Below are 144179 nucleotides of genomic sequence, written 5' to 3'. Positions count from 1 at the left end.
AAAAGTGCACAGCATCCACTACTCCCTTTGTTCTCCTTCAAAGAGGTGCCTTAATGGGAGCTGTTGAATGAGGTGCTCTTCCTGAAAATCTAGCTTCTGACTCCAGGGCTTAATTTGTGCCAGGGCTTGCCAGGGCTGAGTCCCGGCACCTCTGGGCTTGCTGCATCAGTTACAAATGTAAAACAATTGCTTGAACCCGGCACCTCTTTCATTACAAATTAAGCACTGTCAGCTTGGTTACTATGAGTTCAACTGTACAGGTCTCAGAAGAGATGCATTAAAACTAACAAAACTGACCTTAAACCTACATGCTGACCATACATAAAAATATCAGGCACTACTAGTTCTCTAAATTAGTGATGGACCCACTGAAAAGGAAAGACTCTGTCCTTTCCAATGGTATAAATGTCCTGTCTTATGCCTCAGAATTATTTTGAGATGTTAGTCTTTGAATCTGGACTTTCATTGGGAGAAGGGTGTCCCTGATCAATTTATTTTATGTACTGGTAATGAACTCTTTATTTGGTTAACTTAAAATATAAATGTTAAAAAATAAATTTAAATTCTTACCTTATGGACAGAAAGTAGTTAGTTGTCACTGCAAGTGAGATATTTAATTTACTGGATAAAGGAGTCGAAGTAATGTACTTTACAGATCTGTTTTTAGTCCATTCCTGTTTTCTATTTTACTTAATAAACAACACCAACTACATCTGAATCCTTTAGTTCATCTTTATACACATGAAAGACACATAGAGATAGAAAGCTAGGAGGATAGATGAAATTATAGATGAGCTTCAGAGGGACTTTGATAGTATACAGACATAGCTTCCTTTTAATCATCTGGACAATCATCCACTTGTTTGCGAAAAGAAAAACACTAGAATTTTTTGGCACAAGATTTAAGTCGACTGGCATTAAATCGCTGCTGTAGATCAAGTCCCTCAATGGTTACCCTTTTGACTAGAGTATCTCATTTTAAATATTTAAGTTTCCATGTAGATGAGAATTTGTGCTAAGAGAGGCACATTGAAACATTAGTTTATATAAATGACGTTGGAGTAATATGAAGTGTGTTTTATTATTTGAAGACTTGTTATATTTTACCTCTCAGGAAAAGCTTGATACCATAATTACCGTTTCCTCTGACTAAATAAGGTGATACAATCTATGTGGTGATATAATCTTCAGAAACAGATATGGCTGCCATATTATTTGCTCATGAAACTCTGCCGGGTTATATTTCAATGTTCAACAAATGTCGCTGCACTTTTCACAATGTCTCAGGATGAATGAACGTGGGAATGAAACATTTATTTTCCATGGATACCATTTCTACAAAGTTTCAGGCAATAGGATATCTGTTAGATACTATCCAAATACTTTGAGTATTTGACATTTTATCTCTCAGAATGTATTTGAGGTCTTAGGATACTATTACAAAACTAGTGTCAAGCAGAGAAAACATCATCAAGAAGTGTTCTGTTGAATATTCTGTACCCTATAATGGAAAGAAAATCATCTTGAAATTAATGTAAGAAATATGGTTTGCCAGTTCACTATTTTTTTTTAAAGGGGAGTCACTCATCAAGAAAATTTACCATATTTGGAAGTTTCAATGAACTCAAAAGAAAAACAGGGTAAGATTTTCATAAAGCTTAGCTCCCACCTAAGGTCCCTCAATGAAGTGGCCAGGTTTTCAAGAGTGCTCAGCACCGCTCAGATTCTCATTGTTCAAAAGAGCTGCTTGACAGTGAACTCCTTTGACATATATATATAAGGGTCTCAGTGGGAGCTAGCAAATTAATGGGACCTAGCAAATTAATTATTTTTAAACCTTTCTCCTGATGTTAGAGCCACGCTAAAATATGTGAAGGACAAATCTAGTTTATCCTACTCACATAAGAAGCCCCATTGACTATTTGTGTGAATAAGAACAGCAGGCTTTGGCCTTGGAAGAGTTTGTGACAAATCCTGAAGTCCTTACTCAGTGCTTAATTGGGAATGAGTCCACAGGAACTAAGGAAACTCCACTGGTATAAAATATATCAGCCTGCAAGTTGACAAACATGAGTGGACTTCACTAGTTTTGCTTATGTAGGGTTGGCAAGAATTGACCTTTTTTGTAATTTTCTAAAGGAAAACTGTTCTACCATGGACACAAAAGCATAGGTGATTCCAGACGCAAAACTTACACTGCAGTGTCATATGTGCAGCATATATAGCTAGTGTCTTAGTAGGCTTTACCTTCAAAAATTAACTGCGAGGGCTATGTTCTTAGTAAAAGTTAACTCAATATTACATGATAATGTTATGAGCTGGGTGAAACTTTAATGTGAGTTCAGTTAAAACCTTGTTGAAATTAATGGGTGTGAATGTCCCCTTCAGTTCACATAACTGTAAGGATAAACGAATCAGAAGTGCCCACCTGGGACAATAGAGTTATGTGAACCACCCAGGAATTGTGGAGGGATTTTTGCTGAGTATTGTTTGGGGCAGGGGTCAGAACACAGAACCACACAGAGACAATCTGAAGGAATCCAAGCAAAAGTCTGTAAGCCAGGTGTGGACCTGAAAGAAGGTTGAGAAAGTGCTTTAGTGCCTCCGCTGGCTAAAGAGGCTTGGGGCTGTAAGCTAAAAAACTACTCCTTTTGCTTAGGTTCCTCCTGAGTTCACAGAAGCATTACTTTGTACATTCCTGGTAAATAAACAAGATTGCATTAAAGAAATACAAGACTCTGTCTTCAATTTCTACTTCCATCTGGAACATCCCCAAGTTCCTGACCTTTGACTAACCACTTTGGTCAAAAGGGGGAATGGTGATGACATCCAGAGAGAGAGAAGATGGATAGTAACATGACGAGCAAGGGTGTTTGATTAAATCATTTTAAAGACAATTTTGAACTGTTTCAGGCTAACATGTTTTGAAAATGGTTCAACTCCTTGGCCCACTCCATACCATAAAAAATTGCCCCAACAGTATGATTAGCTCTACTTGATATAGAGCTAACCACTCTCTGGATCTAGGGAGTGTAAAGCTGCTTTTAAGCCATTTTTGTCTCCCCTTTTTGTCCTGCTCCAAACACAGACTGGTCGGCACTGAGTATCAGCCCGACTTTGCCTGGCCAGTCGAGACCACTGTGTTTTTATTTTATTTTCGCAGAAGGCTCCCTTGTCTTGATCTTCGGGAAGCTGATTGGAGAGTGACACAAGATACTCTCAGTTAGAATGATGTCTTCTCAGTTCTCCCAGCCTCTCCTTCCCAAACATCTCAGGACTGCTCTTTGAAACCACATTTGTACTGCTAGACATATCCCATTTTAGATTATTGACACTACTAACTGAATCAAAGACAAATTTGATACAACTACTGAAGACTCAGAGAGGAATAAAAAAAATCTGACCTACAATAGAGTGTTTGGCAGAAAGGTAGAGATTCACTTCATTTATTTGAAAATATGATTTTGGTCCAATGGAGAAACTTGGATTTACAGAATAACCTGTGTGTGTACAGTATGTAATGCTGTACGGTGACCATTTAAGACAGTGGATGGAGCAGTTAGGTGAAACATTAAGTTAGAAACATGATGCTGAATTCTGTCTTGGATGCTTATACATAATTTCAAATGAGGTCAATGGGAACAACAACGGTACATCTAAGGGCTGCAGTCAGTCCACTAAAGGAAAAAAAGAAGTAACGAAAACTAGAAAATAGCTAGTAAAAAGACAGCTGATCATGAAGATTGTAGGGAGGGACTTCTAAATAGATAACTCATATGTTTCCACCATAATACTTTTTGTTTTTCTAAATCACTTTCTCTTTAAGAGTAATTTAACCCTCTTCATTCTAATCAAGGGAAAAGTAAAAGTTTCGTGATAGAAATGATTGAGCTGTAGTGCCATAGGATGCTCTTTGTCATTGCTACCAATGACTCTTTTGTGTTCATTGATGTGTTGCTTGAGTTGCTGATTAGTTTTACTTAACTAGCCCACACCGGGTATTTGGTATATGCAGAACATTATTTGCACAGTATGTCATATGATCCATAATACAGTAGATTTTCCAGATGAAAATTACTCATTTTAATATCACTACTCTGAGGGCAACAAATCAAAAGTCTAGATTCACACAGGTGTAACTAAGAGCAAAATAAAAGAACATTGACTTTCAGTCTTTCCATCTTCAACCCTATGGAATTATTATATACTATATATTTAAACTGGTGTAACTGAGTGCAGACTTTGCCCTAATATATGGTTTAGATCATGTCCCCAAGATTCATACACAGAGGGAACTGTCTACACACATATTTTCCACAAAGAAGAGTTAGGGAAAGTCAGCCATCTCGGTGGTACTATCCTCAAGTCCTGCTGGTGCCTCTCCATGGCTACCTCATAGAAGAGCTTGAAGTTAGAGTCTGCATGGGCTTGTGTTTGGATACATTGTTGCTCCACCAATGGATGTATCTCCAGACTTTACTATCTTTACTGTGGAACAGCCACCTTCCCCCTCCCTCGACCTATTCTCATGGCCAAGGGACTGTTTACACTTGCATTTTCAGGGGAAATCTTTCACTGTTGGGTGCAGCTCTGTAAGTGGCCACTCCTATGATTGGAGTGCTAATCTATACTGGCCACTAGTGCTTTTACCGCCATGGTATTTAGACATACTAGGACGGTAGTAAAGATTTCGGCAATCAGTGTACCATTGCTATACCTGGTGGAGTAGCAAACAGAGGGGATAATTGCCAAAAATTGCCATTGTAGATGCAACCAGTTTGGATGATACTGAATACTATGATTCATGGTATCAAACAAACAGATCATAAAATTACATGACCATGCCAGAAGGAGACAGACAAGGGATACCTTTTAAAATATATACTATAAAGCACTGACTCTCATCATACAAATTGCAGCAAAGGACTCACTTAAGCACTCACTTTATCACAGAGAGAAATTACCTAATCCTAATCAAATTAGGTCTGCTTCTAACACTACATGGACACAGGGAACAGCTGCATATACTTTCAACCAGAGCCACTAGCTTCTTATAAAAACATCTTTATCACAGTTCTGCTTCATTTTGGACTTAACTCATACAAGAAAATGGGGCTGAAAGTACAGAGCTGGAGCAAAGTCACATTCAAATTGCACAAAAGAAAAAAACCAAAAAAATAAAAAACATCATTTCTCCATTCCCCCATATGTGGACTTTAGAAATCTGGAAAGTGAAAACACTCATGGAAATTTAAACAACTAGACAACTTGGGCAGTTTAGAGATTACTGTGCAGGGAAAGGTATTTCCACGTATTTCCAGGATCAGAAATTGCTCCTTTATTAAGTTCAAATTACATCTCAGCATTTCCAAACTTAAACAATTGGTCAGCAGTGTTGTTTCCCAGAAAGGAAGACAATTGACTATATGCTTTGTTAGAATAACTCATTTTACAAAAAATGAAACAAAACAAGCAAAATAAAATAAAATAATATCCTTGAAATCACAGGCTGCATCAACTTTGCCCAACAAAGCAGCAGCCACTCTTGGCTAAGAAACGTAAAAGTGCAGTGCTTAGAAAATAGAATCATAACAGCTACATATTGTAGTTCCATGTACCATCGCACAGGTGCATCTGCCAGTCTCCTATGAAATTACAAAATGCTTTCACTCACTGTTTGGGTGATACCAAAAAATGTGCAGTTCATGGGAGCACTTTATATTTCAGAAAGAGATAGGCAGAGATGCCTTAGAAATACATAATTATGTAACAGGTAACATATTGCTGATCACTCTTGAAATAGTGGGAAAGGTTTTACCATATAACAGGAGTCATCTGGGGGAGAGGGAGGGTCCCTGACCCACTTTTGAAAAGAAATATAAATTATTTTTGCCAAGGCTCAAATTCTCATTCCTTGCACATCCAATTTGTAATGGCTTCAGCTGGTTTCTTGTCTCTTTTACTAACCACAGAGGTCAATTGACAGAATCATGGATGGGAGCCCTGGTTACTTTTATTCCTTCAAGCCTTTTTGTGTGAAAAAACTGAATTCTTAGCAGCAGGCTGTTTTATTTCTAGTCTTGCTTTCAGCTTATTGGTTTTCGTGGGTTATGAAACTCTGAGGCCACTATAGATGCAGATGATCTTCTTTATGAAGTAAGAGAATTTATTAATTTTACTGATTCATTATTTGGATTACAGTAGCACCTATGTGCCTCATTTGAGATCCAGGCTGGGTGTAGTACATGTAAGTAAGAGATAGGCCCTGCCTCAAAGAGTTTACAGCCAAAACGGACAAGGTTTGGGACAAATTATTACCTCAATTTTTCCCCTGGGGCATTGAGGCATGCAGAGATTAAGAAGCTTGCCCATGGTCACACAGGAAGTCTGTGGAAAAGCCAGACATTGAACCTTGCTGTTGAATCACAGGTCTCCTGAGTTCCTGTTCACTTCTTTAACCACAAGACCATTTCTTGAAGTAAGAAGCACTGTGCTCTAGGGTCAAATGGAGGCAGTGATATACCGAGTGATTCATAATCCAGAAATTCTGCAGGTCATGACTTTGCTGGCCTCATATCTGGGCAGAGATAGGCTCCATTTACCTTCTTCATGGCAGTGCCATGCCTTTGTATAAACTTTTGGCCTCCTGTTTCTTCATACTTCTCTGAATGCTCACTGAATTTTCCCTTTTAAATAATTTTGTAAATATAGCTCCTAATGCACAAAGATTTGTTCAAGAAAATATATTCTTCAACCAATTTTTGCTTAAGACTATATCATCCTCTCCATCTGCGTAAGTGGAGGAGACCCCCCACCCCCAGTGCACTGAATCGACTCTAGTTTGTGTAGCAGTAATGCAGAATCCATAGCATTCTCTCTCCTTGCCCTGACACTATCATGGAGCCCTGTGTGACTCTGGGATGCATGGGATTTTGGGGGTGGAAGAAAGGTGCCCATCTACTCTCTGTAGCATCTTCCTCTGCTGAGGCCACACTGATTTTCCAATTGGAAATCCAAGCAAGAGTTAATGCTGCTTCAAGTTGATGCTTTAGGCAAGATTAACTCCCTCTGGGGCCCTAAATGACTATTACTGAATAGCTGCCAGGGCACTCAGCATGTGGCAGCCAGCTTGTGAAAGATGGAGCTGTTAGGCTGCAGAGGCTGAGCAGGGCAGTGTGAGGGGCTGATCCTTCAAATTGGATACCATCCTCACTCCTTGTTGTGCAATGATGAATCCCGAACTACCTGCCTGAGTCTTCTTATTTTAAAAAGTGTATTTTTTATTAATCTTACGGGGGAGGGAATTCTTAAAAGCGAACTCCCAAATCACCAGACTAACCAACTTCCAGGCATCACCATTGGTCTCAGTTCAGAAATCTCTCTCATTAGTTATATGCAGGTGTCAGCCACAGTATTAGTTATTCATTAAGTATTATTTGTTATGTATTTATTTTGGAGAGGCTATAATTAAGCCTGCAACCATTACAAAGCCCTTTTATTAGCCCCCTTTGGCTTGGCCTGAAAACTACCACATTTATTCTGCAAGCAAAAAGGAATGTTTAATTTACTGAATTTCAGCTCAGGAGCAACATAGGCAGTTACTTTTCTTGTTTGAATAGAAAGAGAGAAACAATATATTTGATAAAGAAAAGTATTTGAGGCAGACACTATTAGTTACAAAATGTTGTGTTCAGTAATGCAAGATAGTTTCAACACATTTCCTGTGGAATCTTTGTCTCTAAAGGACTTTATAACATAGAATCCTATAACATAGAATCATAGAATAACATCCTAGAACAAGTTCCATCACACAGGCACAGAATGCTGCTGAAGTCAACGTGTCTCTGCCTACACAGAACCCATCACAGGATTAGGATTTATTCTCTATTTTTTGGACATACTTATTTTCCTTTCATATTAATAGGGTATATGCTCATGAAACAAGGAGACTAGCCTTATGTAATTTGCACTGAAGTATTTGAAAGTCACTTATTGGTATCCATGGTAGTATTTGATGGTTTGTTATGGCTGCTTCTCTTATCAAAAATGTGTGTGTTCTTTTCACATTATTTAAACTTAAAATATTGAATGTGACAGTTCTTTTCTACTTCAATGTTAGGAACTTTTTGTGATGTCCTGGCGGTGACCATAACGCCGAATGAACCCAGTCCTTGGTGATTTCTTACTATCTCACTCACACATAGGATAGCCCTTTTACAAGAATTTCCCCCCCTCCCCAATATGTCTTTCCTGGGTTCTCCTTTAAATTTTGCAGAGCTAATCACCTGCAGCCCCAAAGTGATCATTTTGCAACTTGTAGCAGCGTCTTTCTCTCTTTCTGCTGGTTATATTTTGCTTCCATCCAGTTTTCCTTTTCTTATTCCTGGAAAAGTCAAATTTTCTCCATTTTACAATGTTAGAAGTCAATCAGATAAATGACAAGATTCTTGTTTTGTACATTCTTTTCCTCATCCTTCTTTTGACTTCAATTTAAACATTTTTCCATGCTTAATTTCTTCGCTGTATTTTCCTGCCAATTTTTGTACATAAACTTATTCTGAAGTGACTTGAAATAAAATTACTTCTAATGAAAACTATTTAAAGAAAAAGTTGTGCCTAGGCAATACACATCTTGAAACTCCTTAACTGGTTTCTTGTTTGTCTAGTTACAACACATCTTTATTCTTTCAGGGAAATAAAGGTGCAAACATCTCAGTACACTAAATGCTTTTCAATATGTCAAGCTGCAGAAGTAAACAGACTCCTGCAGCTTGACATAGCTGTCAGCAGACAGTCTGAAAAAGTAATTACCCAGGGGCTCTTTAAAAGAATTAGTACCCTGTAACATGCTGATTAATTGGCTTTTAACTAGTGAATGTCCTTGAGTGGACAAGTGAATGCAAGTGAAATGTCCAAGTGAATGCAAATTTAAACAACACATTTCATTACTATTTGATGTATGATATAAGCATTTGAAAATCAGTTGTGTTGGATATGCAAAATGCATTTAAGTGCACAGTTGTACAAATAGAATTTATTTGGGGTGGGGGGGGTGGAAGAAAGTGCTGCCTAAAGCTACAGAAACTGACAGTTTGGAGCTGCCCAGTTGCACATTTAATATAGGGTCTAATTTCATTTTTACTAAATTCAGGAACAAAACTATTGATTCAAAGAAAAGCACAATCAGGAGCTTACTGTCCTAGACTATACACACAACAGATTTTCAACAAATACTGGGAGATGTTTTGTGCTTGCACTTGCATGTTTATATCTTGCCCTTCCTACTCAATAATGGCCTTAGTACAAACTGCTGAGCACCCTCAATCCCCTTGACTCCATGAGATTGGGGGACATTGACCTGGATCCTCAAAGGAACTTAGGCATTGCAACACTGAGCATTGCAATGCCTAATGTTAAGCACTTAAGGTTGTCCACACTTAAAATGCTACCATGGCACAGGTTGCGCTGCTGCACCTGTGCACCTCTGTAGTGCTTCAGTGTAGATATAATTATGCCAAAGGGAGACGTTCTCCCATTGATGTAGGTCATTCACCTCCCCAAAGGGAGGTGGCTAGATAAAAGGAAGAATTCTGTTGACCTAGCACTGCCTAAACAGGGTCTTATATCATCTTAAATATGCTGCTCAGGGCGGTGAATTTTTCACACCCTGGGGCAACATAGTTATGCTGACCTAATTTTCTAGTGTAGCCTAGGCCTCAGAAAATCATTGCAACGACAATGGGGTTCAGTACGCCTAAGTTAGATGTGCAATGCATGGGGAGGAAAGGGTGCCTTTCAATGGGTTCCACAAAAGTCAGTATGCTAAACAGGGAACTGCCTACACTAGCCTGTGGGAGATGTCAAGTACAGGAGTGTGTCTTAAGTCCAGTCCCTCTTAAGAGGTTGATGCGTCAGCTGGAGCTGGAGGGAGGCGCCTATCTCTGCTTGAAATCCAGAGCTGGGGACCCATCTCCTAGAGTCAGGCCGCTTAGGGTTAGGCACCTGCCTCCCCTTACACCACTGGAGAAGACAGCCTTCCTTATAACTCAGCTTGGAAGGATATTTATCAGCAAATGTCAGTAAACATCAATTTCACCATACACATATAAACCACTGAAAAAACATTTCCACCAGTGATAATCAACATTTACAGACAGGCAAAGTAAGAAAAATGCTGCTTGAGAACTTAAGAGTCAAAATCCCATGATTTAGACTTTTGAATTGGACTTGTTATAAATGGACTAGCAATTGAATAGTAAAACCAGATATGATTTGTTGATTGAAGGATATTTACTTTCTATATTTTGATGTGTGACATTGACTATTTGTGTTTTAATGGTTTATAAAGCTTTTAAATTTATGAATCTCAACATCTGCCATTAAATAATTGTCTGACCTGCCCCCCATAATTACTTACAACTGTGAAAATTTATATTGATAAAAATCTGAAAAAATGTTTTAATTGGATATTATCTATTGAAATTATTAAAAATTAAATTAATCCAACCTATAACCTTTTCCCCAGTGTTTAGGGAACTCACCCAAGATGTGGGAGGGCCCAGTCCTACTCCTCCCCTCTGCCTGATGAGAAGATATTTCAACAGGGGTTTTCTACCTTTCAGGTGACTTCCCTGATCCCCAGTCTATGAAGTGATTCCCTCTCCCTCTGCCCAATTACAAGTGCTTTTACATTATGTCTGAACCCTTAATTTTTAACTGCAAACTTTTAAAGTTTAACTGCAAACTTTTAAAGTTACTTTTCTAAAAGCAAATAATTTAGCAACCGTGGGGACAAATCCTGAGCCCATTAAATTAATCTTGTAAATCTCCCATTGGCCTCTTAGCTGAAGCTTAAATGTTTAGACGTGAGGGGATAGCACATTATTAATAATAATTTGTATTATCATAGTGCTTAGGACACCTAATCCTGGACCAGGACCCTACTGTGCTAGGCGATGTACAGACACAGAACAAAAAGACTGTCTCTGCCCCTAAAGAACTTATAATAAAAGCGTGAGATAAGAGACAACAGCTGGATACAGGCAGACTGACATGGGAGTACAAGGGAACAATGGACACTGTAGGCCTTGGCTACACTGGCGCTTTACAGCGCTGCAATTTTCTCGCTCAGGGGTGTGAAAAAACACCCCCCTGAGCGCAGCAAGTTACAGCGCTGTAAAGCGCCAGTGTAAACAGTGCCCCAGTGCTGGGAGCGTGGCTCCCAGCGCAGCAAGCTAATCCCCACGGGGAGGTGGAGTACCTGCAGTGCTGGGAGAGCTCTTTCCCAGTGCTGGCGCCGCGACCACACTTGCACTTCAAAGCACTGCCGCTGGAGTGCTCCCGCGGCAGCGCTTTGGAGTTTCCAGTGTAGCCAAGCCCTACGGGTCAGCATGATAGGCTGTGGGCTCAGTACCCCAGCAGCATAACTGGTGTCAAGTTTTTGTAGGCATCACAGCAAAGTTGAGTTTTAAGGAGGGTTCTTAAGGAAGATAATGAGTTTGTTTTGTGGGTGTTTATGTAGAGCTTCTCCCAGGTGTGAGGGGCAGCATGGGAGAAAGCTTGAAAGTGTTTGAAAATTTAACAAGTGGGCAAAGAAGGCTGACATCATAGGCTGATCAGAGGCAGGACTTGACCTAATGTGATCCTTGGATGTATAAACAGGAGAATCTCAAGTAGGAGTAGGGAGATTATATTACCTCTGTATTTGGAACTGGTGTGACCACTGTTGCAATATTGTGTCCAGTTCTGGTGTCCACAATTCAAGAAAGGGTTTAATCAATTGGAGAGGGTCCAGAGAAGAGCCATGAGCATGATTAAAGGATTTGAAAACATGCCTTATAGTGAGAGACTCCAGCAGCTGAATCTGCTTACTTAAACAAAGGAAAAGTAAAGAGGAGATTCGATAATATTCTATAAGAAGTTACATGGTGAATAAACATTTGATAATAGACTCTTCAGTCTAGCAGACAAAGGTCTAACCAGATCCAATGGCTGGAAGTTGAAGTTAATTCAGACTGGAAATAACATTGTTAACGGTGAGGGTAATCTTCTTCTTACTGTATGTGAAATGTGCCTCAGGTGACACATGACCAGAATTCATCACCAAATTTGGTCCACTTGTTGGATTATTAGCTTCCTTTGCTTGGGCTGGATGCTGATGGGGAGTGCATGCCCCCCAGTGAGGGTAAGTAACCATTGGAACAGCTTACCATTGGTGAGATAGATTTTCTGTCAATGGACGTTTTAAAATCAAGACTGGATGTTTTATAAAAGATATGCTGCATTTCAAACAGGAATTAATTCAGGCAAGGCCTATGGCCTATGTTATGCAGGAACTCAAACTAGATGACCACAGAGGTCCCTTCTGGCTTCATAATCTATTAATCTATTAATCATTAATACTGCAAATCAACATTACTGGATCGAAAGATTTTCAAAATGCACAGAATTCCAGAAAAGTATTACTGTATTAGAGCACTGTGAGCAAAATGCAAACTTCATGATTCTGGACAAATGTCTACAAAAAGTGTAAGAAGATGTTGAAGTGAATGCATGGATTATTTTACTCTCGAGGCATGTCTGATTAGGTTGGGAAGCACTGTTAGCAGTACCTTCATTGTTAACCAGGCTTAATCACACTTCTAGTTATAATGGCTCCAGCAAGGCTCGCCAGGCTAGGGTAGTTATATCTACTGACTCTATATTTTTAGTATTTTCAAAAGTCTGTACATTTAGGCCTCAGTTCAGGAAAGCATCCTTATTCAGAAAAGATGCTTCACTTTAAGCATGTGCTGAAGTCCCATTGAACTCAGTAGACCAGTAGATCAGTTCACACTATGCAGCACATCCTCGGCCCATGCTACTTCCCTCAGCCCCCATTGGCCTGGAACAGTGAACTGCAGCCAGTGGGAGCCATGATCAGCCGAACCTGCAGACATGGCAGGTAAACACACCGTCCCGGCCTGCCAGCGGATTTCCCTGACGGGCCACGTGCGTGCCAAAGGTTGCCGATCCCTGCAGTAGACATACATCATGTGCCTAAATGCTCTTCTGAATGGCAATGTGCTGCAGTGCTTTCCTGAATCAGCACTTTATACCATAGTGTATTACAGCTCTGAGAGAATCATTATAGGCCACCAAATAATGGTAGTGTCCTTGTTTGCATTTATAGAACAGTCAATAATGGCTGCTATTCAATTTGTCATCTCTGCAAACCTTTCTAAGAAAGTATTGCAATGTCAAAAGTATACACTAAAGTCAAAAAACATCTGTTTAAAAAACTAATAAAACAGAATCAGGCAGGAATACTTAAAAGTCTAACCCACCACTTCATCCTTACCTCATGCCATTTCCCTCCTCTTTTTTAAGCAATGGCACGATGAGTTGAAAGTCAGAGTCAGAGCCTACATTTTTAGCCTTAACTCTGAATGCCCTTGTTTTGTTGGTTTTAGTCAGGTGGTTATTTTAACATATTTCTTTGGTTTAATTTTATACAGATATATAAAATATATTTATTTATTTATCAGAGGGGTAGCCATGTTAGTCTGGATCTGTAAAAAGCAACAAAGAGTCCTGTGGCATGTTATAGACTAACAGATGTATTGGAGCATACGTGAACATCCACGAAAGCTCATGCTACAATACATCTGTTAGTCTATAAGGTATCACAAGACTCTTTGCTGCTTTTTACATTTATTTATTTGTAATTTAAGGGATTATTTCCTATATTGTCTGAAATATAGAAAAGGCTCACTTTGTTGACTAAATGTTTTGTGATTCTATTTTTAAATTCTACTATATAACTAGAAAGATGCAAGTCCAAGGGTTAACATGAACCTTGGGAGAATTATAATCTCTGTGGAACACATTGCTCATAGCTGCAGTGAAATATCCATCACTGAAAGTCTCAGCACTTTTAATTCCATCTCATAGACTCATAGACTCATAGGTCAGAAGGGACCAATATGATCATCTAGTCTGACCTCCTGCACAAGGCAGGCCACAGAACCCTACCCATCCACTTTTATAACAACCCCTAACCCAGGACTGAGTTATTGAAATCCTCAAAACTGGTTTGAAGACCTCAAACTGCAGAGAATCCACCAGCAAGCGACCCATGCCCCACGCTGCAGAGGAAGGCGAAAAACCTCCAGGGCCCCTGCCAATCCGCCCTGGAGGAAAATTCCTTCCTGACCCCAAATATGGCGATCAGCTAAACCCTGAGCATGTGGGCAAGACTCACCAGCCAGCACCCAAGAAGGAATTCTCTGCAGTAACTCAGTTCCCATCCTATCCAACATCTCCCCGCAGACCATTGAGCAGACTTATCTGGTGATAATCCAAGATCAATTGCCCAAATTAAACTATCCTATCATAACATCCCCTCCATATACTTATCAAGCTTAGTCTTAAAGCCAGATAAGTCTTTTGCCCCCACTACTTCCCTCGGTTAGAAACCTTCGTCTAATTTCAAGTCTAAACTTCCTAATATCCAGTTTGTACCCATTCGTCCTCGTGCCCTAATGGTTAGAAACCTTCGTCTAATTTCAAGTCTAAACTTCCTAATATCCAGTTTGTACCCATTCGTCCTCGTGCCTACATTAGTACTAAACTTAAATAATTCCTCTCCCTCCCTAACGTTAACCCCCCTGATATATTTATATAGAGCAAGCATATCCCCCCGCAGCCTTCTTTTGGCCAGGCTAAACAAGCCAAGCTCTTTGAGTCTCCTTTCATAAGGCAGGTTTTCCATTCCTCGGATCATCCTAGTAGCCCATCTCTGGACCTGTTCCAGTTTGAATTCATCCTTCTTGAACATGGGACACCAGAACTGCACACAATATTCCAGATGGGGTCTCACCAGTGCCTTATATAACTGTACTAACACCTCCTTATCCTTGCTGGAAATACCTCGCCTAATGCATCCTAAAATCGCATTTGCTTTTTTAACAGCCGTATCACATTTGCGGCTCATAGTCATCCTGCTATCAACCAATACCCCAAGGTCCTTCTCCTCCTCTGTCGCTTCCAACAGATGCGTCCCCAACGTATATCTAAAATTCTTATTATTAATCCCTAAGTGCATGACCTTGCACTTTTCACTATTGTATTTCATCCTATTACTATTACTCCAGTTGACAAGGTGGTCCAGATCTTCCTGAATAGTATCCCTGTCCTTCTCCGTGTTAGCAATACCCCCCAACTTTGTGTCATCCGCAAACTTTATTAGCACATTCCTGCTCTTTGTGCCAAGGTCAGTAATAAAAAGGTTAAATAAGATCGGTCCCAAAACTGATCCTTGAGGGACTCCACTAGTAACCTCGTTCCAGCCTGACAGTTCACCCTTCAATACGACCCGCTGGAGTCTCCCCTTTAACCAGTTCCTTATCCACCTTACAACTTTCATATTCATCCCCATCTTTTCCAATTTAACTAACAGTTCCCCATGTGGAACCGTGTCAAACGCCTTACTGAAATCGAGGTAAATTAGATCTACTGCATTTCCTTTATCTAAGTAATCCGTCACCTTCTCAAAGAAGGAGATCAGATTGGTTTGGCACGATCTACCTTTAGGAAATCCATGTTTCAATTCGTCCCAATTACCATTGACCTCTATGTCCTTAACTACTTTCTCCCTTAAAATTTTTTCCAAGACCTTACATACTACAGACGTCAAGCTAACAGGCCTATAATTACCCGGATCACTTTTATTCCCTTTCTTAAAAATAGGAACTATGTTAGCAATTCTCCAGTCATACGGCACAACCCCCGAGTTTATCGATTGCTTAAAAATTCTCGCTAACGGGCTCTCAATTTCATGCGCCAGTTCCTTTAATATCCTCAGATGGAAATTGTCTGGGCCCTCTGATTTTGTCCCATTAAGCTGTTCAAGTTTGGCCTCTACCTCAGTTGCGGTAATATCCACCTCCATATCCACATTCCCGTTTATCATCCCTCCATCATCGCTAAACTCCTCACTAGTCTTATTAAAAACTGAGGCAAAGTACTTATTTAGATATTGGGCCATGCCTAGGTTATCCTTAACCTCCATTTCATCCTCAGTGTATAGCGGCCCCACTTCTTCTTTCTTTGTTTTCTTCTTATTTATGTGGCTGTAGAACCTTCTACTATTGGTCTTGATTCCCTTTGCAAGGTCCAGTTCAATGCGGCTTTTAGCCTTCCTCACTTTATCCCTACATGTTCTGACCTCACCAAGGTAGCTTCCCTTGCTAATCCCGCCTTTCTTCCACTCCCTGTAAGCTTTCTGCTTTTTCCTAATCCCTTCTCTGAGTTGCTTGCTCATCCAGCTTGGCCTACAACTCCTGCCCATGGTTTTTTTCCCCTTTCTTGGGATGCAGGCTTCTGACAATTTCCGCAGCTGCGACTTAAAGTAATTCCAGGCCTCCTCCGCATTTAAATCCGCAAGTTCCTCCGTCCAATCCACTTCCCTAACTAATTTCCTTAACTCTTTAAAATTAGCCCTCGAGAACTCGAAAACCCTAATCCCAGATCTACATTCGTTTATCCTTCCATCTAGTTTGAACTGAATCAGCTCATGATCACTCGAACCAAGGTTATCCCCTACCACCATTTCTTCTACGAGGTCCTCACTGCTCACCAAAACCAAATCTAAAATGGCATCCCCTCTCGTAGGTACTTCAACTACTTGATGAAGAAATCCATCCGCTATCACATCCAGAAAAATCTGACCCCTATTATTCTTGCAAGCACTCGTCCTCCAGTCTATATCCGGGAAGTTGAAGTCTCCCATAATCACACATTTCCCCTTTGTGTTTACTTCATTAAAGACATTAAAGAGGTCTTTATCCATATCCAGATCAGATCCCGGTGGTCTATAGCACACCCCAAGCACTATCTCAGGGGAAGCTCTAATTGCTTTTTTACCCAGTGTGATTTTTTCCCAGACAGACTCTGTCTTATCCATTCCATCGCTTCTTATTTCATTACAGTTAATCTCATCATTGATGTACAAGGCTACTCCACCACCTTTGCCTTTCTTCCTGTCTTTTCTAAACGGCACATAGCCTTCAATACCTGTACTCCAGTCATGAGTACTATTCCACCAGGTTTCTGTTATCCCTATAATATCCGGTTTCACTTCCTGCAGCAGTAGCTCCAGTTCCTCCATCTTGTTACCTAGGCTCCTCGCATTAGTGTACAGACATTTTAATTTTTGACGTTTGGCGTCAGTGACATTCTTTCCCCCGTCGTGTACAGACCTTCTACCACCAGCATCACCCGTTAATCTGGTTTCTACTCCACTATTCCTCCTTGGATCAATTCTTTGGTCCGCAAGGGTATCCCCTCTCACTTTGTTTATTTCCCTCTCCAGGTTATATTCCGGCGTGGAGATCTCCTGAACATCTCCCAACCATCTCCCCCAACTTCCTAGTTTAAAGCTCTCTTGATGAGGTCGGCGAGCCTCCATCCTAGAATTCTATTTCCCTCCTTACTTAGATGAAGTCCATCCTGAGCGAACAGTTGTCTGTCCGTAAACGCTTCCCAATGACCGTACATCCCAAAGCCCTCCTTATAACACCAATGCCTGAGCCATCTGTTGATCGCCATAATCTTGTCACTCCTTTGTCCCCCTGCTCTAGGAACTGGCAGAATCCCACTGAAGATCACCTGAGCCTCGATTTCTTTGAGCGTCTTCCCCAGTCTGGCATAATCCTCCTTGATACAGTCCAGCGAGTAACTAGCCGTATCATTCGTTCCCACATGAAGGACAATCAACGGATTCTTTCCTGCTCCTGCTAGGATCCTATTCAGCCTCAGGTCCACATCCTGTATTTTAGCCTCTGGCAGACAGCACACCCTTCTGTTCTCCCGATCAGGTCTAGTTACAGGCCTGTCTATTCTTCTCAGTAAAGAGTCTCCAATCACGTAGACTTGCCTTTTCCTGGCGACAGTGTGATTCTCCAGTCTATCCCCCACACCAGCTGGCCGCAAGTCCTCTTGATTTGTATTCGCCCTTACAATCCTCCTAGGGCTCATACTTGGTGTCGCCTCCATTGACTCCTCCCCTCCTTCTGCAGGATTAGCTGCTCATCTCTTTTTCCTTGCCCTCTCTCCTTCAGCAGCCTGCTGTGCTCCATCTTCATTTTCCAACTCAGCAAACCTGTTCCTGAGTTCTATTTCTCCATCGCTGGCCCGTCTTTTCCTCTGCCTGGTTCTCCTAGTCACATGCTTCCACCGTCCACTTTCCTCACCCAGCAGCCCCTCCTCAGAGTTCTTTGGTCCTGCTTCTATCCGCTCGTCTGAGCTTATCCCCTGTGCCTCATCATGTCTGTGTTCCATCATCTGCTCAAACCCCCTTCTAAACTCAGCCAGAGTTTCCACCTGCATCTCCAGTCCTCTTATCTTTTCTTCCAGCAGCTCTATCAGGCGGCACTTCATGCAGACAAAACTCCTTTCAGGTGCCCCCTCCAGGACCATGTACATGCCACAGCTACCGCATCCGGTCATCCTCAGTGTGTCTCTACCTGCTGCCTCTGCCTCAGTCATACCCTTCCAACTCTGTGCCTGGCAGTCCACGCCTCACACCGCACCACAGGCCACCAACAAGCACTGGGCTGCTGGCAGACCCCTGCCCCTTCCCTTGTCTGACTTCTTGGTTTCTCTGCCTTGGTCTCCCCCGTAACCTCCCCCTTGGAATTCTCACTGGAACTCCCCTGTTAGCAGCTCTGTTTGCTGGCTCCTGTGCCGCTGCCTGAGTGCCTGGCTCCTTATATAGGACCCCTAATCAGGTAAGCCCCGCCCCCAACTCAGGGCTCAGCCTCGCTCCCAGCACACGGCCCCTAGCAGCCTGCACACACACTCACTCGCACACAAACTCCACAATACAATCCACAAACTACAAAAACCTGCTCCTCCAACAGAACTCCCACTGGAACTCCCCTGTTAGCAGCTCTGTTTGCTGGCTCTCAATGACATCGCTGGAGTAGCTGAAATATTACTCACATGTGGGAAGCAGTGACTGTATATGTGAAATTATCAAAATGACTTGTTCAAAGATAAACTCTAGTAAGGACAAATCTAGAAAGAATTACTTTGCGTTTATTGTTAGCAGGTTTTTTAAAAAAGCTCAGAGTGAAAAATGTTAGGATGAGGTTGCTTAAATTTTTGGATATTTAAAATAATATACAATTCCTCAAAAGTTTTAAAGACCACAATCCGCAAAAGTAGTTAGGCACCTAAAGATATGTCTACACTGGATACTCCTTATGATGGTGTGTAGAGAACATACAGTGCTTGCCTCACTACTGTGGGTATAAAGAGCAGTGTAGACGATGAAGCACTGCTTAAGCAAATAAAAACACACCTGAACTCTGTGGGTATGTATACAGGGCTGTCTACGTGCTCAAGAAGTGCTTCCTTTGGGTATGTCTACACTACGGGATTATTCCGATTTTACATAAATTGGTTTTATAAAACAGATTGTATAAAGTCGAGTGCACGCTGCTACACTAAGCACATTAATTCGACGGTGTGCGTCCATGGTCCGAGGCTAGCATCGATTTCTGGAGTGTTGCACTGTGGGTAGCTATCCCATAGCTATCCCATAGTTCCCGCAGTCTCCCCCGCCCCTTGGAATTCTGGGTTCAGAGCCCAGTGCCTGATGGGGCAAAAATCATTGTCGCGGGTGGTTCTGGGTACAGCCTCACCCCTCCCTTCGTGAAAGCAGCAGACAACCATTTCGTGCCTTTTTTCCTGGGTGAACTGTGCAAACGCCATAGCACAGCAAGCATGGATCCTGCTCAGATCAATACCGCAATAGTGGGCGTTGTAAACACCTCGCACATTCTCATGCAGTCTATGCTGAATCAGGACTTGAAAAGCCAGGCGAGGAGGAGGCGGCGGCTACAGCAGTGCGGTGACGAGAGTGATGAGGACATGGACACAGAATTATCTCAAACCGCGGGCCCCTGCGCTTTGGAGATCCTGCTGGTAGTGGGGCAGGTTCTAGCCATTGAACGCCGATTTTGGGCCCGAGAAACAAGCACAGACTGGTTGGACCACATAGTTTTGCAGATGTGGGACGATTCCCAGTGGCTGCGAAACTTTCGCATGCGTAAGGGCACTTTCATGGAACTTTGTGACTTGCTTTCCCCTGCCCTGAAACGCAAGAATACCAAGATGAGAGCAGCCCTCACAGTGGAGAAGCGAGTGGCAATAGCCCTCTGGAAGCTTGCAACGCCAGACAGCTACTGGTCAGTCAGGAATCAATTTGGAGTGGGAAAATCTACTGTGGAGGCTGCTGTGATGCAAGTAGCCAAAGCAATCATTAAGCTGCTGCTACGAAAGGTTGTGACTCTGGGAAACGTGCAGGTCATAGCGGATGGCTTTGCTGCAATGGGATTCCCTAACAGTTGGGGGGGGGCAATAGATGGAACCCATATCCCTATCTTGGCACCGGAGCACCAGGGCACCCAGTACATAAACCGCAAGGGGTACTTTTCAATGGTGCTGCAAGCACTGGTGGATCACAAGGGACGTTTCACCAACATCCACGTAGGATGGCCAGGAAGGGTTCATGACGCTCACGTCTTCAGAAGCACTGCTCTGTTTAAACTGCTGCAGCAAGGGCATTACTTCCCAGACCAGAAAATAACAGTTGGGGATGTTGAAATGCCTATAGTTATTCTGGGTGACCCAGCCTACCCCTTAATGCCATGGCTCATGAAGCCATACACAGGCAGCCTGGACAGTGGTCAGGAGCTGTTCAACTACAGGCTCAGCAAGTGCAGGATGGTGGTGGAATGTGCATTTGGTCGTTTAAAGGCGCGCTGGCGCACATTACTGACTCGCTCAGACCTCAGCCAAACCAATGTCCCCTTTGTTATTGCTGCTTGCTATGTGCTCCACAATCTCTGTGAAAGTAAGGGGGAGACCTTTATGGCGGGGTGGGAGGCTGAGGCAAATCACCTGGCCGCTGATTACGCGCAGCCAGACACCAGGGTGATTAGAAGAGCACACCACGAAGCGGTGCACATCAGAAAAGCTTTGAAAACGAGTTTCATCATGGGCCAGGGAATGGTGTGACTGCTGTGTTTGTTTCCCCTTCATGAACCTCCCCCCCTTTATTGACTCCTTCCCTGTAAGCAACTCACTCTCCCCCTTCGATTACAGCTTGCTTAAGGAAATAAAGTCACTATCGTTTAAGAATCATGTATTCTTTATTAAAAGTCATTCCCTGTAAGCAACCCACCCTCCCCCTTCTATTACAGCTTGCTTAAGGAAATAAAGTCTCTATCGTTTAAAAATCATGTATTCATTATTAAAAATTAATTATAAAAAGAGGCAGAGAACTGACAAGGTATCCTGGGTGTGGTTTGGGAGGAAGATAGGAGGGAAGGAAAAGGCCATTAAACACATTTCAATGTAATGACAGCCTTTTGCTTGGACTGTCCACGGGGGTGGAGTGGGCGGGTGCACGAAGCCTTCCCCCACGTGTTCTTACACATCTGGGTGAGGAAGATATGGAACATGGTGAGTGGTTAGGGTGGTTACACAGGGGCTGCAGCGGCACTCTGTGACCCTGCTGCTCTTCCTGAAGATCCTCCAGACGTCGGAGAACATCAGTTTGATCACGCAACAGCTCCAGTGTTGCATCCCGCCACCGCTGATCTTCCTGCCTACACCTCTGATCTTCCTGCCGCCACCTTTGATCTCGAGCATCCCTCCTATCCTCACGTTGGTCCCTCCTGTCCTCACGTTCACTGGCATCTTTCCTGTACTTTGCTACCACGTCCTTCCACTCATTCAGATGAGCTCTTTCATTGCGAGTTACTTCCATGATTTCCGAGAACATTTCGTCTTGCGTCTTCTTTTTCCTCCGCCTTATCTGAGAGAGCCTTCAGGATGGAGTAGGGAGGCTTGAAAAATGTGCACCTGCGTGAGGGAGGGAAAAAAGGGAGAGAAGTATTTAAAAAGATACATTTTACAGAACAATGGTCATACTCTTTCACAGTGAACAACACTATTCACCTTACATAGCACATGTGATTTCACTACAAGGTTGCATTTTGCATCTTAATATTGAGTTCCTGCGGCTCTGGTGTTACAGATCTCACAGATGCAGGTCCGGGCATCAGAATTCAGCTTGCATGAGGCCATGGTAAGCCATTGTCTTTTGGCTTCTCCAGCCTTCATATACACAGTGCCCTCTGATGCTTCTTTCCTGTTAACATGCAGCAGCAGAAGCCAACCCCCCCATCCAATTCTCTAGGATGATTGCTTTACCCCTCCCCCCACTCCTTGGCTGGTATCATGGAAGATCACTGCTAATCACCCCCCTTTCCACCCCCTACCGCGTGGCTGGTAGCTGGGAAGATTCCTGCTAGCCAAACTCAAAAAAGCTCAGCGCTATTCTTCCTCCCCTCCCCCCGCTTGGCTACGTACAAGGAAGGATTTCTTTTAAGCAACAGCCCAGTAGGAAAATGGCCATCTCTGTCCCCTTAATTAAATTCCTGAATTTCATCCAGGTTACCATGAATGATATCACTCTGCTGAGGATAACAGAGCGAGATAAAGAACGGATGTTTCTTGAATGCCAGCAATTACCGGGACCATACGCAGCTATGCTTTGTCATGCAATGATACCCGATTACTTGCTACATGCACAGCGTGGTAAAGTGTCCTACCATGGTGGACGGAACAAGGCTGTCTTGCCCAGAAACCTTCTGCAAAGGCTTTTGGAGTAACTCCAGGAGCGCTTCATGGAGATGTCCCTGGAGGATTTCCGCTCCATCCCCAGACATGTTAACAAACTGTTCCAGTAGCTTTACTGGCCGCAAATGCATCCCAAGCCCTCATGGCAAATCAATCATTAAAAAACGCTTGCTTTTAAACCATGTTTTATATTTACAAAGGTACACTCACCAGAGGTCGCTTCCATGGCTTCACTGTCTGGGCTAGTGGCTTGGGAGGGCTGGGAGGGTAATTCCGTCTGGGTCACAAAAAGCTCCTGGCTGTTGGGGCTAACGGACTGCTGTGTGCTCGCTGCAAGGTCATCGTCCTCTTCCTCCTCCTCGTTCTCATCTTCCCCCTCTGCAGAATCCTCAGCCATGGTTGAGATTACAACCCCCAACTTGGAATCCATGGACAGGGGTGAGGTAGTGGTGGTGCAGCCCCCTAAAATTGCATGCAGCTCAGCGTAGAAGCGGCATGTTTTCGGCTCTGACCCGGACCTTCCATTTGCTGCTTTGGTTTTCTGGTAGGCTTATCTGAGCTCCTTAACTTTCACTCTGCACTGCACTGGTGTGGCCTTTTTCCATCATAGCCTTGGAAATCTTTTCAAATATTTTTTTCATTTCGTCTTTTGGAATGGAGTTCTGTTAGCACTGAATCCTCTCCCCATATAGCGATAAGATCCAGTACCTCCCGTGCGGTCCATGCTGGAGTTCTTTTTCGATTCTCAGGAGACTGCATTGCTACCTGTGCTGATGAGCTCTGTGTGGTCACCTGTGCTGATCAGAGCTCCACGCTGGCCAAACAGGAAATGAAATTCAAAAGTTCGCGGGGCTTTTCCTGTATACCTGGCCAGTGCATCCGAGTTCAGATTGCTGTCCAGAGCGGTCACAGTGGTGCACTGTGGGATACCGCCTGGAGGCCAATACCGTTGATTTGCGGCCACACTAACCCTAATCCAATATGGTAATATCGATTTTAGCGCTACTCCTCTCATCGGGGAGGAGTACAGAAACCGATTTAAAGAGCCCTTTATATCGATATAAAGGGTCTCGTAGTGTGGACGAGTACAGCTTTAAATCAGTTTAACGCTGCTAAAATCGGTTTAAACGTGTAGTGTAAACCGGGCCTCAGTCTACACTGCTATTTTTAGCAGTGAAGACTCCCACTGCAGAGTCTTTCCCTGCCACAGTGTGCTGCTGGACCCCTTCCCCAAGCAGAGAAACAGTCCAGTAGCGGAGAAAGGCTCTGGCAGCAGGAAAAGGTTCTGGCAGCTCCCCTCTGTTGGAACCTTTCCTTGCTGCCTCCATCCACCAGAGCCTTTCTCTGGCATGTGTACAGTGAAGCTAAATACCATATTGTAGATGCAGCCTGTTTTTCACTGCAGCATGTCGCTACACATACACTACTCCCCACTGCCAGTGGTGTGCAGGGTAGAGATAGCCTAAATCTCAGGTATAGATACTTATGTCACAGGCACAGCCTCAAGTGGGCTTGGGTGGGCCATGATCCACTCAGATAGAATCCAGACTCACCCAATTTTCACCCACTCCTGCTCTGCACCCCTGCCTGTTGCCCATTACCCTTCCCAATGTGTCCACTGCCAGACAGAAGGGGACACATGCCTGGTTCCTCCCATATGCATCCAGAACTGGGCTGCTAAGGCTCCCATCCCATCCCAGCTCTGAACTCTCCTCTTGGCAGACATAACTGGCCAGGCTCATGGCAGTTCCAGAATGTGGCTGGCAGGGAAGATGCAGAACAAGGGCAGAAAGGGGAGACTTTCCTACTCCAGGTACCAGGACAGTTCCTACACCCAACTCACTGATGAGTCCTGCCCACAGGCCTGTGGGTAGGGAAGATGCAGCATCTGCTCAGCTGCAAAATGCAGGGTTCAGCCAAGCCACAGCTTTGGTTTCTAGCTCCAATCCATCCAAACTTGTCCTGTGGATGGGTCATTGTCTGTCCACCATAAGTTGGGGCCCACCCAAATTTCTACTTCCAGCTACACCACTGGCCTAAGTCCCAGGTTTGGGCTCATTGTGACCTACGAAACTCCCATTGAATCCTGTAGGCTGCTTAACTCACCTAATTTAACCTAATTTTTCATGGTAAAAGTTCCCTCAGTGCCTATGTTTCTTCCTCGGAGCATGCACATTGCTCCCCCACGTTAGACATCCAGATGACCATCTCTATCTAGGCTTCAGAGTGCTTCATGGACCAGGGAGATAGGCAGATGAATGCCTGTCTTGTGTGTGGGGGCTGGGGATTAACCTGGCAGGTGTGCTCAGAGATCGCTTACAGGATTGGGTTCCATTCAAAATCCAGCTACTGGAGGAGAAAGTGGTAGTGCCTACCTTATAATTTTCAGCCCAGTGGTTAGAAAACTTGTCTGGGATGTGGGACACTCAGGAACATGGGATTCTGGGTCTCCCAACTTCTTAGATGAGTGCCCTAACCAACAGGCTGCAGAGTCATTCTCTCTGTCTCATTTCTCTGGCCCAATGACTATTCCACTGTGGATAAACACTTATAGTCATTGGGCCAGAGAGAGAGAGAATAATTCTGTAAGCTAGTGGTTAGGGAATCCATGTGTTGCCTCTGACAACACAAGCACTACCTTCCAGGCCTCCACAGGCCTCACTCTGTCTGTACAGGTTAGCAATAGACATACCAACTGCGAGTCATCTGAGTATTCCTCGGGAGTGCTCAGCCTTTGCTCCACTGAACACTCAGAACTCTTGGATCAGCTCTTCCCAAAGAAATAGTACACACCAGCTTGTAACATTCACCTCAGGATCACTCCTTTACTTAACACACGCGCATACATCCACATACAGACACACACATGGTGAAAACAAGAATAAGTTTATTATCAAAGACCAGAGATTCCAGTGTGAGAATATTGGGGAAAAAATGGTTACATATACAACAAAGACATAATGTGCATTCTAGAAACTAATCTTAACTTACAAGGCATTCCCCTATCTCCTACCAGATAGCTTACTCCAAGTTCTTTCCCCAGCATTTCAACCAGTTTGTTTGAACCCCATAAAATCTAGCCTGCTGGTATCTTGTCTTCACAGATTAAAAGAATGCTAGGGAGTCTCTCTGTACCTCCAAATATATCAGAACAAACCTTTGATATTCACCTAAAAATAGGGTTCCCTTTCACTTCCACTATGTATCTCTTCTTGTTAATTTCCTTCTGAAGTCTATGCCAGCTCTTCACTAGCATTTGATTTAATATGCTAATAGATTCCTACTGTATCACGATGGTTCCCCATGGAGACAAATGTCTCCCACACTCTGTCTGGAGAAGTTTGTCTTAAGACACATGACTTTTGAGTGATCTGCTTTTAACTACAGACCTAGAGAACATATTTTTTGTATATGTGCATAACTCCTCACATATTTTCCATGCATACATCTCACAATGATTATGATCACCAATGTGACACAGGCTTTCAGTAGAGACCTTACGTGACTCCTTTTGGTGAACTCATGGGATCTCTGTGTAACCCGTGTCCTCTTCCTGTTGGCATCAAGAGGTGCCACCTCTTCTGCCCATTTTGTGTGGAGTAAGGCAGATGCCTAACTTATTCCCACAAGAAACAACTTAGATGCCTAAGCCACCTAACTCCTGGAAATGAGTTCCTATTCATGGATTGCTGAACAGATATAGGCACCACACTGTAGCCCAGAATAAGATGTCTATCTCTGTGAGAGGGGCATGGTTTAGGACACAAGCCTCCTGTCAGCATCTCTCTCCTACTGGCTAGTTGCCTAACATGCAGGCTTTTGTGGAATCTATTCTTAGGTGTTTATCCCTCCTTATTCATTTTACAGCGAGCCTAGGTACCTCACTCAGCTTTGTGTATCTCAGTGTTGTTCCTATGAGTTTCAGTTACATGTTGGGACACTTAGCAATGCCTAAGAACATTCTTTACCACTAGCTTTTGTTTCAGGAAAATGGGGATCATATTGTGGAATTAGCTTAGCCCCATTTACAGTGACGTTTAATCACCTCACTCCCATCTGGCTATTGAGTATCTGCACTGCAGCTAACAGTTGCAATTAATAACTGATGGGGTTATATAGTTATTTATATTGTGGGGTAATGAATTTATTATTTATGATTTTTATTATGATATTGCCTAGGAATCAACAAAGGATGAGGCCCCATTGTGCTAGGTGCTATACAAACACAGAGTAGTAGCTGGGCCCTGACTTGACTATAGAGTCATTCTGATTCTTTCTCTAGTCCAATGCATTTTTCATTTAGACAAAATGGAACAGCTTTAACAGAAGAGACTAAAGGGGGGAGCTACTGTATCAGAATATCCCATGGCTTAGTGGCTAGTGTCCACTTCTGAAATGTAGAAGACCCATGTTCAAATCCTTTCTTTTTCTCAGGCAGAGGGGAGAACTGAACTGACTTCTCCCACATTCTGCGTGAATATCCTTAATTACTGGCTAAAGATTATAAGTGAGCACTCCCCTGCCAGCTGTTTTGTGTGGAGTTGGGCATACTCAGAGTATGCCTACCATATCGGGACTCACAGCTGAGAGAAAGTCTATTTTCACCTGGATTGAGAATCACACTGGGACTTAGGCATCTAGGAACTTGCCTGAGGCATCAGTGCTCATCTAGAGCCTCATGCAGGCACCTAGGGGCTTTCATAGTGAAAATTTAGATACCAAGGGAGCTTAGGCATCTACAGGGTTAGGTGGCAGCTGGTGGCAGGGTTGAGGATTTCAGTCTGCCTAAATTTTGGACTTACGCACCTAAAGCAGGGGTTAAGTGCCTAAATCCTCTTGTGGTCTGGGCTTAGGTGTAAAAAGCTTTGCAGAGGCGCAAATAACAACCCAAGGTGCAAGACAGTGGAGAATCGAGCATTATGAGATGAGACCAGCTGTCTCAGAGGGTGAAAAAATGATGTAAAATAACTTTACTATGCAGCAGAAAGTCAATACTTCAAAATCCAGTCTCCCTGGACTTCCTAGGCTATTGACAAACACTGTGGCTTTCCAACTGTAAAGCTGGGAATCCCCACATACAGTCATGATGAATTGTGAGATACAGGACCTCAAACCCAGCAATGGTAGGTCACCATTATCATCATGTTCCTATTACACTGTTGGCATTTAGGACAGTGACGAAGCTCCTCCACTCCTGTCTGTTTCTGGCAAGTCTTTCAATTAGGACTGAGTACTTCCATTTCTGGTGTTTAAGGTAGTGTGATTTTAGGGGAGAAATGGAAAAATTAGGGTTAAAAGTAGAAAACACTTCTCCGGCAGATTGACTTTAATAAAATAAAATAATAGATAAAATATTTCAAGTGTTTCAAGCAGCTCAGGTGTCTGAAATGGTAGAATAAGTCTCAAGGTAGATTATTGTACAGGTGAGACAGTCAGAAGGGCATTATCAATACATAATATCACTAATTTGTATATACAGACTATATCTAACCATATCTATTCAGTATATTTTACTGTTTGTGTATATTATATACATGGGTGATATATTTATAACAGGTAAAAGTGGATAATGTGGCATTATTACTTATTTTTGTAACATATTTAATAAGTATCCCTTATGGAATTTTTTTACCATTGTAGACTTTTGACAACAAAACTACCTGTTTAAGGAACACTGTCAACTTAGAAAAAAATCACACTTCTGTGAATATTTCACATTTCACTTCTGTGAAAATTTTACCTGCTACTATTACAAATAGCATTTAAGATTACTGTAACTTTAAGAGATTAGAGAAAGAGATATAAGCGTAGTCTAATCAGCACTACTGTTTTCACTGTCAGTCAATCTATTTCTCCTGTAGTTTTTGTGGTCTTTCACAAAGCAACACACTTATAAAAATAATAAAATGTCATAAAAAGAAATTGGGGCGGGGGAGTAGGCATATTATTAACATATTTATTTATTATCAATATTATGGCAGCACCTACCTGCAACTACTTTTAACTTACTATTATTTATATTGACTACATTTCAACTTGAGTGTTCTTTAAAGATTTCTAAAATGAAACTTTTTTCTTCTTTGAAGTTACACAATTGTAAATGTTGATTGTTTAATTAACCCTCCATTCATGCCTTTAACTTCCCATTTAGCCCCATGCAGGACATGACTTGAAGACATTAACAATCATTACTACATGTGGATTGCCTTAGGATTCAAGTTTATTTGTAATTGAGGCAAATACTCTGCATTTGGATGAATTCTATAAAAGCTGAACATTTTCTGCTCAAGGCACAACTTTCCAGCTTTTTGCTGGTTGTAATGAGTGATATGCACTCAAATTATGCATAATTTGGTTTTCATGATTTGTGTCTTGGAGCACATAAAGTCAAGTATAATTACTACCAAAAAGGAGACTTCTACATGCACTTAGGAACATACACTATGGACTTATGATACACCAGAAAGAGATTCACAATTACAGTACTAGGAAATTATTTAAGCACGTTTATTGTTTTTCCTCAAAGGCATGTGAAATTGCAATGAGTATTCACAGGAACTGCAGTAAATGGTCATCAGGTTTTAGTGCTATTATAAACTAAAACTAGTATCAGTTGATATTCGTATATCCATGGGGGGAGAATTACCCTTTTAATTGCAGTCATTTCCCACAGTAAGATTCCATAAAATGGGAATCTTGAGGGCCCCAGGAGGGACTGGAATAGGAAAGGGAGAAGTCTTCTGTGTTCAACAAGGCATTCTGCTGAGAGTCTCTAGTTTTCAGACAGGTGCCTGGGGCAAACAGTTTCCACTGTCTGCTGCAAGCTATTTTGTGTATGTGAAAGATCTCCATCTCCACCCACAAGAAGACATGCATTTTTTTGTTTTTAAACAGAAGCAGCATGTGGACTTTGCTGGGCTCTTTCTCCCCTAGTTGTGGCCACAGAAGGAGTTGTTTTAGCTTCCCACTTGTCCACTGACACTTTAAAAACCCTTGCACCCCAATCTGGGTCTACGCCGGTTATGTGACATGTATGTATCTTTTCATCCTTGCAAATTATATCTGTAACCCCCTATAACCCAAGCCTGACCCCAGATGTACAGTACCTTCTCTCTCAACCTGTGTATATTTCACTTCAAACATTCACTTTAATAAAAATTTTAAATCTGAACTCCTGGGTTTTTTTACATACAACTTAAGTAGCCATGAGAGAGGGAAACTCAAGATAAGGAGTGTAGTACTCTTCAGGGTGTGAGTTCTCTGTCCTGTACACCAAACAGTTCTGCTTTGTCCTTTCTGTTTTAAAAGCTACCAGAAAGGGCTTTCTGCAAAGAAAGTGCTGAGAGAATTTCACTACGAAGATTCTCTTGCTCAATTACATTAAGGATATAGAGTTTACTCCCTTTAGAAAATCCACCCCTAAGATGGCAGATCTTTCAGGATCCATGAGAGGCCAGGCCTAGTCACATGATAAGAGTCAGAGGAGAGAGTTAACTTTTTTATTCCTTGTGTTGGGCCAACATTCTTTTGAATAGGTTGGCCATGTGTGCAGTCAGCATGCATGTGCATCCTTGGAAATTTGTGCCCTGAGTCCTTTTTTTTTACACACACACACAGGGCTGACTCCAGACACCAGCGAAGGAAGCAGTTGCCTGGGGCAGCCAATAGAAAGCGGAAGTACTCTGTCCATTATTGGGGCGGCAGTGGCAATTCGGTGGCACGTCCTTCAGTCCCTCTCTTCCTTTGGTGGCACTTCAGCTGCAGCTCAATCATTTTTTTTTCTGTTTTTTTTTCTTTGCCGCTTGAGGGTGGCAAAAAAGCTGAAGCCGGCCCTGCATATATATAATAATTTAGAAAATGAGTGACACTATTGATTAGGAGAGGACATAGCTTCATTTATTAGTGTGTGGAGAGAGAGAGAGAGACACTATTATCTATATATATACTAATAAATGGAGCTATGTCCTCTCATACTAATGTCACTCATTTTCTAAATCATTTTATCCAGCATTGATGAGTGGAAAATCTGAAATATTTGATAAGTATCGCGATTAGCTGTTAATGCAAATTTGTGGGGAAGCCTCATCCCCTGTTTTCCCACACAGGACATAACCTTTGGTGGATGTGACTGGTAATTCTTTTTGATGTTCTGACATAAATCCCAGCAGATATAACTGTGCTTTTGATGATGCAGTAAAGAGTCCTTTGAAAATGGACTGAACAGTTCAATTTAGATGCGAATCAACCATTATTAGTTATGTAAAATATATGTCAATTGCAACAGAGGATAGCCCCAATTAAGTCAAAGGCAAAAATTTTAACTTGGTTTTGTTTAGTATTAATAAGAGGAAAATATCTGTCTGATTTAGACTCTCATCTCAGAGTTATGTTTATGTTAAAGCAGTATCTTAATTTAAATTAATTAATGCTATCTATAAAATTTTACTTAAACGCTTTGTAGATGTTAGTCTGCCTAAAAGTTAATGGACCTTTCAAGAAATACAAATTAAGCACTTGAGCCTGCAAACCCTTATTCAGACTTAAATAAAATTATCATGGTCTGTACGAAGAAACTTGGGATCCCCTGCAAAGCCGTTTGAATTCCTAGGTACAAGACCCAAGAGTCACTATGCAACTTTCTTTTCCCTGCTCCAACCTACCCCAGACTCCTGTACGCTGTGCCATAGCAGATTGAGGAAGGGCACATAGCACCTGAAACTGGATCTCAGCTGGGGGGAATAGATGTATCTTGTTAGACAAAAAGAGGAGACTCAGATGTACTGCAATCAGAGCTATGACTAAAGTGAACCATGAACCCACCTCTCTTTTATTTACTCATGTGCAGAGCGCTTTCAAGTTTACTCTGGGCAGTAAACATGAAACTAGCATTGGTGAGAGAACTCTATGTGTCCCCATTGGTGGAGTCCCAGGCTCTTGCAGGTTTGACAGCACTGGCTGAACTGGCTCTGGGGACTATTATGTGAACAGAGGTTTGCAGTAGGCTCTGTATTAATAAATGCAAGGGCTTTGAGATCCACTAATGAAATGTGCCATATAAAAGCTAGATATTATTACTTAATTTTACAATTCATACCACGAGAGAGACAAACACAGCTACAACAACTCTGCTAAGAAAATACACAATGTGCTAAATTTCAAATTGCTTTATTGAGCATTAAGAAAAAAGTAGAGTCAACTAAAAATCCAACTGAATAATTAAATTAGAAGATAAAGAAATTCGGAAAATTAAAGACATTTCATGCATTATTTAACACTTCAACCCTATAAAGTTTTCTTAAGACTGTGCACTGAAATAGAGTTTTTTAAAATTATGCTTAATGACTCAGAAAAGACACTATACAATTGTTACATAAAATAGTAACACTTGCCCTCTGCAGTGTTTTAAGCTGTGTTTTTTGTGCTTTACTTCCTCTGTTCAGCTATCTCTTTTCCTTTTTACCAGTTCACACTTACACAAAATATATCATTCAGTGTTATGATAAAATAAGTACAGAATGTTTTGCTTTTATTTTTCCTCTTGGATGTTAAAACTGCCAGCTTAACACTTCTGCTACTACTTATCTCTGAGTCACTGCCCTTGCCAACACTCAAGATAAGACAAGCTCGCATAGTCCAAACAAAGAAGCACTTGCTGTTCATTCTGAGAACTGTAGTAAAGTGTGCTACCGAACTGTTCATATTCAATGTTATTTTTCAATACATGCATTTGATAATTCACTGTGATAGAGATAAAGATTTTCCTCTTTAAACAAGATTTAGATTACTTTGAAGAAGAGACAAATACTAAACTATGTAGTTAGCCATGGAATGTGTGGATGTATTTATATGTCAATATGCCAGTGTCACACTGTGCAGTGAAATTCTGGCCCCATTAAGTCAACAGAAATTTTACCATTGACATCAACAGCAGAATTAGGCCAATGGTGAGTGGCTTTAAAAATCTTGCCTGTGGTGTCCTGTCAGCCTTTTTCCACTGACTCCGCTGGCTACCATGACACCAGGTACACTCCAAAACAGCTGTCTGGAGAGCAATTTGTATCTGAAATGTTTTCAGCTTATATGATTTAAGTGCTGCGGGATGGGACAGTTTGTTTACCTGCAGTGTCCGCAGGTTCAGCCGATCGCAGCTCCCACTGGCTGCGGTTCACCATTCCAGGCCAATGGGGGTTGCGGGAAGCGGCGGCCAGCACATCCCTCAGCTCGCGCTGCTTCCCGCAGCCCCCATTGGCCTGGAACAGTGAATCATCGCCAGTGGGAGCTACGATCGGCCAAACCTGAGAACACTGCAGGTAAACAAACCATCCCGTCCCACCAGTGGATTTCCCTGATGGGCCACGTGCTAAAGGTTGCCGATCTCTGTATTAGAAAATAGTTTTTCACCACCATTTTAACACATTTATGCCTCATTCATAATGGCATGCCAACAGAAAGTATTTTTCCAAATGAGACTAAAAATGGTTTCCCCACTTGTTTTTTGTAGGATAGGTGGGGGCAAAAACAATAATATATAGTTACCTGAGTCTTGGGAAAGAGATGGGGAAAATATTGTCTCTGTCTCATTTCCATGTACCATGCAACCTGAACAGTGAATGAAGCGGAAGAAATTTGGAGCTCTGATCATTGCGTCTCGCCCAGCTATGCTGGACCTGGATGGGACAAAGCTGACCTATCACCACCTTTTAAGTTCCTCTGACCTTAGGACTGAGAGATGGTTTGGACTCTGGCATAAGCTGGAGCAGCCTCAGAATTGCTCTAAGTGTGCCAGTTGGTGTAATATCTGAAGGTCCCAGTATGCTTGTTCATGCTCCTTCCCATGCCAGGACCCCTCTGCTGAGGACTGAAGGGTTGGTGTACCAGGGATTCCTCTTTGCTGGTGGAAATCCTCAGGGGGTGATGTAAGCCCCTGGAAGAGTGCAGAGGGGTCTTAGCAGGGGCTAAGCATCTGGTCCCATTATCTGATCATACCCTTCCTCTGCATTATGGGGCAGCCTTTATCTGTTTGGTATCTCTGCACTGGGGGCCCCTCTGGGTGCTAGCCAAAACAAAGGGTGGTAATACATTTCCCCGGGGGTTGGGGTTGCCCGGCTTCTTCACACGGAGGGGGTGTGTGTGAGGGGAATGGTTGGTTTCAGGTGAAATCACACAAGTGGCGGTGACTTTGCCAGGTTTCTGACAGTGCCTGGAGCCGCGCTACGCCCCCGTGGCTCTATTGGCAGCACCTTCCCCCCTTCGCGGATTCACTCCCCAGCTGCTGGGCCCCTTCGTGGGGCTCGTTCCCCCTCCCCACTCTTGTTGTTGTCACGTGCCCGGGGGGAGGGCCAGGCTCAGGGGGAGGAGGCGGAAAGTTTGTGGTGCGGCTGAGACTGGGGCTGGCGGTGAGTGCAGCGGGCTGGGCGCTGTCTGCTTCTCCCTGCGGCCCCGGGGCATGAGCAGGACCTGCCGCCCGCGCTGAGAGCCGGCAGGTTGCGCCCGGGCGCCGTGGGTGAGAGCGGGGCGGCGGCCTAGGGAGCCCCGGCCATGAGCTGCCCGCTCCGCGCTGCCCCAGCTGCCGCGCTGGGCTTGCTGCTGCTGCTCGGCCGCCTGGCGGGGAGCTCGGCCGCCGGCGGCCCCGGCTCCCCCTCGTGCCCGGCTCCGTGCCGCTGCTTCGGGGACCTGCTGGACTGCAGCCGCCTCAAGCTGAGCCGGGTGCCCGAGCGGCTCCCGCAAGGGGTGGTGCAGCTGTAAGTATCCGGCGGGGCGCAGGGGAACCCCAGCACGGCTCCTGCGCCGGGGGGGGGGGCTGGGCATAGCCGGGGGGGGGCCCAGCCCGCTCTGTTACCGCTCCAGGCTCCGGCAGGATGCGGCGGCGCAGCAGCCCCCGAGTCCTTCTCAGCTCGGGGACTTGTTTCTCGGCTGGTTTTGGAGGGTCTGGCCCTGCAGCTGCGGGGGGAGGGGAGCTGCCTCCCGCCCTCCACGTCCGTAGTGAGTGGCGTCCCCAGCGCCCCCGCTGCAGCCCCTGCCCATCTCACTTCGGCTCAGCCGGGGCATGGGTCACCCAGGGGAGCGTCTCACACCGCACATGTGACCGCTGCCTGCCTTATCCATCGCCCCGCCGGCCTCCTCCTACGCAGTAGTGCTGACTTGGGGGCACGGGACCGGGACGGGGGGGAATGGTCCCGATCACAAAATTGCCCAAAGGAGAAGGGATGTAAGGCCCCTTTGTCACTTACAAGGCGCTGAGTGTTTTAGTGATGGAGAGAGTTTTTTATAGAGGCGAATAATGCGGGACTGGAGCAATTGGAAGTGACTTGTTCTTTCGCAAGTTGGGGCAGAGTCTGGTATCCTGCCTATAGGATGAAATAAAAGTGATACTGAACTGAAATCTAGGGGGCTTATATTGGAGGGAGGGCTGGGAAAGAAGAGAGATGCTAAGATTGAATGTCTATTTCTGTTTTAAGTTAAAAAAAAACACTGGGGGAAAAAACCTTCTATAAGAAAACTGATTGCTGATAGGCATTGAAAATAATTGGGCCCAGAAAAGTTGCATACTGCTGTTACCAGAAAAAAAAAGTGCATTCTGGTGACATTATCTAATGAACATTCTTTACAATTACACTATACTTTGCAAAAATGTATCTTTTGTCGGTAGTGTCAAATTGCCATATTAGCTAGTGTGGAATTTATATCACCTTTCCTATTGATCTTTTTTTTTCTCTAGTAGTTTTAAGAAATGTAGTAAGAAGACAGCTTATATTAGTTATTTTAGCATGACAAACCTGAAGACTACTTAGTAACAAATATTAAAGTGTCATATTTAGAATATATAATTTTAGTAATGAACATTTTTGAACAAATCATAAGATATTGACATTTCCTGAAAGGAAGAAAAAAATGATACAATCTGGAACCTTTTTTACATTGATTCTTAATTTCTTTTCACCCATTTGACTTCTATATTTGTCTTATTAATTTTCTATTAAATTTCAAAAAACAGAGATAAAGACTTTAATGTAAACAGGAAGGCTTTCAATTAGTTTTGACTAATTCTGTTCAATTGCCTCATCTGGAGGTCATGCTTCTTTACTCATGAAACATGGATGGCTGTATTGACAACATATGGAACTGAACATATGAATGACTTTGGGAGGTGAATATTTCCATGAGTAGCATTGGAAAGCATCTGAGAGAGAAAAGAAACTTAATTTTTCCTTTTGGTTGATATGGTTAAGATGTTTCAATTATATACATATTGAACAATTTGTTGTTCTACCTATTGAACGTTGATCCTTCTGGTTCTTTTGAGTTGTCTCTGTAAGATAAAATAAATCTTTTGACAAATCTTGTTAATATGTTAGAAAATTAGCATTCCTTTACCTTAGTGCTGTTAACGTAACGTTTGAATTTAACATTACGACAAACTAAAACTAAGGGGAAAGCACAGAACCTTTAACTGAAACTTATTTCTAAACGTTGTCTTTAAAATATATGTTGTGTTAACATAAATAACCAAATGTGTTGCCTTTTGCAATTATTTTAGTGATAGGCACAAAAATAAATTAGAGGGTTTTCTGGTTAGCACAATTGGAAGTGTAAATTGTTTTTATGTAAGTTCACATTCCTTTAAAGAAGTGAGAGAAAATAAGTTCCATTTGTATAAATAAATACTGGGCCTGTTGTAAGACATCATGCTGTGATCACTCATTGGACGGCTATGTCATTTGGCCTTAAATTCACAGGAGTACATCTTTGTAGGTGTCACCAAACCATGTGGTTTGGCTGCTTTTGTGTAAATGTTTCTTTTGTTTGTGTCAAATGCCTTAGAAGTACCCTTGTCTCTTTCTTTCTTCCCTTCCCCTTAATAAGAGTGCAGAAACATGTGGCATTGTCTTTTACCTCCTCCTGTTCAGTATTTGGAATTTTGACTGCTCAAGGTGCAAGATTATTGGTTACCTTTAACTGAAAATTAAGTTTGAGTTAATGTGGTGATTGTTACTTCAAACTATTTACTTACAAATAGTAACAGATTTTGTGTATTTTGTTGACAAATAGAAGAAAATGTATATAATCTCGAAAGGGAGTAATTTAGTTCAAAAACTGCCAAGCCTCATTAGAAAAGATTGTAATATCCATCAGACCTAATTCTCAAGACCCTTGTGGTTCAGTGGGAGTTCTTGCATGAGTTAGAACTTCAGGACTAAGCCCATATTGAATGTTTTCCTCTCCTCTTCTGTCTCCCTATCCCCCAGTGCCTCCAAAAAGTCTACTGATATATAGCATTATGAAGTGATTATGGTCCTGTCTCATTCAACTTCTCACAAAATTAATTGAATGTTGTGCAAAAAATGCTGGATCAGAGAAGACCTTATGACTACAGACAGTGAAATTAAGAAAATGAGCTTCACTGTCTGAAGGTTGAGTGTTTGCATTCTGTTACTATGCTGTCAAAGTTGCAGTTGCTCCATTGATACAGAAGCAGCTTCATGAAATGTAGTGTAAATAGAGGACTCCGACCAGCTTTATTGGGGATTTTAAAGTAAAGTGCATCATCTTCCTTAGTGCCATCTTCACAAAATTTAATTGAAGTCCATTGAAAACAGAAAACTGATAAATATTTGTAATGGCTTTGTATATAAATATCCTTTAAGTTAGATTTCAGTTTACTTCTAGCATATGTGTTTTGAGATTGAAAGAATGTTGCTTTGTTAGAATTAATGTTTCAAAGCCAGAATTGGGGGAGGGAAAGCAAATACTTGCCAGTGCTTTCGTTATTTTTAAATTATCATTGGAATTTTAGAATATGTCTTACCAGGTTCACCTCAGAATGCCAAAGCTGTCAATGAGACAGAAGGGAGCATCTAAAAGATGGTTTCAACTAGTGTTTGTACTGCGTTTTTAGTATTTACATTTTATAAATCCTCTAGTTCTTTACCAGAATTGCCAGAAAAAAAAACTTATGGTTTTCACAGCTGTTTTTCAATATTTTCCAGACTAAAACTTTAACATAGCAAGCTGATTTATGAGTCACTTTGGATCAGTGTCTTAAAAAGCCAGGCTGTAGCTGTTTTGTTTTTTAACTTTCCTGATTTCTGCTGAATTAGCAGCTCTAAAGGCCCCAGTGGGATTGATTAAGAAGCTGTTGCTGGATTTGCATTTTAAAATTGCACTTGAGGCTCAGGTTTCTGAGTTCTCTAAGGAAGAAGATGATAATTGCAACTAAGTGTTGTAAATTAAGTTAAGGTCTAAAAATTGTATTTATATAGTGTGTGAAAATGGAGAGGTACCACCTCTTCTGTATTAGGCCTTCCATTTGGTTTTTTATTACATAAATATTAACACTTTAAAGTTGCAGTTCATCTTTCCAATGAAGAAGCCTAGTATGAAAGATTGTTAATGGGAAAGTGACTAAATATGAATAATTTTCTTTCATAAAACAGGTTCTTAAAGGATAGGGTCAAAGAGGCTTGAAACATTGCAGCACATAAGCATTAGTGTTCTGTTGCAGTATAAATTTTTAAGTGAAGAGTGGAATATATAGTTTCTACTGTCTAGTAAGTCTCTGAATTCAGTCCCCATTACATCTTTCATGACTCTTAGAATTCCAGTAGTAAAAGTAACCGTAGGAGAGATTTTCTTTCACCATTTAATATGGTATTAGTGTGAAGGAGAGAATAAAAAATGGAAAATATTTTGCAACGTTAGTATTTAGTGTTTCCCACTCCTATTTCTAAGTGGAAATAAAAAAAAACAAACCAAAAAACCAGTCCACTTGCACCTCACTTTCTTAGTGGGTTTTAATTCAAGGGTGGTAGTTAGATTTTGTGGTTTTTTGTTTAAGTCTGTATCTTACATTTTTACGCCTAGGGCTCATGAGAAACTATAGATTTAAATTTCACCTAAAATACTTTTTCTAATTGCTAATTTTCTAACTGTAGTTGATTCACATTCAAAAGTTCTGTCTTCATTTATAGTTCACCTGCTAGGAACAAACTTCCCCATAACATTTCTAAAAAAAAAAAGATTAAAATTGAAACTGTGGCTTTATTAACTGCTTTTTGTTTTTATTGTATGTAATGTTAAACAAAAAAAAACACGTGTCTTTGAGAGAGAAGTCTCAGAATTGACTGTTTTTGTTGTTACTTTTATCTCCTATTTGAAAAACTGTTGTAAGTGAATCAATGTGGAGTTTCTAGATGTATGTATTTTAAAAAGTAGATGCCACATGCAAAATTTGTGGGTATCTGCAGCATTAAAAACACAAATTTTGTTTGAAACAAAATGTAAGTTGTTACACTCACGGCTGCCTTGATAGACTCCATATGGATGTGAGCTTGAGCTATGAGTGAAAGTGTCTGGCTCCAGTGTGGTGATCATGCACAGCAGTGGTTGTAATTGCAGGATTTTTATAGTTTAAAGACTCTGCCAATTTTTTTTACATGTTATAACTCTAGCAGAACAAATCTACTCACGTCTGTTACTCTCTGGTGGGTCCTTAGGCAAATATGTTTTAAATAAACCTTTTGCAGATGAAATGAAGAAATGCAGGTTTTTAGCAGTGATGTTGAAAGCTCTTAGCTGAAATAATTGCTGATTCCTAATTCTTGTCTAATGATGATTAGCAGTAACATACTAGACTCTAATAGCCATGACTTCATAGAATTTTGACTGTTATTTGCATACTTATCATAATCCCTACAAACAGACCAAAGCCAAATATTGAATTAAGTTTGAGGTGGTGGTGGGGAGTCCTTACTAACTCTCTTTTACAGTAAAAAGTTTAATTCAGATCACTTTTAAAATCTATTTTTTTGTTGTAGGAGACTTCTTCAAGATTTGTTTTTGAGTGAAAAGATGAAGATGTCAAATTAAATATATGTGTGTGGTTTTTAAATGTAAAATAAATGGATTTTTCTCAAATCTAGGTTCTGACGGATGGCTACTCTGGTTTTTTAAACAGTGAAAGAATTAATCTTCCACTTTAATTGTGACCAACCTCATTTACAGGAGAGCTCAGTCATGCTAACAAGACTAACGTCTGTAGGTTTTTGAAAATGTTAGAACTGAACTGGTTTCCCATCTTCAAGATGAAGCTCCTTAGGTGATTAGTCCATTTGCTGTCTCTGGACACAGCATACACTGCTCATTCCAAGAGGACACATGTAGAACTTCACTGACATCATTTGCACTTTCTGATTAATAAACCATGCTAACATGAAGCCTTGTGGGGTTCTCAGTCTGGCATGGAAGAGAGCTGAATTTTATGGCACAAGGTTGTTTCCTTAAATACAAGTTTTTATGCTGAAGTTCTGAGTAGAATATAGACTAGCTTTTAAATGTAGGTTGGTTTCAGTCCTATTTGTCTATTTACAGCTGCCGATACTACATATGATCAGTATTAAATCTGTGTACATGAGAATAGGATTCCAAATCAAATGAAAACATCCATTCTGTTTACATGCTTCCTTGCCTGTTGTGTCTAGGCTTCACAAGTTGGTTTAGATTATTTGGTTAAAAACTATAAATGAAACTAACACATCCTATTCTTCTGAGCCTATATTAAAATGTAAGACTCAAGTGCAGCTCCATCTGTGAATTTCTTTTATGGTAGCCAAGAGGCTGCTTTACCTACACTTTTTTCTGTATGGCATGGTTTCCTTGACAATGTGTATACATGAAGCTTCCCATGTATATTAAGACTTTTTCGTGCTATCGCCTTTTTAAAAAATGAAAGGGATTGTTCAGTCACAAAACACCACATACAAACTAAGGGCCTTTCTTTCCAGTTGTAGGCAGTGGTCAAAGCATTTAAAATCACCTTCCTTGTTTTCACATAGCAATGCCTGAGTGAGTTTCTATTGTAATTTTATCTGTAACAAAACTATAATGTAGATTTTTATATATTTAGTGATTAATTAGATTGTAGGTTCAGTCTAAATATGTATTATGAGAGCTAGTAAAAATATACCTGATATTTCAAAAGTGACATCTCATCTATTTTTGTAATCTCCTAGGGACTTAAGTCACAACAGATTATCTTCAATCAAGACCAGTTCCTTGAGTCACCTTCATAGTCTTCGAGAAATGTAAGTGATTTGTGTTTGGGTATAAAAATAATGTTCTTTTCTGTAAGGATGGCTCTCTGAGAGACAAAAGTATGTGCTTTTATAGTGCTGTGTGCTGCAATAAGTGAGTTTATAATTAACTTTGAATTTTAGGGGGTATTCAGCAATTTAACATATATAGCGTATGCACTCCTTTATGTTGCAACAGACTTTCTTTTTTGATCTCAACAGAAAACTGAACAATAATGAATTGGAGACCATACCTAATCTGGGACCAGTCTCTGCAAATATTACTCTTCTGTCCTTGTAAGTAGACTTTGATGGCGCTCTAACTGTAAAGATGAAAAAAATAGTGGAAATTTGCATTGATGTTAAAGTTAAAAAAAATTGTAAGTTTCTCAGATTGTGGCTGGGAAGTTGCTTATGTTATGTTGTATCAGGTTATTTAAAAATATATATGTGTATGTACACAGATGCTTGTGTGTGTACACATGAAAAATTAAACTTAATCCTAGTAGTTTTTGATGCTTCCCTAAGCCCTCGTCCAGACTAACCCGCGGCATCGGCGGGTTAAAATCGATTGCTCGGGGATCGATATATCGCGTCTAGTCTGGACGCGGTGTATCGATCCCCGAGCGCGCTTACATCGATTCCGGAACTCCATCAATCCGAACGGAGTTCCGGAATCGACACGGAGAGCCGCGGACATCGATGCAGCGCCGTCCAGACTGGTGAGTACCTCGATTTTAGAAATTCGACTTCAGCTACGTTATTCACGTAGCTGAAGTTGCGTATCTAAAATCGATTTTAATTTCTAGTCTGGACGTGGCCTAAGATACAGACAAACTGTATTAGTATTAATTTGTACTGTGGTAGTGCCTGCAGGCCCCAACCACAGTCAGGACTCTGTTGTGCTAGGCACTGTATAAACACTAGTAACTAGCATGCAAAAACGTGTATAATGCAGGCCTTCAAAACAAAAGTTTGTGTATCCTGGGTGAAATTCTGCCTTCTGTTGATTTCCATGGCTAAACTCCCATTGACTTTAGTGGACCAAGGATTTCACCCCTTAATTTTAGGACACATATATGATATGTAGACTAGGATTCAGAATAAATCACGTGCCAGTAACTTTGCTACAGCTTGTTTGGTCTATCAAGTGTGTGAGAAAGAGGGAGAGAGAGAATTATTTCCTGTTATTGCAGATGTTACACAAGATTTTGTTTGGTTTAGTTTGCATGCAATATGTTTATAATGAACCATCATATAACTAAAAGTATGTCACCTGCGATCAAAGGCAGAATTTTTACATTCAGGAAAAGCAGATATCAAGTTAAAATGAAGGGACTCAAAACAGAGATGACTTGATTTTCATTTCAATGGGAAACTTGCATAACACTTATGCTTTCTTTTCTGTTCATGGCTTTTGATCAGCTTTCATAAAATGTGTGTATGAGGATACTTAAGATAGTAATGTCTAACTACATTTTAATTATTTTTTCATAAACTGTCCAGTACCTACATACTAAAACATGGGTATTTAGCTGAGGGGTTTACAAGCAGCATTTTTTAATGTTAAAGCTAGTGTTGTTTAGCCCTACTCATAATACAAAATTGCAAGCTTCCTTGCAGAAGAGGCCTCTGAAGAGTTAAAACAATACAGTACATTTTGGGAAGCTGTTCAATTAATTAAATTGATCACTATTCAATTGCTTACGTCTGATGATTTATAGGGGGTTTGTTTTTACTCTGATCCTAGGTCAGCTAAGTCAGCTGGTGCAGCCGCTGTGTCTGCACTGCTCTGTTTGAATAAGAATTAGGTGACATTTGATACTGATGTGGTTTTTCTACAGATCAGAATCAGAAAAGAATGAAAGAAAAAGCAGATGGTGTCTGACAAATAACTACTGAATTTAAACACACTATCTACTTTCATATTACATTAATGTTGACGCTTTTTTTACAGTGACACATCATTCTATAGTTTAATCATTGTATTGAGTCTCAAATATACATTTAACTATCAAGTGCCCTTCTTTTTAAGAGTCTATTTACTATAAGATTAGAAACCTTTGCATAATAAAGCATTAGAAATCTTTTCTGTCTTTGTTTCAAAATGTATGCAAAGTTGAGAATTTGTCCTAAAGCATCCTCAACCCCTTTCCATGGATATTAAACTCTAGTTCAGAGGAACCTAAAATTATCCTTCTGCAGCTGTGAAAAGAATTTTTTGATTAAAATGAATTCATCTAGCCACAGCTGGATATTTGTCCCACACTCGTGGATCACTAGTTTAATTTAGTTTACCCACCTGGCCAAACATGGAGAAATCTTTATTAGATTTGATTTGTGCACTGTGTTCTGTGGGTTTTGTTTTTTTTTTAAATTTTAAAGTACCTCTTAAAAGTGTTTCAGCTGCCCTGCACTGAAGGTATTGCTTGGGAGCTGGCTTGTTGCCATTCTGCTTTGAAGCCCACGCCATGCCTATGTGTGATGTCAGGAAACTCCTGAGTATGCTCAGTGGAGCTGAATTAAAGTTACTAATGTTTGCCATATACCTCATGACTACTGTAGAGAATCATTGGAATTAGAAATGGAAGAGATCTATTAAGCCATTTAGTGCATTCCACTATCAGTGTAAGACTGATTTGTAGAGCATATTATGTAATGCTCTGTTGGAATGGGTAGTCAGAAAAGAAAGCTAGAGAATGGTATTTCATGGTTCAGGGAAAAAAATTCTTTTGCCCCCAAAGTTTTTCCCCCAAAAGACACCTCACAAACTAGGGATTGTTAATGGCGCAGAGGGTCACAACTTCATTTAATAAACTAGTATGTGAATAAACAGAGGAATGAACATACTCTTTGCAGCAGGATGGCTGTAGCTGGTTGGTAGGTCTATAAAATAATGTACAATATATCATTATCACACATCAACACATGTATCAGTCTAATGGCATAATTTTTGTTGTTAGAGATAAAGATTGAAACAGAATACTGCTTGACTTTTTTTCTCATAGACTTTAAGGTCAGAAGGGACCATTAAGATCATCTAGTCTGATCTCCTGCATAATGCAGGCCACAGAATCTCACTCACCCATCCTAAATTTAGTTTGTAGCGCTGGCAGTTTTGGGGAAAAAACAAAACCAAAAAACCTAATCTTATAAACTAAACTAATTTGATGTATATAAGCCAGTGGAAGAGAACAATATACAGCACTGTGATGTAACTTTTTAAAGATGGTTTTCAGAGACTGCTTGAAGCAAACTTCTGATGAACTCTGTAGGATCTTAGTTTTCATGGAAAAAGATTGTGAAATCTTCCCAATGCAAGCAACTATTGTGTTCTTTAGTCTTGGTTCTGACTCTCAATAGCAGAAAAAAGGGCGTGTGAATTTACCTAAATGGGCGTTATCCTTCTGAAGCTTGATTTGATTATATTTCTTACAAGATGCGCACAAAAGCTAGCCAGCTTGTTCAACAAGTCTTTTAGGAATGCTGCATAGGGTGCCTTGATACGCTTTTCTTTCCTTGCCGGACTATAATGGCCCAGGATCCCTCTTCGAAGCAGTGGAAACTTCTCCTCCCTAGCAACTGTTAGTACAGTTCTGGAATCATAAAATTCTACAGAGTGAATTCCACAAAGGGTATGTCTATAAGTACAGTGCAGCAGTGGTGCAGCTGTACTGATACAGGTGCGCCGCTACAGCGCATCTGGGGAAGACACTCTATGCTTACAGGAGAGAGCTTTCCCATTGGCATAAAAAAACACCTCTGCGAGCAGCAGAAGGTGTGTCGGTGGGAGAAGCAGGGAGTTGGGCACAGGAGGGGTGCAGGGTGCGGCAGGGGGCTCAGGGCAGGGAGTTGGGGTGCAGGAGGAGTGCAGGGTGTAGTGGGGGCTCAGGGCAGGGAGTTGGGGTGCAGGAGGAGTGCAGGGTGTAGCGGGGGCTCAGGGCAGGGAGATGGGCACAGGAGGGGTGGTGTGGGGCTCACAGTGCCACAGGTGGAAGTCCCGTGGGCCGGATTCAGCCCATGGGTTGTAGTTTGCACACCCCTGGCCTGGAGGTAGGCAGAGGGGCGGGGGGGCACAGGGAGCTTGGTGGGCCGCACAGAAGAGTCCCGCAGGCTGCGTGTTTGAGACCCTTGGTTTAAACCAAAAATGGAACTGACTTCTCTGACCTACTCTTGGTTGTTTCTGACTCTTCAGATCACACATACAATATAATTTATTTTTCTGCAGGAGAAAAAATGAGCTCTATATCAATTCAGTCCCTAGTTTCCTGCAAATTTGGGTAATCCCAAAACTAACACATACTTCTAGTCACTAGAACTTAATTATTAAATATGTAATGTTAACTCAATACAATGTAAACATTTTTTGGGTATACTGGATTTAACAACTAAATTACCACAAATATTTACACTGGCTATACATAGTAATATAGTTTCATTTATCTATCCCTAGAACTAAAATATTTAGATGTTTCCTTATTTGCATTCCTCAATGCTTGTAAAGCCAGTTACAACTAACATAGGACTGTTTTTAAAACTTGTGATAGTTTCATGCTACAAAATTTTGCAATTCTGGGGAAAAAAGCAAGTTATGTTTTAATTATTGCAGGTTGTTGATCACTTATTTGCCATTCTGTCAAGCTTAGAAGTGAATGCTAAATGCCCCAACAGTTAGGGACATCTATGAATAAAATTTAAATAAGTTTTTGTTCTGAGTCACCTAAATACTGTACTTCTGGTTCTTGCTCTACATGGCAACCTAAAGTCGACTAAACTGATGGTGTCATATTAATCCTGGGGAGATTTAGTGAGGGAGAAGGGACCTGGTAAATGAGTGAGGTGGTGCGTAGGTTAAAACTAAAGGGAACACAATTTGCCAGCTAACACAATCACTCTGTGTGGATGCAGGTTAGCAATGCTGAAGTGCTTCTAGTCCTCCAATGTGTTCCTACATTTTCCCTTCCCGCCATGCCCAGAAAGGCAGATAAGTTTTCCTGCAGTTCACTGGAAAAGGATTCATAAAATAGTGCAGCTTACTGCAGTAAAGATGTGCACCCCACAATTTGTGTTTTTTCTCAGTGTGACTGAGATAGGTTAACTGGAGAGAAGTAATAAGGGTGTCTGTTTGAGCTAACTCTGCAGTAACAATGTAGCATGACTTTTTAATGCTCAATTCTGTACCTAATGTGGGGTGAATTTTGGAATTAAAAACTCCAATAACATACAGGTAATCAGTTTTTAAAAAGTCACTTGTTCTTCGTAGCATGAGACCAGGCTCTAGAAGAGCCTTATGGTTCATGATGATTACTTAGGTTGGTATAACTTTAATGCCAGGGGATGACAAACTACTTAATATGTAGCTAAGAACACTGGGGTGACACATGATTGTTTCAGTGTATAACAATCTTATAAAGCAGTTCAGGAAAGGAAGGAAATTATACCATATCAACACAATGGGCACTATACAGTAGGGAAACTTAGGGATGTGGGATATCCCACATCCACTTTAGGGATGTTAGGAAGTGGTTAGGGACCTCTATCTTTACATATTAATATTGTCTGAAAAATTAACTTTCATTGGTTTCAGTACTCTCTCATAAGGAAGATGGCTGTCATGGTACAATTCCCCACTCTGAACCTTAGCGTCCAAAAGATGGGGTACCAGCATGAATTCCTCTAAGCTCAATTACCATCTTAGAACCTGTAGCGCTGCCACCAACCAGGAATTCCAGTGCCTGGTACACTCTGGTCCCCCCAAAAACCTTGGCCGGGGACCTCCAAGACCCAGTCCCTCTGGATCTTAACACAAGGAAAGTAAACCCTTTCCCCCACTGTTGCCTCTCCCAGGCTTCCCCTCCCTGGGTTACCCTGGAAGATCACTGTGATTCAAACTCCTTGAATCTTAAAACAGAGAGGAAAATGCACCTTCCCCGCTCCTTCTCTCTTCCCCTCCCAGATTCTCCCTGAGAGAGACAGTAATTCTAACACAGAGAGAAATTAGCCTCTCTCTTCCCCTTCCCTCCTTTCTCCCCACCAGTTCCTTGGTGGATCCAGACCCAGTCCCCTGGGGTATCACCAGAATAAAAAAAACAATCAGGTTCTTAAACAAGAAAAGCTTTTAATTAAAGATAGTTTTTATTGTTTTTTCTATCTTTGTAAATTTAAGGTGGAATATGTACAGGGTCTTTTAGCTATAGACACTGGGAACACCCTCCCAGCCTAAGTATTCAAGTACAAATTAAAATCCTTTCAGCAAAATATAAATTTGAACTCCTTCCAACCAAATACACATTTGCAAATAAAGAAAACAACCATAAGCCTAACTCGCTTTATCTACCTCGTACTCACTGTTCTGAACTTATAAGAGCCTGTATCGGAGAGATTGGAGAGAAACCTGGTTGCACGTCTGGTCCCTCTGAGCCCCCAGAGTGAACAACCACCAAAAATTAACAGCACACACACAAACTTCCTTCCCTCAAGATTTGAAAGTATCCTGTCCTCTGATTGGTCTTCTGGTCAGGTGACAGCCTGGCTCACTGATCTTGTTAACCCTTTACAGGCAAAAGAGAGATGAAGTACTTCTGTTCTATTAACCCTTACTTATCTGTTTATGACAATGGCCTTCTGTGAAATTGCAAACACTTCTGCAACACCCATGTTTTCTTTGAAGATATCAAAAATATTGACCAAACTGGAGTCTACTTTATTTATAGGATCATATAAAATACAACCTATGGTGTTACACGTGTGATGTCACCAGCATAGGTCATCCTTCAGTACCTCAGAAAATGAAAGGCAGGTATCGGTGGCTTTGGAGACCCTGAAAGACCTTTACTGTGTTGAGATACTGGGGTATTTTTTTTTGCCTTAAACCTATTATACCTAAACTTACAAATAGATTTAGAGCTTCCAAAAAAAAAAAAAAGGCGGGAGGGGGGAGGGAGAAGAAATACATGAACATCAGATTTATACGCTAAGACCCAAAAATGTGAAGGGTCTGGCTGTTGTCTCTCACAATAAGGAAACGACACATTATGAGATGTGTATTCCATATAACTTGAAAGACTCCAATTAGAATATCTTAAAATAGTGAAGTCTGAAATCTTAGTGAAATTCTTTAAGCAGTAAGCTTAGATTATTTTTTTAAATCTTTTTTGGTACAGAGCTGACGAGTTCAGATGGAAAAATTTTTGTAACAACCATTGTAAATCACTGACTTGTACCGAACAAAAATCAAGTTTGTCTAAAGCTAGACTGGAAAATTAAAAGTTCTTACAAAATATGTGAAGTAATTTGTAGACTTTTCTATGTCTTTAGTATCTCTGTAGTATTGGCAGACATGAGAAAATACTTGATTCAAGTGGAATAATATTTCTTCTAATATAGAATTTGTGAAAAGTGCCATATAGACAACTCTAGAGAGTGAAATATTTTGTTATATCCATAGGGTAGGTTCAGCATGGACTGCATCAGCTATATAGTTTGTCAGACTAGTATATGAAAAACGTTCTTCAACCATGTTCTGAGCAAGCTACCTTTAGGAGGAGGTTCAACACTTTAAATACCATGGCCATTCAATTCTGAGCTTTGTGATAGCTCAATCAGGTGTCAGTATTGATGGAAGTTCTTGTGATGTAGCCACTTGTTTTTACTAGGCACTAGACTGAAACCACATGGTTATTTTTCTAAAGGTCATCAGACAGCCTTCAGACTGCAATTACTTTGAATGCATGACCCAGAGTTGAAAGATTGTGCATCCACAGATTTCCTCATTACCAGTGTGCTTGACAATATTCAGTATTAAAACAAAATCCCTTGCATTCTGGATAGTGTTATTGTTAAAGTAAGAGCTTTAGATCAGTTTACCGAATGCACTGAAATTGAATTTAAATACAAACATTTTATTTTTATACATATTGCTTTTGGGAAATTACTTTTGCTGATTTGTACTATTGTGTGCATGTTGTTATTTTTAGTCGTATCTCTCTCTCTGATCACAGAGGTTGGAAGGTTTAAATTTCAAGTTGGTTGACAAAACTATTCCAGCTTTCTTGGCCCAGATCAAGTTGAGAGTTCTACTTTCTGGTCAGCTGCTCTAAAATTCATCTAATTATTAATATTTTGTGTTAATAGGGCAATTGTTAGTAATGGTTTTGTTAACCTAAAAGTTAAAAACAATTGCTGCTTTGGAAAAATGTAAAATGATTCTATTTTGATTGCAATCAAAAATTTTGCAGCACTCAATTTTTTTAAAATATTGTCTCAGTTGCTCAGCTTTATAAACGTATATTCAGAGAGAGAAAAATTCTAGAAAGCTGTGATGGATCAAAATAATGAGTTCTATAAAGGTGTTTTTCTCTCATTGCTTATCTAGCCTGTGTAAACTTTCAAGGCGTCTTTAGGTTTCAGTCTTTATCAGGCCCAGTGAGTGACTCTTGTGAAATTTAAAAATAAGTTGACATCAGTATGGAGATTAAGCTTTGACTAGGAGGAGCCAAGGTTAATCTTTGCACGTTAGATGTTTTTCTGCTATCTTGCCTCATTGCCATTGATTCTGACTTTAGCTATCACCAAAGTCTCCTCAGTGGGCAGTGTACTTAAGTCCTTTTTGGATTACACATTCAGATGACAAGGGAACCAGTTACAACACGATTGTTTCTTGAGATGGTTAAAGCAATTGCTCCATTATGTGATGTAGATAGGACCTAACTATGTGTTGGCAACCTGAATTTTGCCACATTCTCTGGTATTTTAAGCATGTCAGTGGACAAAAGTATAACAGAGTTCTCTCTGCATATGGGGATGTTAGAGTGCTTAGGGCCTTTGATGCTATCAACCTAGCCATCTAATCTAAAAAGATATTTATCTTTTAGCTAGCCTTTTAAGTCTTAAAAATGGAGAAGAAAAGCTGTTTCTTATCTGTAAGAAGTTTTTTATTTAAATTGGTTTAAAACGCATAAATTGATCAGTGTTAGCCGGTTTAATTCTTCTGGCTAAAATTAATTTTTAAGGGCCAGGTCCCATTACTGGGAAGAATGAAAAATGACTTCTCTTGAGGATTACTGGATGGTTTACTAGCTAGCTATTTTCATCCTTGCTTCCATGTTAAAAATCACATGGCAATCAATCAAAAGTTCACATAATTTCAAAGTATTTGCGTTACTGGTTGCCTAGATGGAATACCTGAACAATGTTCTTCAGGTGTTAGAACTTGCATTATCTCATCCAGGTCCTGATTCATTGAAATACAGCATACTTAAACATGCCTGACTTTGAATGCCTGGGTAGTCCTACTAACTAATTCCAGTGAGATTGCTCATGTGCTTAAAGTAAATCGTGTGCTTAAGTGCTTTGCTGAACTGTGTCTAATCTTTGGCCTTGTCTACACTACAAAGTTGCAGTGCTGGTGAGGGGGTTACAGCGCTGCAACTTAGGATGTGTACACACCTGCAGGACATTACCAGCGCTGCAACTCCCTGTTTGCAGCGCTGGCCGTACACCCGGTCATGCCTCAGGTGTAGAGGATCCAGCGCTGGATCACCAGCGCTGGTCATCAGGTGTAGACACTCACCAGTGTTTTTGTTGACCTCCATGGAATAAGCAGGTATCCCCGCGGTGTGCTCTGGCGTTCCCTGACCCCCCTTCCAAGCAGGTCTCCTTCCCCGCGGTGTGCTCTGGCGTTCCCCGACCCCCCCTCCAAGCAGGTCTCCTTCCCCGCGGTGTGCTCTGGCGTTCCCCGACCCCCCCTCCAAGCAGGTCTCCTTCCCCGCGGTGTGCTCTGGCGTTCCCCGACCCCCCCTCCAAGCAGGTCTCCTTCCCCGCGGTTTGCTCTGGCGTTCCCCGACCCCCCCCCCCCTCCAAGCAGGGCTCCTTCCCCACGGTGTGCAACAGCGCTGCAGCGTGGCCACATCTAACACCACTTGCAGCGCTGGTTGCTGTAAGTGTGGCCACTCTGCAGCGCTGGCCCTATACAGCTGTACTAATACAGCTGTAACAACCAGCGCTGCAAAATTGTAGATGTAGACATACCCTAAGTAACCTCCTTTGAATGTTTGAAGATGATCTTATGCTACTACTCTGTCCATTTCTTAAATAGAGATGGAAATGTGAGTTAAATATTTGTTTTAAGATAATGGCCATTATGCTCCAAGATCTTTATTCTCAAATGAAATTACACAAACTTAAGAAAACATACAGATTAGTTTGTCCAGCTCCACAGTTGCTCAAATATAGTGTAATGGGAAATGTGTAGGGGCAATTTGATGCATCTTTGGCTATGTCTTAATGAGAGAATCTTAATAAATGCCTAAAGCAGTAGTACAAAATCATCAAAGATGATTGTCTGGAGACGATAGGTGTCAGGCGGATCCAGGGCAACAAACTGGCAGGAACCCACGTCTTTGCCATCTTGCAATAGCAAAGGCATGGATCAGTTCACATTCCAAAGGTTATCTTTACAAGTACACCTCTACTCCACTATAATGCATTCCTTAAGAGCCAAAAAATCTCACTACTTTATAGGTGAGACTGCGTAATATCGGGTTTGGTATGCTGGTATATCGTGCCGGACTGGACTGGCTTCCCCGGCGGTGATTTAAAGGGCCCGGTGCTCCAGCTGCTGCGGGGAGCCCAGGGGCCTTTAAATCACCACCCGAGCCCAGCTGCCAGAGCTAGAGTGACCAGATGAGAGAGACCTGTCGCTGATGGAACAAAAGGGGAAGGGGAGGGAGAAGGGAGAAAAAAAAAAAGAGCCAGCAGCATAGGAAAAATTGGTGGGGGCTGAGCACCCACTGTCAGCTCCCCGCCTCCCCACTGCACCAGCTCACCTCCGCCTCCCCTGAGTGGGCTGCCGAGTCCTGCTTCTCCCCCCCCCTCGGTGCTTGCGCTGCCATACAGCTGATTCACGCAAGCCTGGGAGGGAGGGGGAGGATGAGGAATGCAGTGTGCTTGGGGAAGAGGTGAGGCCAGGACGGGGATTTGAGGAGGGATCCAATGGGGCAGGGAGCAGGCAGAGTCAAGGCAGGCCAGGGCTGAGTTGGGGGCATGAGCCCCCTCCACCTTTGCACTAGAGTGCAAAATATTGGGACAGTTTGCCTCCCGACCGAACGTTGGTCGGGACATGGGACAAACAAGTAAATATCGGGACAGTCCCGGTGTCTGGTTAACCGTAGCCAGAGCCCCGGCGGGGATTTAAAGGGCCTGGTGCTCCAGCTGCTGCTATTTGCTAGATAATGGCATTGTCTCAAAGCCAGAATGTCAGATGCAAGCACAGGATTAGGATATGTAGGTTTTCTGGAAGAGTTTTGTTTTGAAGAGGGACTCAAGAAGAAGAGGTTAGAGCCATGTCAGACTGAGTTTCGGGCATGGCGTGACTTGGAGAAAATCCCAAGGATGAGAGTGGTTGTGAACAGTGAGTGATGTGGCAAAGGTTGTGAGCAAAGAGGTAGACAGGAGCTAGGTTTTGCAGTCACTTAAATTCAATGTGGCAAACAAGGAAAAAGAAATAAAAAGATTTGAAGAGGAACTGGGTGTGATCAGAGTGGCAAACAGGGAAGATGGATTTTTTTTTTGTAGCAGCAATTTGGATAGATTGCATGGCAGGAAAAGGAAGACGTGTCTGGAAGATGACAACTTGTCGTAGCTGATGTATAAAATAAACAGAGCCAAGACAAGGGCTTTTGCAAAGATAACAGGATATCAAGTAGATTTCTGAGATATTATAGAGGGAAAAACTGTCAAGATTTAGTGAGTGTTGGAGGACAAAGTGAACTTAAAAATTAGTATGAGGCTGCACGTGTAAGGAATGGGGAGGATATTAATTTCAGTGGTGATAAAAAGAGAGGAATGGTGATGAATTCATTTGCTGCGATGTTAAATTTTACTTGATGGTGAGGCATCTAGGAAATAGTGTCAGATGAGCCCAAATGGAGTGGGGCAAGGTCTGGGTTAGATGGTGGAGGAATGCCAGGAATAAGGCATTAAAAGGAGAAGTGAAGATACAGCCCTAACAAACACTGGCAAGGAGTGGGAAGAAAAGGAGCCCCAAGACACGCAAAAGGAGCCCCAAGACACACTCAAGGAGCAGATGGAGACGGAGGTGGACATAGAAACAGGGGAAAGCACACTATCTGAAGCTCAGAGAGAGGATAGTTTGTGAAAGGGAGCAATCTACCCTGTGGGGAAATGAAGAGCTGTTGTTACTTAGTGTTAAGTCAGGGTATGGCTACATTTGGAATTTCAAAGCGCTGCCCCGGCAGCGCTGCGGGAGCGCTGCCACAGCAGCACTTTGAAGTGTGAGTGTAGTGAGAGCGGCAGCACTGGGAGAGAGCTCTCCCAGCGCTGCATGTAAACCACATCCCTTACGGGTGTAGCGTGCAGCGCTGGGAGCCGTGCTCCCAGCGCTGCTGCCCTGATTACACTGACGCTTTACAGCGCTGTATCTTGCAGCGCTCAGGGGGGTGTTTTTTCACACCCCAGTTGCAGCGCTGTAAAGTGTGAGTGTAGCCAAGGCCTCAGTGGTGACTGACAAAAGCAGCTTCAGTGGAGTGGGGAAAGAGTGGCACCAGATGGTAGTTTGGGAAAAATTAATATTGTAGTAAAACATTGCTTTCTCTGATAGGGTGAAAATATGAAGGTGGGGGGTTGTTTTTTTTTTCCCTCATCCTTTCTTCTCTGGACACTTTTTTCCTCGAAGATATCATTTCATAGCTCCTTTCTCTTCCTCCCCTCATCAGTGCCTGGCTTGGGCATCAGTAAACCTTTCCCTTCCAGAAACTCATGGTCACTCGCATGACATCCTCTCTGCCCCTTCCTTCCTTCCTTCCTAGGAAGGAGCCAGGGTCATTCAGTAGACTAGCATGAAAGAGGAGACTTAATGTTAATTTTGTACTTTTTGTGCCTAGATACCACTCACAGGCATATTAAAAATGCATAGAGCCAGGGCTGCTGTAAAATCTGATCTGAAAGCCTGTCAAGAATATCACAGAATGTGAATTTGGAAGAGATCCTCACGAGGAAAGCAGCAGTGTGGCTCAAGGAGTGTCCAGTGTCTGTGTGTGAACCAGGCAGCAGACTTGTAGACTTATCAGCTGACTTGAAGAGAGCCAGAATGCTGTCCTGGCTCTACTTTGGCATCTGCTTCTCTGGGATAGAAGTGTCTCTTAAGAATATAAACATAATATTTTAATGACTGAAGAGAGAATGTTCCAACTATAAATGTCTCAGGCTGCAGTCAGGTGCACAGTTGTGAGAAAGGTGCATAGTCCCATTTATGGCAGTAGAGTGTTAACTTTGAAACATAACAGTTTAAATGACATCATTATTAATTATATTACTGATAATTTTAGCAGAAACATCCTAGCTAATGTGCTTATTAAGTTGGATCCCATAACACTGGAAAAGACGTCAGAGATCATTGTCTCTCTTTCTCTCCTGTGGCCACTGGAGAATTGTTTGCCACAGTAAATGCTGCAGTAATGTGTGCAGTTCCATGTGCCACAAAATACTGGGCTCCTATCACTTACCTTGGGACTTTATTGCACAGAAATTGTCCTGCTTTTTTTTTCCAGCTTAAATTTTTCTTTCTTTATTGTCCTCCCATTATTCCTTGTCATATCATGGGCATCAGATCTCATAGCATAGTGGGAGCCATCACTAAGAGACTTGGAAGAAGAAACCAACCATGGAACAGGGGAACAGCCAAAATGAAAGGAGCAGGAACCAGTGAAAGTGGAGAGGAGAAGCTGGGGGAACCAAAGAGGAGAGATTGTGTGCCAAGTGGAATGTGACTAGATTATAATTTTTTTAACCACTTTTTCTCCCCCTGCCTGTCTCCCCTCCTCACCTTCCACACTTCTCAATAGATCATGAAATAAGGCCTGAGTAGGAGTGTAGCAAAAGACAAGGACCAAGAACAGGTTCGAGGGAGAACTTTACTGCTGGAAGGGGGAACAATAATATGTTGCATATTGGGACTTTGGACAGAGTTCAGCATAAGGGTGAGAGAGAGGACACCAATTCTCTTCCTGTTGTAGTAAATGTCAGCCTTCATGCAGGAGTCCACAGCCTAGATAAGAGTTCAAAGTTCCACAGGTGTTTCTTTAACATATGGCATACAGGTTGAAAAAATGTATCAGTAGGTATTTAAACATAGTCTTTGGAATAAAAAGTAATGGTTTCCTTTAACACATTTGGGACATGTCCACACAGCAGTTAAGAGCTGTGATTCCCGGGTGCAGGTAGACAGATTCACACTACCTTAATGTGAGCTAGCTTGCTAAAAATAGCAGTGTGGACATTGCACCATGGGAGATGACTTGGGCTAGCTGCCCAGGCTTGGAAATGGGTTTAGGTGGGCTTGGGCTTCTAGCTGCCCATGACTGAACATCCACAGTGCTATTTTTAGCATACTAGCTCAAGATGAGCTAGCACAAGTCTATCTACCCACCCTGGGAAACATAACTCTCAGCTACATTGTAAATATATCCTTTAAATACTTTTTCTAATGGCATCACAAGACAGATATGGAAGTTGCTGTCCCATTTTATTTCCCCAGAAGCAAGGAAACTATACAAGTCAATATGTTGAATATGCTGTAGCTGCTGTTTTGTATGGGATGACCCATTACTTCATGATTGGATTGCTATAAACTTCACGGACATTAGTGATGTAGTAAAAGTCATGAATGCTGAGATGATAAATGTGCAATATTTTAATAATCCTAATCTAAAACTAATTCATGGCACATTCTAAACTGTTACTAATATTAATATTTTTAGCATTGGTCTACACACAAACTTGTGTGGATCTAACTAAATCTAGTTTGAATTCTCACGTTTTGTTGTTTTTGTGCAAGCCTGTGTGTGTGCACTTGAAGAACAAAAGGTATAAATTCAAACATAAATGCTAGTTATTTTGGTGTGTTTGCAAGTAGACCAGCCCCTAGTATCTTTGCCTCTTCTTCAGCCACCAGAAGAAAAGTCTTTTACTTTATTAGTACTTCATTATGTCAAGGTATAGGATATTGTTTGGCTCTTCTCTGAGATGTTAGCTAGGCTTGTGTTTTCAAAAATGTTCTTTGTGACTAATATAAAAATAACTTGGAAGATTGGTGTCTAATATAATTTTATTGTTTAATTTGCTACAATGATTATAAAGAGAAAATCAAATTAGAATGGTTCAGTAGGCTTCCAGCACTGGAAAGTCAGTGTCTTTGCCCCACCTCATGTCTTTATTTTAGAAGTTTTAACAGGTAAATACCAGAGACAATACAGTAATCATTACAACAGTGAGACATTATACGGTAGGATAATCATTGGATCTCTATTTAACTGTTGCTGTGTTACAGAATGAGCATCTTTACACTACCCACTCCATGTCATTTCTAGTGATTTTTATTACATTATGTAATCAGAGATTTCACTCAAACATTTCACACATCAGGCATGCCTATAAAATGTCAATATTGAAAAAAGTGGGCAAGTGTACAGAGGTTCTTTTGCAGGTGAATATACCTAAGTCCTTTGTCTGTTTTCCTTGGTATGTAAATGGCACATCAATTTTTCCATAAAGAACGCCTGCCATATTTTTTTTGGAACCACTGCTCTAGAGTTGGACTATTTTTTTCCCCAGTGGGAAGCTATCAGCCTTGCAACTATTAGCAGATGAAAGATTAATTCTTCATTTCCTTTTGTATGATTGTTTCTGCTAAAAAACCCCTGGAGGGATTACCAAAGGACCAGTTGGTAATAAATATCTAATAATTTGTGATACTTGGTTACAAATGGCATCACAGTAATGGCTGGATGTGTCTACCATATACGCATAAAATCTTCTTTGACCACAATTTCTCCAACATTTATCTTCATTCAATCTCTCTATATATCTATAGCTATAGCCTGATTGGTTTGAGGTACTATTTGAAATAACAGCTTGAGAAATTTTCTTTGCTACAGCCTAAGTTAGCTTTGTCATTTTTTCTAGATATGCCCCCATTCCTTTGGTGTAATTTGTTCAGGTAGTTTTTAATTCACCGTAGGATTTTGTTTGTTTTAAGAGGCAGTGGGATTAAGTAGTGGGGGCAGTCAGTAGTAAAGTGTTCAAATATCTTAAAGTATATTCCACAGTCAAGAGGCAACATAATGCACAGTGGGGGCTTAATTACCATGTCTTTGACCCACATAAGAGTTGTAATAAAAACACTGATCTGTAGCCCTATTTTTGTGAACAAATGAGTTTACTTTCTCTCCGCCTTATGTGACTCCACTACCGTCCCCCTCTCCCAAAAAGCAAATAAACAGACTTTCTGTATGCTGGTCTATGTCAAGTAATGGGCCAGTTTAGTTAAAGCAGTAATCTGAAGATAGTATTTGGGTTTTATTCAGTTCTATTAGAAATGACTGAACTTTGTGATACAGGGGCTATTATCCTGCCAGTTGTAAGGAATTTCTGTTTTATGAGCAATACTGACACAAAGACAGCACTGTGTAAGCCATGTCTATAACTGAACACTTTCACACTGCAATTTAGGAGGCGTGCAGTTCAGGAAATTGCTGGCTTCTGCTGGAGCACACTTTTACTGCAAGGAAAATTTTATTCATCACGCAAGTAATTGGCAGTTTTAATACCTAGTTAGTAATTACCTTATAAACAAACTAATATATAAACGAAAGGCTCTATGACCTGTTATCTAAATCATAGCCTTATTTGGCCAGTGAAAGTGACACATGATGGTTGTGGTGGTTGTTGTTTTTTATTAAAGTAATTTGTTACCATTTATTATAAATACTTCCAGCTAAGAGGTTTTTTTAAAAAAAATGCAGTGTACCTTTACCAGACAGCCTGAGGAATGAAACGTGATACATAAGGAGAGTAATGTTGGAGAGGCTGCAAGATCATTTACTCTTAATGGGAGGACCTATTAATCTATAACTTCTGGTTAAGTTTTTGAGTCTGGATTTTTCTGTCCTAGTAAGTAGAAACGACTTTGCATGTGCATAAGCAACTACCCCAGAATCTGTGGCCTACCGCTTGATGTAAGGCCAGTATTGCTAATGTTTTTTCGGAACCTATATACTTGTTAATATCTTAAATTAAGCCACTTAGCATGCAATCTCTAAATGGTGGGGGAAAAAAATCCCAATTTTTGAACACTGCTAAAACTAGGTATATGAACTGTTTCAACTAGACCTGGTTGAAGCAGACTGGAACCTAACCAGCAAAGAGTGGACACTGGCAGATGGTTACATTCCTATAACCATTTCAGCTCCATTCTCCCTTTCACCTCCCCAGCTCTTTACAGTGGGATATCCCAGAATGTATTGCCCGGTGCACTGTTGCTTCTGATCTATATGCGTGCCCAAGAGACACGCTATTCTTCACTGAAGCAGTATAGGATTGCTACTCAGATTTTCCTGGAATGCACCAATACAAAAACAAGGTTAGGTAGAATGGCAGGTACGAATGTGGAAATATGGTTATGATAAAAGAAAAACTGTTTCTTGTGACAGGCTGTGATGCCAATATCTCTAACTCAGTTGCAAAGTTACTGTTGTAGTGTGCATGGAGACAGGAAATACCATTAGTTGTGCTGACCACACACAAAATCTGAGACACTCCTATATAGGTTATGTAATATGTACTAGTTTCTTTCTTAATTACTTGAGATGAATTAAAATATCAACTCCGCTTACAAAATAGCTGCTCTCCCTCAGTGGTGGTGCACAGTGATCAATCTATCTTCTAACCTAGCTCTTTGTCCTTAATGGCTGTTTGGGTGGATGAACATTCTTGTAACACTTATTTTAAAACAACATTGTGGTACGACTTGGGTAAACCTTGACCTGATTTTACTGCAATGCTGAGTGTCCTATTGCTCAATGTCAGTACAGTATAGCTTTAAAAAAGATGTGCTCTTGTTCAACCACAAGCCTTTTGGAAATGATGCAGGAATTACTGGATGAAATTCTATAGCCTGCACTGTGGAGGCCAGCATGGATGATCACAGTGGTTCCTTTAGGTATTAAAACATATATGAATCCCAGTAATCAGATTGTAATACAAGTAGATTCTTTTTTCTGTCCTGGCTGTATGATTAAGGAAATACAGATAAACAAATTTCTTCAGAACGTGCAGAATTGTAACTTGGTATATGATGGTAGCTAATCATTTTACTGAAGAGAACTTGCTGAACAGTATCCCTTCTCCGAAAAGTTAATTTCTTTATGGGAGAGTGGAGCACTAGTTTTTGCAGGTTGATGTATAGTTTGCAAATGTTTATCACCAGAATGGCAGAATCTTTGACTAATATCCTAAAATTGCAGGACCAGTAACAAGATTGGGGGCATCTTGCCTGAACATCTGAAACCATTTCAGTATCTAGAAACTTTGGACCTGAGCAACAATAATATTTCAGAGTTGAAAACTGCATCATTTCCTTCTTTGCAGCTCAAGTATCTGTAAGCAAAACTTCATTTTTAAATTTTTCCATAGTGCTTTCAAAATGTTTAATATGCCATCAAATTATCTTGGTCGTCACTGCAAACCATAGCTATCCTGCCTCTGTGCCAAGGTGGTGTTAGTATCAAACTGAAAAACAACTTTAAATATTTAGTCCCATCTTTACCTGTTCACATCATGGATCATTGGTATAGCCACATAGACTGTTGCAATGGAGCTTTTAGTTCATAGAAAATAAAAAATCAAAGTACTAAGACTAAATTGGTTAACAAAATATCTCTTGTTGAGGCCTAAAAATCTTAGAAAATAAAGTCAAAAAATCTTCAATTAGATTTAATTATATTGAATTATGTTTGCAATTTTATTAATTTCTTGAATCTTTATGGTATCATCGATTTGAGAATTAAATTAAATTAATCCATAGTCAGCATAGCTAAGGGGCATATGTTGATAACATACCTGTCAACTCTGATAGCAGCAGACTCTTAACAGAATTGAACATAACTTTTGGCCCTCCAGTTACCGACTGGTGAGGACTGTGGTTAGATCAGTGATTAATCTGTTAAATTTAAGTGTTATTTACTCTGGGATAGGCAGTGTATGATCATTATATCCTCCTGCTTTGTATTAGATTTATACTGAATAATGGTGTATCTAACCTCCTAAACATTGTCTCAACAGGTACATTAACAGTAATCGAATAACCTCCATGGAGCCAGGTGTCTTTGACAGTTTGTCTAGCACACTTCAAGTATTGAAACTGAACAGGAACAAAATTTCAGTCATCCCTCAAAAGATGTTTAAACTGTCCCATCTGCAGCACCTGTAAGTGCAACCTACAGGTGGCTAATTGTTTTCAGGTCTTGCAAAGCACTGGCAGTGCGTGAACTTTAGCCCTTAATTTAACCAGACTCTAAGTGAGGCAGAGAACCTGTACTGCAGCTTCTAGTAACTGCAGCCTTATAGTGAAGAAAATACTCCTACATATGGGTGAGATGGGTATAGTCTTTGTGCTAAAATTGGATTTGCCTGATCAAGAAAAATAAACACAGGCAGCAAAAATGCTCTAGTAATTAGACACCTGAGGAGATACTAAGTAAACTAAGGGCTTGTCTACACTGGCGCTTTACAGCACTGCAACTTTCTCACTCGGGGGTGTGAAAAAAACCCCTTCTGAGCGCAGCAAGTTTCAGCACCGTAAAGCACCAATGTAAACAGTTCACCAGCGCCGGGAGCCATGCCCCTTGTGGAGGTGGTTTTTTTGTGACCACACAAGCCATGTTAAAGGGCTATCACAGCAGTGCTTTAGCGTTGCCAATGTAGACTAGCTCTAAATACACATAATTTTGGAGACAAGATCAGCCTCTATGTATTTTCTTGGCAAAAACAGATGAAGGGAAATCACTTGCTTTCAGAAATTGATAAGACAGGGAGCAATAGCCTAAAGTTACATGCCATCATCTTGACTGATGCTATACTTCTGTCAGAACTCTTTTTTTTTTTTTATCTTTTAAGTAATATCTAAAACTATTATAAATGAAAGGAATTAGAGAAGAGGCTTTTTTTTGTTTTCTCTGTGCTTTTTTATAGTACTTTGTGTCTAGGGAGTTTCAGTGTTTCTCCTGTATACAGAGAGCTCCTCTGCTGTGTGGGTCTCCTGTATATCTATCTTAGTATGCAAATGTGACTTTTGAAACCACAAAAATTGACAGAGGGAGTTACATGAGTTTGGGGAGTTGTAGTGTGATACCCAAAATAACTCTTAATTGACTGAATTTCAAATTGATAATGCCTCTTTAAGGGACAAAACTTAATTTGATTAGCTTTTAGGAAAAAGTATGTAATAAATAATAAAGGCAGCTAGGCAGGAAGATACACTGTCGAGGAATGTGGTTGTGTACCATCCACAGATATTGAAAAGCAGTTTAAATCAGATCTCAATGGAAGTGAAGTAGACTTGAAAATTCAGGGTGTATTAATGATCTCCGTGGGCCTCTCGATCTTTAGATCCATGTGAAACTGTCATTCTTGCCTGTTCTGATGTTCAGGGTTTCAGATGAATGGATAGCCAATCCTTATGCAGGTGGATTTATTACCTTAGGTAGTGTTTACTTACCACTGCAGAGGCAAAGGAATTATATGACTGTGCGATCTCATAATCATGCCCACCTTGACATGCAAAGCTAGGCAGAGGAAGAGCAGGTAAACACCAGCGTCCGCTATTAAGTGTGGCTCCTTTAGTTCTTCTGTACATTAACCCTAGATGCAGAAGTTGGGTGATTGAGCAGGTTTACAGGGATGGTGGTTTAGTTCCTGAAAAGCTAAAAATTTGAAAAGTGAACTAGTTTGGAGGTGTAGGGTTTTGTGTCCCTGGGTGGGAAGGTGTAGAAGCAGAAATCTCCTAGGGAGGGAGAGGCAGGTTGGCAGATCAGTAGTCCTTGTGGAGAAAACAGAGAACCAACTTTGGTCCCTTTATAAGGATTCTTCTTTATTTAAACCTCTGATTACACACTATTTGCTGCTAACTAAACATCAAGAACTTAAAAATAAATGTAAACTTCAGAAGGTGATTTGTTATCTCCTAAACCAGCTTGGATCTTTTAAATTTAAAAATCAATGTAATAACAAACATATGTCCTTCTGTTGTTGAAATATGTTAAGATTAACTGTGCTAGGACTATTCTGCGTTACAGTAAAAAGGTCTCATTTATCTTGTTTACTTTGTTTTATATGTAGTGTGGGTGTTTAAAGTCTGATGATGAAGAAATGTTACAGGCATCCAGGTAAACTTACTCTGTTGTAACTGTAAAATTTATTGATGCAGGGAGCTGAATCGCAACAAAATAAAAAAAATAGATGGGCTTACTTTCCAAGGACTTACTGCTTTGAAATCACTAAAAATGCAACGAAATGGGGTAAATAGACTCATGGATGGAGCTTTCTGGGGATTAACCAACATGGAAGTTTTGTAAGTATAAACTTTCAGTCTTTTCAGAAGAGACATAATTTGTGTAATTCAAAATAGACATGCTTGTTCAAATTTGAAGATATTTTCAAAGTAAAACATTTTGGTTTGATTTGACAAGTCATGAGCATTAATAATCTGTAAATACAGTTCTCGTAACTCTGCATGCCTCTTTTTTTTTTTTTTTTTTTTTGTAATATTCATTCAGTGAAAACCAGGTATCTAGCCAGTAACATATCACAATCAATTTCTGATCCATGACGAAGTATGCATTTCATTTATTTTTTTACCCTAAATTTTGTCTGTGTGTTTTTAGGCAGCTGGACCATAACAACCTAACCGAGATTACCAAAGGCTGGCTTTATGGCTTGCTGATGTTACAGCAGCTCCATCTCAGCCAAAACGCCATCAGCAGGATCAGCCCCGATGCCTGGGAATTTTGCCAGAAACTCAGCGAGCTGTGAGTAGCTTTTATTCTATTCCAGTTCTGAGAGCAGGGTACATGGCAAAGCATGAGCTGCTTACCACTGATCTGTGAATTTTTCATAACACAGTTTCCAAAGTGACAACAGCTTTTTTTTGTGTGCGCAAGATAGTCATATTTTGTTGTGAAAAGTTGAAGCCAACCATGACCGCTTCAGTTCTCCATAGCAGTTGTGCTTGGGCTTTGACACAGCAATTTTCAAATAAAAGAAATCCATTTGTGAATAGCAGGAAATAATACACAAGCTGTATAATAACCAAAAATTGTTTAGGAGGCTTTGTGATAACTGCAACTAAGAAGGTGTTTTGTTTAAAAAATGAAGCAGTAGGGAGAAATGAGTAATAAATACTCAAACATTGAAAGACATTTTTCCATCTTGAACTTGCAGAGATTTAACATTTAATCACTTAGCAAGATTGGATGATTCAAGCTTCGTTGGTTTAAGCCTACTAGTTGGACTGTATATTGGGAACAACAAAGTAAACTACATTGCTGATTGTGCCTTCCGGGGACTTTCCAGTTTAAAGACTTTGTAAGTTGACATAATTTATTTTAAGGTCAGAAACCTAGGTGGTGCATAAATATACCCTTGCTTGAATTACTTTTGTTTTGAAGGAAGTGTAGAACTACAAAGTTTGTTTTAGTCTTTCCTAGACCTTGGTATGGTTTCTTTTTTTGGTAAGATTTTATCCAGGGTAGTAGTATCTGTTTTTTGGTGTGTGTGTGTGTGTGTGTGTGTGTGGTTTTTTTAGTTTTTTTTTTTTTCCTTGCAATACAGGTTGTGTACAAATTTATACATCCCCAGACCTTCCTATTTGTCACAATGATTTCATAAGGAAGCTTCTTAAAAGAATCTCTGAGGGGACAAAAGGAAACTAATAAATGGCTGTTTCTATTCTCGTCATGGCAGGGAGCACTGTACTAGTTCTCAGCAGTGGTATCGTGGCATCTGCTGTACATGTGCACCCAAAGAGCTGTATGCACATGGGTGGCCCTGGCAATTGGCTGTCACTCAGAGACTGGAGGGAGGGGGACTCAGTCCCCCTCCCTCCCTCACATCCAGTTCGTAGCCCCAGAAACTTTCCACTCCAGGCACTGCTTGTAAGGGAATGTGGAGGGAAGCAAAACTGTCCCTCTGCCAGCATTGCTCCCAATCCCTGTCCCCTCCCCACAAGGAAAGGATTTGTGAGGAGCTGTTCTGTCAAACCCTGTGTCACCTGTCTGCAATCTGACCATCCTCTGTCCTTTGTCTAACCTTTTAAAGAAGTTGTCTTTGCATCTAATTAGATGAATACCCTAACTGCTAACTGTCATAATTTATGTCTAAAGCATGAACCTGCCACGCTCCAGAGACTCTTGCAAATCCCAGTGGAGCTAAGAAGGAGTGGCAGAAAGGCTAAGGCCTGGTCTACACTGGGGGGTGGGGGAAATCGATCTAAGATACTCCACTTCAGCTACGAGAATAGCGTAGCTGAAGTCGACGTATCTTAGATTGACTTAGATAGACTTACTTCGTATCCTCGGGGCACCGGATCGACAGCCGCCACTCCCTCACTCACTGACTCCGCTTCCGCCTCTCGCCCTGGTGGAGTTCCAGAGTTGACAGGAAGTGCGTTCCGGGATCAATGTATCAAGTCTAGACCAGATGTAATACATCGATCCCTGATAGATCGATCACTACCTTCCGATCTGGCGGGTAGTGTAGACATTCGCTAAGGCAGCATTGCTGTGAACCTAGCACTGACATCTTAGGCACCATGGTTATAGGTTCCACCTATTTAAATAAGAGTTTCCCTCTTGGTAGATGTCATGAGGGTAGAAGCCTAAGCCCAGACATAGATATATTCAGTGGGTCATTAAAGATTAGGGGTTGATGATTATCAAGGCTTTGGGTTATTCAGGTAGTCATCCTTTAGCATTTGTCTGAGCACTGTTTGAAATAATGTTGTTTTACTAAATTTGTGAATCGGGGGAAAGGTGAGAAGTGTGTGAATGAATTAAAATTGTAATACTCTGGAGGATGTTCAGCCTCAGTGTGTTACTGACGTTTCCAGTGGCCAGAACAGTAGTCAGAGCTTGGCTATATCCATGCTTAACTTATTCCAAGGGCTGGGAAAGTGTACATTAAACTCTTACTTTTCAGGTTCAGACTTTCTGTATATTCTTCTCCTGTGACATGGTTCTGAGTTTTTTCTTAAATCCTATTCCATTGGTTCTCTGCTCAGACACCACTCCTCTTTGACAGATCTGGTCGCACACTTTTGCTGTCGTGGTCCAAGAGTGTGAAACTTGTTCCCTTTGACATCCATCTGTTATCATATTTAACTTACTCTCTAAAGCTTTTGTCTTAGATGTGGTTTTATTTTGATATGACAACTGTTGGCTCCCTCATTTCTTACCATCCCCATTTTCCTTTTTCCCTTCTTGTATTTGGATGTCCTTGCATTTCTTTTAAATAAATTGATTCTTTTCATCTTTTAAAGTAGTAGTGAAAAAGGTCAGGTCCTTGAACTTCAGACATACTAGAAAAAGAAACACATTGGGTCAAGCATCTTTGAAAATTGATATTAATATTGCACAATGATCCGTACACAGATCATTCTAGAAATTGCTTTAAATATCATGTACTTCTTAAGAAATATATACCTTGTTTGTTTGTTTTTTTGTGGAATTTTCCTTTTGTGATTGGGTCTGATCTCTTCAACCAGGGATCTGAAGAACAATGAAATCTCATGGACTATTGAAGATATGAATGGTGCATTCTCTGGACTTGACAAACTTAGAATATTGTAAGTATGACTGACCTGATTTTGGATTTTCTTAGTTACTTAAAAAAAATTAATATTGGGCTTGCTCAGATAAAATATACTGTGAGGGAGCCCAACCTTGGGAATTTTATTAGTCTCTTGAATTTGTGACTTTCTTCCTTATTGTTTTGCTCTTCATTGAAGCCTCCTTTTCTAGAAAACAAAACACTAGCTCTTTAGTGAAACAAAATCTGAAGAATATGATCCTTCTTGAACGTTATCAATATGGAGATTCATGCAGTTGCTGCATAGAAACCTTTCACACTGAATTAGGATTGCTCATAATAGGAAATGATGTGAGGTGTGTTTTCAAAGATTACAAAAGCACAGCACCCAAGGGAAGCCTTTGATTAAAGTAATCCAGCATCTAGTAGCAATGGCTCTGCTATAATGCAAAGATGTCATTCCAAATACACAGCTATGGAATGAAAAGATGCTTACATTTATAGATTTTTAAAAAACAAAATTCCATGTTACTGAACTGTACACATTAAACATCTTTTAAAATCATGCCATGATCTATAAAGTTACTGAAGCAGAATAAATGGGTATATTTTAGAGATGAGGTATTTTATTGCAGCAAGAAAGGCTGAATGGAGAACGTTAGTCACAGTTTAGTAGTAATTGCCTAAAAAAGCAATTGTATAAGATTTTCTTCATGGTTCCAAAAAATGCCCCCATTTTACTGCATCTGTTTGGCATTAAATATTTATATTTCCAGGATACTCCAAGGAAACAGGATTAGGTCCATTACAAAGAAAGCATTTTCTGGTTTGGATGCACTTGAACACCTGTAAGTAGCTGAAATTCATATTTAACCCAACGGTGGCCAAAGCAAATATCAAGATTAACCAAAACAAATATAAGACTACCAAAGTTACCTCATAACTGTCTGAATGAAGCAGATTTGCCTTGCTGATCAGTAGTGTGGTACTTCTTAAGAACTTTCTGTCTAGGAATTCTGCTCAAAGTGCTATATTTTTAAGTGAACATCAGCATACTATAGAAACTTGTCTTTACTCTTTTGGTTACTGAGCTGATCTCTACATTATCAATACAGAATGGAGCTAAGTATAGCTTGAATCTTTATTTTAACTTTATTTGAGTTAATATAATGGATTTTTTTTCTGATCCTTTTTTTTTTTCTTCCCCAGAGATCTAAGTAATAATGCAATCATGTCAGTACAAGGAAATGCATTTTCGCAAATGAAGAAACTTGAAGAATTGTAAGTTCTTGCTCCTAAAATCTCCATGTTAGAAAATATGTAAGCCATATAAGATGCTGATAGATTCAGTATTAACCTCTCATTGCAACAATTCTGAAGTCATGTAACAAATAGTTCATCAATAGATTTTTCTCTGTAGTTGCTGCATATAAGCTAGGTAGCATCAGGCGGCAGGTGTTCATTTTCTACTCCATTTGGTACCTAGAGTCCTGAGTTTAAACTAGTTGATCCCTAATGCATGAGATAAGAGAGACTTTTATTAATGTACTGTAAAGTGAGTACTGGTATCACTGAGCTACCACTTACTGGACCAGTAAAATGCAATATCATAATTCTTTAGCAAAGACTCATTTGCAGATCCTTATTATTGGCTCCCTCTGTCCTGAGGCAGCATAGGAACAATTGCAAGGTAAAGTCGCCCTTTCTGAGGGAATGCTGTAAAAGCTCTTTTTCTGTTGAGCAGTGCAGCAGCTGTTACAGCTAACTCTTGCTGAAACGGAAAAGACCTTAGGTTTTCTTTCATTGAGGCACAGCTAATTTCTTGTCTCCAGTGCTCCTGTGTCATTCCTTCTCTAACTTTTCTTGTCTCAGCCCTGTCCAGTCTAGTTTCTGGAAGTAAGAATTTGCAACATGACAAAGCTGGATAAGTTAAAAAGAGAAGCTGCTCTTTCTGTGAGGAGAAACTACCTGAAACATAGCTGGAGGAAAAAATATGTGTTCTGCTGTGGCTCAAGATTGCTATTCTGGGTCAGACTCAGAATTGCTTAGAGGCTAGCTGCCTTGTTCTTTCCCGATACCTGATGACATTTCCCAGTGTTCAGGCCTCGGAGGGAAAGCAGTCAGCAACCTTCAGACAGTAGCATCCATCAAGGGAAGTAAGATGCTTTAAGGACATCGTGCTCAGGGAAGTTCTGAGTCCTTCAAGGACATGGACATTCCCTCTGTTTATAGAGAGATTTTTTTAATGTCTCCCCTGCCCACTCCCCAAAGTTGTCAAGTGTGTATGCCTCATGGCTGATAAATAACTGGGCAGATGATAGGACATGCTTTCCCAAAATTGGCTAAATTAACTCCTCATAATATGCATTCCCAGGAATTTCACTCATTCAAAGGACTCTAGAGAAGGTTAGCACAATGAGGGTATGACTGATGTTCACTGCATCAAGTGGTCAAGACGGCCATGGTTTTCTTCCATCCTAAGAATAGCAACAAGACCACTCTTCAATTTTCCATTAAAAAAGACCTGTTTCTTCTGAATCCAATTCTGCCTGATGACGTGGCATTTCTAGGTTTTGAGCACAGAGCACTTGGGTGGAAAAACTTGATTGAATAGGAAATGTTCAGAACTGGTAATGTCCTCCTTTTTTGCTTCTAGAAAGTAGTTATCACTGTATTTCTATATTAATAAATGGGCATGTTTTACTCACTATAAGTACATATATTTATCCCCCTGGACACACAAAATTTAATACTGTCTTTCCTCCATCAAGGTAACTTTTAAGACTTTTATAATTAGGCCAATCTAGATCCAAATACTTATCAGTAGTCCTTGGGGAGAAGTTTGATTTCTCACTCTCTTTTTGGTCCAGATTTGTAAGAGGTTTCAAATTAACTCTTCCAAGCAGGAAGAGTTCAGTTTTTTTAGTGGAAATTCAAGTTGGTCCTATAAGCACTCACAGAATGTTCTTTTGAAACTATTACTTTGGTTTCTTCCTATTTCTTCTTTTTGAATGTGACCATTCTCCTAGGTTTGGTAGTATACCTTACCCTGATATATTGTGACCTGATACAACACAAATTCGGAGATAATGCAGTAAAGCAGTGCTTTGGGGGGTGGGGTTGTGCGCTCTGGCGGATCAAAGCAAGTTTGATATAACGTGGTTTCACCTATAACGCAGTAATATTTTTCTGGCTCCCAAGGACAGCGTTATATTGGGGTAGAGGTGTACTATCAATGGAGGACTACCTCTCACAGACTCATAGACTCTAGGACTGGAAGGGACCTTGAGAGGTCATCGAGTCCAGTCCCCTGCCCTCATGGCAGGACCAAATACTGTCTAGACCATCCCTAATAGACATTTATCTAACCTACTCTTAAATATCTCCAGAGATGGAGATTCCACAACTTCCCCAGGCAATCCATTCCAGTGTTTAACTACCCTGACAGTTAGGAACTTTTTCCTAATGTCCAACCTAAATCTCCCTTGCTGCAGTTTAAGCCCATTGCTTCTTGTTCTATCATTGGAGGCTAAGGTGAACAAGTTTTCTCCCTCCTCCTGATGACACCCTTTTAGATACCTGAAAACTGCTATCATGTCCCCTCTCAGTCTTCCCTTTTCCAAACTAAACAAACCCAATTCCTTCAGCCTTCCTTCATAGGTCATGTTCTCAAGACCTTTAATCATTCTTGTTGCTCTTCTCTGGACCCTCTCCAATTTCTCCACATCTTTCTTGAGATGCGGTGCCCAGAACTGGACACAATACTCCAGTTGAGGCCTAACCAGCGCAGAGTAAAGCGGAAGAATGACTTCTCGTGTCTTGTTTACAACACACCTGTTAATGCATCCCAGAATCATGTTTGCTTTTTTTGCAACAGTATCACACTGTTGACTCATATTAAGCTTGTGGTCTACTATGACCCCTAGATCTCTTTCTGCTTTCTTTCTCCTTCCTAGACAGTCTCTTCCCATTCTGTATGTGTGAAACTGATTGTTCCTTCCTAGGTGGAGCACTTTGCATTTATCTTTATTGAACTTCATCCTGTTTACCTCAGACCATTTCTCCAATTTGTCCAGATCATTTTGAATTTTGACCCTGTCCTCCAAAGCAGTTGCAATCCCTCCCAGTTTGGTATCGTCCGCAAACTTAATAAGCGTACTTTCTATGCCAACATCTAAATCGTTGATGAAGATATTGAACAGAACCGGTCCCAAAACAGCCCCCTGCGGAACCCCACTTGTTATACCTTTCCAGCAGGATTGGGAGCCATTAACAACTACTCTCTGAGTACGGTTATCCAGCCAGTTATGCACCCACCTTATAGTAGCCCCATCTAAATTGTACTTTCCTAGTTTATCTATAAGAATATCATGCGAGACTGTATCAAATGCCTTACTAAAGTCTAGGTATATCACATCCACCGCTTCTCCCTTATCCACAAGGCTCGTTATCCTATCAAAGAACGCTATCAGATTAGTTTGACACGATTTGTTCTTTACAAATCCATGCTGGCTATTCCCTATCACCTTACCACCTTCCAAGTGTTTGCAGATGATTTCTTTGATTACCTGCTCCATTATCTTCCCTGGCACAGAAGTTAAACTAACTGGTCTGTAGTTTCCTGGGTTGTTTTTATTTCCCTTTTTATAGATGGGCACTATATTTGCCCCCTTCCAGTCTTCTGGAATCTCCCCCGTTTCCCATGATTTCCCAAAGATAATAGCTAGAGGCTCAGATACCTCTTCTATTAACTCCTTGAGTATTCTAGGATGCATTTCATCAGGCCCTGGTGACTTGCAGGCATCTAACTTTTCTAAGTGATTTTTTACTTGCTCTTTTCTTATTTTCTCTTCTAAACCTACCCTCTTCCCGTAAGCATTCACTATACTAGACATTCCTTCAGACTTCTCAGTGAAGACTGAAACAAAGAAGTCATTAAGCATCTCTGCCATTTCCAAGTCTCCCGTTACTGTTTCCCCCTCCTCATTGAGCAGTGGGCCTACCCTGTCCTTAGTCTTCCTCTTGCTTCTAATGTATTGATAAAAATTCTTCTTGTTTCCCTTTATTCCCATAGCTAGTTTGAGTTCATTTTGTGCCTTCGCTTTTGTAATCTTGCCTCTGCATTCCTGTGTTATTTGCCTATATTCATCCTTCGTGATCTGACCTAGTTTCCATTTTTTATATGACGCCTTTTTATTTTGTAGGTCACGCAAGATCTCAAGGGTAAGCCAAGGTGGTCTTTTGCCACATTTTCTATCTTTCCTAACCATCGGAATAACTTGCTTTTGGGCCCTTAATAGTGTCCCTTTGAAAAACTGCCAACTTTCCTCAGTTGTTTTTCCCCTCAGTCTTAATTCCCATGGGACCTTGCCTATCAGCTCTCTGAGCTTACCAAAATCCGCCTTCCTGAAATCCATTGTCTCTATTCTGCTGTACTCCCTTCTACCCTTCCTTAGAATTGCAAATTCTATGATTTCATGATCACTTTCACCCAAGCTTCCTTCTACTTTCAAATTCTCAACAAGTTCCTCCCTATTTGTTAAAATCAAGTCTAGAACAGCTTCCCCCCTAGTAGCTTTTTCAACTTTCTGAAATAAAAAGTTGTCTGCAATGTAGTCCAGGATATGTGGTTCTTCAAATTTCTTCCTACTTCCTTTCCAAGATGAATCATTCCAGTTGTTTTGAGATCTAGCTTTTAGGACCAATCCTGTGGAAAAAAGATGACATAAATTGAGTATTTAGGGTTCTAGCTATTTGAACTGATGTGAAGCTGTGAGTTTCTGGTTTTGACCTTGAATCTGAGATTAAATTAAACAAAATTTTGTAACATACTATCGGCAATTGGATGCATTTGCAATTCAAATGCTTACAAAACTGGGTGTTCAAGCTCCAGCAAACTTTAAGACTCACAGTACAAGATCTCCAGCAATATCTGAGGCAGAGAGTGCAGGAGACTTGGTATAAAGCCAGGAACTTGAGGTGAAAATCCAGGCCTAATGAAGTCAGGGGCAAAATTCCCAGGAGCAGGATTTTACTTGCAGTATCACAAGATACTGCAAAGTGGATCTTTTAGTCTTCATCTTGGCAGGAGGGTTCTTGAGGTCAAGGGAATGAATATTTCTGCTGTTCATATGACAACATAGGGATTGGTGTATACCCACTATTCACATAAATACCACTATTACCTTACTCATGCTCCTTCTTTTGTCAGTCCTGGTACAGTTCTTTAGATAACTGAGGTCTGTTGGGATGCAGCTGGGATACAGCTTATAGTTGGGCTGAGCATTTTTTTTTTTCCCCCAAAGAAGTTTTGCTTTTGTGAGGGTATTTGAATTATGTCAGTTTTGGAACTCCTCTCTTCTGAGTGCTCTCTCAGGTGGCCTCTTTACATCACTGCCCTGCCCCTTTATGTAACTATCCTTGTCATGACTCAAGATGGAGACATGAAACTGTAAAGAGTCACAAATGTGACTTTTCAAAGAATTGAATAAGAATGAACATGTCGGCTTTGTAGACCTGAAGTCCAATAACGGTGTCATGTGAGTACTGGGTGACATTAGTTTCTTTTATAATAAATCATTAAAACATTAAGTTTTACAAAAATACTATTGACTCGTACTGTTTGGGTGGTTCTGCATCTTATACAAGAAACATTGCGATTGTTTTCCTTAGGCACTTAAATACATCAAGTCTTTTGTGTGACTGCCAGCTAAAATGGCTACCACAGTGGATATCAGAAAACAACTTTCAGAGCTTTGTGAATGCCAGTTGTGCCCATCCTCCACTGCTAAAAGGCAGAAGTATCTTTGCTGTTAGCCCAGATGAGTTTGTGTGCGGTGAGTATAACTGTTTCTCCTCACCATCATAGGTTTTGCTTAGTGAATTTATTTTAGTCTGGTTTATTTGGCATATTTTAACTTCTCTTGTTGGACTGAAGGGGGGGGCGTTAATATTTTGTTTTAATGCTTTGTCCTTGCTCCTCAGCTTTGATCTGCAGGTACTCAGAGCTTGTGGTTTCATTCCAGATGGAGAATAACATTTTTCTGACTTAATTTCATGAATTGCATACTTGTGTATTGTGTACAAAGGAAAGATCAGTGGTTTGTGGTGGTAAATCTATGTGCTGTTAGAGTTAAAATATGGATAGTGTTTAGGTAAGCACCATTCAAAAATATGGTGCATCTTGGTGTTCTTTAACTGACATGTCTATTAATATATGCAAATTGTATTAGTGTTTTTATTAAATCTGAGATTAATTGCACTGAAGTAGAGTTCCCATGGTAACCTTGACCTCGTCAATGTGGGCTTTATATCATTATTTTCAATTTTAGAAATCATTGTGACTGCATATACATTTCTTGTTTTACTAACACCTCACTTTAATAAAATCATTTATAAAAATCCAACTAACTTTTCTGTAGTTCCGTTTTTACCTTTTGCATTTCTCACAGGTTAAAAAGTGAATATTAATCAGAATCAGTTTTATTTTGAGGTTTGTAGTGCTGCAAATATTTCAGGGTAAGTTTTATTTGTTGCCTGTCAACTTTGGGTTGAAAGTCTTTCAGTATGTAAATTATACAATAGCTTAATACGTAACACTTTGTATTAATACATATTTGCAACAAAAGTGCTGTTCACTGATGCTAAATACTGCATGTCAAATATTGTCACTTTGTTCTCTGATCATGTAATAAAAGACCCTATTCTAATGCCCCAAATGGGAACCTTAATTCTTAATTTCTTGACTGTTTTAAGATAAAAATTTGGTACTTATCTGGCATTCATATACATTTTTGCTTGCAATTTCCATTAATAGAGAAAAAAATTGAGTTTACAAAAAACTTTATACTATCCTGGATTTAAAAAGGTAAATTGGAAATTTGATCTCTCTTCACTATAATTTTGTTACCACAACAACTTCAACATTGCTTAATTTTTTACTAATCCTACCCTTATACCTATACAACTTCACAAGTCTTGGTGGAATTGTCTAGGTGTAAAGGAGCACAGAATTTGCAGGGTCTTGCTGCTGTCTTAACAGCAACTGTTAACATTACCATCTTATACAAGTGTTTTAATATTTCAATTTTAAATTAAGAGTAGCTAATGTATAAACTTCTAAAGCTGATGTGGGCAGAACAGAAAGTAAACAAATTAATAGACAGCTAATGAAGAACATACCATAATTATCAGAAAATCATTTTGGAAAACCAGCGAGGAATTTGACATCTGAAAATAGCACTATCTATTAAGAACATAACATAAGAATGAGCACAGTGGGTTAAACCAAAGGTCCATCTAGCCCAGTATCCTGTCTTCCAACAGTAGCCAATGCCAGGTGCCCCAGAGGGAATAAGTAGAACGGGGGCAATTACTGAGTGATCATCCCCTGTCATCCAGTCCCAGTTTCTGACAGTCAGTGTCTTAGGGACACCCAGAGCTTATGGTTGCATCACTAGCTAGCTTGGCTAATAGCCATTATTGGACTTACCCTCATGAACTTACGAAATTCTTTTTTGAACCCAGTTTTACTTTTGGCCTTCAGAACATCACCTGGTAATGAGTTCCACAAGTTGACTGCGTGTTGTATGAAGAAATATTTCCTTATGTTTGTTTCAAACTCTGTATTTCATCAGCTGTGAAGGGATAAATAACACTTCCTTCTTCACATTCTCCACACCATTCATGATGAGACCTCTATTATATTGCTCCTTAGTTGTCTCTAAACTGAACAGTCCCAGTGTCTTCAATCTCTCTTCATATGGAAGCTGTTCCATAGCCCTAATCATTTTGGTTACCCTTCTCTGTACCTTTTCATATACAATATATATAGGACAACCAGGACTGCATGTGCTATTCAAGGTGTGGGCATACCAGACATTTACATAGTGGCATTATGCTATTTTCTGTCTTATTGTCTGGCTTGTTCCTAACATTCTGTTACCTTTTTTGACTTTCACTGCGCAATGAGAAATTTGTTTTTAGACAACTGTTTACTATGACTCCAAGAATTTTCTTGAGTGGTAACAGCTAATTTTGAACCTATCATTTTGAATGTATAGATGGGATTGTGTTCCAGTGTGAATTGCTTTGCATTTATCAAGTTGAATTTCATCTACCATTTTGTTGCCCAGTCACCTAGTTTAGTGGGATCCCTTTGTAACTCTTTGCATTCTGCTGTGGACTTAACTGTCTTGAGTAATTTTGTATCGTCTGCAAACTTTGCCACCTCACTGTTCACCCTGTTTTCAGATCATTTATGAATGGATTGAACAGCTCAGATCCCAGTACAGGTTCTTGGAGATCACTAGTATTTGCCACACTCCATTTTGAAAACTGAGCATTTATTCCTATCCTTGGTTTCCTACCTTTTAACCAGTTATTGATCCATAAGAGGACCTTCCTTTTTATCCCACGACTCCCTACTTCACTTCAGAACCTTTGGTGTAGGACTTTTGTCAAAGGTTTTCTGAAAGTCCAAGTACATTATATCCACTGGATCACCCTTGTCTATGTTTGCTGACATGCTCAAAGAATTCCAACAGATTGGCGAGGCGTGATTTCCCTTTACAAAAACCATGTTGATTCTTCCCCTTGTTCTTCTGTGTTTCTGATAATTCCATTCTTTACTGTACTTTCAGCTAATTTTCGGTACTGAAGTTAGGCTTACTGGCTGGTAATTGCCACAATCACCTCTGGAGCCCTTTTTAATAATCAGAATTACATTAGCTAGCCTCCAATAATCTAGTAGAGAGGCTAATTTAAGTGACAGGTTACATTTAATTAAAGGTAATTTTTATCAGTAGTTATAGCTTGATGCCAGCTGTGATCGATTTCAGAACCTTTAAAATAAGCACAATAGCCCTTTCCCCTAAAAGGGGAAAACCTAAAAGGAAATTAGTACTAGAATAAGTTTAACAAGAAAAGTAAATTTTGAAATAGGAAAAGCAATCCTTTTGAATAAATGAAGCGGTGTGTGCCAGTTAAATCTTTAAAATGCAGCAATCACAATGTCTCTACGTATGTGTTCATAAAAAGACACAAAATTAACATAACAGATATTAACTGCACAAGACATTATTTATAAGAAGAATAAAGAGACACCTCGATGTGTCAGATAAAAAAGTCTTGCTAAACAGAAGTTTTTGTTTTTTTTTACTGTGCCTACAAGGTTGATAAAATTGGTCTTTATTAGACCAGGAAAAAGAAGCAAGGACAAAAAAATGAATCTCTTAGTACGTTGCTGTCCCGCATCATCATGTGAAAGCACACAGATGACATGTTAACTTAGAGGGCAAGGCCAGTGGTGTTGGTGGGCTTGTCCAATGGAGTTGGTGATTGAGGCTGTTGAAATGGAAATGCATTTGTACCGTTGACCTACACTCAATATCCAGCCCGTAAGCCTAAAGTTGCAAAACATTGTGGCCCCTGTAATTTATGGCGTGTATATGTCTGTTATCTGTTCTGTGGTATTATTATTTTCTAAAAATAGTATGAATTTCTGGTGACAAACTAAAAGGAAAGATTTATTGTTGCAGAGTTCTTTCCCAGAATACAATTTCCAAATTGAATAGAGGCCACCTTGTTTGGCTCGGTAGCATATTTGTTAATTTAACATCTCAGTGGGAGAAGGTGCATTTCTGCAGTGTTTAGTATTCTATCAATGTGTGCTTCTTTCTTCTTTTGTGTATTTCAAATAGAATGATTGGACATCTGGAGAAATGCTTCTTACACAACAAGTTATTTTCTTTAACTTCAGAATGATGAACGCTTCGTAAATTAATTTTAAATCTTCAGTGCCAAGTTGGAATTTTGAAAACAACTCAGAGGAAAAACATTTAAAATTTGTTAATGGGATGGACACATGAGATGAGTGGTCCATAATAGTGTAGCTCAAAAATGGCCAAATTAATGTATTTCACACTTTCTAAAATTATACCTTTCAAGATAAAACAAAGCATGAATAATTTCAGGCCAAAAGTTAGCTTTTGAGAAAACTGTTAGCAATTGAAAATAGGTGCCTAAGTGATCTGTATTAACTGCTTAATTATACAGTAGTCTTACTATAGTGATTTTTGTAACCAAATACAGCCCGCTTAATAATTGTCTCTTTTTCCATTGCTTGTAACTCAAGTGCTGAAGTTAATGACTTGAACAAGATGATGAGAAATATCCTTCACGATTTTATTTTAAAGTGTGGTTCTACTCTGAAAATGGGCTATGTGAAAATGGCAGAATCCTACTCAACAGATCAGTTCCTTTTTGTATATTGTATCACATCTGCTTATTTTAGTGCCTCCCCTCCCCCAAACAAATGTTTTTAATACTTTTAACGTCTGTTAGCAGAGCATAGACAGCACAGCTGAAAGAGAATCAGCTGGATACTATTCCACCTCTCACATTATCAGTATAAATGTTTAGTATGTTTCAGTAAATTTATACCACTGCAAAACCTCTGATGGCAGTGTGGTGACATAGATATCACCAAGGACATAATTTGGCTTGTGGAACTTAATACAGGTATGATGCACAAGAAAGAAATAACCCAGCAGGACTCTCAGATCCCAGGTTGCATTTGAAGGACTTGCTGTAGAACACATTTTTACTTGTAAATAATTGAAGGACAAGAAACATGGAATCCAACAAAATGCAATTGTTAGGGGCTTCCCCATCATAAAAAACCCCCACACTTGATCGTTGTATAGTATGCTTAACAGATTTTCAGCACTGCTGCATTTGAAAATTGGAGCAAAGGACTACAAATCACTGGAACCACAACTTCTGTGTGCAGGTTGGGGGAGAACCCTGGACTGTGCCTGACAATCTCTGGTGGCAGAAAGAACCATGTTTTAGTGAAGAAAAGCTTATTGCAGCCTTAAGGTGCAGAAAAAAGGAGTCTTGGCTTTGTAACTGACAGTCAAAGTAGCTTTTACAGATGTTAAACTGTAGTTCTCTCCTCTTATATATAAACAGCACATAGTCTGCTTTAGATGTCCTTTCTCTTCACTAAGAGATGGCTTAGCACAGTAAACTCATAAATATGACATCTTTAAATGCCTGGAGATAAATGAAATCTAAAACTAAACCACTGTACCTCTGCTTTATAAATACTTGTCTGACTCTTCTCTCAAACCTATAAAACAAAGCTTACAAAATCTTTGCGTCCTGGGGACCCGGGTATTTGCCTCTCTTCCTCAGTGTCACAATTTTTTCCCCTTTCCCATCTTTACAGATGATTTTCCTAAACCACAGATCACTGTCCAGCCAGAAACCCAGTCAGCAATCAAAGGCTCCAATTTGAGTTTCGTATGTTCAGCAGCCAGCAGCAGTGATTCCCCTATGACGTTTGCATGGAAAAAGGACAATGAATTACTGCATGATGCTGAAATGGAGAATTATGCACATCTCCGGGCACGGGGTGGTGAAGTGATGGAATACACTACCATACTTCGGCTACGCAATGTTGAATTCAGCAATGAGGGAAAATACCAGTGTGTTATTTCAAATCACTTTGGTTCATCCTACTCTGTCAAAGCCAAGCTTACAGTTAACAGTAAGCATCCTTTTTTTACCTGTGCATATGAAGAGGAAATCATTGTAAAGCAAAATATAATATATACTTTTCTTTTCCCATGGCATTATTTTTAGAAAATGCTTTATAATCTAATTTCAGCTCATGAAAGCATGTTGCTTCCAAAATCTGTTTATTGTTAAAGTTGCATTTATGGGCCCAACAAGAATCTGTCACTATTGTGTGAGGTGCTGTACAAACACAGTTAAGAAACAATCCCTAAGAGCTTGCAATCTAAATAGACTAAGGAAAGGATAGGAGAAGGGAAGAACAACTGTTCGCCTCTCACAGGGGACAACAACCTTCTCTACAGAGGTAGGCAGACTGTGACTTAGCAGAGGTGACCACGGCCACAGACTTCCTGAATTAGGATGGAAACCCATGTTGCCTGATTTAAACATAAGCCCATCTTCTCACCAGATATAAGTTTAGGTCTTGTGAGGTTTTTTCTCCAGAGCTTCATGCACCAGATTCTATCGGCAAAGCCTTGCACATCGCTGTTGTTGAAACTGGTATAAGTTTTACACTTGTTGGAGTTGGATGTACTGAAATTGAGAAAATATAATGCGAAGGAGGAAAAATAATTTGTCCCAAGATTGGAAACAAACCTACTTATAGTCGGCCTTTTGGCTAAGATCATGTGTTGTATCTGGTTAAACTTTTTGTTTTGTTTTTGCTTTAGTGCTGCCATCATTTACAAAGATGCCCATGGACCTAAGCATTCGTGCTGGGGCAACGGCACGATTAGAATGTGCTGCAGTTGGTCATCCAGTACCGCAGATTGCTTGGCAGAAAGATGGTGGCACAGACTTTCCTGCAGCACGCAAGAGACGTATGCATGTCATGCCAGAAGATGATGTATTCTTTATTGTTGATGTAAAAATTGAGGACACTGGAGTTTATAGCTGTACAGCTCAAAACACTGCTGGGAGCATTTCAGCTAATGCAACACTGACAGTACTAGGTGAGAAACTCTCAATATATTATGATGTAAGTCTTTTCTATTGAAGTGGTGTGATAAGTTTTTCCATACTTTTAGATGTTAAGCCCTAAAACACATATTATTAAGTAATAGGAAGATGTATCAATTCGCTACTAGTGAGCGCTTTTGGAGGCAAGTATTTAGCTGAAAAATGTCTTTTCAGCTTAGTTCTGTGGTAATGCATTTCCTGAAGTCATCATTCGTTAAGCAGTGGCCACTGGTTAGCCACTTATAAGTTTTAATACACAATCATTGTTACTAATAAATAGTTACATTTTCCATTTAAATGCATAGTTTAAAGTAAAAATTATTTAGTATACACAAAGAAAGGAGCAGGTTTCTGGGATTTTTTTCTGAAAAGTTTAGTTTTGATAGAAAAAAGGAAAAAGGGTTTGTTTTTTTTATTCAGAGTTAAACTCATTTGTTTTTTTTTCTGTGGGTTGGGTTGATGTGAGAGTTGGAACCACCTATGCTTTCTTGTAAAGGTAATTTAGAATTTATTTTTTTTTGCAGAAACACCATCATTTTTGCGGCCCTTGCTAGACCGAACAGTAACAAAAGGTGAAACTGCAGTCTTGCAGTGCATTGCTGGTGGTAGCCCTCCGCCTCGGTTGAACTGGACTAAGGATGACAGCCCATTGGTGGTAACAGAAAGGCACTTCTTTGCGGCAGGCAACCAGTTACTGATTATTGTGGACACAGATATTGAAGATGCTGGGAAATACACTTGTGAAATGTCTAATACGCTTGGAACAGAGAGAGGCAACATTCGTCTAAATGTAATTCCTACTCCCACCTGTGATTCTCCTCAAAACATTGCTCCATCGTTGGATGATGACGGATGGGCCACAGTTGGCGTAGTGATCATAGCGGTGGTTTGCTGTGTGGTGGGCACTTCCCTTGTGTGGGTGGTCATCATATACCACACAAGGAGAAGAAATGAAGATTGCAGCATCACAAATACAGGTGTGTAAACTGCAGCTTGGCAGCGTTAAGGAGTAGTCAAGTGTGTTTGTGGTTGTCCTGCAGTAACTTTCTTCCAGAAACATTTGTGTGTTTTGACTCAAATTCAGAAAGGTGAATCATTTGTTGCCTTCAGCATGTTGCTGGCTGGTTTAAAAATATTTCAAAGAAACCTAAAATATACTGATGGGTTTATGTGTGTTTTTTTTTCTCCGTCTCTTAAATCACAGATGAGACAAACTTGCCTGCTGACATTCCAAGTTACCTGTCATCCCAGGGAACATTAGCTGAAAGGCAGGACGGGTATGGGTCATCAGAAAATGGAAGTCATCATCAGTTCATAACTTCTTCAATGGGGGGATATTTTTTACAGCAGAGAGATAGTAATGGTAAATACTTTAAATATAAAACTTGGCACTGTTTTTGGTTACTTGAAATCAGACACTGTCTTCTTAACTAATGTAATGAATTGTAATGACACCAGTGAAGCAACTTTGTTGATTGCCATGTAGGCCCTGTGACTGACTTACTGATTGCTTCATCACATTACAATAATATTTGAAGCTGAGATTTTACTATACAATACAGGAATCAGAAATGTTTGTGCTGATAACAGAAACCTTGGTTTTACTGAACCACTTGGCATATGGCCTTATCTACTTAGGGAAGCTTCTTCAGTATAACCTCAGGTGTGAATTTAAATTGATCATACTTACACCAGAAAAAGATTAAGTCTACACATGAACTCTACCAGTGTAAGAGTACCCTTTTTGTTATGTCTCTTGGGATTATAACTTAAGCTATGCCCCTCCCCTACTCTCAAAAGCAGTCTTATACAGGAATAAGTGTCCACAGAGGGCGTTATATTGTTTTACTATATGATTTAACCAATGAAACATTCCTGTGTAAGCAAGGCCTTAGTTTGTGAAAGCACCTCAACATGATCATGATGTTTTAGAGCAGTAATCTACTTTGTAACACTTTATGACTTGTAGCCATTATTTGGACCATGGCTTCAGTATTCAGAGCAGAATCTTTTGTTGCAAATGAACTCATTGCATGTTTGTTTGTTTGTTGATTATAAAATCCTCGCTCTCCTAGTATTTATTGTATACTCCTAGAAGATAAGTAGGCCAGCAGAGTGGTGACATACTGAGAAATCTTGACATCGCCATTCTGGAGAGGGTTAGGGCTAGGCTGTAGCAGCCTTATAAAGCTGTTTAACTAAACTCTTGAAAACTCCTGCCGCTCCAGGAAAAGTGTGCTTAAAATTCCAGTGCAGGTTTCATCGCTGTAGTTTCTTTATTTGCAGAAGAACAAAACTCCACTGTGTAGGATGAAGCCTAGAAAAAAGGAGTCTGTTAGCTGATACATTGTGTCTTTATTTTTAAGGCATTTGTCATCTAGATAATGGCAGTGAAACAGACCTGGAGGTGGTTACAGATCCATTCTTATGCCACTATTTGGGGACTTCAGGGACTGTATATTTAAAAGGGAATGCTTATGGCTCTGACGCTTTTGAAGCATACCATACAAGTAAGTCAAATAAATATTTTAGTTCTGTTTCAGTTTTGCCATATCAGATTCCTAGTAATACTGATTTCTTCTTTTTAATAAGGCTGCAGTCCTGACCAAAGAACAGTGTGCATGGACCCCTGTGACTCTAGTTACTTAAAGAAAAAGGAACGTTATCCGTATTCACTTGGAACATTATCACATTCACCAGAAGATCCCTTTGACCAGTATATTGGCAGCATTGGAATGCAAGCTGCAAGTAACAAATTGCTTAACTCTACTTACATGCCAAATGAAGGAATTGGAGTGAAAAGCTTGAGTCTAAACTCAGACATCTTTGATTTGAACAGAAATCAGGAATCATCCTCTATTACCACTAGTAGCACTTTCATGGGTATGTTTCAGCTACTGCATTTCTTAAAGCTGCAAACATCATTTGTATACCCGTCCCTTATGACTTGCATGTACATATTTATCCTTTTGTCAGAGCAGTAGTTCAGGGTTGTACTCAGTGATTGCTTATATGATTGTTACATATTGTGAGAAACCTAACTAAAAGCTGGTCACATAAGTAGCCTGACTTTTTTTCAGAGACACTGATCACATGCAATTGCCACTGAGTGCAGTGGGATACTACAGTTTATAAAATATATACTGTTTGAAAATTTTGGCAATTTAATCAGTGAAACTTTCCCATGTAAGCAAGACCTTAGTTTGTGAAAGCTAACTTTAGTATTACCTCTTTTCCTCCATTATTTGTGTCATGCCAGAAGCATGCAGGGCACTTCATATTCACACAAGGTACTCTGACAAGGCCTTTGAATAGACAGTGTACCAACGCTCAAGGGGCTCGAATGAGAAAAAAAAAAAGCAGTGTGACTATATGGTGAAGTTATGAACAAACCTTTAGTTTCTTGATTTTTGTTGGGGGCAGGGGTGGATTTAAAAAAATATATATTCAGTGCATTATAAAAGATTCCTCTTGTATAGTAAAAGATAACTTCTGCATGCATTGCTTAGTTGATAGCATCAGTTTCTGGGTAACTGCATCTGTATTCCCCCTCCATGGTCCCTCAAGGGCGCACACGTAAGGTTTTCTGCTCCCAGCTGTCACCTCTCTTGGGTGAAGACCCACGTGTCTCTCCCTCCTGACTGGAGTTTTAAGACTGCACATCTCCCTGTCTTACACTATGATATCCCCCACAAGCCAGTCTGCTTAAATACTAGTGCCTGTGCTTTTGCTTTCTTTTCAACAGCTATGAAAAGTGTATTGCCAAAGGTTACAAGCTATCACCCAGTCTATCTAAGCAAGCACACTTTTTCTTAAGATAAAAGCATTACCAAAAAAGGAAAAAAAACAAAAACAAAAAAAACCCCAACACAACCCCACAACAATAAACAGATTTAAACACACACTTAGCATACCAGGAATCACGCACCAGTCTTATAGGGCCCTAGTAGGCTAGTGTCTTTCTCACTTTGTCCATTTGCTGCGTCAGAAAGAAGCCATAAATCAGTTTAGGCTCATCCTTTTAGATCAAAAGCTCTTCCTTTGTTTCCTAGCCTCTGGAAACCCCAGCATGAACTAGTATCTACAAACCACCCCAGGGGATAGAACATCTCTGGAGTTTCAGTTACTCATCTTAATCACCCCCCATTGTTTTTTAGTTCCTGTGGTAGCTGAGGTAACCCTCCCCCATAAAGTAGAACACAATCATGTAGGAACAGTTCAAACTGTAATACAAGATGGTCCTAAAAAGCACACTGCATGCAGCACTCAGTTGCTTCCCAGAAGACCTGAGTTTGTTGGGAATGACTTAAAATAAACCCTTCTTCAGTAAAATGCAACTGATTGCAACCCCACTTCAAACCCGCCATATGTTTTTAAAGGTCTACACAGCATAACTTATTAAATCCAGGTATGGCTAGGAGCTTCTCCTTTTCCTCCTTCCCTTCCGCCTGCTGGAATGTTATATTTCTGACTCCTTCTCTAGTAGTTATGGTGTTCCATTCCGTAGGTCTTTCTAGAGAAGATAAGTCTTGAATCAACAACCAATTCCACTGAGCATGTAGCTTATTGGTTAACAAAGTATCTTTGTTTTACCTAGACTGATAATCTGTTCACTTGTACAAATTCTTCTTCTTTGTTCATGCACCTTTGTATTGGTTGGTTTTATCTTTTATCTGAATATAGTTTGCATATTTCCACAAATTTTAGAATATATTTAAATACAGAAAAACAGCACTGCAAGCTTTAAGCGTGCTATAGAGGTCATTGCTCTAATGAATCACAAAAGAGTTTTAAGGTTTAATTCCTTTAAGGCACACACATTTAACTCCTAGAGGAGGACACCTGGGTTCATGACCTACATTTTCTTTTGTGAGATTGGTTTAAATTAGAACCCCACTACATTTCTTGTTTATATGGTTTTTGGCACTGTGGTATCTGAATGCGGAACACAGCTATGAGATAAGAGGCTGGGTTATATCCTGGCTTATGAATCAATAGAATGCGTAAGGCCCAGGTTGCCCCCTCCTGTAGGAAAAACCACAGGAAGGAGTGAAGAATGTTCCTGTCTAAGTTCTTTGACTCTTTATCTCTCTCTCCCACCCACTCAGCCTTCTTTTTTGTGGGTAAAGGTAGTGTAGTTTGCCTCCGGCAGAAGCAGAGGTACAGACTATAAAACCTTGCTGTTACCAGGAGACGTGGGCAGAGGCACCCTACCACTACTGCTGTGGGGGAAACATGCGAATAGGGCTTCACCAGCTGGCTACTGTCTGCCTTAAAGGGGGATCAGTTTCATGGCAAAAAACTGTACCTAGGAGTCAATGCAACCTCAGGGCTGGGGGATAGCTGATATCCTCCCTTCTGCTGGTACTTGATGATGATATAGATTTTATATCTAGAGACTTCAGCCAGACTGGAGCACCATTGTGCTAGGCGCTGTACAAACCTACAGTGAGACAATCACTGCTCCGAAGGGTTTAGGAACCTCAGGAGGTCATCTAGTCCAACCCCCTGCTCAAAGCAGGACCAATTCCCAATTAAATCATCCCAGCCAGGGCATTGTCAAGCCTGACCTTAAAAACCTCTAAGGAAGGAGATTCCACCACCTCCCTAGATAACTCACTCCAGTGCTTCACCACCCTCCTAGTCAAAAAGTTTTTTTTCCTAATATCCAACCTAAACCTCCCCCACTGCAGTTTGAGACCATTACTCCTTGTTCTGTCATCAGCTACCACTGACAATAGTCTAGATCCATCCTCTTTAGAACCCCCTTTCAGGTAGTTGAAAGCAGCTATCAGATCCCTCCTTATTCTTTTCTTCTGCGGACTAAACAATCCTAGTTCCCTTAGCCTCTCCTGATAAGTCATGTGCTCCAGCCCCCAATCATTTTTGTTGCCCTCCGCTGCACTCTTTCCAATTTTTCCACATCCTCCTTGTAGTGTGGGTCCCAAAACTGGACACAGTACTCCAAATGAGGCCTAATCAATGCCGAATAGAGGGGAATGATCACGTCCCTCGATCTGCTGGCAATGCCCCTACTTATACAGCCCAAAATGCCATTAGCCTTCTTGGCAACAGGGGCACACTGTTGACTCATATCCAGCTTCTCATCCACTGTAACCCCTAGGTCCTTTTCTTCAGAACTGCTGCCTAGCCACTCAGTCCTTAGTCAGTTGATCTTGGAGAAGTGGAAGGTGTGGTGATTTGTTTCTAATTTCCGATTGTAGAGTCACTTTTGTAGCACCATTGTCTTCAAATTCTGTCCAATCATGTCTGTTCAACCCCGCTGAAGACAGTTGGCATTAGCTTCATGGTTGATGTATGAACCAAAAGGTTCACTGCTTGATTTTTTTCAGAAGCCAGATTGATGCTATGAAGAACATCTTTCATATTACGGTAAACAAAACTGATCTGCACATTGATGCAAATATGAAACCCCATAAAGTCATTTATATTTTCCCCTCAAATACAGTTTCACTTTAAACCTGTGATTGTCAATTTTTGTCAATGGGATACAATGCCAGAGAAGTATGAATCTTCTAGCACAATAAACAATTTTAGAATCAAATCATTAACAACATCTAGTGTTTCAAAATGTGTGCCAGCCACGTTTTGTGGGGTGGTATGTGTAAGTATGGTACCTTAATCAACATATCTATGCCATGTGTCAGTCATATCTAATTACATTTTCTGTCTATGAAAAAAGTGAGGATTTTCAGTGTAATGGTGTTAGCTGTGGAGCCTCCACATGGAAAAGGGAGAAGAGAAAATTTATTATTTTCTGGCTAGTGCACCAACAGAATTGTTTAATGAAGATTCATTTGAATGCCAAATTGTACTTGGGTTACTCGAGTACTGTGCTAGCCAGCTGAGCGCAAATGGGGTATAAATGAAGGCAGAATTTCACTGGCAGGATCTTTGTTACTGATGCGTGACACAAGTCAGAAAGACACTGTCTGTCTGGCATTCAGATTGCAGGGTGTGTAATTTATTTTTTTTTTAAAAGGGTTTTATAAACAGATCTTAATATCAGCCTAGCTAAACAGAGCAAATGTTTGAGTCCCTTTTCAGAGTACACTAATCCAAAAAGCATGTTGAAGAGATTGTTCTTGGTTATGCATTAGAATGTCTATCTGACTTGTTTGTATTTTGTGTTTGAGAATAAGGAAATTCATGAAAACTTAAACAAGGAAATTAAAGGGGGTAGGTTGTTCTGAATGGCTATCAACCAAGTAATTTACTTTGAAAACACTTTTAACATCTCAGCTAAGAGTTTTAAATGGGTACATATGAGTATAAAGGACTTTTTTTTTTCCTCTTTTGGGTGAGGAATAATAGTATGGCTTAGAAATAAAGCCAAATTTCATTTCAGAGAACTTGAGCTGTGTCTGTCCTTGGCTTGTATTCTTGTATACAGCCCTTGGTAAGACATAGAGTGGTTAACACCAACATTTCTTTCTTTACAAATTTCTGTCTTGCAGGAACATTTGGAAAGTCTCTATGGAGGCCTCAACTAGACTCTTTTTCGAGCTGTAGGCTGCCAGCAAGTTGTCAACCAAAAACCTTCCATAATAATAATCCTCAAGCCTCATTGGACTTTGACTCAGAGGCAGAGGAAGATGGAAAGGACAGGACAGTTTCTCATGAGGAAAACAGCATTTGTACTTACAAACAGGCCTTTGAAAACTTTAGGACTCCTACTTTCCAGTCTTATGACCTGAACACATAGCTGCTTTTGGAATGGCTGTTGATTGATGGAACCAAAGAAAATTTTTTAACATACTACCTCAATGTGGAGCTTTATTTAAAAGGGGCAGGGGGAATCCATGTTTTTAATGGAGCTATGATATCAGAAAGAATGGATACATTTTTATACAGATAAAACGTAATTGCCAAAGTGTTATAATATTTTATACAGGGAATACATTCCTTAGAGAAGTACTATATTTCTAATTATTTTATAGCTTTGTTTTATGCAAATGGTATCTCTTGTAAATTAATGATGTAAATAATACCATGTATATTTCCTGTCAGACTTCATTTTATTGAAATGAGTACTAAAGCATCCTAAACTTGTACCAATATCTGTACTTTTTTATGAATGGACGTTCCATGCTGGTCGCAGGTACCATGCATCTTATTTGCACATCATTTTTAATAAAATATGCTGCCTTGTGGTCTTGAGACACAGTAGAGTATGAAGAATGCAAGGTGGAGGTATGTTGATAGAAATTGGAAATGTATGTTGTGCATATAACCCTCTGGCCCATATCTCATCAGTTTGTCTAAAATGTAGAGCATATGGATTCACCATATTAGATATCTGCTGCCCTTAGAAGTAGTTCTGGTTATACAGCTTCCCCAAATTGTCCCACATGCACACAAGACTGGCTGTCTAGTCAGCTGTCTAGCCATGTGTGTATACAAATAACTTTAATGTACACCTCTAATGGTGGATATGCAGAGTGGACACTCAAATACACAGTAAGCAACTTAGTGTGGGGAAAAAAAAAAATCCATCCTAGATGTTTACCTGGTAGTATCATTCTCCTCTAAATAAATGCCTTGAATATTAAATATTTCCCAAATTTCCAGATTCTGTGTTTTCCCCTGTGTTTTCTCGGCTACTCCCCCAATCACTTCCACACCGAGCGTTAATAAGGTAACCAATGTGTAAGATAATTCTTCCTTGGTTTACCTTCTGCTGCTTTTCCATTTTTTTCTACTGTCTCCTCCATATAGATAAATGTGAACTGTACTTCATTCCTCACTCAAACAGTTTTATAAGTTTGAATTCTTGCTAGATTAAATTTAAATTGAGCCCAATGTTATTAGCTGCCCTAAGCCAAAGAAAGACACGTACTATGTGACGGTAATTAAGACTGAATGAGAATTCTCCCTTTTGTTTTCCTTGATACAGATGTCCAGTATTTTAAAAAGCTGTGAATCCTCTTGTCAGCATTGTATTAAAACAATGTGCCTCTACAAGTTTTACTATTACAGGACTTAGGTTTTCAAAACTGCTCACTTTGAAGGTGCAAATTTATATAGTTGTCAAACCTACTTTTAAACTAAATTGAAAGCAGCTGTTAGACCAGCACATCATAGACAGTTTTCAGAGGATACTTCTAGAGCAAAAGGCTTCCGTGCCTAAAGTAGCTGAGTTAAGGGCTTTTTGTTTGTAGCCAGAAACCTGGTACGCAGATTGCAGAGTAATTTTCCTCCTTTAATTTAGGCGCCAGTATTAGAGACAGGAAGTTAATCCATCCTTAATCACTGGTGGTCTGAATGTAGAGAATGGATTTTGCATGCTTTAGTTTATCATATTGCCAGATTTTCTGAATCTGATTCTTAATTTGCCTTCATTGCAGCCAGATGTGGTGACGTGGTGACAGACTTTGGTATGGGTATTTGATAATTAACTGCATTTTTAAATATATTATTTTTTCCTGAGTAAAGCACAAATCTCTAAGTCAATAATGCTTAAAATCTTAAAATAGATTCATTCACTAAGTCAATAGTTTTTTTCGCTTCTCTAGTTTTTCTCCAGGTGTCATAACTTAGATCTCTGAGCAGACATCATTTCCCAAATATCTAGAGAAAGAAAGTAAAAAAACAAACCATTTTTAATGCTGTTCATTACAAAATAAAATGTTATGTTTAAAAGTCCAAGTTAAAAGGCTGTGACTAAAAACAGTCTTTGGAAGCATGCTTTTGTATGTACAAAATGAGAAAAAGACAATATTCCTTTCCTTCTCCACTACTTCAAATATTTTTATGAATTAAACTGTTAGAATATATGAATGCCTCAATTCTGCAATAACATAGAACTCATTATTGCGTCCAAGCCCACATTTTAATGCTTCCCATCTGATGTAAAGATATTTCAAATGGTATCCTAAAAATACAGGTATCCATATTTGTGGTGTCTTTTCTTCTTTTTTCCCCTCCCCTCTGGGTAACTTAAATATCACTGACATAGGAATAAAAATTCTTGTCTTTGTTCTTGCAATGATAGATGAGTTTTAATGTCTAGGAAGTTGACTGTACTTACGGTGGTGTAGTGAAATGTCAGATGATATATTGACATTTTTATAAATTGCAAGATACAATTTTTAATCGTTTTAATGTTGGAGGTATAACCAAACTGGGCATTCAGTGTCTGCAGATGCAGTGTTCATTCTGAGATTCTGCCTGTTTTTATTACCCACTTAGGTTCTGGATTGATTTGGAGGAGCTTTGGAAAATTTGCTTCTCCTCACTAATCAAATGGCAGCGATTGAGTTTGTTTTCATTTGAGAAAGTGAATACTGCCATTCAGGGCAGGATTTCAGTTTCTTTCAAAATAATGCATATCTAATTGCTAGTCCTGAGAATTATAATCCTGTCTGCAGTCTTAATTTTCCACAATTAAAAGGGCTGAGAAGGATGTAGTGGAAAAATAATCACTGATTTCAGCTGGTTTCCTTTGTCTGTGTTGGTGTGGCTTTTGTCCTGGATATAGAACAAAGATTCTTTATGGTCTCCATAGCTTAATGATGGACAGAGGGCAGGTGTCCATGCTGATTCTTCTAGATTTTTCAGCAGCTGTTAATAATATCTGACCATGACTAATTTGTTGGTCTGCCTGTGGTCCCCAGGAAGGGAAGATAGCACTGGTTTGGTTTGGTTTTTCCCCTTCTCCGCAAGATAAAAGGTTGATTTGGGGTAATTGCTCATCTGCCCTGAGGGATCATCTTGTACAAATTTCTGCCAGATTTTGTTCTCTCTTCATCCTGGTCAGTGTGTGTGACAGACCATTGAGACAAATGATGCATTTGTCTCTTTTTTGCTGAATGAAGAAAATGTAATGGCTGAAAGCAGACCTTGGATGAGAATGGGTGCCTGAAATTCAGTCTAGATAAGATCAAGAGTGATGCTGATTTGGTGGCAGGAGACAACTAGCTTGCAGGCAGTGATTGTGGCAAAGGAGGTTTATTCAATCTTTGTTAGAAATTCTGTTAGAGCTACTTCTGGAACACCTCTTCCTGCTGGCATCCGAGATAGCCAAAAATTTCTTTACCATCTGCCTTTTGCCATGAAGATTTTAATAATTCTGTTGCCTATGTCCATGACTAGCTCCATCGCTGGCAAAATGGTTCTCTGGAATATTTTTGTCTAGCACAATGGATATTTATGTTTATCAGCCAGTACCTTGTAACAAAGACACATTTTATTTTTTAGGATGAGGCATTAAGATTTTGTTTAATGGTTTTATAAATAATTGTGGATCATTAACACTACTTCTACTTGGTTAAATGTCAGAAGAACCCTGTAACCAAGCCAAGCCTTGTTTCTCTTTCGCCATTATAATTTATGTACTTTGTTGGCTTAATCAAAATGAAGTGCACTTGTACATCTACCTCCTGTGTGCTTGTATGCCAATATTGTTAATAGCGCCTTAGGTACCAGAGTCTTGCTTCTGCCGTATCCCGATGCTATTTTTTATTGCTGTAAACTGCTTTTTTTCATTAATCTTCCCCAAGGAAAAGGGAAATGTAACCCTCAACATCGGGGATATGTAAGCTACAGAATGAAAGGTGTCAAGAGCACCAGCAGTCTCCTGGGGATTTGCTGTAAGTGGAGAAAATTTAGTGTACTCTGCCTTGGCAAAAGGACAAAAACTGGGTAAAGTAGCATTTCAAATGAGTTTGATTTTATGTAAGTGTGGCCACACAGGAGGTGGAAAAGTAAAATGGTGCCATATGGAAAATATGACTAATCAAGAAACAATATTAACCTTAAGGCTAAAATAATATCTTGACCTTACGGTCCTATAAAGTGATGCACTGAGTTTTTTTGTTTTTGTTTAGTTCTAATGTACCTTAAGTATAGTTGTATCCTGTGTTTATCCTTAACCCAGAAACTTCTCCAGAAACTTCATCTAGAATAATATTCTTACTTTTAAATTAAACCTAGAGTGGCTATAGTTATACCAGCCTTGCAGGAAATGTTTAAAATGAACTGTTCTACCTAAGAGACGAACTGAGTAAGAATGGCGTATCGCACAGTCCTCTCTCTCAAACTGGCCAGCTGACGAAACTACATAAATTCTATAAAGCTTGATCTACCTGAATTGCTTTTTTTCTGTTTTGTACTAAACTGCTAGGATGATGTCAATCTGAGCATTCCCAAGTACCATTATCTGTTCCTGTGGCCCTTCCCTCATTTTTCTTCACATTCAAGTAAAGTTCTGTGGGGGGAGAGAGAGAGTCACAGAAACTGGAGTGAGTAAATCCTAGAAGGGTATCTCTCCTCCCCGCCTCCCAGCTTCGCCCTCTGTCCAACAGTCTTGGACCTCTCTCTTCTGCCAAAACATTCCTAAATGGAAAAGATAGATTTGTGGATACATTTTTCAGAGATTACAAAGAATCTACTGTCCAGACCTGGTGAGACTATTTATTTATTTATATATATATTTATTTATTTTTTAATGAGGCCTTTCACAAAGGAGGAGTTTTGAGTCTGTGGGCTTCTTGTTTAAGTCATAATTTCCTCAAGAAAAAAGTCAGCTTTTCTAGGGCCAGGTGCTAGATACAGTGCAGCTAAGTTACATTTACTCTCCCTTCTGAGAAGTAGTAATTTTTTGTGTGTAACATTTATCTTATTTGTATCTTTAAGCATGTTGCTTATTTCCAATTCTTTGTAAATCCTCCATAGCCATATGCTATTCGGAAACAATGGAGTCTAAAGTGGACATTGTTTTTCCTCGCTTCCCCCACCATTCTTACAGATGTTGCAGTAAATCAGTTATAGGACTGACATAGCGTTTGGCTGTATGACGAATGTTCCATAATAATGCAGCTCAGTAAAATGTGGAATTTTTGAAGTACTGTGTGTAACATTTTCAGTACAGTTGTAAATTCCCAGCTATGTCAGCACAGGTGGAGAATAAGTCATAAATAAAGTTTGTGTGTGATTCCTAAAGAGTTCGCTAGCTGGCTGACCAGTTCCATGATTTAATTCAGCCACTTAAACTTAGAAAAAAAAAAAAGGCTTGATAAAAAAATAATTTGCTAGCAATGTTTGAGAGAGAGAATGTGTTGTGCAAACTAAAGCAACTGCAGGCATACTTTATTTGTTTATAGAGATGAACAGGTCCAGGCTAAGCCTGGCTAAGCTTCCTGGAAACATATTGGGTAACTATTGCATAGCCATTTCAGTTACCTGCAGTGAACTTCAGCAATGCAGGGGGTATGATAGTGAACACAATGCTGTCTTAACATTTGTATTGGTTAATGATAGGAATTCTCTTGTGTCAACTCATTTGTCTCAATATAAGGCTAGTTCCTGCAGCTGGATCTGCCAAGGTGGACCCCCATTAACTTTAATGCGTCTGTGCACTGATGTAGAAGGTCCATCCATGTGGATCTCTGTGTGGAAGTAGGGGGTGGGGGAGGTTAGAATAGGCAGTAAATGAAAATCTTTTTTGTTTTTCCTGCTGCCTAATGAGTTGGATTTTGAATTGTAAATGATTTGGGGTATTTCATGTTATCAGAGATGGGCTGCCACACTCACTCATCTGTAACTTTAAGCAATCAAACAGGAATTAGAAATTGACTTCAGCTGTGAAGTTTGGAACCAAATGAAAACTTCCCCTGAGTCTGAGTATGTGTGACTCCCCTCGATGTGGTTCAGAATGTTATATAAGGAGAGAAGTATGTTCACTTTTTGGATCTAAATAGGACTTCCTCAGTCCTTGGACAAGAAGGTTGGGTCTGGGGTTCTGATGTAGACTCCTCCCTATCACTTTTTACAATTGTTCCTAAAGAAATATATGGCTAAATAGCTGAGCCAACATTTCTACTTAAGTTACAAGTCTTCAATCTTAACTTTGCCCTTTTGTGTGTGTGCATTATTTTAAAGTCTTTAATTGCATGATCACATACCATTTCTTAAATACAGTAGAACTCTATTTTATGGACTAACTGAGGACTTGATAAAATTGAACATCCAAAAATTGCAGTGCATAAGTTTATTTATTAATCCATTCAGGGATCGTGTACTTAAATGAATGATAACTATATGGTATGCATGATTTTTCTTTAAGAGAATTTGTATCTTCTCTGTGTCATCAAATCTATGTAGCCACATGAATATTGGCTGAAGGACTCAAGTCACATTCAGCGGCAGAAAGATGACTTTGGTGGCAGAAAAATGGTTCATGTAACTGGTCATTCATAAGATTGATATTTGTAAAATCAGGGTTTTACTATAGAAAAAGTATTTGTAATACAATGTTTTCTACAACCTTAGGTATGCATATGTAACATCTTGCTTTTTTTCTCCATTGTTCATACGTGAACTTAAACTAATTTTATTTATAATCCTGAATATATCTACTGACTAGTGGCTTCATTTTAAATTGATTGATAAGCTTTAAAGTTTGTATAATGCCCCTGCTCACTTGTTAATTTTGGAGAGTAAAAAGGGAGATAGTTGAACCTCTTCTATCTACTGTTATACTGGTTATCACTGCTACAGACACAAAAATTCAGGCCAATGTTTCAAAAAATGGATGTACCGAAAGTTAGGCATACAACTGGCAATTTACCTCATTTAAAGAAATATTCTTAAACCATAGTAGGCTTCAAGATTGAGCTACTCTTTAAAAGATGTAATTACATTAACTTGGTTCCTCTTGATAGTTTTTATGTAACTTTAATTAGTTTTCCAACATTCTTTAAAAAATCCTCTTAAAATTAAATAAAAATGGTTAAATATAGTTTACCCAACAAGATCTTCTCCTTGTGTTCATTGAATCTTATCTCCTCTAAGAACAGCCATAGTGAATCAGACCAATGGTCCATCTAGCCCAGGATCTTGTCTGACAGTGGCCAATACCAGAGCTTCAGGGGGAGTGTACATAACAGGGCAGTTGGAGTAGTCCACACCTGTCTTCCCAGCTTCTGGCAGTCAGAGGTTTAGGGTTGCCGCAAGCATAGGGTGTGCATCCCTGACTATCTTGGCTAATAGCCATTCACAGTTATGAATTTAAGTTCCCAGGTTTGTCAGGTTTCCTTTCAGGATGAAGACCGATAAGTCAGGTACAGAGTGATCTCTTTGTGAAAAGTGTTTGCACACAGGTGATATGGTGTTTGTTTCTTTTATCACTTTCTGTGTTGGACCTCTCCTCCATAGCCAGAGCTAGTTCTCTTTTGAACCCAGTTATACTTTTGGGTCAAGAACATCCCTGTTCCTCAGTCTGCATCCTCATAGCTGCATGTGCCAGGAGGCCCCTACTCCTCCCACCTCCAGCATCCTTTTGCAGAGTTCATCAAAAAATTGGGAATTGCCCCTCAGCTTTTCCTCCATGACTCTTGTTATTGGGGCTTATTGCAGGGGGTTATTCCCTGGGTTATTGGCCTTAAATATTATATATATTTAATACCATGTGACATTACTCAAGTACTTATACATGTAAGTACCTCTGTCTACATCCAGTTAGTATGTTCTCAGTCCTAAATATAAGTCAAGGCCAGATAATGGGTCATTCTTTGTCTAGGATCCTCTGTTGTGAAGCTCTTTAACAGATGGTGAATATCTCTGGCTGTCTTTGACATTCCAGTGACTTTTTTTTTTTAAATCATTTTTTGCATTAGCTACCCCATTTTTCTGTTTTCTTCCTAATAGTAGTGATTTTATAAACAGAGTGGTTGGCTTTGCTCGAGTTCTATCAGGCTAGCCCTTGAATTAACTGACTGGATATTTGTTACTATTTATAAATTTTTAGTACACCTCTACCTCGATATAACGCTGTCCTTGGGAGCCAAAAATTCTTTACGCATTATAGCTGAAACAGTGTTATATTGAACTTGCTTTTATCCACAGGAGTGCACAGCCCCCTTCCCCCACACACACACCTGTGGCCCTGCTTTACTGCATTATATCCAAATTCGTGTTCTATTGGGTGACATTATATCGAGGTAGCGGTGTATGTTAGTTTTTTTCACTTGCCCTTAGATTCTTCACAATAGGCACACTCTAAATAAATTAAATATATTGCAACAAAATGTTTTCAACACCTTTATATGCTGTTTTAACAGAAGAAAAGAAAGAAACTTGTAGATCAAGGACAAAACATTTGAAAATATAATCGATATAAATTTATAGAGAAAAATTTTGAAGTTGTCACTGAATCTTAGCCTTGTTTAGTTGTCCTCAGACCTGATGGATAGAATGGTCTTTCATAATATTATATGCAATACAGGTATGTTAGTATTGTATACTGAGTTTTAAACAGCTCCGATTTCATTATCAAACTGGTTAAAACTGCAAAAAAAAAAATTGTTTCAACACAAATGTAAAAATAGGCATGCTTTTTTTCAAGTACTCCCCCAAAGGCATAATATATGTCTTTCTACTATGTAGTTTGGGAGGAAGAGAGCATGAGGTGTAATTGGAAATCAATTCAGTTTGTTATAAAATGCTCCGTTATGTAAGTATTTTGTAAGTTTGAATGGGATAATTATGTTGAACTGCTGGAAACTTTTATGACTTCATACTACCACCCACAGAAAAAGTAAGATACGGTGTATACAGTATTATATATGGAGACCATATAGAGATTGGCAAACGCTTTTTACATAGAAAATATTGCTCCTTATCAATAGCCTGAAATACTGATCTGTAACATTTTGAGGCAGTTGCACAATGCAAAAGTTGGCATTAAAAACAAAGCATTGTTTTGCTGCTAAGAATAAAAGAGGTCTGAATGTTTGCAAGGGCTTAGTTTCCTTTCTGTGAAATCTTAAGGGGTCTAGTTTCTTAACGTTCTTTTAAAACAGCCAAAATATCTCCTTATTTGCTGAAGGTGTCCTGATGCTTCAGGAGTTATTTACTTGCAATAAAATCTTGGCCTGCCTTAAAGGTTACAAATATGCTAAATGACCACACCTGGACAAATATGCAGGAGATGAGGTAATAGCTGTAAACATTTTTTTGTCATGGTTTTATCCCTCTTTATATACTTATCCAACAACAGTTCTGTGGGAGAATTTATGCCATGGCAGTGTTCTCTGCTTCAGTCTTGTAGTTACCTGAGAAATGAAACGTCAACATTGTGAAAATTCTCATTCTCTTTCCACCTCTTCCTCCATTCCATTTTTTGGGCCATCTTCAGGTGATACTTTTTCTGGTTGGAAAGTCAACACTTTTTTTTTTTTTTTTGGGACACCTCTCTCCCTTCATCCATTTCTTTATCCTTTCCAGATTAGATTTCTACCAGTGTGCTGTAAATGGAACCAGAGGTGGAAACTAATTCCAGATTCATGGCCCTACATGGAGAACATCTTGCCCGAGAAGGACTTCAGCTGCAGGGTTGGGAGATGCCTACCTGACACCTTGCCTCTCTTGCTGTGTGATACCTTTACTGTTTCAGTCAGCAATGGAGCATATGAGAGAGCTTTCTTAGCACCATAAATTTTCCATGCAGTGCCATCAATGTGGCATTCACTCCCACACCTTGGTCTCAAATACTCTGACTGCAGAATGTGCTACCTTGGCTATTGACATAGGCTTTTAAGGGGGAAGAGGGCAGAATTACATGAGTCAAGAGGGTATAGTTTGAGTTTGACCTTGATTACTGGTTGGTTAAAGATAAAATCAGCAGCTAGAAAATAGTCACTGTATTTCTAATCTATTTGTCAGGCACCTAGGGTAAAATCTTGGTCCAACTGAAATCAATGGAGGTTTTGAAATTAACTTCAGTGGGACCAGTGTTTTGTCTGTTGGTGGACAATTCTTGAACATGCAAAAAAGTGAGATTCAGTGGGCTAATTTTCTCCAGGAAATCATTTGACTGTCTCTATATTTAACCCATAGTTAATTTGACAAGGAAAGTGGAATTAATTTCTCCCTACGGTAAAATCTTCTGTTTGTTCTTCCTTCTTTCTTAAAATGTACACAGATAATGTTTATTGATAGTAATTTGGTTTTATTGAATAACTAACAATTTATTACTGAGCTCATGCTATATTGCTTTTCGAACTTGTGGATACCTATTTCTTTTATGCATAACTCTTTTTAATTTGTCACCTCTTGAGAGCACTTAAGCAGCTGTGATTCAATTAAACCCAAGTTCAATGGATGAGCCTGTGTTTCACACCTAGCTGATAAAAGAAAAAGATGATATATGTTAGAATTATTGATTGACTTCTGTTTGTTTATGGTTTCAACCTAAATGTCTTTAACGATCACTCTAAATTTTTGTGTGTGTCAAGTGCTGATCTAATAGAACAAAGCTTGAAGTGCAATCCATATTGGGAAAAGTTAACAAAATGCCTTATTCTAACTTTTTATTTGTTTGTTTGTGAATTTAGAGTTCACGAAAGGTGACAGACTGTGGCAGCTTGAGAGAATGATGTCCTTTTTTTATGCACACTAAAGGTCACACACAAGTTGGGGCAAAGTTGGAAAAAATATCCAGTTCTGATTTCTATCCAGTGCCCTAGACAGACGCCCACACTGTCCTTCTTAATGACTCATTTAGGGTAGTGAAATTCAGAGAGGATGCAAGGAATTTTTGAGGGACCCCTAACCAAGCTAGGCAAATGAGTAACACAATGGCAGATTAAATTCAATATTGGTAAGTGCAAAGGGATACACGGATGGAAAAACAGAACTACTCCTACATCTATTGGTTTCTAAATAAGCTCCTATTGGGTGTTCAATGGGAGGGCTGGGGTTTGGAGGGGGGGGAAGGGAAGAGGGGAAAATAAGAAGGCCAAAGTGACAGGTGAGGTAAGGAATGGCACTTGAGGCATGCACATGCTCGGCCAGTGTGCTGCTGACTTTCACAGATTCATCAGGTTGGTGTGTCCTTCAGGTGATTAATCTGGCCCTGTTTTTATAAATCCTGGCAAACACTTATTTTCTAAAATGGGTTGGGACATGGGGAGCTTTTTCAAGAATGTACTTATTCTATTACAACCACTTTTGTGATCCCTAGAATCAAAAAGAGGAGAGTCTGGTTTGTGTTATCCCTTCTGGGTGAGGTTCCTGGACTTATCAAACTTCTGTCTTTCAGTTTACTGTGCTTTCTGCCACGGGTGCTGAGAAGGGGCTGAGTGCATTGAAAGGGAAAGGGGGCACTAACAAAAAGATGGGAAAGAGCAGTGGTTGTAATGATGGGAGTAGAGCTGGTAGAAAACTTTCCATCAAAACATTTTTCAATGGAAAATGGGTGTTTTAGTCAAAATGGAAAGTTTCATAAAAATGTCAATTTTTAAAAATGTTTAAGGTTTTTGATGAAAACAAGAAATGTTTCTATAAAATTGTCGGGGGGGGGGAGAATTAGAGAATTCTTTGTTGGGGAAAATCCTCAATTTCCCAACCAGTTCTAGATGGGAGTATTTTGTGAGAAGCAGAGTAGTAGTGGTTGCTTAGATGGAGGACACGTGAATAAAATGCTAGTTTGGGGGCATAGGGGAAATAGAAAGCAGAGATACCAGGTGAATGAAACCACTTCTTAAGGAGGCCATCCCTCAAATCTTCTCCAAGCCTCAGTTTACTTCCTTTCCAGGAAGAGATACAACTCTGTTGTCTCCAGCCCTCTAACCATCTTCAGGAAGTAGTCAGATAGCTGGTCTCTTCAGGAATGCTTGAGTGTCCATGTCCCCATCTTTAGTAGCTATTCTAGGTACATTGGGCCCTCTTCCCCAGTTAATAGGTACAGATTCCACCCTGCCCAAATGAATCTCTCAGCTGTTGTCTACTTGCAACAGGTGGAGTTTGTAGTGGGTGGGTTTCCCAGGTTTGAGGCAAAATCCTTTCTATATTTGTTAGAGGCTTTTTCTGCCATCCCTTGCTGGAGTCTGAAATTTCTATGTTTTAAGTGTGAGATTTTTGTACCTGAAATTTTGAATCTGAGTACTCCTCATTACAAGTACACTAACTTACTTGATGGGACTTTTAAGGGAATTTGCTCCATTGTAACATATATGGCCATGGCTACACTTACAGTTCTGCAGCGCTGGTAGTTACAGCTGTGTTCGTACAGCTGTGTAGGGCCAGCGCTGCAGTGTGGCCACACTGACAGCTACCAGCGCTGCAGTGTGGCCACATTTGCAGCGCTGTTGGGAGTGGTGCATTGTGGTCAGCTATCCCAGCATTCAAGTGGCTGCAACGTGCTTTTCAAAAGAGGGGGGTGGGGTGGAATGTGACAGGGAGTGTGGGAGAGACAGAGAGATTGGATTTTTGGAGCTGACACTGTTCTCAGCTCCCTGCCTTGCAAATTCGAAGGACTGGAAGACACACAGTGCCTACCTTCAATCATTTTAAAAGTTCTGACCCCTTCCCCCACCCCTCTCTCATTCACTAAATGCAAATTATGCACTCCTAAATAGCCGTCAGACCAGATAAGCATCTGCTCAACATGGACTTCCCCCTCCCCCTCTGCCGTGTGAGCGTGCTGTTTCTCTCTTCAAGCAAACAGCTGTGAACATTCCAAAGTAATTCCCCTGCCTGCCTCCGCTCGCTCAGCAAACAGGAGCTGTGTTTGTTTTTTAAATAAGCAGTTTGGCTGAACTCCAAGCTCCCTCTTTCTTCCGGTTTGTTGTGGACAGGAATTCTGGGATACCTCCTTATACCCCGGAGGTCAATAAAAGCGCTGGTGGGGTCCACACTTGCTGACCAGCGCTGGATGACCAGCGCTGGAATCGCTACACCCGAGGCTTGACCGGGTGTACAGCCAGCGCTGCAACCAGGGAGTTGCAGCGCTGGCTGTGCTTTGCAAGTGTGGCCACATCCTAAGTTGCAGCGCTGTAACCCCCTCACCAGCGCTGCAACTTTCTAGTGTAGCCATGGCCATATATCAGCTAGCTGGTTAAATCCTGCTATATGCTCTACCTTCTTTCAGTGCTGTAATGCAGTGGTGACCAACCTAATTACACAGAAGGGCCACAGGAACATAGGCACAACCTGGTGTGAGCCAAACAGATTTCTATGCATTTTAATAAGATGTAAAGTCACCTATATTGATTTATATTTTGAGTTCAGCTTGTTTGGTATGTATTTAGATAAGTTCTATGTACAGCATTGCCTGTTTACACACTTATGCAAACTAAAATGATGTAAACTTGACAACAAAGCACGAATGAATCTGATGTTAGTATATTGTGTTGAAGCAGGCTGCAGGCCTTATAAAATGCTCTGGTGGGCCATGAATAACTCCGGGGCTGTAGGTTGGGAACTCCTGCTATAACATATGTTGTGTCCTTATCTTCATCTTACCATGTAGCTCTGAGGCTCAGTCAGCTGCAGCCTCACTAGCACATCAAGATACCTACCAGCTGCAACTACTTGGCAAAGTGAAAAACTTCTCACCCACCACTCTGCTGGGTTTCTTCTTCACTTTCCCAGTCATCCTCAGCTCCGACCAAAGTTGCATGTCTTTGTCAGGGGCGGGGACACGGACATCAGACTCTGCAGGTAGAGTTGATGTGGAGAGGGGAGGTTGTGTTGTAAAATGAAGCGAGGGGAGCAAGAGTTGCCCAGGAGCATACCCTACCCTATAATGTTAGTTACCCCATAAAGTTTTTGGTAGAACTTGGCTGAAAAAGTTGATATGAGATTTGAACACTGAAATATAAACTTGTTTGGTTCATTTTTATTCTTTATAATATAAAATATTTCATATTAATAGCCCCATAATCAGTCAGATTGTTTGCTTTATTTACTGGGTCTTTCCTCTATTTTGACACTGTTCCTTTGGAGCAAGCAATTCTGATTATGCTCTATATTACCCTTTGTACTGTATTGCTGCTTTCTGGCTGTACATTCTGTCTCTAATTTTGTACATAATGAGCAAAATACAAAAAACCCCAAACACAGTACCAAAATATTATCTTTTGCATCTCTTCCATGCTTTTTGTAGATGATAGGCACATAATTTGTACTGCTGCACTGACTTTCAACAAACTACCTTTAGGATTGTAATTCCTTTGTGATCTTTTTTTCTTTTATTTTTGATCTGAGTAAGTAGGTTGTAGGATCCCTTAGAAAAACTACAGGCATAGGTTTTTAAGCTAAGTTTCTGAGGAATTAGCAAGAGCCATTTCATGTATCATTGGGTGCCGGGATTATATATTTGCAGCTGGCAGATGTCCCTTTTTGAGCATAAATCTCATGAATTTATTCTCCTTTGCAACTTCCATCCTAGCAGGCAGCAGGGCAGACACTGTTCACTGTTCTCTTTGGAAAGTTTCACTATTGGCTTATAATACACTGGCAGTAGTTTGCATAAAATTAGCCTATTAACTATAATCAATTGAGTCATCTATCTAGTTCTTTATACCATGCTTATCACCATAGTGTCTGAGTGCCATAAAAAATTAAGTCAACACATTTAATTTTCTTTCCTTTTGATCCTCTCCTATGGGCATGTAATTTGCAGTTTCTTAGGGTTTCTTAGTTGGGTGACAGGATATAGGGGGCATTAATTATAGTGAGAAGAGCCATGGCAAGACATAACCCTGATGCTTTGATGTGTATTGGATGAAGAGCTGGGATTACACCCTATACCAAACACTGTTTAAACCAGTCTCAGAAGAGCTCTTTTCCCGGATGGTATTTCAAAGAAAGATGCCACAGTGACAGACAACCTGAAAGCTTACACTGCTTTTGAGGAGCTAGTATCATTCTAATTAGGTTACAGACCATGGCAGTTCTCATGATTTTGGAAAAGTGGCAGGTAGTGAAATGTTTTCTTGTACAAATGAGTCTTCAGACTTCCTGTGAGGAGAGAGAGCTAAATTTTTCTCCAGATGCTTCCGTTGAGGTCTACAGTTTAATAATATGTGTGTGCAACATTATAAAGTATCTGCGTAAGTGAATTGGTTAGAGAAGCATCTGCTGCATGAACAGTGGGGAAAAAAGGTAATTAACAACAGTTGGCAGCTACATTTTCTTTTCGGAACCAATTTTTGTGTGCATCATTTTCTTAGCCAAAAGCAATATATATTGAAACCAAATTTGGTTCCATAGCTGCAGTTTAGCCAGGTAGGTTTGAGTTATGTACAACACTGTATTGAATTAGCCATTCAGATGTTTATATGTACTCATTTTTAATACCATTTTCATTCATCCATGTCAGAGTTTCAGAAGGAACCTAGAATGAGGAGGCAGAGTTTGCCTATAGTTGCAACATAGCACGTCTATACTGAGGTGATATGGGGCATTGATTACTGTTAGAAAAAGAGCCAGAGGTTGAAAGTGCAATACAATAAAGCTGGGGTCAACAATTGTGTCTCTGGAGTCATTTGAATTATTTACCTCTTATGAGCAACTGGAATGCTGGGAAACAAGTCATTCAGTGAGCTACACTTGTTATCCACACTTGTCAGGAGACTGAAGATGACCACACCAAGAACCAGAAAGCCAATATCATGGAGTCTGTGTGCTCCTTTGCAAAGGAGGTGCAGGTGACGGGGTGGAGATGAGATGGTTCACCACACAGTGCTCTATTTGCTTTCTGATTCACTGTGGATGGGAATGAATTCACTGCAAGTTTGGGAGCCAGCATACATGGGCACCACCTGTGTTGCATAGACACTATTGTTTATTAAAGAAGGCAAAGATATCAAAAAACTCACCTGGGGTATGGGATTTCTCCCATGATGTTTTTTTTAGTAGTAGGTTGAACAATCAACTTAACTTGCCTGGTCTTCAACCTTTATTCCCTTCCCTAACTCTATTATCTTTGCAATCTGATATCCATCTCTTGTCCTGGCATTCAACCACTATTGTTACTGTTGTCAGGACAGGAAAGGCAGCCAGCAAGGACACACACTTCCAGCTTCCTTCACCGTAATTTGTTGCCCCCAGCTGGGGACAGGCCAAAATGACTTAAATTCACATTTATTTTTTTAAGGCAGTTGACCAGCTAAATCTATTTATAAATTTCAAATTTTAGAAATAGTAGTGTCAAGAGTAAAAAAAAAAACAAAAAACAAAAACAAAAAAACCACCTTGGTATAAAATGATCTCATTGCTGCTGGCAGTTGAGTTCAGAAAAGAGATCTTAGTTTTAGATAAAGGGTTTAGCTTGGATTTCCTCTTTCTCAGTTTCTCACTGCTAGTGTAACAAATCTCTTGGCCATCCATTCCTTCAGATTCTATACCAGGTTGCAAGGTAGATAGCATCCTCCTGTGTGTCCCATTAAAAGTGACATGACCTTTCCCCTGCATCAGGTTATCACATGTGGTCATGATTTTAATCAGTTTGAATCTAAATTAAGCAGGGTAGACTTGATCCAGGCTATAAAAAGGTACATTTAAAGTTTGAGAGCCAACTCCTCAGCTTGTGTAATTTGGCATAGCTTCATTTAACACATCAAGTTAAATACAGTGGATCTATTCCAACTTACACCAGTTAATGGCTGTCTCTGGGTGTGAGAGTGAGTGAGAGAAAGAGAATTGCCATTGCAATATCTATCAGTGATTGTCATTAGTCACTCTGTTACCATATTGTGGAGACAAAGACTCCAATGTAAAACAAAGAGCCCCCAAAACCTGAATGTGCAATTTGGAGGAAAGTATACTTCCCATAATGGTGTATTGTTTGGCTTCTTGTTTCTCTCTCAAGTTCTGCTGAAAATAATTCTACAGTTTGCCTTAAATGTAGCAGTATTTTTTGAAAATATACACTATGCTATTAATGATGTCGTAGGGGTGGGCCGTGTGAAATATATTCACTGAGCAGATTCTGATTTTATTTTGTCTGTTGTCTTATTCTCAATTAAGCTCTGAAAATTACAATTTCTTTGCCTAATGCACATGGAAGTAAGTTCTGAGACAGTGGGGCATCTCAGGGGGTCATCCCCAGTGCTGATGATTCAGGAGGGAAATGGAGATAAACTCAGCGAAGTGGAAGTGACAATGTCAAGGACTGAACGGTAGGAGTGAAGAAGTTCATTTGACCCAGAGGGAGCAAAGGCTGGGTCAGGATAGGGGGAAAGAGGATCAAAGGCACTGTCGGCACATGGAACACCAGCCCTCCATCGGGGGATGAAAATGGAAAAGTCAAGAGCCCTCATACATTTGTCTTCCCATGTCTTATTAATCAGTTCCTGTATGTTCTCTATCCATCCTCCACTAGTCAATCACATTCTTACAGTAGCACAAAGTGCACCAGTTACAGATCCTTGTCATGCAAACCACAGGCTCTTTCCTCACTTGACTCTAACTTTGAGTATGTGATTGTGTTTATTGCATGCTTTATAGAACACATTTTTAATTGATAAATTTGAAGCGGTTCGCATCATATACAGGTTTTACAGTCTGGTTCAATGGCTCACAGCACCTGCACTATACAAATTGTTCTAGCACTCCTGAGTAAAGGACCATTAAAACTGAACTGTCTTCAGCTAATGGATAATGATTACAGTTATTGTAACAAATGGTCCCAGGAGGAGTTGATGGGCAGTCTACTCTACCACTTAAGTCGATTTAACTTTTGTCACTCAGGGATGTAAAAAGCCCCTCCCCCTTAGCAATGCAAGTTTCATGCTGTCCACATGGGCACTACATTGCAGGAGATGCTCTCCTGCCATATAGCATCTGCCTCTTGCTGAGGTGGAGTAATTATGCCAACGAGAGAGCTCTTTTCAATCAGAATAGCATGTCTTCACCAGACACTCTACAGCTGCACAGCTGCATCGGTGCAGCTACAGTGTAGTGCTGTATTGTTGACTAGATTTTACTTTTTAAGGAGCAGCTACTTCAAAGGATAGGGCCCTTTTATGAATGTGAATACATCAAAGGAAAAAGTAAAAGTAGTAAATAAAACACAATGGGCGAAATTCAGACCTGATGTAACTCCAGTGGGCTTAAGACTGGAGTGGATGCATTGTGTAATCACTGAAGCAGCAGGTAGTGCCAGAATCCAGTGTATGTGTAACTTCAGATTCTTTTGTTTGCCAAAAAGAAAATCTTTCATTTTCCAGTCAACCATTTCCTACAGCCTTGTAGAGCACACAAACAATATAGAACCCCTACTATGGTTATGGAACCATAAACTTTGTACCAGCACTTTGTTAATATTGGATAATAGCAAAAAGTGCATTAACTTTTACTAATTTGAAATAATTAGTTTTTAAGTGTAAGGTGTTAGAAATGGATTTTGAGGAGTTGCCTAATTTGTCAGATTTATGCCTCACTGGGACCCTGAAACATTCCAGTAAGAGAGAGCCTAGATACGGCAGACAAAACTTTACAAGTAAACAGAGACAGTTAGAGTCTAGTCAAGTCAGCAACAGAACCATCACAGTCATAACCATGGAGCTAAATGTTACCAGCAAAGTAGATTAAAGAGCTTGGTTTACGAGCTCCTCAGCTGCCAGGCACATTCTGTGTGGCCGTGAGTATAATAATTAGTTCCTGGTGAAGGGAAAAACTGATGCCAATGTTAGTATGCAGTGAAAGAATAAGGATCTTTGTCATCGTGCTCTTTCTTTCTCCTGTTCTGACAATGCTGTTCGCAGCCCATTTAGCCAGAAAAGGAACAGTCGCTGCAACACCAGCACCAAGAATTACATTACACTATATGCAGTCACCAGTTCCATTGTACACAGTGGTCAATGAGCTTTTAATGTAATTAAAGTGGCTATATTAAAAAATGCAATTGTTGGGTCTGCATTCTGCCCTCAGATACATGTCTGTGGCTTCCATGCCCCAATGGAAGCAATGAGTGAACGTGTGAGGGCAGAATTTGGCTGGGGGGGTGGTGGTGGTGGTGGTGGTGGTGTAGTAGTAGTAGTAGTAGTAGTAATAGAAGAAGTAGTAATAAGGAGGAGAGAAAAATCTACTATGGAATCAAGTATTCTTTAGCTTCTCACTTCCAAATTGAACCAAACATTCTTCTTCTTCCAGTGTTTCTGTGTGGAATTTTGGAAATATTAGTGTTCAGCAATGTTCTCGAAAATTGCAGCCCACTCAGTTCATATGGTGAATCCATTCTGACCAAGTAAGGATGGCAGCAAGCCTTTGCCCTAACCTTGAACTGAACTGGAGCCTGAACTTTTCAGAAACTTGAAAATAGTTTGGTAAATTTAAAATTAAACAAGTAAAAGACAGGGAAAAAGAACAAAAGAAAAAGATTGAAGATTCTGGTTTTGTCTGTGACAGGAAATAGCAATACTGAAATATCCCAAGAAAGGCTATTCTTGCTGTATTACTGCCCTCAGCCAAAACCAAGATGTACTGGAAATCTTTCAAGAAACCCTCTTTGAGTTATTTCCAGTCTTCCTTCCAGACCAGTGAGGCTTGGATAAGTACTCAAAAATTTGAATACTTATCTGCTCCTCTTTCTTCCTCTGGTCTCTCCCCACCTACAAGAGATCCCAAACGAATCAGCAGCTCGCTATTGATGTGGCATTTCCTTCAGGATATATCTCTGACTGGTTATCCAGTCATACAGGTCAGCCATTTGGAAGAAAAAGTTCACCAAGAACTGAGACTGCCTATGAGGGTGACTCATGGCTTAACACTTCTCTTAAAGGGCTCACTTCTAAGCAAGAGCACATATTCCTTGTTGCCTCCAAGGAGTTAACTTACCACTGGGCAGAGATGTGCATGAGCTTATAACTAACTAACTACAGTTACTAACTGAATAAAAAGTGATCTTGTTACTGTAAATACTGGCCTTCCTCAACCTGTTCCCCTGATGTTTGTAATTCTCTTCATATCTTTCCTTAAAATTAGATGGTAACGTTTTTGGAGCAGAGATCCTGGTTTTGTTTTGTAAACTGACCTGGTGCTACAGAAATTATTATAATAATGGTCTTCTGGTTAACTTGGATATGGGGATGAAGTTCTAGCTAGCTGACTTTTAAATATATTTTTAGATAAGGGCTTCATATGTTTATTATTTTAACTGAACCATTTTGCTCATGTCTAATTATCTTTGAACAAAATGTATTGGCTAGATCTGGTTGGGAAACGTCTTAAATGAAAATTTGATGAGAAGCAGAAATGAACATTTAAAATCTTTGATGATTTCTCTATTTTCTGACCTGTGCTCATAGTGGGATTTTTATTAAATATCAGTTTGAAGTTCTGATGTGAAGTACTATGCATAATTCTTTTTGCAACCTAGCTAATTGTTCAGTTGTCATTTCTCAGATAAGTCCTATCTCCGTCAAGAGTAGACTTTTTAGAGAAGTCTATTTATATAAACTTTTCTGAGCAATCAGAGTTTTTGACGGTTTATCTCAAATAAGTCCCTATTCCTGCAAGGAACAGACAAATTTCAAAACTATATTTGGTTGATGAAATGATGAATAGTGTATATATGATGCTTAGTATGAGATTTTTTTTACGCTGTACAATCCATAGTTCATTATGGTGTAAAGAATTAGGTGAGTTTTGTCCAGAAGATCCTAGCTGTTTAGATGTAAATGATTAGTATAAAAGTAATTAATAAAAGTTTGTAAAGAGTTCCTCCCTTTCTTTAGATGTAAGCCACGATTGCAAAGTATTAGCATTTATTAATAACCATTATTTTTAGTTATAGAGTAGGTAGAAGGCTTCTATTAAGATTGTTATATATTGGTGGTAATGTCAGGATCATATCTAATCTGTATACTTCTGAAAAAGTTATTCAAAAGACACTGAGTGAAATTCTGGAGCCAGTGAAATCAGTGGGCGTTTTCACCTGTGTTTTCATGTTCTAGAGTTCACCGTGCATGTTTGAGACTTGTGCAACTACAGCAGTAGATTAATACATTTTGCTGAATACACACCAATGTATTTTAATATCAAAATATTTCAGATTTTTATCTGAGCAGCTGAGGGAAAGGGAAACCTAAACTATCAGCTCTAAAAATAGACAAAAAAAATCATGTGACTGAATAAAATGACTAAAGGAATAAAAGAAATCAATTATTTCAAGATGGAAATTTCAGTGTCCTTTGCTACTCATCAACATAATTTTTAGCATGGATAAATTACAGAACTAGAAATTGTTATAATAAAGAAATGCACAGTATAACAAAGAATTAGACTCATTTAGAATAATGTTGCAGAGAAGCCATCAATAATACATTTGCAGAGAGGTCTTAAAGATGATATGCATTATGCATATGGCTGTTCCAAAACAAACATGACCACATAAATGCAAGACTGATTTGGAGAAGCAGTTTATACATTGTAATCTTGAGAGTAAACCCTATGATTATGGGCACAATCCTGCAATCCACATTCACAGCAGTAGGCTTTTTTCAAGCTAGTAGTCTCATTGAATTCAGACTGCAACCAAATCCTATTGGTTCTTCCTTTACAACATAGTTGAATTCTGTCCATTCTTCTCTGTTGCCACTACAAAAAACCTTGTCCACTTCTTGGTCATCTCTTGCTTTGACAACTGCCACCAATTCCTTCCTAAGGGTCTTACTATATCATCCTGCTGAACTCACAATTTTCTTCTAAAATAATCATTTTCTCTGGCACCTCTGACCATGTTACTTCCTACTTCCAATTTTTTTGCAGCATTCCTCTAGCCTTCTATATCAAGTTCAGACTTCTAACGCAAACCTCAAAGCCCAGCACAATTCTATATGCTTTGATTCTCTGCCTTTCCACTATGGGCACTTTATGCTCATTTTATATGCTTCTACCACTCTCATCTGTATGGTTTTCCTTCATGGCACTCCTCAAACTTTTAACTCCTCCTTTTTCCTAGTATAGCAAGCAACTAGTCTGTTGAAATACACTTCTTCTGAGATAACACCAAAAAAAAAAGATAACTGCTGGATCTCACAGTGATATAATTTAGGCACTCTGATGCATAACAGAACTGTACTGTTTGTCTAACTTTTATTTACCTATGGTCACTCCAGTGATTCCATTGACTTCAAAGGATTAGTTAGATATATAAGTGTTACAGAACCAGGCATTGGGGGAGAAAATATGAGATGCTTTTTGGAGTGAGGACTGTTTTCTTCCACATGTTAATGTTGTATGTGCTGGCGTTCGGTCTACAGTTATGCTTATAATGATCTATGTATTGAAAAACACAGGGAACTGTGTGCAAAGACCATATGAGATTAGGAAATAAAATGGTCATTTACGGTAGCTCTGATTCACTTTGCAAGAGTCTGTTGTCTGACAGAGAAAGGAAGACACAGAGAAGCAGAATTCATATTTGGTCTTTCTCTGGAGGAAATTATAAGCTAACCATCGGTTCAGTCTTGCTTCCATTGATGTTGGTGGCAATTGATACTAATAAGTGCAAAATTGGGCATAAGCTAGCTCAAGAATGGTTGAAAAGAAGGTGTTAGGAGGATATTTGATATTTTTAAGCAGGTACATTTAACCTCATAAGAGTTCTAGAAAAAGCAGGTTTTTCTATGAATATTAACTGCCCCAGGAAGTATGATAAAACAAGAGCTGTAAATGAAACAAACAAAAATAACAACTGGGTTGGTGGTAAACTCCCTTGTAACGGCAAAAACAATGAGAAATCCTTGTGGCACCTTAGACTAACAAATCTATTTGGGCATAAGCTTTTGTGGGCTAAAACCCACTTCATCAGATGCATGGAGTGAAAAATGTAGTAGGCAGGTGTGTGTGTGTGTGTGTGTGTATGTATATATATAAACAGCACATACAAATATGGAAGTTTCCTTACCAACTGTGGGGTCAGTGCTAACGAGGCCAGTACAATCAGGGTGGGTGTAGCCCATTCCCAACAGTTGACAAGAAGGTGTGAGTATCAAGAGAGGGAAAATTACTTTTTGTAGTGACCCAGCCCCTCCCAGTCTTTATTCAGGCCTAATTGGATGGTGTCGAGTTTTCAAATTAATTCCAGTTCTGCAGTTTCTCGTTGAAGTCTTTTTTTGTTGAAGTATGGCCACTTTTAAGTCTGTTATTGAGTGTCCAGGGAGATTGAAGTGCTCTCCTACTGGTTTTTGAATGTTACAATTCTTTATCTGATTTGTGTTCCATTTATTCTTTTGCGTAGAGACTGTTCGGTTTGGCTAATGTACATGGCAGAGAAGCATTGCTGGCACATGATGGCATATATCACATTGATAGATGTACAGGTGAATGAGCCTCTTGATAGTGTAGCCGATGTGATTTGCTCCTATCATGGTGTCACTTGAATAGATATGTGGACAGAGTTGGCAAGAGGGTTTGTTGCAGGGATTAGTTCCTGGGCTAATGTTTCTGTTATGTGGGGTGTAGTTGTTGGTGAGTATTTGCTTAAGGTTGGGGGGCTGTCTGTAAGCAAGGACTGGCCTCTCTCCCAAGGTCTGTGAGAGTGAGGGATCGTCCTTCAGGATAGGGTGTAGATCCTTGATGGTGTGCTAGAGAGTAACACTTCTCCAGACTTGTAAGTATAACAAGAGTTTAAGTAAATTGGGAAGTTAAAAATAAGTTGATATTAAGGCAGAGTGGTAAACAAAACCAACATCTGGATTTTGTAACTCATATCAGAAAAATATTTTTTAAAAAGCCTAAAAATGGAAGAATGTTAAGAATTAGAGATGGGTCAAAGCAGTCAAATTCTAATCAGAATCTGGATCCAAATTTTGGATAGTATTTGTGTGGTCTTATCTCTACTTAAACTTTATTTATTTATTTTAAGGCTCAAAGAGTCTAGAGCACACTGGGAAAATTGTGATTTTTGTGACAAAGTAATATGTTTTCCTTTTAAGTCATTAGTAATTAAATGACACAGCATGTAGTTTTAAACATTATCTGATCACTTCAGTTCCTGTCTGTAATTTTACAACAGTGTCAGTGATCAGGTGAGGCAGTGCCATTTTCTGAAATCAGATAGAAAGGATTTATTTTTTTTTTAAACTGTCGTAGGTAAAAATCCAGGGTGCATGTGATGTGAGGTAATTTATCTGTGTAATGTAATCTCCAAGTGATGGTTTACAGTTTGTACAAGGACAGCTAAATTGCTTCAAGAGGTTGAAGTCTCTGAGAGGACTTTTAATCGCATTTTTCACTCCCTGCTGGGTGAATTGTTTGCTCACTCTGTCTTCTTTATGCCAAGTGCAAGGTAAGGTGAGTGGCATCTGGAAATAACCAGTCAGAGAGAGATGATTAAACAGCAGCCATTGTTTTTCATATGGGAGCTCAGCATGGCAAAGAACAAGAGAGCTGGAACAGTGGGACTTTTATCTTTTTCTAATATTGTAAGATGAAAAATGATATCCCACATGATACATTTCATTATAAAATTTCTGGTCCGTCTTTGAACTACAGTTAAACTATGATTAACTGAGGGGAATTGGGGATTTTCAGTGAATTCAGATAAATAAGAGTTTGGATGATTCATGGATGTTTCAGTGCATTTAATATACATCAGAGCAGATTAACCTATTTCAGATAAAGAGTGGTTTTTGGATCATTGAGATTCAGATAATCAAGGTTCAATTGTTTTGGACAATTCTATAAGAAATAGTATATCTAAACAGAAAGTGATCCCGGATTGATAAAAAAAGAAAACAAGGAGGTTGGCCATGTTGCTAAAGACTTTCTGCACTGGATTCTCAGTGAGTGGTGCTTTTGCCAGATTTTCAGCAATGCTATGCAAAATCTCTCTGTACTTCAGTTTCCCTTCTGTAAAATGGACAAAATAATCCTCCTTTGCTTTCACTCCTTTCCACCTCGCCTACTTATTGTGAGCTATTTAGAGGCAGGGATTTGTCTCTTAATACATCTCTACCGCAATATAATGCTGTCCTCGGGAGCCAAAAAATCTTATCTCATTATAGGTGAAACTGCATTGTATCGAACTTGCTTTGATCTGCCTGAGCGTGCAGCCCCGCCACCCTGGAGCACTGCTTCACTGCTTGATATCCGAATTCGTGTTATATTGGGTCGCGTTATATTGGGATAAAGGTGGATGTAATTGTATGTTTTCTTCCATAATGGGGATATATTTGTTGTTTTAGAACCTCTAGGTCAGGGGTGGGCAAACTTTTTGGGCCGAGGACCACATCTGGGTGGGGAAATTGTATGCAGGGCCAGGGCAGGGGGTTGGAGTGCATGAGGGAGTGGGGGGTATGGGAGGGGGTGTGGTGTGCAGGAAGGGGCTCAGGGCAAGGGATTGGGACAGAGGAAGGGTGCAGGGTGTATGAGGGGGCTCAGGGCAGGAGGTTGGGGTGCAGGTGTGTGTGGTGTGGCATGGACCTCAGGACATGGGGCTACCGTGCACGGGGTGCAGGGAGCTCAGGGCAGGGAGTTGGGGTGCAGGAGGGATGCAGGGTACATAAGGGGCTCAGGGCAGGGAGTTGGGGTCAAGGAGGGGTGCGAGGTGCAGGCAGGGGGCTTAGGGCAGAGAGTTGGGAGTGGGGTGCAGGAGGGGTTTGGGCTCCATTTCAGCACCGTTTACCTAAAGTGGCTCTGAGGTGGCAGCGGTGTGCAGCGGGGCCAGGGCAGGCCCCCTGCATGCCTGCCCCCGCCCTGGCCACACAGTGCTCCAGGAAGCGTACCACCAACATAAAATAATTATTCTCAAGAGCCTATTTGACTGGCAGAGTGACTTAGGCATTACAAATATTGTTCAGGGTACAAGAATAGTAATACTATTGTACACGGGCGCTGACTTCTTTTTTTGCCGGTGGGTACTTTTGAAGAGGTGAGTGTGTTTGGGCAGTAGCTCTGCCAGTTTTGGTGGGAGTATACAAATATGCTGAAAATGGCCTCTCCTCCCCCTCCCCCCCCCGCATAACTGGCAGAGCCCTCCCCACCCCAAACATACCCTTTTTTCATATTCTAGTTATTGAATGTGTCTATCATTGGTATCTTACTATTTTAATAATGATTAAATTGTTAACGAACTACATAATGACATTACCATGAATTACAGTATATTAAAATCATTACACTCACCTACAAGCTGTCCTCACTGACGTCCCCGTGTAAAGACATTGGTAGGGTTCTGTGGCCTGCTTTGTGCAGGGGGTCGGACTAGATGATCACATTGGTCCCTTCTGACCCTAGAATCTATGAATCTATGTTTTACTGTAGTTTTCTTGATGAAACTGTCAGCAACACTGTCCAGGCTAGTGGGTGCTCAGTACAGGGTTTACAATGGAGCTCTGGTGACCGGCTCACAGGCAAAAGGGACCCCAGTTCCCGAACCATGGCCCCATTCCCCTGCCCCTTCTCAGCCTCTTCCCCATGAGCCCCCACCTGCTCCTCTCCGCTCGCTTCCCCCTGCTCACTCCTCTCACCCACCCCATGTGAGTGGTAGGCAGAGCCTCGGAGGGGGAAAAGGCCGAGAGGGGGTGGGGCCTATGGACAGAGTGGTGGGTGGGGCCTTAAGGGGAAGAGGCAGGGCCACAAAAGATTAATCTAACCTTGGGCACACCTTATTATATTTTTTGGGTGGGTGCTTGAGCCCCAGAACACCCGTTGGCACCTATGCTTTGTAAGAGGCTCTGATGAGGACTGAATGTACTTTTATAGCAGAAATGTATCCTGACTTGTTTTTCTTTGTGCTGCAGAAATAAAAGATATGAAGTAAATGTGGCTGCAGTGTTAGTTGTGACTTTATTTAGGTCAAATTATGTTAAACTGCAACAATTTTATTGAGTTCTACACTAGTATAAATTCTGTGGTGTTACAATACCTATTGCCACACAACAAAACTACATATTATATTGATGCCCATGATAACGTAGTCTATGTTACACTTGTAGTGGATGGACCATGTAAGTGTTGTTTTTTGTTTTAGCCTACTATTTCCTTCAGCTAATGGACTTAGTGCTTTTGCTTGAGCAGTAGAGGTATTTCTTGAACGACTGCATGGAACAATACTTCAGGGATGGAAGAGAAGGATGTTCTTATGCACAGCTCAAATTCAAGAGTTCTGGATCCAGTCAAAACAATTTATATTTTTAAAATTGACTGTTTGCAACAAACTGCTGTGGATAAACCATAGTCTGAGGATTACATCATTCTGAATAATTGATAATGTTGAGAACTGGAGTCTCTTTACAGAAAGATGCAAAATTCAGTGAATAAATAAAATATTAATGACAAATGATTCACTCAGCTCTAATCGCATTATATGTTCCTTTATTTTAGTCTCCTTTCAATATTTGAGTTGCTATTCTCACTGTGGAATTTCCCCAATATTAAAAAGAGCTAATTTGGGGGCAAAACATGACACTGACTAAATATGTTGGAAGATGGGTCTATTGGGGCCACTATTGAGCAAAACGTTTAAGAACAAGGATAACTTGAAACATAGGAGTATTCTCTTTCCTATCTGGCAAAACACTTAAGTCCTGTGCATTATCAAAGGAGCTCAAACACATGTGTGATGTTAAGTCATTAAAATATGACCATGTAGATCACTGTTGCTGCCACCACAACAAATCTTATACAAAGTATGTCATATAAGGTGTCTATAGAAAAGTTATGATTTGCTCAATATGATTATCCTGTTTGTAAGCACGTATCATTTTTGTATCTGAAGTTATGAATATTGACTATGTGCCAGTATTTCAAATGTGTTCTCTCCTGTGGAAACACAAGGTACTTACACCTAACAAGCGAGCACATTGTGAAGGGATTATTCAAGTTGAATGACCCATCAAAGAACACTTAACTCATAATGGACCATGGAAGAAGCCTATCTACACCTGATGGACCTTCTTGAGGACATACTATCTAGAGTATGAGTAATGGCTTCCCTGACTCATCAAAGCATGCAAGGGCATCTGATTAGACCATGTGACTCTAAGCTGCATTGTATGTGCCTTTACTTCCCCCCCCCCCCCACAAACTATGCTAAGGGCTTTGTTTGGGACAATGAGTTTTCTTCCACATGGCAGAAGCTACAAAAGGACCTGGAAATATCTCCATTTAGCCTCTTTCCTGCTCTGATCTTTGGACTATGGATTTATACTAATGGGAGCCTTCTAACCAAGGAACTGAGGACCTTCAAATTAATTAGGAGCAACCAGAGTCTTAACTAGTTAGCAGTTTATGCCATCACTGCTTTAAGCCTGATCTGACGACTTTGCAATTATTGTATGTATTTGATTGCTTTAACTAGTTGTAACTCACATCTTTCTTTTTAAAAATAAACCTTTAGATATTAGATACTAAAGGATTGGCTATAAGAATGTATTTGGATAAAATCTGAAATATCCATTAGACTGGTGGGTAATGTGTCCAATCCTTGGGGATTGGTAGAACCTGTTATATGATGAACAAGATTTTCACTAATCTTCATCATATTTGACTTGGCTGTCTGGGAGGGAGCCCAGTGCTGGGGTGCTTTAAGAGAACTGTGTTTTGGCTTCTATGTAACCAGTAAGGTATTGTAGAAGCTGTTTAGGTTGCTGGCTTGGTAAATTGAAGTACTGGAATGGCCACCAGTTTTGGGGATTTTCTTCCCCATTCTTTGCAGTTTGCCTTAATTGAGCAATCGCAGTGTGGCCCCCTGTTAAGTACTTTCCTGAATCAGGACTTCAGTGGTCAAAGCTGTATTGCCCTTAGACTTACCAATTGCTCCACCAAATGTCTTTATGCAGTATATGGAAGAGGGGTATCTGAAACACCATAGTTTTTGTTCATATGAAATGGCCTGCAGTTACATATCTGTATTTAGAGTATTCTTTTCTCTATGGTGAAATACACCACCATGCAGAGAGCCAGTAGTTCATCTGCACCTCTTAAGCCCTTCCCACAGAAGTTTAAATAGCACAGAAAGAGTCTACCACAGTTCCTTATTCCAAGTGAAATGGACTCCAGCTATGATTCTATACTTTCTCTTTTGTGTTTTCTTTATGGCTGAAATTATCCTCCACTGGGATAAAATAGTGCATTAGGGAATAAGGACTCTTGTAGCCTCTCGGCATGGGGTGAATTTCACTCTGACAAAGTACAGTTCTGTATGTTACAGATGATGAAAGGTTAAAAATGGCCCCATCTATTCCAGCAGGATAAAGTAATGTAATTTCTTAAAGAACTGGGATCAGTAAGAAACTTATTAACCTTTTTGAACAGATGCTGTTGACAGCTTCTTCAGACAGTGCTGATTGCAAGTAGAGTATTTTTTTTTTACTTGTTCTGCACACAGATTGGCGTTGCTGATTCAGAAATTCCTGATTTCAGATTACTATGCAGACAGAGAGGGCACATCAGAAGATTTCCAGTGTCTGACAACAATTTATTGCTAGAGCAACAAGAAGCCATCTGGATTGCTTATATGAGTATAACTGTGCCAGTCAAGTACCAGGATGTTATCTGGAGTGGGATTCATACTTTTTTTTGGCTTGATCTGAACTACAGAGTTAGATCGACATAAGCTGCCTTATGTTGACCTAATTATGTCAGGATACACACTACAGCCTATATCCTGCTGATATAAGTGTCCTCGGGGCCTACTACACCAACATAATAACTTCACCTCCATTAGAGGTGTAAGGCTTATGTCGGTGTCATTAGGGCAACATGGTGTCCGTGTAGACACTGTGTTACTTATATTGCCTGAGGGCGGTCATTCTTGTAAATTGAAATTGACAAGAAAGCTAGGCTGTCATCCCAGGATGGGCGGAGTCTCCAGCTAGAGCCCAGCCGATCCCTGGGCTCCTAACTCCCAGCCAGATTGCACCCACCCTACTTGGAGCCGGGCTGCCACCCGGGTCCCAGCTCCCCAAGCCTGGCTGCTGCCTGGACTCCCCACTCCCAGGTCTGAGCTGGGCTGCACCCACCTGGATCCCTGCTCTAGGCTCCTGATTCCTCACTGGGAGCCCCGTGCAGAGTCCAGAAGCATCCTGGACTCCAGGCACAGAGTTCCCCACCAGGAGCCCGGGAGGGCAGCTGGGCTTCTGGCAGTGGGAAGCTGGAAGCCAAGAGCTGGGGGAAGGGCAGGGCAGCTGGTCTCCCGGTGGTAGGGAGCTGCATGTGGAGCTGAGATCCTGGGTTCTCAGCCTCCCATGCTGCCCCTCTCAAGTCAGTGGCAGTGTACCACCAACAGAAGGAGGGTAGTGCAGATATGAACCACTGAAGTGGTTGTAAGTCAATCTAACACAGGTTAACTTAAGTTTCTAGTGTAGACATGCCCTTCGACTTGAGATGACAAAGATTTGATTTTTGGAGTTTCCCCACAATATGAGGCATATGTTTGAAGGCCTATTGTTTCATCTCTGTGAATTAAATGTCTTCTTATGTCATTGTAATGTAATGGGTACAATTTTGTTGAAGAGTTGTTTTTCACAAGCTAAGAGGAGGCAGAAAGTAAGACCTAACTCATAGTGTAGCATTCTATTAATTTAGAACAAATATGTTTCTATTTTCTTTAAAATGGGAAATAGAAGGGAAAGGAAAGGCAGAGCATGTTTCTACAAAGTGATATCTGGACTGGAAAGGAGAGAATCAATCCTTTAAAAAACAAAATAAATCACTTCTATCCCTTCCCCTTCCCTAAAAAACAAACCACATGAAACACTACAGTATATAACAAACCAAAAATTCATCGTTAGAAGAGGACAAAAAAATTCATATTTACTTTTTTCAAATTTTTGACTCAAACCTCACAATCTGACAGGTCTGTATTTAGTTTAGTTCATGGACAGGAATGCAATATTTATTTACAAAATTGGCTTCATTTCTAGTTTTAAAAACCCACACTAGCATCAATTATGTATCCTTCATTGCCTATGAATATGGCACTAACCATGCAAGGATTGTATAAAGACCCTTGAAAGTATGTTTGTTACATGTAATATATGCATACTATTTAGTAGAATTCTGTATTATGATACAGTATTGTCTGTAAAAAGCTCCATGAATTAAATGTGCTTTTGAAGTCCATGTTGCCTTTAACGTTCCATACACCGGCTAGGTGCGCCATATCACTCTTATATGAGCAGTTGACCTTCCTGGAATCATTGAGTAAAATTTTTTAAATGCCCATGTGACTTGGAATTTAGACACTTGTGAAAAATGTACCCTAAGTTCCTGAGTTACTAGGGCCAGAATTTAAAGGTATTTAGGCACCTAGGAATGAAGATGACTGCCTAGTGCGATTAAAAAAAATGTAGCCCCTAGACTCTTTGGAAAATATTACTTTAAGTGTTTTAGGGGCTCAGGTGCATAGGTAATTTTGAGAATGGGTCTGAAGTTCCTAAATCATTTGGTCACGCTAACATTGTCTCTGATTCCCATTTTCAGAAGTGACTTAGCCACTTAGAAGCCTAAATCTAATTGAAAGTCAATGGGATTTAAGCTCCTAAATCACTTGGATGCTGTTGAACATATGACCTTCTGTTATAAAGAGTGTTAATCTGTTTCATAAGCTTTTTATAAACCCTTCCTGCTCTGCTTCTCCCCTGCTAACTGTAAAAGACTTCCTGGATTCATTGTTTTTCTTTACAGTGTTTTTTTTTCTTTTGCAGAGGATCAGAAAGCTGGGAAGAAATTGTGTAAAGAAATCAGTTATGAAGAGCAATGTGTTGAAGTAATGGTGCTTCACCTAACCTTAAGAGTAGAATTCACACAGTAAGCCAGAACTTTGAATATTCATGGTGAAAATACCTATTCCATGTCATTGGACAGATGATGGTTTTCAAGTAGTTGCAAAGTTTTGTAAGACTCATTACAATACTTCTGTATTAGAACACATGCCTTCCCAATGAATGTTCTAACCTGTCATGGAACTGCAAGGATTTTTAGCACTCTACTGAAGAAATGTGGGTAGTAGCATCACACCAGTAGACATTTGGCAAGCTGGGAAGCTTGATGGTGGGGCAAACCAAGTCAGATATTTTACTCAGCAATTGGAATTGAACAAAAAGACAAGTCTTTGGAGCAGACTATTTTCATGAAAAATAGGGGTGGTGGTTAAAGGGAGGGGAAAAATATAACTTCTAATGTTACTATGACCTGAAGATAAATCAGTTGAGTTCTTGCTCACTTGGTTTTTGTCTCAACTTTGAATATAGAGATATAGTGAAACCAAAATCAAGCAATGAGGTCATTCACTGGCTTACCTGCTACCAAACATCAGCAATTATTGGAAAAAGGAGCTGTTTAAAAAAGGACAGGAAGAAGAGAGGGTACTGAAAAATGTCTGGATAACTAGGAATTTATCAGGAGGAAATATTGTCCTGTAGGTTTTATGAAGAGCAACAAATGAAGATCAAATAACCTTTCCATATTTCCAAGCAATGGGTTAACTTAGAATGGATAGTATATAGATCCATTGTGTTTGTGATAATAGCATGTTTGTCTGTATATTCTGTCATTAATCTCTTTAAAATTTTATTACAAATAACCACTTCTTACATACTGAACAAAACAATCAAAAACAAATAAGTTGCAAACATTTCATCTTTCCAAATGAACTGAAGACTTTACTGCATTCTTTGAGGTTAAGTAACTAAAACATTATTTTTTTATTAATAATCATGTTTTCCATGTTTTTGTTTGCTCTAATAAAATGAATATTTCAAATTTCAGTTCATGATTCAAAATTGGCAGTCCGTGTGAGGCTGACTGAGTGGCTCCACTTCAAACAATATAATGGGAAAATATTAAAATAATATATTTCAGTGCTGTATTCATTATACACTCTGCTTTTGTAGGGGTTGGCCATGTACAATGTGGGCTTCCCTAAGGTACTTGAACTTGGTTCAGTCTCATGAAGCACTCAGACATACTTGATCCCATTTTCCGAACCAAGTAATGGAAAGCTAGAGTGATGTCATTTCTAAGCCTGAGAGGACTGTGCGAGTACTTCTTGCTGCTGTTCCTTCCCTCCTGCATGCTTTGTAGCACTTCAAAGAGGGCCAGCAAAATAATAGCTTGAACCCAAAAACTACCCCTCCAATGAGTAAGCCCATTGCAGTCATGGCCTATGTGATCCCCTGTACAAAAGTGCAGGGGAGGGGTGAACAAATTAGAACCGAAATCCCAGGGCTGCAAAAGTATCTCAGAATCTGCCTGTTCTCTCCCATACTCTGTGGAGTCCTGGACCCCAATCTTTATGGACCTCAGTCAGTGCCATGTGGGTACTCTTGTGGTGGTTGGTCTTGCAGCTAAAACAATGATGCCATTAGCAGATGGATCCCTGCTGCACTATGGGAAACTGGTGGAGAGTCACTATATGTAGAGAAAGTTAATGTCACCGTAGAGATTTTTAGCTTTCAAAGTGTTCTCCTACCGAGCAGCCTGAAGTTCCACTTCTTGTGCCAGCTTTTTCCACATAGCCCAGGGACCACTGATACTGGGCAGATTTTCTGGGCAGTTTTGCTTTCCTCTGAACAGTATTCAAGATGGGATAAATCTTTGGGCTGACTCACCTGAGCAAGAGTTTGCACACTCAGGTTTTAAGTGCAATATGGCAGTCTTTTGAAGCAGCATGAGTTTCTAGTGAAAGGCAAGTAAAACTGCATGAAACAATGGCTGTGGGAAGCAAATCACTCATCTGTATGGACTTAGTAGTAATAGAGTGTGTTGATATTGATGGATGTTTCTAGCATCACACTTACTGAAATCACAGGTCCCTCTGTTTCATGTTGCCAAGTTCCTCAAATATTATGCTCAAAAGCTGCAGCTTAACCAGTGCTATGGAGCCATACTTACAAGATCTGAAACGTTATGGGTAGCATTATAGTCACAAACAAAACAAATGTGGATGAAAGGCCAAATGGGATTCTAGGGGAATCATGGTACTTCAGGTGATAGCTTTTCCTGCTCTTAACCAGTGATATCAGGAACATATAGAAAGATATCATATATATGATATCAGGAACATTTAAAAAGAGTGTTGATAAAGAGCACAGAACAGACCAGTTCCAAGAGTTAAAGGACTAGTTTAGGGATATATAGTAAACCAGCAAAGCATAAAAAGACCTTTTTTTCATCTGCTTTATTCAGTGCACAGGACCGAAGCTGCACCCTAAATGAGTAGTATTCAGTATTTCTTTTTACCCTATAACATCTGCTGCCATCCTGTGCACTGAATGAGGAGGGGTCCCAGGGCAAAAGATGGTCTTTAGTTACATGATCACGTAATATGTCATAAAGTGTGCACCTAAGTGGGGGAAGTTAAGAGGGTACGAGCAATTCTAATCCTGGCATTTCCTAATTTCTAGAGCTTGATTTTGCAGCATTAACATCTTTAATACAGTTTGTTTGTACATAACTAAAATATGTAGGGCCTGGTTGTCCTCTCATTTACTCTAGTTTTACACTAGTATATAACTTCATTGACATCAAAGGAGTGACTTCTGAGTGACGCTACTGAAAGTAAAAGGCAGCCACCACGTCCACAAAACATACTGTGTCAGGCCCATAAAATTTAGATGATTTGAAAACCAAATTAATTTTTCCCTCCACTCATGAATGACTGAATGCTCTGGACAGAAATATGAGTACAAACTGTATTCACATCATCTTTCAAACTTAGTCTGAATATAGTAGGCCTGATCTTCCAACGAGCAATGCCAGCTTCACTGTAACGCACTGTAGTTCGGCAGTAGACTGGATTGGTGACTCTGAGTTACGCTGTTACAAAACTGGGTTGAAGTAATGGAGAAATGGGCCCAATAAGGTTAATTCCTCAGACAGACACTCAGCTCCTAAACCTATTCCTGGAGCTCAGTTCTAGGATGAAAGACTATTTGCTTTGTTAGCCACGAACAGCTCACTCTCCAGGAACTGACCCCTGGAGAGTGGAAAGAGGACTGAACCAATCAAATACATGACCTGTAAGAGGTCATCCAAGAAGAACCCATCCTCAAGGACCTGACTAAACACTCAGACCAAAGAAGAGAGCTGTATGGGCAGTAGACCCAAGAGACCCAAACTCCAGGACCCTTTTCTGCAGAGTGTGAGCAGAAGGAAAAGTTTGGACATAAGGGTTAATTAATATGTAACTAATCGTGGGTGGGTGTTTGCCACAGCACATTACATTTTTCTAGCTTACAAAAAGATTTACATTCAATCAAAAAGACCACTGTGTTAATAGGTTGAGGATGCATCTATCTATTTATATCTAGCCCATTTTAAAAACTCCTGAAGATACTTCCCTGTCAGAGCCAAGTTTTCTGCTAACGAACCTGCTGGATCCAGACATAAAATCAACATCTTTCTGTGTTGTAGAAGGCCACAGATCCTTTGCTACAGAGTAGTGTCCTAAATGACTCACCAGACACTGAGGCTAATAAAATAAAACTATCTAGAAGAAAATAATGCACATAAATATACAACTGACCTGTTTTATGTTTGTTTCAGAAATGTGCAATGAGTTGCTTAATGACTCTATGACCCATCATCACTAATGCTCATGGAAATATTTCTAACACACAGGAGAACCAGACGAAATGAATTTGAATTTCACATCTCTCTGTGAAACATTAAGTTGCATAAAATAATATGCTTATTTGCTGTTTTTCCTCAAAAGAAATACTTGCATATTTACTTTTGATTTACTAGTCTAATTTGCAGCCAGGGCAACTTCCACTATCAACTGTATTTATGATCTTCCTTACTCATCACACAGAAACTTGTAAATGCCAAGATGCATCTCGCTGCAATACAGAAGGTTTTTATTTAATGATGGAAGACCACCGACTAGCAATACAGTCTGGCATGTATTGTTATTTGTCTTAGAGAGAAATTCAATGCATAAACTTTAGTGAGATTGATCAATTTACCTACCTACTAAAGTTATTTAGAAATTCAAAGTTAATGTATGTTTGTTTAGAGATGTTATATTTTCTTCAGTACTTTTTGAAGACAATTTCTTACCAATGTTGTTTTCCATATATTAAAAGGCCCTTCTGATAAAGTTTCTAAAGTATTTTAAATAATATTTACAGTACAACTGATCTATTGGGACATCCCTTTTTGAAGCTATTTAAATAAACATTATAAAGAAGTTTGTTATTAACATATGGTACTGATACAAGATGAATATTTAATCCACCGTGTTATTTATGTAGCAAACTGTCTTAATGGTTCCCAGATTAAGATGAAAAGCTGTTGCGGCACCATCTGTGTATTAGATAATGTCTTGGAATTTTCCCTTTTATACTGTTATAAATAAATAAATAGAATGTGATTGAAAGAGGGTGGTTGGGTAAAGATACATTCCCAATATGTCCATGTTTCCAGAGCAGATTCATAGGGTTTCTATCCCATTCAATGAGAATACATGAAGGCTCTGAGAGCTGCATTTCTGTGCACCACCCCTCCTCCATGTCTGAGAAGTGTATGTGTTGTGGCGGCATGACTGATGGGGCAGGGGGAAGGGTGGGAAAAAAAAAAGGAAGGGATATTATGTGTATTATAGCAGTTCCCAGAAGCCCCAGCCAAGATCATGGCTCCTTTGTGTTAGGCTGTGTGTACACATAGTCAGACACAGTCCTTGCCCCAAGGAGCTGAAGTTTAAATAGGCAGAAGAGACAGGTATTATTATTCTCATTTCACAGATCAGGAACTCGGGCACAGACAGATTAAGGCACAGATGTTTAAAGGTATTTAGCCATTGCTTCCCTCGAGGTTGCAAGGCCTAAGTGATTTAAATGGCCAAGGAGCCTAAGATCATTGAAAATCTTAAGGTGGGCAACACTGAATAGAGCAGTACCTAAATATCTTTCAAAAATCAGGGCCTAAGGACACATAAAAAGTCTGGGGAAGGGTTGGAAGTTGACATCAGATCTCCTTAGTTTCATACCATGACCTTAACTGCAAGGTGATCTTTCTTCTGGGTGAATGATTAGCAAAAAGTGTCTCTTCTGCCCATTTGTGTTGTCTGTAGAGCTGGTCAGAATACTTTTGTCATCAGAATGTGCTGTTTCACCGAACCTGAAATGTTGTATGGAGAAGTATTGATTTTGACAAAGTTTTCAATGGAAAGGTTTCTGAGATCCTGGGCTCTCTGGCCCCTCCTGACCAGAGAGAGATACCTGAACCAAAAATCCGACCTTTTTGATGAGAAACTAGCTGTTTTGACACTGTTCTGTTTCAAGAAAACATTGGAAAGGTTTTATTTTCTTCTAGTGGAGAACGAAAACAAATTTTGAAACCTTGACAGTTGTCACAAAATTGAATTGTCATACCTCAGCCAGCATTAGGTGTTGGGCAATGACAGTTTTGAAAGATAAGCTACCCCACTGTATGCTAGCTCCAGACTTTTCTAAGAAGATTTAAAAGGTGTGCTTGTGTGTTGAGGTGGAGTGGGAGTTACAGTCATGTAATAGAGAGTGGTATCACCTTAATATGTCTGTATCCATTGTTACTGTATTGATTTATATAGCAGTGTAAGTGCATTGGAGAAATAAATATATACAAACCTAGTGATCATAATGTGCAAATAATGTGATGAAAATGCTTTCTCTTGGTGAGGATGTAAGATATTTATTACAGGAAGCATATTGCCGCAAATGAAGAATTTATTCCAAGGGGTACTTTTTCAGTTAGAAGTAAAACTATCCCATGCATGGAAAACTTTGTGCTAAAGTCTGTACATGTCACCGTGGGAAATGACCTGGATACATTTTTTTTATCACTGGAAAAATATATCCCATGTACTTTGAAGGTTATTATTTCATATTTCTATCCAAGCCCACCTTGTACAACTTGGACCATATGTCTGACTTGTTTTGCAATTTCTTTTTTCTATCTCTAACACTTACTGTGAGATTTCTTGAGCTTCCTTTTCCCATTGAAGATGGTGGGTGTTTTGCCATTGACTTCTATCATGGCAGAACTGAATTATAAGACTGTTTGTAAAGAATGCAACGAACAGAGCTAGCTTTGTTGTGATACGTGCTCCTGCTCAAGCAATGCTCCACCAGCCATTCCATGTTTCGGGGCAGGGGAAAGAGGAAACCTGATATTTGATTCTCTTATATTTGCAGTGTAATCAGTAACACCTTCCATAACTACCTGGTTCGGACTAGGATGTAAACAGGCTCTATGAACATAGGTAGCATAGGCAGGATTTAGTGAATGAGCTAGATTGCCAGAGAGAACTACAAGGTCCTCGCCAGTGGTGCCCAGTCCTCTTTGTATTCAATACAACTGAGTGGTGTTCATTCTCTGCCGCAAAGGACACTGCGCCGTACTAGTGGATCTCTTGGGGACAGACAGCAGACTAGTCTCCTGCCTACACACTTCCTCCTGCCCACCAACATATTGCAGATCTATTTCCCCTTAACAACAGCCACTCAAGCTTGCACATGCACATTGACATGCTTTTTTCCTCTTCTTCCTTCCCCACCAGCCCTGAAGCACCATAAGCACTCATCCCATCCTTTAAATCTAAACACGCATGCTACCAATCAAGCTTGTAATCCTCCTACGCAGATGCTGCCACAGCTCTGGCCCCCCTAGTTACTAGGAACTGCAGAAGAGTTTTCTGGGTCTAGTATTTCTAATGGGCATTACTAGCTGTCTGTGTTTGTACAGCACCTGGCACTCTGGGGTGTAACTAGGCTCCTAGGTGCTACAGTGATACAAATAATAATAAACAAGAGTAATAGAGGTGGGAAGCTGACTGATCTAAAACAGGTCTATGCTACAACTTTTAACCAAATTAGATCAGTAATGAGTAGCTACCCAAGTTGTCCCACAATGTACAGATGCACACAAAAAATCAGCTGTGCAGAGACAACACAACTCAGAGGAGCCTGCCACTGTCTCATTATAAAAGCAGTTATAGTGCAGATAGCAACTTAGGCTGAATGGGCCTCTTTCACTGGCGTTCAGTAGGAAGGATGCAAGAAGTACTTCACAAAGGGAACAGACTACAAGTTGTTCATTTTGCCCATTTACTAGCTGCTTAAAGCTCCTGCAAGGGCAACACACATCACATTGCTCTTGGTATTGCTCAGAGCTTTTAATGAAAACTCAGTTTAAATCTGAACTTTAATTAGCTTTCAGTTATACTTTCAGCCAGAACTGTGTGTTAATTAAAGGCCTGGAGCAAGGCTGTATTTAAAGGGCTCATAATTCCCCTAGTAGCACTTGGGCAACAATCAGCTCATCATGCAGGTGCTTTGGCCAGCACATTTCATGAAGAAACCATTTTCCTTTGCACTGTTCAGAATGATTTTTTTGCTAATATTCTAATACAAACTTTTGCTTGATAGATGATGTTTCAGTATAAGAACCTAGACAGACAGATTCACATTGGGGTAATATCCTTTGATTAACTCCCTCCAACCCCTTTTTCCCACATTTAGGAAAAGGGTGAATTCAAAGTGAATGTGCAATTATATATGTCATTTCACGTTTTAAAATGAAACATTTTTTCAAATGTTTCCGATAGCTAGAATAGTTAAGCTTATGGTTCTCTATTGAATATATTACTCTTTCCTTCAGGCAAAGGCATAAAACTTGAAATTAAGCTAATAGCAACTCTCTTTTGCCCTTTTGGGTTATGTGCTATTAATTAAGTGCTAGACTGTGGCTCCTGGACACAGCTCTGCACTCAGGGTGACGGGTTGAGGCAATGCTTCTAGAAGCAAAGACCAATGACAAAGTGCCAACTGGAGTTTACAGATAGAGCGCTGGCAGGCAGAGCAAAGCCTTCATTGCTAGCACAATCTGTCCCCCTTTCCTGGCTGCCAATTCTCCTCCTTCTCCTGAGTGCTTGTACTGGCTCTTTTTTGTTCTCCCAACTCCTTTGCTGGTTCCTCTCCAAAGCTGCCAAGCTTCCATCAGAGACTAGGAAGAGATTTGCACGGGACAGGCAAGACAATTTCTTAGATTTAGCAAGTTGATTGGGAGCAGCGAGTTCACTGATGTCGGTGTGCCAAGCATCATGCACTAGAATGTAAACATAGCCCAGGCAGCAAGCCTGGGCAAATGCAATGGTAACAATGCCACGTATGGTTGTGACCATGCTCTGTTATTTATGCAATCTTCCAACTCCCGCGCTGTAAAATAGAAAATGTGGTGAGAGTAGATAGTGAGCCTGTAGCGCTGAAATACCCACGCTATCTTCCTTGGCATCTTGGCAGGTTGCCCTTTCTCAGAGGAGGCCCAGGGAGTGTGATTTGCCTCTGCAACCTTTGTGAACTCACATAGATGAGTGTCACTGGCCCATCTCTGTCTCCCCTCCTCCTACTCCACTTTCTTCTTTCATTGATCATCCTTCATAGTATCTCTCTCACTGCCCGCTCTTTCTATACTGCTGCTTATGCTCCTCTGCCATTAATCCCGCAAACCAAATGCTAAAATGGCATCTGTAGCCACCTGAAATGAGTCTTACCCTAAAGCTCCAAAATCATTGCCATTTCCACTCATCTAAACAAATCTTAGCTCACCTGAATGTTCATGAAAAGTGACTAGAAACAAGGTGTGAACATAGCAAATGAAAATTTGTTTGGAATATTTCTTCCCCACTATTCCTCCATCTCTAACTGCTATGAGCTATTTCATTACAACTGCAATATTTGGGTCTGATAAGAAGCTACAAATATCTGCAAGGTGCAAATACCAATGAGAGACAAGAATTGACATAACTAACAGGGCTACAAATAGAACTAATGGGATCAAAGTAAGAAAGGTAACACTTTAGGCTGAGTTATCAGGAAAAATGTGTATTGCAAAGTAATCGCCCTGTGGAGATGGTAGAAGCTCTAGCACTTAGCACAATTACAACTAAATTGGGCACAACACTTTTAAATGTATGGATGGTAGGAAACAATCCCGCAGTAGGATGGAATAAAAATAGGTGGTCTATGCTTCTATAAAAGAGGAAGCGGCAAGGAGAGTGACTGGCTCAGGACTGCTAGGAAGGGGGGACCCGTGCAGTTCTGGTGGAACGTCTATGTGTTTATAAGTGAAACTTTGGATAAAAATCCCAAAGTTTTTTTAGGGGATGTTTGAATCAAACAAAACCCCCATATTCCTTATCGCTATTTTTGAGCCAATTTCAGTAGTTGCCCAAATAGCAGAAACATGCTTTCATTGTGCTGTGAGTTTGTGTTTTTCATGGCTGAGTGTGTGTGGCACACCTGTGAAGGGGGATCTTAGCCACACCATTGTATGTTCTCTCTCTGCCCTGACAAGTGCAGAGCAGAAGGAACACCATTCTGCCCCACATTTAAAATAGACCTCAGGAGCTGGTTACTCTCTGTGGCCACCTGCACATGAATTCATCCATTTCCATCAGACTTAATAAGATAGGGAGAAATATCCTAGCATTGGTACTGTAGTTTTTCTTTACAAAGGAACATGTTAAACAAACAAAATTGACTTAAAAACTTGAAACTAAGTTTAGCATAACAGCAACATAAAAAATAGTAAAACTGGAAACTATTTGCTTAAGACTGTAACTCTGACACTTATCAAAGATATCAATATATCCATTGAAAACAAATCTCATGCGCAGAAATGTGGTTAACTCACAACTCAGTTTAAATTTAAAACACAGTATAACATATTCACCCTCCCCACCAATCAACTTTCATTCTAGGGAAGAAAAAGAAAAAAGGAGAGATCCCAGGTTCTCTTCCTATATCTCTTAGAGGGCAGAATTGCTATGGAATGCACAGTGGCAAACTTTATAGAGCAAATACCCACCAAAAAATCCCACAATACCTGAGTTTTCCAAAAGTTTATGTGTTTGCAGATCCTGTGGGCTTAAAATGTAGAGCCCATTTTTTCAGGCTGGGAGGAGCAGTGACGTTGATGACTGCTCTGGTCTTTGGCCCACAGCGGGTGCAGGCAATTGAGTGCTGGAAATCAAGATGTTACACATCTTATGTCTGCACCAAGCAAAAGATAGCAGGGAATGCCAAAACATAACTAACCCAATGAGTTTGTTTGTTTCAGAAACTACACAGAGCATGTGCAATATCTGGATTTGTAGGCACTCCGTAGTGCATTGGGCCCACAAGAGGATAGCCAGGATGGCTGCTGGATTTCAGCTGGGCTGCAGGGCTGAAGCTGTTCCCATCCAGAAGATGCATGCAGTGGGCTCAGCTCATAACACTTCTGCACTCACTGACAGGCACCAGCTGGTTGCAGACCCAGCTCATGTGGGCAAGACTAGTAAGAAAGTAAATAAAGGAATCACCAAGATATTCCTGGGAAAAGGGTGTTCAATGATACAGCACAGGGACATCCATGACAATGGACCAGAAGTTTTCAGGGACGATGGCGGACATCTGTCATACAGAGGCACTGATGCACAGCTATAGGACATACAGTCACGAATTGCACAGGTATTATGATACCTGCCATTGTGGTTGGGTGGGGAGCAACTAAGCTAGTTGCTGGTGCCCCCTGTGGTCAGTTTCCAGTGCGGTTCAGAGCATAAAATGAACAGTTCCCCAGAGGCAAAGACCTGGGATTTTGGTGATGGGCCTTGTGCTCATGTGATAGGGTCAGACCTTGTGGTCTTTATAGGCTGAGCTCCTCAACCTGCTGCACCCTGTGTCCCCCTCACAAGGGTGAGAGGGTGCTAGGAGCCTGAAAGAGCTGAGTTCTTGGAGGTAGGCTGAGGAGAGCCTACCCCACATTATAGGTTATATAGTAAGGAGCTCTGTACCCCAAGCACAGGAGCCAATTAAATACCAGGGATAGTATGTATAATAGACAATTAGTGCCTCCTCCCACCCCTGTGTTAAAGTTTAATAAAAAATTGTAACCTGCCACTTAATTCCATGTACGTGTCTGTCTTCATCAATTGATGTGGAATGCACAGTGGCAAACTTTATACAGAAAACACCCACAAAAAAGCCAGAGTTGAGTTTTCAAATGTTTGCATGTGTGCAGTTCCCATGGGCTTAATTGTGAGCCAGGCTGGGTTACACAGCACTAAGGTGTCTTAAGATATCCTGTAGTTCCCCTGTGCAGCCTGCCTGAATTGTTTGACCTTTTACAGATGGAAGGCAGACAATGGCAGACTGCTACTCCACCTCCTGCATGAAAGGTTCTGCAGGGATGGGGATGCGCAGACCCTTTCACAGCACTCACATACTACTTTGATAAAAAACATCAAATAATCTTACTGGAAGGTTGCAACATAACACAACGTTATTTCTTAGAATCCGGAACAATAAGACAGTAATCCAAAGAGAAAAAGCAAGCCGTTCTAAGGCAGAGAAGCACATCTCATCCCTCCTTGTTCTAGGCTGGCTCTTTGCAGACTGATTCTGATAGCACACTTCTCTGCAGTATAGAGCTCCCAAACCTGGAAGCAAGACCAGGTTACCTCCTGCCCACCCACACACTCTCTTGCTCGTAAAGCAATAGCTTGCAACTCCAATACAGTCCATAATACACCACACGGGCATGTCCCTAACATACTGGCAGGCACAGCTGTGCTGAGTCAAAGAGGGAAATAAACTGTGCCTGGAAAAAGCACAGGAGAAGCAGGAATTGAGTCACAGTTCAGTCCCTGCCCTGCTTCCTGGGAATGTGCAGCTATGCGTTGTCCATTAGGCTGAATTGCAAGGTGCCAAGCCAGCCCCATATGAGCACTAATTTTGAAGCAGTATTTTATTCCCTGAATTACTGTTGCATATGGAGGTTAGCAGATAATAGCAAAACCCACTTGGTGCAAACACAGATAGCAGCAGCCTTTGGAGAAATGCCACTGGTAAGTGATATTTCCGATGAAGGGAGAGTTAACTTTTATTGTTACAGTGGATATGCCTATGGCTAGAGACATGGGCCATAGACCTAGTATCATGCAACACATGTTTATGGTCTATTTAAAAGCCTAGTGAGGATTGTGATAGGTTGGAGTACAATGGAAATAATCTGAAAATAGTTTTTAAAATGAAAGTTATTGAATTATATTACTTGAGCCAAACAATGCAGATGTCAGCTTAAAAACAATGCTAGAGAATGTCACTCACAAAGGTCAAAGGAGTGTATCCAATTTTTAAAAATGATAATATTGTCATTTGGTTCCAAGTTTTCTGTGTTTTAATTCCAACATTTCAGTAAAGTGTTTGGAACTGATCAGCACCTTCTCTCTTTTCCACTTGTCTTCTTTAAGTTCACTTTATTTAAAAAAAGTAGAAGGAAATCTTTTAAAAAACATCTTCCCAGTAATTTCCATACTGACTCAAGCTAGTTGTCTCTCTAGTCCAGGAGAGAATTCTGTCTCCGATTGTGTTCTCTATAATGGACGATTTTTCAATAGGGAATTTTTTTCTCATCCATCTCATTTCATTTGGTTAACTGAGGCTTGATGCCTTTCTATAGTATTATGCTCCCAAACGCAGAGGTCTGCAACTGTTGGCAAGTGGCCCATCAGGTTAACCCGCTGGTAGGCCGCAAGCCTTTTTGATTACCTTGTCCATCCACAGGCACAGCCCCTCACAGCTCCCAGTGGCCAGGAACAGCAAACCTGGGCCACAGGGAGATGCGGGGGGCCGTGCCTGCAGACGGTCAATGTAAACAAAATGTCTTGCAGCCCACCAGTGAATTACCCTGATGGGCTGCCTGCCAAAGGTTGCCGACCTCTGCCTAATGCAACTGAGGATGATACTCTTCCTGTACATGAAAATGTATTCTGGGCCATCAAGCCACCACTCTTGTCTTCATTCAAATCTTTGTTTAAAGACTTGCATCTTCTATCACACAGACAAGAAGAGTCACCACACTGCAGTACCCAAAAGCGTCACAATCATGAATGCATTTCTCCTCATCACCCCTCTGTGATTAGGTTAGAGGGAAAAAGAGTGACAGAGAGAAGGATTAAGGAACAAAGTTATCCCTGGAAGGTGGGGGAGATTGCAGAGGGCTGGAAAAGGGCAAATATTGTGCCAATCTATAAAAAGGGCAATAAGGGCAACCTGGCGAGTCACAGACCAGTCAGCTTAACATCAGTGCCTGGAAACATAATGGAGCAAATAATTAAGTAATCAATTTTCAGACACTCAGATGATAATAAGGTGATAAGTAACAGTCAGCATGGATTCGTCAAGAACAAATTGTTTCAAACCAATAGCTTTCTTTGACAGGGTAACAAGCCTTGTGGAAGGAGGGGAAAGTGATAGATGTGATATATCTTGACTTTAGTGAGTCTTTTGATACTGTCTTGTATGACCTTCTCATAAACAAACTAGGGAAATACAACCTAGATCGAACTACTATAAGGTGGGTGTGTAACTGATTGAAAAACCAGTCCTAGAGAGTAGTTATAAGTCAAGCTGGAAGGGCATATCAAGTGGGGTCCCACAGGGATCAGTTCTGCCATTCTGGTCAATATCTTCATCAATGATTTAGATAATGGCATAGAGAGTACATTTATGATGTTTGCAGATGATACCAAGCTGGGAGGAGTTGCAACTGCTTTGGAGGATAGGATTAAAATTCAAAATGATCTGGACAAACTGGAGAAATAGTCTGAAGTAAACAGGATGAAATTCAATGAGGACAAATACAAAGGACTCCACTGAGGAAGGAACCATTAGTTGCATGCATACAAAATGGGAAATGACCACCTAGGAAGGAGTATTGCAGAAAAGGATCTGGGAATCATAGTGGATCTCAAGCTAAATACGAGTTTACTGTGTAACACTGTTGCAAAAAAAGCAAACATCATTCTGGGATGTGTTAGCAGGAGTGTTGTAAGCAAGACAGGAGAAGTAATTCTTCCACTCTATTCTGCACTGCTTAGGTCTCAACTGGAGCATTGTGTCCAGGTCTGAGTGCCACATTTCAGGAAAGATGTGGATAAATTGAAGCAAGTTCAGAGAAGAACAACAAAAATTATTAAAGGTCTAAAAAACTTGACCTATGAGGAAAGATTGAAAAAATCGGGTTTGTTTAGTCTGGAGAAGAGAAGATTGAGGGGAGACATGATAACAGTTTTCAAGTACATAAAAGGTTGTCATATGGAAGAGGGAGAAAAATTATTCTCTTTAACCTCTGATGATAGGACAAGAAGCAATGGGCTTAAATTGCAGCAAGGGCGGTTTAGGTTGAACATTAAAAAAAACTTCCTGTCACAGTGGTTAAGCACTGGAATAAATTGCCTAGGGAGACTGTGGAATCTCCATCATTGGAGGTTTTTCAAGGCAGGTTAGACAAGCACCTGTCAGGGATGTTTAGATCAGTGGTTCTCAACTTATTTACCATTTTGGGCTGCAGCTCTCTATGTGTTATGTGGGCCACATCCACACAACATATATACTAGCTTTATAGCCCTGAGGATGTCACATGGGCCGCAGCTGTGTGCTGATTGGGCCGCAAGTGGCCCACGGATTGCGAGTTGGAAACCACTGGTGTAGATAATACTTAGTCCTGCCACGAGTGCAGGGGACTGCACTTGATGATCTGCTAAGGTCCCTTCCATTCCTACAAGTCTATGATTCATTCATCATGGATAGATGGGGGAATATCTTTGTTTTCATAGAACTGATTTACTATTGCATTCCTCCACTTTTACACCAGTATAACTCATCAAAATCAATGGAATAACACCAGGATAGAAAGTGAGTAGCACAATGATAAATCAGACCCCATAATATCTAAATATCTTTGTGCAAATTAACTAGAGAACGTAGTTTCTATTCACCAATAGATGAGAACCGCACATGAACATGAGGATTTTTAAGTAGTCCATACCAAGGAGAACACACACTGTAAATACGGCTTTTTTGCCAAATTACTGCCTTCACAATCTGAATATCTGTCTTCTCTTGCCTCAGCATAATAACCTAATCCTTTCTGTACATGACCCCTGTAGCATAATCAAATCTCGTTTACAGTAACTTCTAACATAGCAAGGAAACATTGTATTCTGCTTTTCTTTTTTACTTATATTATGCTAAAGGATATTAAAACATGTTCAAAATAAATGTCCATAAACTGTATTTTGCAAAAGCTTTTATCTTTTTAATATGCAGGTCAACTCAGTGGCATTTGATAAATTTGATTAGTTTTAGTAGTATAGTTTTAATGCAACTGGCTAACCTGTGTTCATCTATCCTGTGCATATATATCACTATCATCTTTTAAAATTATTTTTATGAAGAAAATTTGTACAAATTATCTACCCTAAATATAAATATGTGACAGCAATGTAAATGTATCATTTATTTTATTCTTATAATTTTCATAATGACTTGCAAGTTTTAATTACTGTGCATTGTACTGCAGGAATGGGCAACTTTTGCCATTTGGAAAGAATGCATTTAATAGCATATGATAAGGAAAATATTATAAGCATATGACAATATGTTCCAATAAATATTATCTGGCTCCTCTCTTCTTCATTTGTTAATTTATGTAACCAGAATTGTTTTAATTGTTTACTGTTAAATATATTTTGCATATATTTTATTTGTATATTTTTCTGGAAATGATCATCATTATTACCAAGAGTACTATTTTATTATTAAAAATACACACTTATAGTATTTGTCCTTGTGATAAATAAAGTCGCGGGATAGCTCCCTTTAATGGACACCCCGACAGCCAGTTAGCTGTAAAATCCTTCTTGGTAGCTGTTCTCTGCTTGCTTTACCTGTAAAGGGTTAACAAGCCCACAGGTAAAAGAAAAGGAAGTGAGCACCTGACCTTAAGAGCTAATGGAAAGGCTACAACTTTTTAAAATGGGGAAAGAAATTTTCCCTTTGTCTACTGACTCTGGGCATTGGAGGGACAGAGCAGCTATACTATAAGCAGCTCTAAGCCAGGTATGATCATAAATCATCAGCTCATACCTAGAACTACTTATCTGAACTCCAGATGTGTAAGTAGATCAGACTATTTAGCTAGATGCGATCAGGTTTATTTCCGTTTATTTTTTTAAGGCTTGTGGATCTCCTCTGTGCTAACCCCAGATGCTTTTATTTGCATGTAACCTTTAAGTTGAACCCCCAAGAAAGCTGTTTTGGGTGCTTACATTTTTTAATTGTTTCTTTTAAGATCTAGCAAAAAGCCTAAGTTCCAGATGTATTTTTCCCTATTTGTTTTTAATAAAATTTACCATTTTAAAGAACAAGATTAGATCGTTGGTGTCCTAAGAAGTTTATGCATGTTGTTCTATTAGCTGGTAGCCACAGCTAATTTCCTTTGTTTTCTTTCTCAGCTCTCCTGCGGAAGGGAGGTGGGAGAGTGAAAGGGCTTGAGGGCACCCCACAGGGAGGAATGGGCTCAAAGTGGGTTTTGTTGCATTTGGGTGGTGGCAGCGCTTACCAAGCCAAGGTCAGAGAAAAGCTGTAACCTTGACAGTTTAATACAAGCCTGGAGTGGCAAGTATTATTTTTTAAAATCCTTGTGGGCCCCAGTTCTGCACTTGGATTCAGCCTTGACAGTCCTATTAGGATTTTTACTCTATCTAGGCATCCAAGTATCTAAAAGGACTTGAAAAACTGTTATAGCCAAAACCTGCCCTTGTGTAAGTGGGTGCAACTACTTTAATTTCACTGGTGTTCCTCCTGCTTCCAACAGACTACATGTTTTTTCCTACAGGGATAAATCCCACCTTCACAGAAGTCAATGGGAGTTTTGCCATTGCAAATGGCATCAGGATCTCGCCCTAACTGATCTACCATCATGGCATCCACAAGGTAGGCATAGTAGAGAGGAAGAGAAAACCGCATGATTAGGGCACTCATTGGAGATCCAGCCAGCCCTGATTCTATTTCCTGCTCTACCACAGACTTCCTGTGGGACCCTAGGCAAGTAAATAAGCAGTTCTGTGCCTCAGTTTACCTTCTGTGAAATGGTGATAATAGCACTGCCCTACCTCATGGGGACATTGTGAGGATAAATACGTTAAAGTTCTAAGGTGCTCAGGTATTACAGTGATGGGAGCCATATAAGTACTTTTAGATTATACTGATAAGGAAAACGGGGCAGAGAGGCTATGCTTCTCCATGGCTTTGCATTATGGGTAGTCATTTACCTTAGTCCAAAGTAAGTGTAAGAGTCCACAGTTAGGTTATGGTAGCTTTTCACAGTCATTTGCATTTACTTTTCACAGCTGTAAATTACTATGCATAATAGTTAGTCTATAAGGTGCAACAGGACTCTTTGTTGCTTTTTACAGATCCAGGCTAACACGGTTACCCCTCTGATACTATGAACAATATCGACAATGTTAGAAACTTTAAGTGGCTTTCCCAAGGTGACACAGCGAGTCAGTTCAGAATAAAGAACAGAACCAAGCTCTTTCAACCTGAACCAGTCCTGGGCCTTAATTAGATCACATTGCCTCCTTGAAGGGGATAACTTGAACATTCCTTTGTTTCTCCTATAGATTCTGGATAGTGGCATCTCTCTTGTTAATTAAGGTCCTGATTCTGACACTGCTACTCCGTAAATAGTTTTACTGAAATTCATAGGACTACTTATGAAGTAAGGAGTTACTCAGTATGAGTAAGGGTATTAGAATCTGGTAATGTGTTTTTTGTTTTTTGTTTAAAAAGGTCCCAATTCTGCAAACTGCTCTGTACAGGCCAATGCCCCCTGGCTTCAGTGAGACTCTTTCAGTGCAGGGATCTGCTTTGTGGATCACTTGAGTGTGACATAAAGAATGAAGAAAATAAATCTTTACCTGTGTCTGAGATGGCACCATTTTGTGGGCCGATCATTAGCTGGTATAAATCTACATAACACCTTTGCCTTCTATGGAGCTATGCCGATGTATACCAGCTGAGGGCCTGTCCCTGTATCTTTATAGCCCTACACGTATAATGACTGGTTACTGTGCATTAGTGATTTCATATACTGCGGGTCCAATAGTTTTAATCATGTTGTGTCTATAAAAAAACCCAACTCTGAGAGGCTGCATATGAAAACAATGTTCTTTCCCATTAATATGCACTTTTGTCTATGATTAGTTCATTTAAATTCACAGACTGCAAAAATCACTGATCTAATGCAAAATAATTTTTGCTTCTGACTGAATCTCAGACATGATAAATTTATTGCAAACATGTAAACATGAACTGCTAGGAGTCCATTCTTCCTTCATGTTGGCCTTACAAGTGGCTGATTTCTGTCAGTCCTTTTGTTTTTCATTTGGTTACATTAAAAATCTTTTGGCATAATATCTTCTTTAGATACATTAGAGTCCTTCAGAGAAATGCCTGGAAAATTAGTTCCATGTACATTTTAGGAAATCTTGCTAACAGATGCATTTTTCCATTAGAAATGGTTTCAAAGGCAACATAAAAAAACAGAGCCAAGTGAGGCAAAGTTTAAGTAAGAAAACATGTGTGTAACATTAAGCCAAGTCAAGGGAACAGAGTTACATTCTTTGAGAAGTACAGAAACTCTCTCTGCAAAACTTTTTAGGAAAAATATTAAGAACACTGGGACAGATCCTCAGCTGGTGTAAATGTTTGCATCTCCTTTGAAGTCATTCAAGCCATGTCCATTCATGCAGGCTGAGGGTTTGGCCCATTTTTAAACTTCTGCCTAAGAGAGAGAATGCTCCCAATATCATGAAACGTACTGGTCACATTCATTTACTGGTTCAGAATAATGCCATAACTGCATGATATTCAATGCTTGGTTGTGCACAGAGCACTGCAAATGTAAAAAAAACCTTGGAATGTACCAAAAGACATGGAATAAAAATATTACAAAGAATTTCTTGACCAGCAAAGGAAAAAATTGAGTTGTACCTTTTTTTTTCCTGCTTTGTGATGTTTGAAGAAAACCTGAATGTTTGTTTGTTTGTTTGTTTATTTTAAATCTACTTACTTTCTCTCTGGAACTCTGTATACAGATGGAAAACTAGGATTAAGACATCACAAGAGGCTGAAACCAGAAATTCACTGGGGATGAGGTGGGAGGGCAGTCTTTTTGCTGATCAGATTCTGAGCTGTTTCATGCCAATGGGCAGCCCAGGGGTTCCAGAGAGTATAAATGAACTCAGACTTTGACCCAGAGACTACATAAGGTCAGATTTGTACAATATGACCTCCTTTTATGTATTTGCAATTTGCAGGCATAGACAATGTCACTTAGATGTTTAACAGTCTGGCTGCACCTGCTTTTCTTTGTCAGAGGTGTCAACTTATTCTTCTTAGAGGACAGAATTACATTTTTATTTATGGCCTATGAGTCAGTGTATAAATTTAACACTTTATAATAACTTCAGTCCACATCAGAATTCCCAAAGATATCAAGATGCAGCTTACACGAAATATTAAGGTTATAGCCTTTGTGCAGTAACTAAACTTTTAGTTTTTTATTTATTTATTTAATGTGTTATTTTTACATGCAGCAAAATGACTTTGGTAAAGTCATTAGAGTTGATTTACTCCTTGGGGAATTCTGCACCTCTGGGCATGTGCAGAATTCATGTCCTCCTGCAGATTTTTTTGCTTCCCCACAGAAAAATGACTTTCTGACAAAAGCAAAGGGAAGCTGCAAGAGCAATCACACACTACTCCATAGCAGCACAGGTATGTATTTCAGGCACCCGGAGCAGCTGGCAGAGAGGTAGATCACTGCAGCGCTAGGAATACCCCAGCCAGTGGCTCCTACCCTGAGTGGGAATCAGCTGCTAGTCCTGCCTACTAGTCTTCCCCTGCAAGGAGTGGCTGAGGCTGTGTCAGACCCACCCCTAGAAACTTCGCCCAGCTGCAGGAAGGCTCAGCATCCTCCCCTGCTTCCTGCCCCCATCACTCCTCAACTGCAAGGGGAAGAGTCAGTGTATGGGGAACTGCTCCTCTGTCTGCCAACCCCCCATGCATCTGGGCCTTCTATACCCAGACACTCCTGCCAAGTCAAGTACACCCAGAACCTCCCTAGCACTCCATATCTTAACCCCACCCCATTGAACCTCAACCCCTGCATCTAGAGTCCTCTGCCTCCAAACGCTCACCTCTGCACCCCAGACCACCCCCACTGAGCTCCCTGCACTCAAACTCTCACCCTGATAAGCCCCACTCCCTGCACCACCCTGAGCCCCCACATCCAGACACCCACACCACTAATCCCCAATTAACTTCACCCAGCCCTCCACCATACCAAGCCCCACTCCACTAGCACTCAGACTCCCCTGCTGAGACCCCCACACACAGACCCCTCTGCTGAGCTCCAACCACCTTCACCGGAAAGCCCCTGCAGAGTCCCATTGCCCCTGCACCTGGAACCCTACGCAGTGAGCCTCTGTGCATCCAGATCTGCATCCAGATTGTCCCACACAGAACCCATTCACCCCACACCTGGATCCCCCCCACACTGAGTCCCTTCACACTTGGATCCTGCCTGGTTGAGCCCGCCTGGTGGAGAGGGGCAGAGCCCAGGGTATTTCTGGGGCAGGCCCAGGCCTTGTGCTGTGTTAGGGTCGGATGCAGCCTCACCACTGACCCCATGTCCCAGGGGTGGGGGTAGGGAGGCTCCAGGGTGATCGTCACCTTCATGAAGTCAGTGGCCTGTGCTCCCCACTGCGATGCTGGAGCCTCTGCATTTATTTATTGACAAATAAAACGTGCAGAATTTTGCAGAACTTTAAAATATTGTGCGCAGAATTTTTAATTTTTTGGTGCAGAATTTTAAATTTTTTTTGTGCAGAATGCCCTCAGGACTATTGATTGAATAAACAAATAAAAAGCAAAGTGAATATTTTTCAAATATCTTGACTTTTTATTCCAGATTTTGATGATTTTTTTGAAAAACACAAAATTTCTACCAGCTCTATATAATGGGAGAAGAGGAATCTCAACAAAATGTACTGATTTTTTTTTAATGATGAAATTTTTGAAAAATTGAACAAATTCAATCAACTCTAGAAAAATATGCCTTTTAAGATTATCAGTATTTCTGCCCCTTTGTATCTCTTCCTTCTACATACTCCTTTTTGTGTTGCTCTCTCCCTTCCCTGTTTGTCTCCTCTATTCAGCTATCTGCATATTCTTTGCTGTAGCAAGTCCCAACTCTGTGGACTTTACTCCACCTCCTCACCCATTTGATTTGCCAACCAGCAATACAGTTAATGCATCTATTAAAGTGTTGTCATTACATATCAGGATTAGCACTAGAGCTGGGTAGGAACTAGAATTTCCACCCTATGGGAAATTTAACATTTCCAAAAAAATTCTCATTCTAGTTCAGGAAAAAAAAATTGGAAATGCAAAATTTCTGGTGGAATGGGAAATTTTAAAAAAAATTCCATTATTGGAAAAAATGAAATGGAATTTTTCTAAAACTCCAAGCCTAGCTTGCTGGCAGACAGGCCATTGTAGGGCTGGGAGCCTGAACTCTATGACAGATTGCCCGGCCTGAGAGCTGAGGGTCCAAGGGCTTCAGATAGGTTGCCCAGGAGCTGGGAAGCCCCAGCTGCCAGGTGAACTGCTGAGGAACCAGGGAGGTAGATGAGCTAGCAGGCTTCTGTCAGAAATCTGCCTTATTGCAACAACATCAACATGTTCTTATTGAACATTTTGGTTTCATGAATCAGCACTTTCTGTGAAAAAAATGTTCCGTCAGAAAATTTCTAAGTAGCTCTAGTTATCACCCAACTGAGGAGGAATTCACCACTCTGAGTCATTGTTCCAGGTTGTTTTCAGGCCCAAGAAAGACTCAGAGCATCCATTACATTTGTCTTGTGTTTGAGAGGCTTTTCTTTTCAATGAAAACTTCCACATTGTGCATGTTGTATGTGGGCCACGTAAATACACCCAGGACGCACAGCAGCTTTTAAGATGTTAAGATTGGTTCTTTGAAAGAAGTTTCAGGTTTTCTTTCCTTTACAGTTTGCTTTGGGGCAGTTACCTGATACAGGATCATATCAAAATAAGCCCCATGAGTATTAGAGCTAAGCACAGCAGCAACTCAGCGAAACCACTAATGAAGAAAATTAAGCTAGAATTTTGTTCCCCCCAAAAACCTAGTTTAAGAAATAAATATTAACATTATTATTATAAATCTCTATTAATCAGCATTTTTAACAAAACACATTGAAGATTATACTGCTGAATTTTCTTTGATTTCTCATTTCTAGTGAGAATGGACATAAAATAAAAAATCTCCCATTGAAAAGAGCACAGACAAACTACAGAATACATCTTAAGGCCTAAGACTTATCAACTGTGGAATTTAAATTTTATTATCATTCTTCTCTTAATGTGACATAGCATAGCACATAGGTTCAGAGCACTAGTCTGTGAACAAGTTCTAATCCAGGCTACGGCAGATTCTTACTCAGAGGCCTGGAGCACTTCTCTCCCCCTCAATTTTACCAACTGTAAAATGGGGATATAATACTTATCTTGGTGTTGCAAGGGTTAAAAGAGTTAATGATTTTGTACCAGAAAAGTGTTAAATATTTTTATTACTCCTGAAAGCAGAATGTCCAAACCAGCCTTTTTTCATTCTCACTGTGTATTGGAGGTGTTTCTTTTGCGTTCAACAATCTCAGAAAAGGGCTGCTATCACTTTTTCTTGGGAAAACAATTATACTGTTTAACTTCTGTTTCCTCAAGCTGTATTCTCCAGAACATCAATTACAGGTGCAGATGTTCTGTGCACAGGATTGTTTTCATTTTAAATTTGTTTTATAACTGTTGTCTGGGAACTTTTGTATTATGTCACTATCCTTATTTAATAAACCGAGGCTCACAAATTGAAAACCATCATACAGTTCTTTTCATGTTAAATTAGGAAAGGAGCACAATGAGTTTCCCTAAAGCATTTTGGGGGATTTTCTATCTGGTACAGGCATGCAAATAGGAGGGGAAGAGCTGTAATGTGATCTATTGGATTAGACATCAGCTAAGGACCTGGGCCTGTAATTTCAGTTGGGTTGCTTAGGGTTTAATTCAAGACAGAATTTGATCACACAAGTATGTTATTATACTGCAGCTGCCCCTGGAGCTTACTGGACACATATGCAAAGTCTTTGAGTACAACCATTGGCTTCAAAAGAAGTGAGTTCCATGATTGGACAATATATTTTGGGTCCCAGAGAACAGTTTTCCTGGTGGAAGGTGCTAATGTTTTAAAAATTCCACAAAAGTTCCAGTACTGCTAGAAACTGGAGCAGCTTCATGGCTGCTTTAATTAATAATCATATAGGAATTACCATGCTGGCTCAGATCATCTAATCCACTATCCTGTTTCTGATAGTTAACAGCCCCTGGGGCCATTAGGCTGATGGGGATTGCTGGAGAGCAATTGCTGTGGAAGTACCCTTCTTGTCTCTAATTTGCTCTATGTTAAAGCTGGGTGGGAAATAGTTTTCCCATCCCATGAAAATGTTTGAATATGGACTAATGATATGGACTAATGATTTAATCAGATTATTGATTTAATCAGATTTATCAGATTTATGATTTAATCAGATTATTTAGCAAATTGATATAAAAGCCATCAAATCTTGCTGAAGAGTCCCATACTGTGACAAATTATTCCATTTCCTTGAAGCGACATGCAAACAAGCTCAGGAATATTTATCACTGAGGTTCTTTTATCTGGTAATGTTAAATGTAGCAATAAAGCAGAACTTTGTTCTCTGTGAGTTAAAATCTAAATACATAATCAGGAAATGTATTTACAAAAGCTAGAATTCCACAGGTGATCTTTCACTATTTTTCCAATATTTCAGCCACTATTTGAATTAATCTGCCAAAACTTGGGGCTTTGTGTGTGTGTGTATGTGGGAAATTGAGAGAGACCTCAATTTGCCATTGTTTGATCTCTCATCATGACAGACACTAGGCATGTTCCTTGAAGTACCTCAGTTCAGTATCCCATTATATGCTCTGTGATAATTCCATTACTGATTTATCTATGTTGTATAATAGACAGCTCATTTTACATTGCAATTCAAGGAGAGTATAGCAGAAAGAGTCAAGGTACCATTGAAAGAAGTGTGAACTTCTAAAATAAAAATAATACATTTAAATCTATTTATTTATATATTTTATACATACCATATGGCCTGAGATGGGCCTTCCGCAGGGACTGCCTTTCTCTCATGCCATGTTGGCACAATATCAGTCAGCAAGGGCATGCCTACGTTGCAATATAAGCCTGGGTTAGCAGGCTTGAGTCAGCTAACACTGGATTGGAGAACCCCAGGCTTGAGCATCTACATTGATTTTTCTAAATCAGGCTTGAACCTAGCACTTTGGGGATCCATGTTGCAGCACGCTGACCTAAGTCAAACAAACCATACCCCAGACTTCCTCACAACCTCCGGTAATGTGGCAGCTCTAGCCCTTTGACCATGGTGCAGTTTGGGAAAAACTTAACTGTTCACCCGGAATGTTACAGGAAGTTTGGACAACCTGCCAACACATTGTGCCGAGCAGTCATTTCAGGCTCCCAGCGCCTGGAGCCAGCAATATGGAATAGTCACCATTTGAAGAGCTTATCTCACCTGCACTTTTACTCCTGTTTCAGGAAACGGGCAGAACTGTCACGAGACAGTGGTGGACATTTTGGTGACATTTTATGAATCACCAAAGGCACCAGATAGAACTTATGATGGAGCAGGAGATGGCCTGGGAACAGGAGGAGGACACAGACATGGCAGATTCAAATTGGCTGATACAGCTTATAACGCTTCGTACACCTGCTCACTCCTACTAGTGGACCAGCACTTCTGGTGCAGAGCCACAAGCACAGACTGGTGAGACTACATCATCATGCAGACCTGGATGACCAGCAGTGGGTCCAGAACTTTTGCTGACCAGGTCATTGTGTACTACTGTTGGCTCTGCGCTTAGCACAGTACCGAACACGGGGTCAAACTCCTCATAAAACAGGTCTGATGCTGATGAGTTGCCCGAGATTTGGTTCTAGTCCCTGGTTTTCCAGTACTTGCTCTTAAGTCACTTAATATGCTCCCTGTACTAGTCACGGGTCTTAAAGATTGCCAGTGCTGCCACCTTCTTTGCTATTTGCTGGTATGCGTGGTCATTCTTAGTAGTATTACTGAAGTTCACAGTTTTGCTGGCCTCACACCAGAGATTAATCATAACCTGGCTCTGCTACTGTGGCATTGAAGCAGCACAATTTGCAAAGGATTTCAAGTCAGTCTCCACTACAAATGCAGAAAGCTCTCTGATGGTGTATTTGCAGCTTGGCAGTCAGAAATCAATGGAAGCATTAAATGTTGAACTGCTGACCTGAGGCACTACAACAAGGGGGGTTGCTTCCATTTTCCTGGAGTTGATTGGCAATTCTTGGTCTAGAGAGGACAAAGGAAGTTGGCCCGTGTGATTGTGGGATACCATTGGTGGACTCCCAGGACCCAACTCAGAGCTACATCCACACTGCAAAGCAATAACCCTGGATCCTAGCTTGACTCAGGCT

At 40.3% G+C, this 144179-nt stretch overlaps 1 protein-coding gene across 2 annotated transcripts; it reads left to right on the top strand.

The window, feature by feature from the left end:
- Positions 1 to 34233: 34233 nt before the first annotated feature.
- On the top strand, positions 34234 to 87037 carry LRIG3 (leucine rich repeats and immunoglobulin like domains 3). Of its 2 annotated transcripts, XM_050923314.1 has the most exons (19): positions 34234 to 34436; positions 40704 to 40775; positions 40986 to 41060; positions 59084 to 59218; positions 59901 to 60044; positions 62044 to 62187; positions 62501 to 62644; positions 63057 to 63200; positions 65377 to 65457; positions 66197 to 66268; positions 66630 to 66701; positions 72093 to 72256; positions 77653 to 77973; positions 78674 to 78955; positions 79487 to 79939; positions 80167 to 80325; positions 81329 to 81472; positions 81555 to 81845; positions 86441 to 87037. In XM_050923314.1, exons 1-19 carry the CDS (start codon positions 34234 to 34236, stop codon positions 86686 to 86688), a joined length of 3348 nt encoding a protein of 1115 aa, XP_050779271.1. In that variant the 3' UTR covers positions 86689 to 87037. The 2 variants fall into 2 exon arrangements, with proteins under 2 accessions (XP_050779271.1, XP_050779279.1); XM_050923322.1 differs by lacking the exons at positions 34234 to 34436; positions 40704 to 40775; positions 40986 to 41060; positions 63057 to 63200 and having other exon boundaries at positions 59127 to 59218.
- The last annotated feature ends 57142 nt before the right edge of the window (positions 87038 to 144179 follow it).

The sequence above is a fragment of the Gopherus flavomarginatus genome, chromosome 1 (assembly GCF_025201925.1).
Source record: "Gopherus flavomarginatus isolate rGopFla2 chromosome 1, rGopFla2.mat.asm, whole genome shotgun sequence".
In the NCBI taxonomy this organism is placed as follows: Eukaryota; Metazoa; Chordata; order Testudines; family Testudinidae; genus Gopherus; species Gopherus flavomarginatus.
This window is presented reverse-complemented; position numbering and strand designations above follow the sequence as displayed.

Bases quoted from the DNA above. Each gene is read 5' to 3' on its own strand.
- LRIG3 (XM_050923314.1), top strand. From the start codon at position 34,234: ATGAGCTGCCCGCTCCGCGCTGCCCCAGCTGCCGCGCTGGGCTTGCTG. The intron at 34,437-40,703 runs GTAAGTATCCGG...GTAATCTCCTAG, and splicing joins CCGCAAGGGGTGGTGCAGCT to GGACTTAAGTCACAACAGAT. The intron at 66,269-66,629 runs GTAAGTAGCTGA...TTTCTTCCCCAG, and splicing joins TTGGATGCACTTGAACACCT to AGATCTAAGTAATAATGCAA.